The sequence below is a fragment of the Cryptomeria japonica genome, chromosome 4, assembly GCF_030272615.1.
Source record: "Cryptomeria japonica chromosome 4, Sugi_1.0, whole genome shotgun sequence".
Lineage (NCBI taxonomy): Eukaryota > Viridiplantae > Streptophyta > Pinopsida > Cupressales > Cupressaceae > Cryptomeria > Cryptomeria japonica.
The window spans coordinates 95,321,225-95,465,403 of NC_081408.1; the positions used below are offsets into that span (position 1 = coordinate 95,321,225).

Genomic DNA, 144,179 nt, shown 5'->3' on the forward strand with positions numbered 1-144,179 from the left:
AAAGAACAATATAACAACAATAAAAAACAGAGTGGTGGTATACAGAAAATTATTGAACTTTTCTTGCAGTAGCAATTATATAATACAAGAATCCTATTTTTGCTCTCAATTGCTTGTATGGTTGTAATTGATATATGTTATATGGTTGTCTCCAATTTGTTTTTTTTTTATTGTTTAAGTTAGTTTATCAAGGATAATTCTGATTTATCAAAGCAACTTTCTTTCTCTATGTGATTTAATTAATTGGCTTCTGCAAGATAGAATTAAACTCCATTTAATGAAGTTACAACAATAAGAAAAATCAGTTGGATTAAGAAGAAGAATCAGTTAACATTACATTAATGCACGTTTATGCAAGGCATAAACAATAAAGGTGCCAATTAATTTGAGTAATGATTAGAAAGTGGATGTGTATGTACTATGTTGCCCTACAAGAAAGGCACCAGTCTTAATTATTTTCAAAGAATCTTTCAGTAAAATCTAGTTTATTCTCTTTTCATTAGTAATAGAAGTAGAAGAAATAAATTTAATTTGCCTATTTCAAACATCCATGCCATTTTGAGATAAGTTTAAGAAGGGTTTCATTACAATTATATAAAAACTTGAAAGTCTACTTAAATTATCAAAAAGGTAAACCCACCTCGGTAGAGAAGAATCGAAAGTGCAAGAGAAATCAATCCTCTTCAAGGTTGATACTCATTCGTTGGCCAAATCAATTGTTGAACTTGATTATAAAACTTGGCATATTCTTAGAGTTTGACAATCTACAAATCTAGGAACCAACATTAGGCATATCCATTACATTTTGGATCAACGACATTCATGGCTAGCTTCACGTCTTTGATGTGAACTAAGATATAAAGGTCCATTTAAAATTAGTTTATTATAATTCTATGCATTTCTATTAGTTACTCACTAAATATTCTAGGATTGTTTATGTTTAGTTATCATCTAATTGTTAACATAGAATTGGTCTTCTCACCTTCTATATTTCTCTTCCCATGTGTTTTACCTTATTAATACAAAATAGAGGAAAAGGATAATGGTTATTTGTGTTTCAGTGTTGACTCAATATTAGATATCATATCACATATGTCAGAATTCATTATAGAGAAAAGATGGTTGAATGATTGAATGGAATGGAACCAATAATAATTCCCCTTGTTTATTGTCTAGGGTGTTATGTTTCTTATCTTCTACTTAAAGGGGCATAGAATGTTGTTGCACATTAATTTTCCTTCCTACCTTCGACTATTTACTTATTACTTTATATTTAACTTCGGAATGCAAGTTACAAAGGGCATACACAAATTGTTTTCCAACTTATTGCATCACAAGTAATTTGTCCAGAAACTAGTAAACTTGCCAATTTGAGTAAATTATATAATTACATATCTTAAAAGTAGACTACCTAGCTAACTGAGTTTTCTATAAGTAAGCCCCACTAGAGGGTAGAGAGAAACACCCTTAGGTGGGAGAGAGAAAGGGTTAAATAGGGAAGAAGAGGTGCAGCTATTACATGGATTAGTTCACCATAGGAGTTTTGAAATTTTATTTTTCATTAGCTATTAGAAGGAACCACAAAAGGGAAGGGAGTTGTATCATCAAAGATTCAAATGGAGCTTTAATGTATGCATCTACAAGACACCTTCCTAAGAAAACTAACAATGAGACGAAAGACCAAACCTTGGTAGATGGCTTCAAACTAGCCCTATTCTTCAATGCATCAAGCTTAAGGTGGAAAATAACCCCCAATTTATAATTAAAATTATGTTAAAAAAAAGCTTCCTAAAACTAGTTATTGAATCATATTTTTTAGGAGGTCCAATTAATTTTGACTAATTTCAATTCCATTTGTTCCCACCATTGCTTCAAAAAAAGCCAACAAATTGACATATAAGTTGTCTAATGCTAGTATCCACATAAAGGAATTTACATCTAATTCCAACTCAAAATAAAACTAAATAAGACAATACTTAGAGTGCACAATAAACGCAAGCTAATTTCACTACAAAAGAGGATTTTCATTTATGGATACAAAAACCCCTCTATATCCTTTAAAATCATTTTATTTAGCAATCATTCCATGTAAGAGCAGTTAGGTACAATCAAAGGTAGCGTGTGAAGTGCATTTTGATGTGCTACTTTTAACCAAAAAACTTGACTAACTTTTGTAGACAAGTAAAAGTATGACATGGGAAATTGGAGAAGGAAAAATAAATTTCAAGTTAGGGATGAGGAGAAAAATACTCAATTATAGTAAACAGTTTCCTCGAGATTTTGTACACCGAGATTATAAATTAGGAGCACATTGTTTGGACAATAATGTCATAGTGTAGATACCCTACATATCCAATCAAGAGGACTTAGTGACAATCAAGGAAGCATCCCAAAGTGCCCCTAGACAAATTAAACTAGCAAGCCTATAAATGCAACAAGGTGCAGTGCGACAATATTGGAGGACCCTTCTTCCAAGGCCTACAATGTAGAGTTTCAAACCTCAAAAGGAAATTTGATGCACCAAACACCATTATTTAGATTTCATATAATTTGACAAAGCCAATAAGGTGGGGATGGACAATCAAAGGGACCATGTCTTGCTTAATGACTACCCATAACATATTTTTTGTCAAATGCCTATGCAAAACTCAATGACAATCAAAGTGAGTATCACAAAATAAGGCCACTTTACTTGGCCTTACAAAGGGTAAGGTAAATGTTGAAGACTTATTAATAGGCCCTTCTCAAAACCCTAACAATACCGAGGCAATAAAACTTGGACAAGAATTATGTATGGAAGATGCATCAAATTCTTTCAATTCATGAACAAAAATTTTATGTGAAAGCTCAAAATTAGAGCAAAAATTTTCATGCAAATGTTTTGAGAGAATAACTCAATCAAATGGATGCTTGAAAAATTTTGTTACTATTGATGAGTGCATAGTAGTGTTGGTCCCACAATTATACTAAAAGGGGGTGGCGGGGGTGGTAGGGGCAGATGCATGGGGGTAAATCAATATAACGCACTTTTTCAGAATTCAACTTTATTAACAACACAAGTACTTAATGTAAATAAAAACTCTAAATATATTATTATGTAAAAGTATTAATTTTTACAATTGATAGAGGCACCGATCCCTCAGTCACTATGTGAGCACTTACTCACTAGAAGCACCAATTCCTCATTCAATTAGAGGCACCAACCCCTCATTCAATATTCCACCTTTTAAAAGATGATGGATGATCCCACTCTTCACACCTTATGCTATAATTTTTCTTCTCAAATTGATCTCAAGTCTACTATGAAGAACTTTCCACAAATTTGCCTTCAATTCTGCTACAGATCTACTCACTTATCTGCCTTCAACTCTTCTTCAAATCTGAACCACAATAATCATACTATTCTGCTCAAATAGCTTCTTCAGATGTCTCTCTAATCCTTCATAATATACTCCTCTCCATTCACTATATTGGAGTCCAATATCTCCTTCAGTCTGAAATAAATCAGATCGACTAAGTCTTTCCCTCAATAATTTGCACTTCACACAACCTTCTCTTCATTCATTTTCAATCTCTATTAATATCCTTCAAAACATCTCCTTCCATTGAATGGTCACAACCAATCACTTAATAGCTGTGTCTTATATCCTTTCACCATCGTCTCTCTTAGTAAAGACAACTTTTGAATAAAACACACCATTTTAAATATTAACCGTTGCACTATTATTTTTGAATCATTTCTTATGTAAATTTGTTCTTTTTATTAAAAACAATGCTCATCGATTAGTTTGTCACCATATTCTAATGAAACGATTTATGGAATCTTACGTATTTTGATTCCTTACTCAATTCATGACTTTTCAGAATAGAAAGTCATGCCTCTTAGTCACATGTGGTATTAACTTTTGTTTGGACTTTGTACCTCTTAAAAACGTAGTATTAACATGTTATTCAATTTGTTTCTTATCTGATTCATGCTTAACCTATGCACTTTTGATATATGATATTCTGATCTGATTATCAATCTTATTCCCTAATGGTATATCACTGTGTAATACAGGCAGAATTCTGAAGGTAATTCAAGACTCATCATGATTAACTAATGCATAAGTACAATCTTGGGCATGTAAGTGATATTCTCCCTTGCTTGACCATCAATGACAACATCTCAACAAGTAGCTGCCCTTGACATGGTCTCCGATGGGAAATCCAGGTGGTCATGGGTAGCAATCCATGCCTCTTAATCTTCCAACCAATGGTTTTCATTTTTGTAGCTCATGTTTTTACAGTCCACCACCATGTCTGGTTCTTAATATTTTGGTTCTGTTTTTTGTCATTTTCTTGTATAATAACCTCATTTATATGCCCACATTTTGTGCCTATCAGAATATTCTCATCCCCAATAAAAACCACTCACTACACAATTAAAAAATTTGTTATAAAGCTATGCACATAAATTTAGCATATAGTCTTTCAATACAAAAAACTGCAAAATGAAAATAGTCTTACCAAACAAAATTTGCAAAATGAATAGAAGGAATTAAAATTGCAACCAAGAAGGATGTTAAATGAGAGAATGGCTCTGCAATTTCTTGCAAACGACCGAGCCGTCGATGGTGGGAGAAGATGCGTTGGGGTTGTCTCAACATCCGGTAGGGTTCCCCCCTCTGCAGGAGCAATCTTGGGAGACTGTGAAGAGCAAGCACACCATTAGGGTAGAGAGGCGATGGGCTGCTAGGGTGGCCATAGACTTTGCATATCGCTATTCCAGTGAACATCGCCCATGCCAGGGCAGGAACTTGGAAACGGCTGGCAAACCTCCATATGGTAGGCACATAACCACCTGTGGCATGTGATAGTGGGAAAGAGAGCAGCTAGGGTAGAGAAGAGGGAAGCTAGGGCGGCGGAACAATAAAAAATGTGGGTGATTCCCATCACCTCTCAAATCCCCAACTGCGCCACCAAAGCAAATAAGATACCGCTGAGTTTTCGAGCAAATTATTCAGGCCCTAGACAGCCCCTCCGAAAGCCACAATAGAGAGGAGGGTTATGTTAGACCTGCTAAGGATGGAGGAAGGGCACTACCATTTAATGGCCCTAAATTCGCAAAACCATTTCTGGTCTCGAAGCTTGGAAACGTGCCACATAAGATCACAAGAAATGAGGATGCCCTAGCAGTGACAAAATCCGACCCAGAGCCCATCAAAATCACGAACCCTAGAGAAGCAAAGGAGTTAAGAAAGTATCACAGAGGGCACGAACTCTTTGCAAAATGGGGAGGGAACAACCAGCCACTCGACAAAATTGTGGAATGGTGGAAAACAAAATTTCACGGCCAGGTAAGTATAACAACCCTAGCAAATAACTTTCTATACATTGAATGCCATGATAATCTCTGAAGGCCAAACTTCTGCATGAAAATTATGTTTTTTACAAAGGCACAAATTTTAATTTCATTGATTGGCAACCGAAATTTGATGCTAATGAATTTGAATTTGAAATGGAATCAAAATGGATAGAAATCCACAATGTTCCTGTAGAATTAATGCATGCTAAAATCCTTATAGAAATTGGGGATAGTTTGGGCAAATTCATAGTTGTAGAAAAAAGTTGGTTGGATAACTCAGACGTAAAAATGCTAATAGAAATAAACAAAGGCAAGGGAGACCTAAAAAATATAATCTTAGAAACAATAGATGGCATATATACTCTAAAACCGGTATGGTATAATGGACCAGTAGCAGAAGATTTAGCTTTCTACAAGAGGTCAAATCCTAATTTATAGAAGTCGCAAGCGATAGTATTAGATAAAAATGAAGCTTCAAATGAGAAAATAAATATACAATTTAATGATGACAGGGGTGGCTTCATTATAAACACTGGTCAACAAGGGATTGATACTACCCCAACTCCGCCTCCTATCCCGGTCTTGGGTAACAATTCTGACAGTACCTTAGAAACTCGGACTTATAATAATGAGCAAATCCAAGCAGAACTGAACAATGTTATAGAAAACCTAATGGGGAAAATAGCTAAAGAATTTGTCGAAGAAATACTCATTGATACCCCAACAAATTGGGCAGAAAAAGCTAACATCCCCATTATAGAACAGGTTCAATCTCCCCCCCGCCCCCCCCAAACACCCCTACTAATCACCAACCCAACTGAGGTGGCCCAAGAAGATACAATCATAGCCTATACCAATCTGGAGGAATCCCTTGTTGTGGAAGGGTTGAATGCAAATGAGGAAAGAGATTTTATTATCAAGGAACTAATCAATATGCAGGTAACGGAAAATTACATAATAGTAGACAACAACTCTACCAATCCACAAAATAGAGGTATCATCCAAACGAGAGGAGAGAAACCAACTCCTGATTGTGGTAAATCTATGAGCAACAAAAGATGTAGGAAGTCTTTTTTAGACAAAAGGAAGATGGACGAGGATGCGGAGGGGCAGGCCAAAATAACAACACTATTGGGGCAAGGAAAATCTCTCCATCCCCTCGAATAGGTGTAAACATACTTACATGGAATGTTAGGGGTTTGGGAGCCCCTAATAAACAAAGACTGATCAAAAGAAGCATACTAAAATATTCTATGGATATAATTATGATACAAGAAACAAAACTAGGCAAGACTAATATAAATAATTTTAGTAGAAAATTCACCCAATGGCAAATGGAAGTTGTGGAGTCTACAGGGGTATTGGGGGGACTAGGTTTAATGTGGAGAAAAAGTGCAGTTGCATTCACATATCAAATCAAAATGCAAAATTGGATGGCAGTCAAAGTTAGAGCCCTTAGTCTAAATCTTGAGTTTATAATTATTAATGTTTATGGCCCAATTCCAACAAACAAAAAGAAATTAGTGTGGTAGGAAATAGAACACTACTTAAATATTCAGGATGAAAAACACATCATCATAGGTGGTGACTTCAACACTATCTTATACTCATTTGATAAAAGCAGTGGTTTAAAAACCATTAAACAATCACAAAGAGACTTCATAAACTGGATAAATAACAATAACTTACTCAAAATTAGAACAGAGGCAGGTTTCCACACGTGGAATAACAGAAGAAAATATTTTTCCAACATTGTAGAAACACTCGATAGATTCTTCTTTAAAGGAGATCCAACCGATCTCCATACAAAACTAAAAACTACAGTATTACCTTGGTCGGGCTTTGATCACTACCCAGTACACTTAGAACTTGTGGGGGAAACAAAGCAAACGGGGTATCCCTTCAAGTTCGAGAGAATGTGGTTTACACATGAAGACTTCCTCCCCAACATACAAAAATGGTGGAAGGATAGTATCTTTGTAGGATCAAAAATGTATTGTCTGGTCTCTAAGCTGAAAGAGATCAAGCACAAGCTATTAGATTGGAACAAAGAGAAATTTAAAAACCTCTTTGAGGAAAAGTCAAGAATTGAGAATGAGTTGGAGACAATAAACACTAATGTGATGCAAAACGGGATGACCTTTGAGACATATGAGAAAATGCTTTTATGTGAATATGAAGACATTCTGGCCAGAGACGAGATATACTGGAAACACAAATCTCAAGAGACATGGTTAGAAGATGGTGATCGAAACACCATTTTTTTCAAAATTAAAAGAGCGGCAAACAAAATTATCCAAATCACCAATGACAGTGATCAGATTATAATTGATCAAGATCTGATTGCAAAGGATGCAATTATGTATTCTGAAAATATCCTTAACAACTAGGAACACTCAGACTTCCCTAACAATAGAATCTTAACAAATAACATACCCAAACTGATAATAGAGGATGATAATAAAATGTTAAACTCTAAAATCACTCACGAAGAAGTTAAATCAGCTCTGACACAATTTCATGGAGACAAAGCCCCTAGACCAGATGGTTTCCCCACTAGTTTCTTTCAGAAATGATGGCACATCTTAGGGGGCGAGGTTACTGATGCCTTGGAATCCGCTTGCAATGCAGGGAAATTCCTAAAAGAAATTAATAACAACTTTTTGGCCTTAATTCCAAAGAAGGAGAACCCCTCAAAATGGGATGAGTCAGACCCATTTCTCTATGTAACATGATCTACAAGCTACTAGCTAAAGTCATGGCCAATAGATTAAAAAAATTATGCCTGTCATAATATCAAAAGAACAAACAAGCTTTGTACCCAATAGATCAATTTTAGATGGAATTATTATTGTCGAGGAAGCCATCCACTCCTGCCAAAACCAAGCACAGCCTAATATGCTGCTAAAATTAGACATCAAACAGGCTTATGACAAAGTGGATTGGTACTTCCTTTGCAGTTGCATGAAGGCCTTTGGCTTTAACAAACAATGGATAAATTGGGTTTACTTCTGCATATCAAACCCTAGGTTCTCTATCTTACTAAACGGGAAACCGAAAGGCTTCTCTGAAGTTTCTAGAGGACTCGGACAAGGGGATCCTTTATCCCCGTTCTTATTTATAATTATGCATGAAGCCTTAGGTAGAAACTTGGATGCATCACGGAGGTCCAGCAAACTGACAGGAATTTAGATCACAGGCGGAGTAGAACAATGCACCCATCAACAGTTTGTTGACGACACAATAATTTTGGGAAAAGGAAAGTTAAAGGAAGCTAAGGAAATTAAGAACATATTACAATCTTATGGGCTGGCCTCAGGAGAGATGGTAAACAAAGAGAAATCAGAAATATTCTTCTTTAAAACGGAAGCACGAGAGGAATACAGGATAGCTTCGTATCTAGGATACAAAATAGGGCATCTACCATTCACGTATTTAGGGATGCCTCTAGACAAAGGTATCAAAACGAATAAACTTTGGGATCCCCTAATTGAAAAAGTGAGGAAAAAGTTGTCATCCTAGAAAGTCTTATGGCTAACAAAGGCAAGAAAATTAACCCTCATAAAAACAGTATTAGCAGCAATGCCTATCTATCTTCTATCTTGTATACCACTTCCAAAAGGGACCTATAAAAAACTATCTCAAATAATGAGAGACTTCTATTGGAATGGTGCAAGAGATATAAACAAAATGAAACTGATATCATGGGAAAAGATATGTCGAGAAAAGAGTGATGGAGGCACGAGAATAAGAAAATTACTCTGGCAAAATATGGCTTTAGGGGCAAAATTGGCATGGAGAATATATACATCCTCATAATCAAATTGGTACCAGAATCTTTAGGAGCAAATATATGTCACAAAACCAGAGAGAGGCAGTATTTAGGGAAACAAACCCACCCAAGGGATCTAGAATCTGGAACTTTATAAGAGAAAGCTGATCACTCATAGTGAACCACCTATCCTGGGATATTCATGATGGCAGAACAGCCTTGTTCTGGGAGGACTCTTGGGGTGGTTACCCCTCAATAGACAGTCTAATGAACACAACCAACATTAAAAACCAAATGAAATCTTTATGGGGGAACCATATAAAGGATTATATGACATTGGTATCTGAATCAACAATGGGATGGACATGGAAAACATGACCCCATTCTTAGTGGACAATAAAGACCAAGAATAGACCTGGGTCAGATGAACTTATATGGTCAAAATCAAAGGATGGACAATACAACTACAAAGATGGCTTTAGAACCATATATGATGAGGCAAACAATATCAAAGACTACACCCCTAACACAATTTGTTGGGACAAATTCGGCCTCCCAAAAGCTGGCTTCTTTGCTTGGCCAACATTTTAGGGGAAGGTCCTAACTGCGAAGCAATTTAAACTTAGAGGTTTTGAAGGACCCTCAATTTGTGTCTTATGTAAGAAAGATGAGGAAACAAATGATCACATATTCACACCCTGTAGCTACACACAAAGATGTTGGTATTCACTGATGGCACAATTAGGCTAGTCAGGTGCCATCATCCCGTACCTAAAGGATTGGCTCAGAAATTGGCCAATCATCAAAAGGAATAGCATCTTCCACAATCTATGGATATGCAGTCCAGCAATAGTAATCTGGGAGGTTTGGAAGGAGAGGAATAGGAGAATCTTTCAGGAAATAGAAATGAAGGTAGAAAACTTGACAGCGAAAATAGAAGCCTCCATCACAAAAACCTCCAATAATAAGAATATGACCATTCCACAACATGATAAGACATTTACAGAATGGGATAACTATATTAGAAAACAATGGAAGGGGATCAAAATCCCTCCTTTCTTTGGGAAGGGGAACAAAGATAAGACCAAGGATAGAAAAGCATGTAAATGGGTGCCTCCGAAGATTGGATGGTGCAAACTCAATTTTGATGGAGCATCCAGAGGCAATCCAGGGGAGGCAGGGGCAAGATGTATAATTCACTCACATGAAAGGATATGTATTAGATCGAGCTCCCGATATCTAGGGCATTGCACTAACAATAAGGCAGAACTATTGAACCTAATAGAAGGTTTAAACCTATGCAAACAATTAAAAATATCCAAATTAGAAATAGAAGGGGACTCGGCCATTATTGTTAATGCAATAAGGACCGGGACAATGCCGAATTGGGAGCTCAAAAGCTTATTGGATAGAGCCCTCTAGCTAATGGGAAGCTTCTCAAACTACACGACCAATCACATTTATAGGGAAGCAAACACATTGGCAAATAAGCTAGCCAATTTAGGGGCAAATGGAACAAATAGAACTACATCATCAACACACAAGCATTCAGATCTAGATACTCATACACAGACAGAAATTGAGACATAAACCTAGAAACAGTATATTCACAACACATTCACATGTAGAATGAAGGTATATATATATAGGTACATGCGCAGATAGAGATATATATGTACGTATACAGTTGTATTTATATAATTATGTGTACACGTGCATATATATGAGCATAGACATATATAGATGCACATATGCATATATAACTATATATATAGGTATACGAACATATATATAGTTATAAGCACATGTAATCACATATATACCTATCAATAGTACCTTAGAGCAGAGACTACTCCCTTCTATAGATGCAAAAGAATATAAACAAGGTATGGTGGTAGGCATTTAGGGTTTAATACAGACAAAAAGATGTCATTATTGCATGCAATACATACTTAGACAGATACATATTCACACTCACATAGAGACATACATAAATATCTATATATATAAACATATTTATACTCAAAGGCGAAATATGCAAAACACGGCCTGAATCCTTAGCAAACTGGAGACACTAGGATATAAGACAAACAAAGAACAAATGACAGAGTGTTCAACAATCTCAAATTTGATACGACATGACAAAATTGGGATGGCACTTCCACAAATGTGACAGATACACACATATAGCAGGATTAAATATCCAAAAATATACTTACATGCATATATATGTACATATATATAGATATACAAGTATGGATATATATATATATATATATATATATATATATATATATATATATATATATATATATATATATATATATATATATATATATATATATATATGTAGATATATGCATATGAGTGCATATATGTATACATAACCACATATATACATATATACATGCAAATATATGTACATATATACAGATATACAAGTATGGATATATATATGTATATGCATATATATATTTGTAGATATATGCATATGAGTGCATATAAGTATACATAACCATATATATACATGCAAATACACAAAGATGTTTATAAATATAATGCATAAAGACATACATATATGCGTACACGTACATGGACAGAAACTGAATAGAGCAAATATATACCTACATAGAAACATAGATATATATGCCCACAAAAACTTATATATATATATATATATATATATATATATATATATAATGTATGTATGTATGTATGAAAATGATTAAACAGCATCAAGCAAAAAAAAAAAATTGCAAAATGAGAATATATTCTTATAAGCTATGCCTCTTGCAAAAGCTCCATATAGAACATTTATAATTGTTACCTTTATTTAAATAATAATACAAAAAGTGTGAAAGGATTGAGCTGAAGTGCTTAAATCGTTGGGTTCTTATTATAATATCTAACAACTGATACTCGTAAGGAACTCAAACATTAATTTCAGTTAATTCAAATATTTGTAAGCTATCTTCCAATATTAAAAAATTCATATTTTAAAACAAACTATAACCTAGATGACATTATACCCAACCAACAACATGTCTCCATTCTAACATCAAGATGGAATCTCGATGGTTCACTATAACATCATAATAGAGGAACATGGATAAATGGGTGGATTGGCAAATGATGCTGAAAGCTATTCAAGCTCACTCCCAATTGTCCTTACCAAATATTGACCACTAATTGCATTTGTAAAACAAGACTGATGAATCACACTTATTAAGCTCATAATTTGAAATTTTATAACTGTACTTTTATTGAATGAATAAAGGCTTTAACTAGAACAAACTTACTTTTGATTGTTTTAATTATTTAAGCGCAAATTCTATTGTACTTATTCATTCTAAATTAAAATCTAGCCATATCAATTAACAGTCATCAACTGCACATCTAAGCCATTAGATTTTACCTTTGAAACAATACAATACTCACCAAACCATTTAAAACTTTTTAATGAGTACACGCAAAGTTTGTAATGTGACATTTGTGTTCAACCATTTCATTTATCTTGTGTTATAATCTAGTTATGTTTTTCCATTCTACAAACGATTCTCTAAGATGATAGATAGAATAATGTCCATGTCTCTTCAGCAATTGATGACAACATTGCCAGCTAATTTTATCACAGATAAATGAAACTGCTTGGCCTTAGCTGCTGCTGTTTTTGGATAGAATTAAATTCCACTCATAATTTAGACTTTTGGTTGGCTTGAAATAAAGACCAGGTGCACAATGTAATGTAGTGTTCTCCCAAAAGGGAACATTACACACAACCATGCATACTGCATGGTTTGTAACTAGTCCAAATTAAACAAAAATTCAAATGAAAGGTTAAAACACTTGTCATCGCAGAAAAAGGGCTTAGAGATTAAAGATGATGAAGGCAGACAAATTAATCGGTTCAACACCAGAAATGTAAAAGGATGCATTCAACGTGCAAGGGGAATATGCCAAAAAAGTTTAAAATAGGTAATTGACATAAAACCCACTTCCTTGATCTTAGTACGCTGCTCCATTTAGAAAAAAATTGCCAGGCATAGTTTATTTCTTATAGTATCTCAGTGAGCAAGAAGAAGTTTCTATTTTAGGACCATTAAGATCAGTATATGACCTAATGTTAATATGAAGGCAACTATTTTTACAGTTTCTTCTAGCATATGAGAGCTACAGTTGAAGGATATGGACAATTGTGATTTTAAATAATCCAATATTAGATTTTGATGATGAGAATGATGATGACGACTTTTAATATCTTTTTGACTAAATTGGCATGTCAGAAATTTGAAATGCATTATTCAGTTTTAAAATATAGTAACCAGTCTTGGCTTCACTGATCAGAATATCATCAGAATTTTTCTTGTTATATTCATTCCTCAAATCACTTTCCCTAAGCATTGCCCTAGTAATTGGTATCAATATGAAACAAGCATTATATATGTAATGTTTTGTTTCAAAGAGAATTTTGTGCTGTCTTTAATTTCAATGTATAATAATATCTCATATAGAAGTATGTATTAAAGTTTGAGCAACACTAAAGAGAAAGTATTATGCTTGTAAAATTAAATTTTAACCTATAATCAATAAAGGCAGCAACGATAGCCTAGTGTTCACAATTTTTATAGTGTGTACAGAAGCTATGTAAACATTAGTACTATTTCATCTAGGTTCCTCATTTATGACATGAAACGCCACAGATATGAAATGATTAATAAATAAAATCTTTCAAGGCAATCATCAAGAACCAATGAAGGTCAAAAAAAAAATTAACTGTACTCTTGGAATACCAGCCTACCCTTGATTTCTCGATAACTTATCTCAAACCCTGCTGAGGAATTTCTGCTAGCATGGTGCAGTAGGCAGCTGATATGATGGTTAGCATAAACAAAACGAAAATCCAAAATTTGTAAGGCATTAGAAGGTACTATTACGAGTTAAATTGGTTGAAAATCTCAAAGTTGAGTCAATTACAGAAGGCTCTGCCATTGCACCATCTCCATAGTCGCCACATGCTAGCTTTTTAGTTAAACAAGGGATAATTGTTATCTTTAAATCCTTTAGTACACCCAAATGTATCTGGGTAAAAGCACTATTCCACATGAAGGTATTCATAGAAGGAGCAACAAAAAGGGGCTTGCTGAAGTCCCATGCTCGCACTATGCAAGTCAGAAGATTATCACACAGGCCACCTGCCATCTGAAAAATAAAGCATGTGAACTTTATAAATATAGCTAGTAAAGCCTTTGCTGCAGAAGCATGTAGCTAATTTCTAATTCGTGAAAATCAGCCAATTTGAAACATTGTACAAATAATTTCTATACACACGCAAAATGAAAAATTGCTGTCAAATAGATCCTCTCAAAGAGGGAAAAAATTACAGAAAACAGGGCAGTTGATATCAAGATCGAGTTTGCACTGGAAAGAAACACACATGATGCTTTCAGCTTAATATACGAGGTGGATTTTAAAACATCAAACATTCAAAGATTTGAGTGAACATGCAGCTAATTTATATGAATATATGCATAACATAGTGTCTGAAAAATAGTTAATTAGTGATGTGAAAAGTTCCTTCAGCTTGATGGAACTGTTTCTTTCTGTAAATGATATTCAAATTTATGTTCAAGTCTGAAGTTGTATAATATTGTTATTCTTTTACTGATTTTTTCTGTTGCTTCTTATGTCACAGGTTGCTGAAGATAACATTAATTATTTCTATGCACATACAGCATTTCATTGACATATATATTTATAGGCAATGCCCACCGATCAAGGCATGCCTTGACCGGACATGTCTTTTGACATGCCCGATCAAGACATTTCTTGATCGGTGCATAGGCACTGCTTCATTTGAGTGTTATACCGATAACTATCAGTTTACGTCATTTAACATGATAAACCGATTACCAATCGGGTCACGTCAAATAGTATAATCAACCGATTAACAATCAGGTCACGTCAAGTAATATAATCACCCGATAAACAATTGGGTTATGTCAAATAATATAATCATCAGATAACCAATCGATATAATGTGAGATTAAGATGATAACTATTATAGTTATCATATGATAGCTATGATAGTTATCATAAGTCTGGTCTGATTTTATTACAATCACAACATGAGTAATATGATTATAGTATGATCAATTATGCATATAAGATGATTATAACAAGTTCATTTATTTTAATCATGAGGTCTACATTTAGACTGTAGTTACATCGATAAGGTAGATGATTGAATGAGAGATAAATGAAGTCTCTCATTCAATCATTTATCTTACCGAAGCTACTAAGTTTCAACACTTTCTGCCACTCGATTCCCTTCTGCTTGATAGAAATGTTTCTTTCTCCCAGTTGATTCCCACCAGTATGTCGTGATTTGAAGAAAATTTGCCATCTTTAGCCATGAACAAGCTTCTACACTTATTTACATTTAATCTAAAGCAAAGACTACTATTAAAATTCAACAACAGAAACAAGAAACCTTAATTAGCCAATGATGTATCAATGAGACAATACACACATATAATCTGCATAGCATGTATAGGATGTCCTACTATGAACAATTATTTCATGGAAGTTGACAAATGACAGTCCAGAAGTAGGAGACCACCCACAGTATCAGTCCCTTTGATACACAGTTGAAAGATGCAAATCCACTTCCATTCTCCACAGGCACAAAGAAAGTTAACTAACTAAAGCATAAGAGCTCTCTTTCTATTACAAGAAATGCCAAAGGAAAGATAGCAGCCACTCAGGAGTTCCTAAAACCTTGCCTTTTCCATCACATGAGTGTAACAAATGGTAATAACTAATAAGAGCATTTTGATTGAGACCATAAAACATAATCACATAGGGCCAAACCATATAAGAATAATTAAAAGACGTCAAAACTAGCAAAAACTCACATAGTCAACATGACAATAGAATTTCCATAATAATCAACCCAAATTTTATTCGAAACAATTTCATCTTATTCCAAACATGTTTACCTTGAAATGGTTTGGAATACCAGTTTTTGGCAACATTTGCCTTCAATCTCATATTGGATTGATACTCCTAGATTAAATGTACATTCTTAAGATGAAGAGCATTTTCAAAGGATGCTTAGACAATTTTAACCAGAAAAATATTTCTTAGAAGCTGATTCTTGATTTTGCTCTTTGCAACCTTCTCAAGTACAAAAGAGACTAAAAAACGTATTTGAAGTTTTATAATAATAATATTTTGAAAGAAATCAACCATTGTTTTTATCGAAGGTCATTAAATCAAGAAAAACAGTTACGGAAAGAGGATTTTTTGTACACACAGCACAGACCGTATGAGTGAATTTCAAAGGTTGAATGTACTTTCATGCAATAAGCATATCTTTGGTAAAGTAAACTACTGAAAAGAAGAACTTAACCAAATCTCTAAAAAATATGTTTTACCATGCAAGAATGTATTGATGAATCTTAAAAACCAAAAGGCCACTTCACACTCCATCACAGCTGCAAAAAGCAAAACTGAATTGAAGAGTTCTTCACCTTCAATTGTTGAAATCTTGTGAATAGGCATACCCAATATTCATTCAGACAAGGCAACTCAGCGAAACTTGGCAAATTAAAAAAATACTTAAAATCCATCTTTTAAAAAAAAAAAAAAATTCTCAAGCAAAAAAAATCCAAAGCATCTAAGTATCAAACAAAACATTCCAATCCATGCATGGTGTGTTTCGTATGACATTAACTTAACCATTGCAGTATGTTAAGAAATATGAAGTTTTTAAAATATATATAACTATCAAAAAACTCTGATGGTATTTTAAGAAACAATATTTTTTGTAATGCAAATGAGCAATTCAAACTAACGAACATTCTAACAAATCCAAAGTAAAACAAAGACGTGCAATTAGATGTTCTCATGACAAATCTTGCAAATACATGAGTTGATGTAAGAGCATCCTGGCCTAAAAACAAAAACATTTGTTTTTATGTTTTGTGTTTTGCAGATACTTTCAAAGTGTTTCTGTCCTTTTGCATTACTGCACTTACAAATTTCTTGCAACAATTACAAAATAGTCATTTCAGGCCCAGTCTGCAGTCAGCAGTCAACAATCATCTAGCTGCACAATATTGCATTTGTAACCAATCAACATAGCAGTTTGAACATAGTCTCTATCAGGAATCCTGAACACGTCCACATGCCTTAATTTGCACATGATGCTTATTTGTAAGCCACAACATAATTTCATTGTAGAATGGTGCCTTAATTGGATTATAGGCCAAAGTATTTAACATTGCACCAAGGTTACCTATTTAATTATTAGTCCTAATAGAGTTCAGAAGAGGAATTGCATCAATTATTGAGACTTGCATCTTAATCTACATCCAAAAGGTGGTGAATCTACACATTTCAAGGTGATATGCCTAATCCATAGACAATTGATCATTATCACATTATAGAGTGATGTACTAGGTTTTTCATTGGCACCATCCTTCTACATCTTTCTTCCTCTAAGCTGGCTGAAATTCATTTTTGAGAATAGTAAGTGTAATTAGTTAGGTAGAAAACAAGTTTTTGTCAATAATTTTAAGATCCTAGCATATTTAAATTGTATTGATCGGCCAGAACTTGAATTGTGTTGAAGCAAATAAAGCCTATGATGTCATTCTGTTTTAAAACAAATAAACAAGTTCATGTTGTGACGTTTTTGTTAAATGCTATGCAAAGTTGTTTAGTGTCATCATTTGCAGTGTGGTTATAAAGTCTTTAATTAGACACTTTGAGTTAGATGGTATCTGAGTTTATAATAGAATCCTGAAAGGAGAAGAGTGAATAGGGTCTTCCAACACCAAGTTTTTCGGTATAAGATTCCTTGGGAGTTGTAATCAGGTTGTGAAAAGATCACCAATTGTGAATTTGCATCAAATCCAAATATAAAGATGCATCAAAAAGAGTGGGTGGACATCTAAGTGTTCTCCATATCACACAACGATTTGAGAAAATGTTAGATATAATGAAAATTCTCCAAATCCAATTGGATGTTGTGGAAGAAAATAGAAGAAATGGTCATAAACCTAGAGTATTAGAATGTAAACCTTACATTTTGTAATAAAGTCACTATTGTGACGTTTTCACACATCGCCCCATTGCAAATGGGGACCTCCACTTTTTTCTGCTTTCTAGGATAGTTGTAGAGTCTTTAGCTATTAGCTTTTCACTTCGAAAAGGTGTGGTATCTCAGGTGGCTAAGAAGTAATCAGGTCAAGTCTCTTTCTTTGAGTTTGAGTGAGATCAGTTAATTCTCAAGGCTTGCGAAATGGAGGTTTTATCGACAATCATTTCATTTGATCATCATCTTTTACTTGCAAAATCAGAGTTGAAGTGCAAATTTCGCTAAGGCAAGCTAGTTTTAGATGTCAACATTCTAAGGAAAAGGGAGCTGAAGTTCAAATTATCTTGAGAAGCTTAGAGCAAAAGGACTAGGACAGCAAAGTTGCCATTTTGAGAGGACTTCCTTTGACCCCTTAAATCCACAAACTGAGCCTTGAGCATCTCATTGCTTGAAATGAGGTCATGATCTTGCTAAGTACGATGTTGCAATCTTAATTGATAGCAAGTCAAGAAGAGGATTGATCACTTCCAATGAAGGTCCAAATCAGCGACCTAAGGATTGATCACTTCCTTTGATGCCTTAAATCAGCAACCTGTTGTAACGTATTCACACATTCCCCCATTGCAAATGGGGACCCCTACCTTTTGCTTTCTAGGGTTAGTTTTCTTGGTCTTCTAAGTTCTTGTCTATTGACCTTTTGCATTTGAAGGGTCGGCAAGGAGGTCACTAGGGTAGCAGGCTCGGCTTGAGTCAGGTGGATCTCCTTAAGAGGTCAAGTCAATTGAGTGATTAGGGGTTATTTAGATCATTCCTAGGGTGTTTTTTGTGTACTATCTGGTCGCACTTCAAGTTGCTAAATCAAACCTTGGTTGAATGCATAATGTCCTCCTAGGTCCCATCCCTTACATCAAGGGTCCAGAGCGAGTTCGCCTTGAGAAGTCTGGAATGTCATCCTGATCCTCAAATGTCCTGAAATTTGGCTAAGTCTGGAATGTCATCCTGATCCTGAAATTTGACTAAGTCTGGAAAATTGAAGAATCCTCCAAAAACTAGATTTTGCATTATAACTCCTGGAGGTCCGAAACCACTCTCAAACATCCTGACAATATATATGGAATATAACTTAAAGTATAACTTATACTTAAATGTTATATTCCATATATGAATCCTAACGGAGAGACTAAAATGTCAAATTTCACTCCTGACCCTTCCAAAGGGTCCAGAGCAAAATTCCATAAAGGACCTAAGATTTCACCTAAGTCAGTGAGTGGTTGAGCAAATTTGCAAAGTTATGAAAGGAAATCCATCAAAGGGTTGAGTCTAAGTCAAAGTCAAGTCGAATCCAAGGTGAATTGAATCTAGAATAGGAATTTCACTCCTGGCCCTTCCAAAGGGTCCAGAGCGAATTCCTTTATAGGACACTCTACATTGATCAAAGCCATGAGCTGATCCATGTCCCAGGTATTATTGAAGGCAATTCACTTGATTGAATGAAGAAATGTGGAAATGGAGTCAGAAATCAACCCAAAATGTAAATTTCGCACTTGACCCTTCCAAAGGGTCCAGAGCGAAATTCATATAAGACCCTATTTCTTCACAAAATCTTGAACTAGATGCCAACTTGAGGAGCAAATTCACTTGATCATGATGGAAGGAGGCCTAAGAAGTTATATTCAAGCCAAGGAAGGGAGGAAAAAACTGAGAAATGAGCCCAAGTAAGAATTTTGCTCCTGACCCTTCCAAAGGGTCCAAAGCGAAATTCACATAACCTTCATTTTCTTCCTTGTCATGGTTAAGTTTTGGACTTCTAAGGCATGGTTGGAGTGATCTTGAGGTGTTCTAGCCTTTGAAAGAAGGTTTGAGGTGATGAAATGGTGAAAATCAACCTAGAATGGAAATTTTGCTTCTGACCCTTCCAAAGGGTCCAGAGCGAAATTCTCCATAAACCTCATTTACTTTCTTGTTTAGACTAAAAGCCTTGTTCCTTGGACATAGTAGGGGTAAATGGACATGTTCTTGCCTTAGGAAGAGAATGAAAGCACTGAAAGTAAGGATTTTGTCCAAGATCTTGAATTTTGCTCCTGACCCTTCCAAAGGATCCAAAGTGAAATTCTCCACAAACCTCATTTTCTTCCTTGCCTCGACCAACATCTTAATTCCTTGGGCATATTTGGGAGTGGATTGACATGTTTTTGCCTTAGAAAGTGATTAGAAGTGAAGGAGTGAAGAATTTTGTCCTAAATCATGAATTTCGCTCCTGACCCTTCCAAAGGGTCCAGAGCAAAATTCTTGAAAACACCTATTTTCCCCTTGGAGAAGGTCAAATCCTTGGTTTTTATGGCATGGATGGGAGTGGAGTGATGTGTCCTTGCCTTTTGAGGTGGATTGGAGTTAAAAAAAAAATGAAGAAATGAGCTCAAAATGTGAATTTCGCTCCTGACCCTTCCAAAGGGTCCAGAGCGAAATTCTCATTCTCTCCTTTTCCTCTCAATTTTGTGTCAAGCCAAGTGTGGATCGGGGTGAATTAAGATTGAAGATGCCCCTAGACATGCCTTTGAATGACTTGTGGCCACCAATGATGAAGATTCCAAGCTAGAACTTGAATTTCGCTCCTGACCCTTCCAAAGGGTCCAAAGCGAAATCCTAAATAGGTCCTGTCCTTGGCCATGATTTTTAGCGAAATTCTCCTTTCAAGCCATTTTGAGGTCAAACAAGTGTTCTCTTCGTGAGAGGGGGATCCAAAGTTGAGAGTCAAAGGAAAGCAAGGTATGAAGAATGAATCTAGGTGAAGGAAAAAAAGCAAATCAAGAATTTCGCTCCTAACCCTTCCAAAGGGTCCAGAGCGAAATTCCCAAAATCACCTAATTTGCCCATGATTGAGATTACGAGATGGATTCCCAAGCCTTGGTGGAGAGAAGACTAGTGTATGCTTGCCTTGGAAGGCATTTTTGGAGTAGAGAAATGATAGAATTTGTCCTAGAATGTAAATTTCGGTCCTTACCCTTCGAAAGGGTCCAAAGCGAAATTCCTTATAGGTCCTGTCCTTGGCCAAGGTCCAAAGGAAATTCTCTTTTTTGGTCTTTTTGGAGGTCAAATCAATGATGTCTTCAAGAGAAAGCGATTCAAAGGTCAAGAGAAGTTCAAAGCAAGGAGATGATGAAATTTGAGCTAAAATGCAAATTTCGCTCCTAACCCTTCCAAAGGGTCCAGAGTGAAATTCTTATAGGGCCTGTCCCTAGGGAGGATCTTGAGCGAATTTCATTCTAATGCCTTTTTGTTGATGATATAAGGTAGAAAATGCTTATGTGAGATAAACATATCATGTGTAATTAATCATCTTTTGGTTTGTTTTGTAGGTGGCAGATAATCAGGCCAGGAAAAGGATGACCTATTCTAAGCCCATCACCATCAAGGACGTTCCAGATGCATAAAGGAGGACTCAAGGTGTTTTGAAGCGTTGGAAGACTTCAAGTGTTCGAGGAGTTGAAAGCTAGCCTCAAGACCTCATTCTACCACATGAAGAAACCACATGATGACAGAGAAGAATGACACTTCAAGGCGAGGTATGCTACCAAAGAAAGAACACTTGACAATGAGGAAGCCTCATCAAGCATATGGGAGTCAAGGAGGTACATCATTCATCGCGTCAAAAGACAGAAAAGAGATCAACCAAGACACAATCAGACAAGGTGGCATCCCAGTCATTTTTCCTCCAGTTGGATTGGTCCACCTCAGCATGTCCAGATTCAATGTCCCTGACTCATCGAGGACGGCACAAACTTCAGTGTACCTACCCCTACTTCCTATTGGTCCTCACTCCTGGAATGTAATTTTCTCATTGGCTAAGGAAGTTTGTTATAACAAACCCTAATTAGGGTTTCTATTCTTTAATCCTAGCCATTGATTCTAAGTCAATCAGAGCCGTCAATTTGTAAAGGGCCCTCTATATAAAGCCCTGGCTCTTCATTTGTAAAGGTTAATAGTCAGAGTAGAAAAAGAGAGATAGTCAATAATTAGTAGCTCAATAGTAGATAGCATTTTAGAGTAGAGTAGAAAGAGAAGGCAAAGATTGTTGTCAAGACATTGTTGTAAAAGACATGTAAACTTCATTGAAGAAATGGTGAATTCTATGTGTCGATTCTACAATTTGCATGGTCTCTATACTTCTCAAGTTTAATTTCATGTTATTAGATGAATGGAAGAAATTTGTATGATCAATGGTGAAATTTGTATATCCATACTACTAGCAATTTGTTTATTGCAAACTTGCCTTGCGTAGTCAACTGGAATCATTCAACTTAAGCTTAACTTCAATTATCGCTTCTTCATTGATATGCATCAACCTAACGGTGTCTATGCTTGTAGCGATGATCTAAACATCATAAAGCTATCTTTAGAAGATCGCACTAACCTTGTGGAGATGATCATAGCATGTCAAAGCAAGACTTAGTTAGAGTTTCATCAAAGGTCATCCATTGCTCCTACATTCTTAGCATTAGAATTAGATTCCTCTCCAACCCTTATCCTTTTTTCCCTTTTTAAAAAAATCAAGGATCAGTAAAGACCCACGTTCCAGTGATATCCAAAGTAAATTAGACGCTCAGGTCATCAAATGTAAGTCCCCTTGTGATTCCAGCAAAATCATATCATACCGCAAGAGCTTATCCACAAGTAGAGACCCTACATACAAGAACCTTGGAGTCTTCTCGAATAATCCTTAGGCGAAATCTTCAGCATTCGAGGAAACTTTGTTCAAGAGAGGATAAGATACCTTGGTATTTTATTCTGTGTTTGCATGTGCATGAAAAACACATCAACACAACCTAAGGATTGATCACTTCCTTTGATGCCTTAAATCAAGGAACTAAGGATTAATCACTTCCTTTGATGCCTTAAATCAGGAAACTAAGGACTGGGACTTCCTTTTATGCCTCAAATCCACTAAGATTTCCAATGAGGCTCTTAATCCACGAACTAAGCATTCCCACTTCCTTTAAGCTATCCAAAGCACGACCTTAAGGCATGGCAATTTCCTTTGAGGTTCCAAATCAGTGACTTAAGCATTTTGATCATTTCCAATGACCCCTCCAATCAGCAACTTTAGCCTTTCACTTCCAATGAAGCTCTCAATGTGTGACTTAAGGATTTCATTTCCTTTGACACCCCAAAAGCAAGAACTAAGGATTTCATTTTGTTGAAACTAAGTAGCTTCGGTAAGATAAATGATTGAATGAGAGACTTTATTTATCTCTCATTCAATCATCTACCTTATCAATGTCACTAAAAGCTAATGGTAGACTTCATGATTGAATGAATAAACTTGTTATAATCATCCTTATATGCATTTCACATCAGATTGCACAGTTCGATACTTGAACATCATTATCATATATACTCGATCGTGCTATGACCATATTTCATATGCTATGGTTGAAATAGAACAGATCGGATAACTATAGTTATCGTATTAATCTCATACCGATTTATTATCAACTGTTAATATTAAATGATATTTGACTTGACCCGATTTGTTATCGGTTGTCAATATTATATAGCATTTGTATTAACCCGATAGTTATCGGTAAAGCACTTTATTGAAACGATGCCTATGAAACCAATCAAGACCGGAGCGGTAGGTCTGGGCTCAGGAAACATGAGGGTTTCCTCTACAGAGGCGGTGCAGGATCCCGATGACCTCTAGGCAGGAACTTCAACAATGGTTGGAACAATGGTTTTCCGAAGCAAAACAGCCAAAATAGATGGACATGGAAGGCTCCGGTGATTTCTAAAGGATGGAATTGTTTTGGGGATCATGGTGTCAGCTCTTCAAGGGCTCATAAATCTGGTGGTTTTGGTGGTTATCGAGACCTCTTCTCTGGCCCGAGGGTGCAATTTCAAACGGTCCAAGAGAAGTTTTGGCGACCAAAACCCTCTTCTGATGCAGCAAAGGTGTTAGAGGTAAACCCTAATGCAAAATATAGTAGGGTCCTTTCTTTAGAAATTGCAAATGAAGAATGGAGTGAGTCGATTAGTTTTTTGTCTAATAAAGCTCTTGTTGTTAAATAGGGAGGAGCTTGGCCGGCTTTTTCTAAGTTTAGGTACTGGTGTAATAAAAGTTGGGGTGAGGGGATGGATCTGAAAACCCTAGGAAATGGATACTATCAAGTTGTATGCCCAACAGTTCAAGATAGAGACTGGATTATAGAGAATGGGCTGTTTTTTCTGGAAGGGAAAGAACTCACCATTTCAACCTGGAAACCCAACTTCAACCCCTATGAGGATTTGGTGGACATTGTCCTCATTTGGATAAAACTGCCTGGACTTCCTCGAAAATATAAGGATCTGGAAACCCTAAAACAAATAGGCAGCAAACTAGGTGAGTTTGTGATGACAGAAGAATATGTAGATTCCTCTGATTTTGGCATGGTCTCTAGGTTGTGTATTAACTGGCAACCGATTCACAATCTCCCAGACACCTTAGAGATCAAAACAAGGTCGGGGTTTTGGAAGCAAAAAATACTTCTGGAGGAAGAGATGGAATCTTGTTCCACAAGTAATACCAAAATTCATCCTCCGGGTTTCTATAAAAAAAGATGAAAAAGGCAAAATCGTGATGCAGAATCAGCTAGTGGAGGAAATCATTCAGCTATCAAAGGGTAACCATTGGGAACAACACTAGAATGAAAAGGACTTGGCGATTCAGTCTTCTTCCAAGTGTAGAAGACTCGGATTATGTTCTCGAAGAGACTAAGGCTTTTGAATCTCAGAAGGGTGCTATTGATGAGATTTTTGTTAACGAATCAAACTCCTCTTGTTTAACTAGAGGTGACTCTATGAGGCTGGATGAAGAAGTGGCCCTTTTTTTGAGTAGGAAATTTTCAAAGGGAGATCATTGTAGATCAGGAAGCAGTAAAAATCCCTACAATCCAAAAGTTTATGATTTCTGGACAGGGTGTCTCCCATGTGGAGGATAAGGATGAACCCTCGACAACATTGGTGAAACCTGTGGAGGACCTTACAGTCATGACTCAAAAGGAGACCACTATGCTCCTAGACCCGGCAAGCTTTCAGATCATTTCAGAAATGCAGATAGATAACCCTGATCCAAATTTGGAGGAAACTGTTTTTATGGACATTCAAATATCCCCGATAAGAAATCTGGAAAGTTCTTTTGAAGGAGTGAAGGATAGTGGAGGGGACTTCCTAGATTCAGACTATGAGGGCGAGTCTTCCTTCTCGCAGGATGGAGAAGATGAACTGAGATTAACAGTGCTTGCAAGAACGCAAGATAAGAGAACACTGGAGATGAGACTTTCCCTCCAAACAAAAGCTAAGGTGGGAGAAAAAAAGAAAAGGGGAGCCAAATCTAATAAGGCCAAATTGGAGATGGCAGGTAATGCAGCAGGCCAAAGCAAATTGAGATCGGGAAAGGGCTATGCCTTTTCCCGAGAGCAATGAGGACCCTATCGTAGAATGTCAGGGGCTGCAATGCCCTTGATAAGATCCGCTTGCTCAAAAGGTGTATTGATAAGTGAGACTGGATATTGTGTTTTTGCAAGAAACAAAAATTAAAGAGTAAGATTTTGGTGTTTTTTCTAGGAAGTTTCAATCTTGGAAATATAGTCTTGTGGGAGATCAAGGTGCTTCTGGAGGTCTTGCTGCTCTTTGGCGAGACTCGATTGTTGTGGTGGATGTCATTAGGACAAACAAATGGTCGCAGTGGCTGAAAATCAGATCGAAGCAGCCATAGTTGGACTACTCGCGACTCGGCTCGACTTGCCAAGCCCCTAAGAAAACAACTCGGCAATGTAAAAACACGCTTAATTTTAATAAAAAATGCATTTTTTTTGCAAAATTTAATGAGAAGATGCATCCAATGAGCCAATAAATGATAACACAAAAGAAACAAGCTGATTCTAGATATATTTAAATGCAAAGTGCCTACAAAATTGCATCCTCATGAGGAATACTGATGGTTGGAAGCAAAATAGTAAATAGTTTTTGTAAAACCAAAAAAAAATACATCATTACAAATTACAATTACAACTTCCAGTTCCCAGCTCTAGCTAAAACTAGGGGAGAGGTAAAACTAGAGGGTCTAGTCCTAGAAGTCTGTAGTGAACGTGACTGTGCCTCCTCGCTCGGTATGGCTGGCTCATCCTCCATCCTAGATGAGGCTATGTCTCCATCTGCTATGTGAAACCAAATCCACCCCCCTCCTCCTCCATAGCTTGCCTCTCCAAATCAGTGTTGTCATCCTCAGAAAACAGTGGAGGTTGCTCCTGTGATGTCCAATCACTGTAAGGATCTATATCATCCAAGTCAAGTGGAGCACCTGCTAATTCCTCTACCTTTCTTACGCGCAATCGAAGATTATATTGCACAAAGACAAGGTCATTGAGGTGTTTTTGAGCATGCTTTCTCCTCTTCTTCGTGTCGATGGCTTCAAACAAGCTCTAATTGTGCTCACAACTGGATGAACTACAAGGTTGACATAAGATTCTAAGGGCAAATTTTTTGAGATTAGAGGTATTTCCACCCCAACTTTGCCACCAAGCATCTGCAAATTAAAATTAGGTTGAAATTAGCACCACTCGTCGGGGTCTGAGGGTGAGAAAAAGAGGGGTAGAGAGATAGGTCTAGATCTTGGTGGAGATCTACAAACGCGCAATATTTGAAATTTCATCATTCATACTCATAGTTTCAAACTTTCAACTCTAAAATGTATAATACCAGGATTTCTTCAATGCTAATTATGTTGTTATATGGAGCCTAATCAGACTCGCAAATTTTCCCTACTTCCATCAGCATAGTTTCCCCCTATATTTTTCGACGGGGGTTTGGGGGCAACACCCCCAAGTTGGGGTCAAGGGGCATCGCCCCTTGCGCGCTCAAGTGTTATAAAGGTGTCAGGTGTTATAAAGTATAAAAAAGGAAAAAGATATATTGAAATGCCACTTATACTTAAATGTTATATTTCATGTGTATATTCTAATGAAGAGAATGAAACTGACCTAAAAAAACAAAAAATGATAATTTTTTCACATGTTTGGGCCTCTTTTTTTAGTCCAGTCAAGTTTTTAAAAGAAACTTGCAATTACTCGACGAGTTTTTGCTACGAGTTAAAGTCGTAAAAACTCGTAGAGTTTTTGAAACTCGCCAAGTACTCTGTGAGTGTTCCATCTTCAAGCAGCTACACACTAGCTCTTTCCTTATCAATATTTATGGGCCCAACAATTCAAATTTAAAAATGCAGCTATGGTTTGAGTTATCCGACATTCTGAGGCATGATAGGGAAAGTTTATTTATTCCTGGTGGAGATTTTAATGCTCTACTACGTCCTTCAGATAAGATGGGTGCTGTGGGTTGGAATAGACAGTCATAGAGACTTTACTGCATTTGTAATGGATTATGGGCTTTTTGAAATTCCCTTTAGGACAAGGGACTTTACCTAGACTAATAGGAGGTGTGGATTTCTAAATATCTCTGAGCGGTTAGATAGGTTTTTTATTGCGGGGGATTGGTCAGGAAGTCATTGGAACTATGTTGCTGAAATTCTACCTATAACAGGTTCAGATCACTATCCAATATGTCTCAGAATTCAAGATGACAGTGCTCCGGAGAGGTGCCCTTTTAAGTTTGAAGCTATGTGGTTAAGGGACAGTAACATCAGAAACTTAGTGGAGCGTTGGTGGCGTCATATCCTAGAAAGACCAGGTAATAAAGCCTTTATTTTTTCAAGAAGCTACAATTCTTAAAGGAGCAATTCAAGAAGTGGAATAGAGAATATTTTAGTAATATTTTCAATGAAAAGCTAGGGATTGAAGATGAGTTAAAAACACTCCATGAGCAGATCCTTAGTCAAGGAATGGATGAAGTTGTGTTTAATAAAGAAAAAAATTTAAATAAACACTACTCTGAGGTATTAGCTAGAGAGCAAATCTTTTGGAGACAGAAGTCAAGGGAAACATGGTTGAAGGATGGAAACAGAAACACAAAATTTTACCACATTTCAGTAAAGGTAAGGAGGACTTAGAACAAGATATTTTCAATTAAGAACAAAGATGGGGTGACTGTGTCAGATTTGAATCAGAATAACTTGGAGGCGGTTAAACATTTTTCTGATATTTTTAATGGTGAAGTGAACCCTAGTGGGGATATTCATCAGAATCTGGAGTTTATTCCTTCATGTGTCAAGGAAGAACAGAACAAAATGTTAATGGATCCGATGTCTTTGGAGGAGGTGAAAAGAGCAGTTTTTGGGCTAGGGTCAGAAAAATCCCCAGGGCCGGATGGCTTCCCTATCCTATTTTATCAGAAATTTTGGGACATTCTTGCAAATGATATCTTGGATGTGGTGGAGGAACCAAGGAAAAGGGGCTTTGTTTTAAAGGATTTCAATAACCCTTTCATTTCCTTGATTCCAAAGAAGGTGGACTACACATCCTTTGATGATTTTCGTCCGATCTCTTTATGTAACACCATATACAAGGTGATATCCAAAGTAATCACAAATAGATTAAAACTTGTTCTGGAATCAGTGATATCAAGTGAACAAAGTGGATTTGCCCCTGGTAGATCAATTTATGAAGGTATAATTCTTGCACATGAAGTTGTTCACTCTATTTGGATGGCAAGGACAGAAAAGATGATGGTTAAGGTGGATATAAGGAAAGCTTATGATGAGGTATACAGGAACTTTCTTGTGCAAGTCCTCTCGAAATTTGGTTTCAATAAGGAATGGATCGCTTGGGTGCATAGTTGCATCAGCTCTCCTCGTTTTTGTGTTATTGTAAATGGCAGCTCTCAGGGTTTTTTTGAGTCTAAGAAAGGTATTCGGCAAGGAGACCCTCTCTCCTCCTTTCTTTTCATAATAATGGCAGAGGTACTAGGGAGACAAATCTCTAAGAAGTGGAGTGAAGGGTTATGGAAAGGTGTTCAAATTGCAAAAGGTGTGAATCCCCTAACCCACCTGCAATTTGCAGATGACACGTTCTTGGCAGGTGATGTGTCAGCTAGGGAAGCTCATGTTATCAAGGGAACTTTGGATGTCTATGAAAATGCTTCAGGACAACAGGTTAATTGGTTCAAATCTGAAATTTTCTTTTTTAACACCAAACCATGTAAACAGAGGGAGATTTGTAGAATTTTGGGCATGAAGATGGGAATCCTTCCCAGTAAATATTTAGGCATCCCTTTCTTTGGTGGTGCGAACAAGTCTGATTTATGGAAAAATCTGATTGATTATTGTCTTAATAAAATGGATGGATGGAAAAGTAGATGACTTACTTCGGCTGGAAGGATACTAATGTTAAGATCAGTTGTATCTGCAATTCCAATCTTCTCAATGATGTGTCTAAAGATTCCCAAAAATGTGATCAGTGTGATTCAACAAAGAATGAAAAAATTCTTTTGGAATGGAGCAAATGATCAAGATAAAATCCCTTTATTGGCATGGGATAAAGTTTATCAAGCAAAGTTTAAGGGTGGTGCGGGTTTGAGAGATTGGCATAAGATAAAAATAGCTCTAGGGGCTAAGTTGGTTTGGAATATCTATACTAATCAAGACCAAATGTGGGTAAAAGTTTTGCGAGCTAAGTATTTGGAGTCCTTAGAAGATCATAGAATTTTCACAATTTGTAACCCTCCTAAAGGGTCGGCTATATAGAATTTCATAGTAGGCTGCAGAGGGGTGGTCACTGATCATCTATCTTGGCAGATTGGTAAAGGATCGAAAGCTAAGTTTTGGATGACTCTTGGGCAGGGTTTTCAGCCATCAAAGACATTGCAGATTTCTCTACAATTAAGGATCATCTGGTGTCCATTTGGGGTGATTGTGTAAAAGACTATATGGTAGTTGTTATCACAAAAGCTTGCACCCTTGCTAAGCTATCAACTCAGCAACCTTGTGAAACATGGAAACAACCCCGAAGTGTGGTACCTTGCACGAGGGGGTTGACTCCAGGTGCACATGTTGAACCAACTCAACACTTCAAAACTAACTCCTAAACCTATCCTAACAATTTGTAGAGGTAAAGGGAAGAGAGAATTGCTTGAAATAAAAGGAGGTGATACAACAAGAAGAGATTGTTCCTCTCCCCACCTGAAATGGCACAAGGAATCAACTGAAAAGCCCAAAAGATGCACAAACTTCAATTGCATGAGTGACCCAAATGCAAGTGTGGAGGTTAGAATTTTCTAAGTGTCAAGAGGGGAGAAGGATTCCCACAAAGTCACACTCAGAAAACAAGCTAACACAGCATACATGTGAAAAGAAACCACAAACATACACTTATAATGGAGGTAAGAACACATGCACATCATATATAAGTTGAAGGAAGGCAAGAATGGAGATTTTCAATTAATCATAAGGCCAAAAGCTAGTCTTACAGTTGCAGAAATGCAAAAATAATTACAAGTCTTTAAGAGAAGAGAAGAGCATAAGAAAGCTCAAGCTCGCAGAGAGAGAACCCTTTACAATGAGGCTTAACAGCCTTATATAGAAAAATGGTTACAAGGGTGATCGTGACCCCTGCATGTCAGTCTGGAAGTGCAGGGAAGTGCATGCACTTGACTTGTATATGCAAGCAACCTAGCCATACCCATAAAGAGAAATCCTGAGAAGGTGGACTGGCTAACCTTCCAAAGTCAGACATGACATAAGTCACCAAGCATGGCCCCGTACCTCCCTGATGGAAATCCTACCAAAAACACTTAATGCACCCTTGTGGCTCCACCAAAGAAAATGCACAAGCCACCAAAACTGTTGAAGCATTTGAGGCCTTGAGTGTCGATCACGCCATCAGGAAGTGTCGCTAGTCAGAAGGAAGTCCGAGAACTTCGGAAACTCAGACTTCCGAAGTGAGGAAGACACGAGAAGGAGCAAGGAACTTTGGAACCTCAGGGTTCCGGAGTTTCGAGATAGAGAGAGGAAGAGACGAAAGGAACTTCGGAACCTTGGGGTTCCAGAGTTCCGAAGGAACTAAGGAGAGAAGGCAAAAGGGGAAGGAAATTAGCAATCTTGGGATTCCGAAGTTCCGGGGAATTGCTCAAAGGAACTTCGAAACCTCGGGGTTCCAAAGTTTCGGGAGAGAGAAAGAAAGGGCTAAAGAGAGATGGGGAACTTCGAGGTTCCGGAGTTCCAAGGAAGAAGAAAAGCTATGGAGAGGAAGGGAACTTCGGAACCTCAGGGTTCCGGAGTTCCGAGCAAAGGAGAAGCTTAAGAGAAGAGGCAAAGGAAAGGAAGGCTAGGAACTTCAAAACCTCGGGGTTCCGGAGTTTCGAAGAGGGAAGGGGAAAAGGGACAAGGAAATTCGAAACCTCGAGGTTTCGGAGTTCCAGAAAAAAGAGAGAAAGCTAAGGGAAGGAAGGGAACTTCGGAACCTCGGGGTTCCAAAGTTCCAGAGAAGGAAGGAAAATGGCTAAGGCAAAGAACTTTGGAACCTCGGGGTTCTAGAGTTCCGGGGAAGAAGAAAAGGCCAAGGAAGGAACTTTCTCCGGACAAGGCAACACTTCACACTTCATGATTCTTCTCTCCTTGATCAATTGGGGCCGTGCTGGTCCATGGAACATATTTCTGGTCGGTTCTCACTGATGGACCAAGGGTGTCATAAAATGACAACAATTTTGGCGATTTCTACGAGATGCTTGCCTGCTAAGCATGAAGTCCAAAAGCCTTAAGCATCCATTGGGCACTGAGTCGTCAAAAGACCCAAACATGTGTGTGCCATCACTTGGAGGGAAACTAAAAACTAGAGCACACACCCTCTTAAGGAGAATGCGGTATGTGCATAAGCACTTTGTGAAAGCAAAACAACCTCTAGTCTGATATTTACATAGTCATCAACACCCTTTTTAGAAGCAAGGCTTGAGATGAATCCCATTCACTGGATTTGGAAGGACTTCGCCATCTAGCCTAGAGAGATGAAATGCATTGGCCTCCTTGCAACTAGTGATGACATATGTGCCACTCCAGATAGCATCAAACTTGGAGTGTCACCCAGCTTTGGCTTTGTCTGCATCCCACTTGAGAACTAGATCTCCCTCTTTGAAGACCCTATTAGTCACCTTTTTGTCAAAAACTTTCTTGACCTGCTCTTGATGAGTCTCAAGTGTATGCATAGCCTTACTTCTAACCTCCTCCAACTCCATTAACTCTGCTAGCCTTACTGTCATGCAATCATTTTCTATCAATTCCAGCTGATGTGCTAGTTCAAGAGAGGGTAACTCTAGGGAAGTTGGGAGTCTTGCTTCCTTCCCATATACTAGCATGAAAGGGGAGTTACCAATTGCCCTCTTGGGTGTGATTCTGTCAGCCCATAAGGTTGTCTTCAACTTAATATGCCATGACCTCTGATTGTCTTCAATTGTCCTTTTAGCTATCCTGATGAGGTTCTTGATGGAGGATTCAGCTAAGTCGTTACCCTAAGGGTAATAGTTGGATGATGTCTTCAAGTATACACCATGCTTAACTGCCCAAGAACTGATTTGGGTTCCAACAAATGCCCTAGCATTGTATGATATGATGGTGGAGGGGATACTGAATCTTGTCACAATTGCCTCAAGGAATTCCAACACTGAGGCCTCAAAGGCATCCCTCAATGCACCTGCCTCTGTCGACCTAGTGAAGTAATCTGTTGCCGCCAAGATCCACTTATGGCCAACACTGGAAGGTGGATTGATCACGCCTATGAAGTCCAAACCCCATTGGGTGAATGGTTGATCTGCTTGGATGGGGTGAAGAGGTAGTGCAGCTAATCTTTGCCTCCCAGAGAAGAGAGCACATTTATTGCAATTCTTCACCCATCTATGTGAGTCACTGAATAAGGATGGCTAGTAATAACCAGCCCTCATTATTTTGATAGTCGTAGCCCTTGCAGAGAAGTGGCCCCCTGAAGAGCCATCATGAAATTCCTCTAACAATCTACTGACTTGGTTTTGCTCAATGCATCTGAGTACGACTCCATTGGAGTCTTTTCAAAAAAGAGTGTCATTCACTAAGACATAGGGAATGGACTGCAACCTCAAATGCCTTCTTTTGGTCCTGTCCAAACCTTGGGGGTATCTACCTTCCATTAAGAAGGTGGTCATGTCACTTACCCAATTGAATTGAGTGGCGTTGCCAGTTGGTTGATCCTCTTGTAACACAAGGGCGACCTCTGAAGCAGTCTCAGAAGATGAGACAAGTTGTTCACATAGGCCCCTGCCTCTTACAAGCTTGGTAATCTTAATATTGATGTCATATTCCATGACCTTGGTTATCCACCCAGCCCTCTTCTCACTGATGTCCTTGTTTAGAAGAAAATCCTTTACACTTGCATGTGGAACTAAGAGCTGGATCATGTTGTTGGACAACATGTGTCTGAACTTTTTTAACGCCCTTACAACGGTGAGGACTTGCTTTTCTACATAGTTGTACATAAGCTTATAGTCCTTTAGCCCCTCACTAAAGAAAGCAATAGGTTGCTCCAAATTGTCATCGTTCAGCTGTGTTAGGACAGCTAAGATACTGGATTCTCCTCCGAAGGTATAGAGGATGAAATCACTTTCATAATTAGGATTGTCAAGGGTAGGGGCCTAAGCAATTGCTTGTTTGATCTCTTCGAAACCGGCCCTTCCCTCCTTGGTCCAACTGAAAGCCAAGCTTTTCTTCAGCATGGAAGTGAGGGGTTTTACCATAGTGGCAAGGTTGGGAATGAATCTCCTCACAAAGTTGATCCTACCAAGGAAACTTTGCAATCCTTTCTTGTGACGAGGGAGTGGAAGAGAAAGAATAACCTCCACTCGCTCTGGATCAATGGTCAAACCCTCCTTGGATACGATGTGTCCTAGCAATCTTCCTTGATCAGTAGCAAATACACACCATACTCCCTGCATTTCATGAACACCTGCTCAAGGTGACCAAGATGGTCAGCTCCATGCTTCGAATAAACAGTTATGTCATCAAGGTATACAAGCACAAACTTTGCTAATACACCCTTGAAAGCCATGTCCATTGCTCTTTGGAACGTGGCACCTACATTGGTTAGCCCAAAGGGCATTTTACAATAAGCATAGGTACCTGTTGACGTGTATTTTGTACACAATCATACACAGAATAAAATACCAATAGGCATCTTATCCTCTCTTGAGAAAATAGTCTCTAACTGCTGAAGATCTGCAAAAAGGATCAGTTAGATGGACTCCAAGGTTCTTTTAGTGGGGTCTCCACGTGTGGACAAGCTTTTTTAGTGGTATGATGTGATTTGCTGTTTCCTTCAAGGCGTCTTACGGATTCAAAAGCTCGAAGATTTTACTAAACTAAAAGGAACTTTCAAAAAATGGAAAAAGGACAGGGTTTAAGGAAGTCTAATCTAGCCTAACCCTATGAACGACTTAGCATGAATGAGATTTGGCAAGACTCAACCAACTTCAATTTTGCCATAAGATAACAACTCAATTGAAATTAGTGCGATCTTCTAAGGTAATAATGGTGTTCAATGCATCAAAGACCAAGGACACTACTACGAAGGTACATATCCTAGATGCGAAAATGCTTGAAGGTTAAGGACTCAAAATGTTTTCCAGTCGACCACGCAAGGCGTTCCTACAATCAGCAAGAAGCTAGTGGTTTGGATAGCGAATCCTACCAAATATCAAATCTCACACTTAGTCTTTCAAATTAACAACTACTTTGATTGAGCGTGATTCAAGTACATCCAACAACCATGAAGATAACTTAAGAAATTTGCAACAAAACACCATAACTTCAATATTTTATTGATTTCCAAGTCATCATATACAACAATTGCTTGAATTTCTCTCTTCAAGACTCAATCTTGCTACAAAATAAAAAGTGCTTCTAACTCTAATCTCTCTATTACATCAACTATTATCTCTCACACTTATTCACTATTTTTCTATTATCAAATGAAATGAAAAATGGGGGTATAAATAGCATCCCCAGTTACAATGAAAGGTCCAGATTGAAAATAAATCAATGGACAAGATCATGACACCTAAACCCTAATTAGGGTTTGTTACAAATGACCTCCTTTTACTGCACAATATTAAATACATAGCCAAATATTAAATTCGGCACAAAAATCTAGGAGGTATCAGCCAATGAGAAACAAGATGTCATGTCATCTGTAACAACCTTTCATCTAGAATCTTATTCCCTTTCCAATTCTCTTTTTTAGCATATGCAATGAATTTTGTCACGATTCCTTCGATTTCTGTGATTGGAATCTCGGGAAGATTCTTGATACTCTCTTCTAAGTGGATAACCTGATCAAATGCATCTAGAAGAGCTGTGTCCCAAGTAGGTTCAAGTTCCTTTGTTCTATCAATCAGGAGCATGGTGGCGTACATCTGATCATACTGCTCATCTGTAACATCTGCGTCCTTGCGAAAGATGATCTTGATTCTATCCTCAAATTCTTGTAAATCCACATCTGTCTCGACCTCGATCCTTCTGCCAAGAATGGTACGAAGTACCTCAAATACTCTGTCCTGGATCGGATTGATCACCTCCTCAACTTGACCACATCTAACACTGATGTCCTCAAAGAGAACACTCTTTATATGGAGTAAGGTTGACCACTGAAACAAACTGTGAGAATCACCTTCTAAGATCCTCTCTTGTGCTAAAATTCTTCTGGATGTGTGTCTTATAACTTTCAAGACAGGGATGACAACGTCCTTGGTATGGGCAAATGCAGCTACTGTTGCCATCAATCTGTGAATAATCTCAAGAACTTGGATATCCTGATGGGTGATCTTCGACATCGCTGTAACAAACTCAATGGCCACCGTGTGAGATCTATCCATCCAACTACATGTACGCTGGACCAGGTTCCTGAATCTTTCTGCTTCATTGATTGATTGAAGGGGCAATGCCTGCAATGGTGATCTAACTGGATCCTGACGTCCCAAAGGTTCATTGATGTGACTGAAATAGGTCCTCCATGCACCGACCTCTTTCTCAAGCTTTCTATTCTTTTCCACTTCTTCTCTAAGCTTGTCTTTCAATGCCTCAAATGTGTCGGTGGCATCATCTAAAGTCTGCTCTGCTGTAGATGGGCCTAACTCAATAGTCTGTATATGATAGTCTTCTGCTAGGATCTCACCCTCATACTTGTCTGCTGCCGGTGTAGCTATCTGCAGTTTTCTAGATCCAGTCTCATCTCGAATCATCTTGGACATCTTTGTAGCCTTCTTTTTCTCTGTTGTCATATGTGAACGTCCCACGAGGCTCTCTAAATCAATTGCACTGTCCTCGTCCTCTATTACGATCACCTTAGCCAATCTTTCCTTCAACCAATCTGGGATATTCGATCTTGTCTCTTGAACTTGAATCTCTTTATGTACTATTTCTTCTTGTCTGGGAGGAGATGCTACTTCATTATCATTATCTAAATCATAGTCTTGGAGAGATCCATCGGATGAAACATGCTGTGCCTGTTCTTCTTCCTGTCTGTCATTCTGTACCATCGATTCCATGGACTCTTCCACTCGAACTGTTCTATCTTTTGGTCTGGAAGAAGTACCTGGTGTTTGATCTTTGTTGGCACCTTGCTTTTTCTTGGAAGACTCTTTCTTTTCTGATCTTTCCTTTCTCTTCGAACCTCTCGAATGGAGATTGCCCTCACTGGCACATCGAAGGTTACCTTCACCTAAATTCCTAGGATTAGGATTGCCTTCACTAACACTGGCTCCACCTTCGGCTGGTTTCTCTTCCAAAGTAAAAGACATAGCTATGCCTTGTTCTCTCAACTTCTGATGCTGAACGTCTACCCATCTGCGAGTACAAGACAAGACTGGTGCCATCAAATCATCTAAATCCACGGCCTCGGGCTCATTCCAATTCAAACTTATTGTTTTGCTTTCTCTATCATATGAAGATTGGATGTGCCTGCCGTTGTCCTGAGCTTGGTCGGCTACTCTGTAAATCTTACATTTCCTGATGAAATCCAAAGGCAATCTAGAATGTATCTTACGTTTCACTTCAAGATCATCTAGGAGATTCATCATAAAATCTTCAATCTGGTATTCATGTCTAAATCTTCTACCGACCGTCTCCTCTAAGTGTCCATGTGGATCAAAACTATTCCTCCAAGCAAAAGATGAAAAAGGATACAAGGCTAACTCCTTCTCTGCGTCATCCATGGCTAAGACATTAGGACATACCTCAACTGAATTACCCAAAATAATAGGTACCTGAACTCCATTCTGATGTCTGTGTCTGAATGCCTTCACATATGCTGTCAACTGCCTTGTTACTTCAAGTAACACAATTCTATCTGTCGGGTACCTCGGCAACATGTATGGAGGTAAAGGACATCCATACACTCTAATGTAAGTGAACTTGGGAAACTGAATGAACCAAGCACCGTACCTCTTGATGAATTCCTGGGCATCCTGAGATAATCTGTTGTGAATCCCTCCTTGCAACGTCCTTGTAATGTTCATCGTGAAAGTATCATTGATTAACTTGTAGTTCTTCCCTGGTGGATGATGCAAGTAGGTATAGGATTCACAAACTCTGACCTCGCCGGGTCCTCTTCCAATCACTCCTCTGTGAGGTAGTCCTGCGTACTCAACGCTCCTGATTAAGGCATAGATGACGTATGAACTCATGTGGAAGGACTTAGTAGCCCTGAGTCTCCTCAACTGTACGTCCAAGAAATGGCTAATTATCCTAGCCCAATGTATTGTACCCTTTCCTTGAACAATCACCTGGATGAAATAAAACATCCATTTCTCAAAATAGAAGGCATGAGGTGCTCCTGTAACTCTGTTGAGCATGGTGATCAAATCTCTGTACTCCTCTTGGAAATCAATCCTGTGTGGTGTGTTCGGTACTTTGCTCAGACGGGGACGACTCTTAAGTAGCCAGTTCTTGTTGATTATGCTTAGGCAAGCATCTGGATCATCATCGTACACTGATCTGGCTCCTTCAACGCTCTTGTATATCATGTCCCTGTGCTCTGGAAGATGGAAGGCTTCACTTATGGCTTCCTCTGAAAGGTACGCCAAAGTGTTTCCTTCGTTGGACACAATTGTCATGGACTGTGGATTGTAGTGACGGGCACACTCGATCATCAACTCGTGGCACTGAATAGCTGGAGGAAAACCGGCCGCCTTGATGATGCCACTCTCTATAATTCTCCGGGCGACAGGTGATGGCTTGCCGATGTAAGGGACCTCTCGGAACTTCTTCGTGCTAAAGTTCCCCAAGTTGGTATCTCCAATGTTGCTCCACTTGGACACGATCTTGGTCTCCACTTCTTCGGTCTTCTGATCTTCTTTCATGAGAGCCGAGCGGCTGGTGGATGCTCCCGCCTTTGGGGTTGCCATACCTACACAACATTTCATTATAAGAAATAGATTTTGCAATAAATAACGTAAATAAGAGAGATAAATTTTAGGAAACCTCATGATAAGTCTCTAGAGTTATCATTTCCTAAAATACAACGATTGAGCTAAGAGATATTCAAGAATCAAAATTTCAAAATTTGAAATATGACGATGAATGAATAAAGCAATAATAATTAAATCGCCATACCTCGATAGAGAGCTAACTCTAGAATGCAAAAACAAAATTTGCCTAGGCAAAATTTGAGGTATAAAGTAATCTTCAATATGATCTCAAAATTGACTTCGCCACCTCTGGAGAGAATGTAATCTTCAATTATCGCCTTGGACGTGGTCTCAAATGGATCTTCAAATTCGCACTTTGGCGTGGTCTCCAAGTCCTTAGCAAATTCGCCTTAATGTATCCTCAAGCTCGCACCACCCTTGGTCTTCAACGTAATTCGCACTCTATATTAGCGCCACCTTTGGTTTGAAATCGCACCACCTTTAGATAACTTAGCGCACCACCCTTGGTTGAATGAAACTCGCACTATATTCGCCTCTTCTCAATTCGCATGAAGGAAGGTAAAATAATGATGTAGAAAATGAAATCTCTCACCCCTTATATATAGCGCGTTCATCCTTCACTCCTTAGGCCGACTTGATAAAATATAACAATTTCAAACGATTTTTAAATGATTTTTAAATTAAATAACAAGGCCGACCTCCATATATAAGCGCTCCAATTCGATTTTTTATTAATTAATTAACTATTAATGCCTTGCGTTTTTTAATTGAGAATTTCGATTTTAAATAAAGGCAAAAAATAATTAATAAGAGATAACGCCATATTAAATGCCAAATAAAAATGGATTTTTCAATTTTTAAATCGATTTAGCATTTAAGGAAATTTGAATTGTTTAATTTGGCGCCAAAAATATGAAAATAAAGGGACGTACCTCATCGCTCTGGTCCCTTGGAGAGGGACAGGAGCGATCCATGATCTTGGTCTTGATTCTTGCGTTTTCAACGTTCAACTCCTTCATTTCCACGTTCCAAATCGATCATCTGGTGGTCCTTCGAATTTGAATTTCTTTCTTGTGCGAGCAAATGCATCTTATGACCATCATCGCCCTGGTCCCTTGGAGAGGGACAGGAGCGATCCTAAGGTTTTTGCTCGAAATTCTCCATCTTGGTACGATCCTTTCCTTGTATCATCTTCCAAATGTCATTTAAAACCTTGTGCGTCCTTGTCTTAACGTGATTTTCAAAGAATATCGTGTGTTTTGCCTAACATCGCCCTTGTCCCTTGGAGAGGGACAGGAGCGATCTCCATGTCTTCACGTTCACCTATTCCTTTCGTGCTTATTCCATTTGTCTTCATTATGTGTTTGGACGTATTAAAGGGACCATCGCCCTTGTCCCTTGGAGAGGGACAGGAGCGATCCATTATTTCTCCTTGATCTTGGCGACTTTTAAACTTCGATCTCTTTCGCAATGTCCTTCAAACGATGTCCCTTACCTTGCTTATCCTCGCTTCGCCTTGATCTTTGAAGGAACGTGGGTGTTTTGATAGTATCGCCTTGGTCCTTGTCCAAAGGACAGGAGCGATATGGGGCCTTTACATTATTTGGCGATGTTTAGACGTTCAAAACACTTGCGAATTATCTTCAAACGATGCCTTGGACCATATGCAATCTTAGGACGCCTTGACTTAGCTTGAACTTGAAACAAACAAGGAATCCAAAGCAAATCGCCCTGGTCCCTTGGAGAGGGACAGGAGCGATATGGTTCCTAGATCCATTTTGGTGATTATTTAACGTTTGAAATCTTGTTGCATCATCTTGTTGTCATACCATGGACCCTCCAGAACATTACAACATATTGTCCTTACGTAAATTTTGCCTGAAATGGCCAATACATCTAACATCGCCCTGGTCCCTTACTGAGGGACAGGAGCGAAGTTCATCATTGCGAGCTTGTTCTTGTTTTTACCAACTTGCAATTATCTTCATTGCATGAAATGACGTCTTTTAAGTCCTCTTGGTAACTTAATATTTGCTTGTCCTTTGAAATCGATGCCTTAATGGAAATATCGCTCTGGTCCCTTGGAGAGGGACAGGAGCGATATGGGTCTTAGAGTGCACATTCCTTCCATGTGATGACCTTTACAACCTTGCGCTTGATGGAAATGCCCTAAAATGTCTTCGCCACCCTTCGTCTTGACTTGGATCGGTTTAAACATGAACAAGAAGCAATACAACCATTGTATCGCCCTGGTCCCTAGGAGAGGGACAGGAGCGATCCTTCCCTTGTGGCCACTATCTCACTTTGTCACCTCCCAAATTTATATTCAACAGACTCGTCCTTCTTCCCTCTATTCGTTCATGCCTTGACATCATTTGTAACTTTGCAAGAAAAGCAATTATATCAAAAATCGCTCTGGTCCCTTCCTGAGGGACAGGAGCGAACTAGGCATTTAACACTGGTATGGACGTCCCAAAAATCTTCAATTTATATTCAATGCGTTCGTCTCATGTTCTCCTTTGTTTTTGAACGTAAACTTGCCTTGACCCTTGTCTGGATTTTGCAAAATGAAAGAAATCGCTCTGGTCCCTGGGAGAGGGACGAGAGCTACAAGGTACTTCGCCCTAGTCCCTTGGAGAGGGACAGGAGCGATTTGGTCAATATAGGTCATTCTCCTTCGTTTTTGCATATCAAATTATATTCATTTGGCAAAGTATCTTCCCTTGGACGTCCTCAAATTGTTAAGTTTTCAAAATCTTGCAAGGACAAGACGAAATTTGAATTGTAGCTCCGGTCCTTCACTGAGGGACAGGAGCGATTTTCCTCCTGGAGGTATTTCTGTGCTCACGAAAATCTTCAATTTATATTCAATGGAAAGATCTTGTCGTTCTCCATCACTTCAAACGTAAAATTTGTCTGGACTCTGCAAGGATGATGAGATATTTGAAAATGAGCTCCCGTCCTTCACTGAGGGACAGGAGCGATTTTGCTCCTACAGGCCAAAATAACAAGATTTTTCACATTTTAACACTTCACGAGGCGAAAACAAATCGATTCCAATGCCCAGGGTCAAAATTCAAAAAAGTCAAAATTTGGTCAAAATATTCAATCGGACAAAAATTCACATTGACGGTCAACACTTAGACAAATTTAAGCTCTGCATGAACATTCCACTTGAAAATTAGACTATTTTGGCGAAATCATTGCATTCAAAATTTGCATTCTAGAAAAGAAGCTCAAAAGCTCTCAAAAACAACTGGATTTTGGCTTGAAAAGGCAAAATTTAAAACCCTAAGGCTTGGCCCTAAATCCAGACAACTAACTAACTAACAAAACCCTAAAAACGAAAGCGAAAACGAGCGAAAAACAAGCAAAAAGAGGGGGTCCCCATTTGCGATGGGGCGATGTGTGAAATGGTCACAACAGTACCCCACTTAATAGTAAATGCAGTCCTGTATTGGTCTGATTCTTGGACCAAGATCTGATTGTAGGCTAAATACCCATCCAAGAATGAAAATCTTTGTGAGCCACTGACCTTTTGGAGAATCTGCTCCATAGAGGGAAGGGGATAATGATCCTTGAGGGAGGCTCTATTGAGATCCCTAAAGTCTACACATAGTCTAATTTCCCCATTCTTCTTCCTTAGAGGGACAAGGTTGGCCACCCAGGAGGAGTACTTGATAGGGAAGATGATATTGGCCTCTATGAGCTTGCTCAACTCCTTCCTCATTAGTGGCTCAATTTTGGGGTTTATTGGCCTTTGATTTTGTCTAACTAGCTTTGCATCTGGGCCAGCTCTATGGTATGTTGGGCTAAGCTAGGGTCAAAACCCTTCAAGTCTTCATAAGTCCAAGCAACTATGTCATCATATTGTTGGCAAAGCTCAACAAAGGCCTCTTGCTCGGTTGAGGAGCACACCTTGCCCAAGTTCAAGGACCTACCCTCAGCAACAACAACTGGCTTGTAATCACCCCTCTTTGCAGCCAAGTTCATTTTCTTCTTCAACTGATCATCTGAGTTGAAAATGCCTTCCAAGGTAACTAGACCTTTAGCCAACTTGTTGGAGTTGAGCTGCATGATTTGATCTCCATACTGGTATTGCAGCTTAGACTGATTTTTAGCAAAAAATTCTACTTCATTTTGCAAAAAGTTAACGATCTGTTGATCGCTTTCAAACACTTGCCAATTCACCTGATTGTCTGGGACAACATGCCTCACAACAAGCCTGATGTGTTGCTCCTTCTCTCCTGCAACATGCGCTAGTATGTCGAACTGAGCACCAACCGCTGCAAGCCTATCAGCATGCTTGTCCTGACCCGTAGGAATGCTCTGGATATTGAAGGCCTGGAATCCTTCGATCAAGTCCCAAACACTATGTTTGTATGATTTGAGTAGGTTGTTTTTTGCTAAAATTTGGGCTCGGATGTGTTTAACAACCAACTCACTATCCCCAAATACTCTCAGAGATCTGATATTCCTTCTTTGCGCAAGTTGGAGACCTTGGATCAAGGCTTCATACTCAGCGACATTGTTAGTGCAACCAAATTGAAGCCTAAAAGAGAAGAAATATTTCTCTTGCTCGGGAGAAACAAGCATCACCCCAGCACCTACACCATTCTTGTTTCTTGAACCATCAAAAAACATGTTCCATAACCTTTCTGAGTCTCTTTGTGTCTTGATGAGGTTAGGAATAGGAGTATCCTCTTCATGGATACAATAAGAAGATCTCAGGTGTGTGCTGGAATCCTCCCGATAAGGGTTGGTTCAAGGCGAATTTTGATGGGGCTGCAAAAGCAAGTAGAAATGTAGCAAGGGTAGGGTTTGTTATTAGGGATGAATCTGGGGACCTTATCAAGTGTGGAGCAAAAAGATTAATGAGGTGCACAAATAATGAGGTAGAAGCTCATGCTGCTCTTTTAGCCGTTAAAATTGCCAAAAGTCAAGGTGTCTGAAATCTTCATTTGGAAGGGGACTCTCTGATCATAATTCAGGCCATCATGAATGGGGAAATTAGAGCCTGGCATTTACAAGGGTTTATTGCTTCGATCATTGAAGATATAAAAAAAATTGATAATTTTAAAACAAGTCACATTCGTAGAGATGGAAACCAGACTCCAGATAGACTTTCTAAATGGGCTTTATCCTTTGAGCAGGAAGGCGAATCAAGAATTGAAGATTTTCAAGGGTATTTTATATTGGATGATGTGATTGTGCAATGATTAAAATTTGGATGGTGGTTGTGTGATGATCAGCAGATGATGTCATCTTGTAGTGTTAAACGTGCAGCCCTTTTCTGGTTATGGGTAGGTCTTTTTTGCAAGATGATGCTTTTAATGGGTAGGTTTTATTGCTAGCGGATGGGTTTTGTGGCTTCCTTAGCTTTAAGGAGTTAATTAAGTTTTACTCAGTGTTATGGGTCTGGTTTTTAAGGATGTTCCTTAGTCTGTTCAAGTGTAGAGGGTCTTTCAGTGATGATGATTGTAAGGGTAATTTCCAAAGATGGGCTGTTTTGCAAACTGGAAAGCCTAGATATATACTTTATGTAATCCTTTTGCTTATTATGAAGCAATAAAATACAAACTATTACCAACCAAAAAAACAACTCTAATTAGGGTTTCTATCATTTGATCTTGGTCATTGATGAGGATTTGCTCTAAGCCATTTATTATAATATGAGCACTATATAAGGCTCCACTCTTTCATTTGTAGAAGGTTAATAGTTAGTAGTTGATCAATAGATAGCAAGCAAATAGTTAGAGTAGAGTAGGAAGAGAAGGCAAAAATTGTTGCCAAGACATTGTTGTAAGAAGCATGTAAACTTCATTGAAGATATGGTGAAAGTCATATGTCGATTCAGCAATTTGCATGGTCTCTACTTCTCGTTTGATTTTCATGTTGTTTAGATGAATGGAAGAACTTTGTGCATGATCAATGGTGCAATTTGTACATCCATACTACTAACACCTTGTTGATTGTAAAGTGTCTTGCGTAGTCAACTGGATTCATCTTAGCCAAGCTTAACTTCAATTATTGCTCCTTCAATGATGTGCTTCACCTTGAGGGTATCTATGCTTATAGTGGTGATTTGAAAATCATTAGCTATCCCTAGAAGATCAAACTAGCCTTGTGGAGATGTTTGCTACATGTCAAAGCAAAGCTTAATTGAGTTTCATCAAAAATTGTCCATTGCTCTTGCATTCCTAAGAGTAGATTAGTTTTCTCAAGCCTATCTCTTTTGCTCTCTTTTTCTAAGTTAATTTCCACATTCCAGCAACATCCAAGCATTCAAGATTCAACGTAAATCCACCTTGTGATTCTGACAATATCACATCGTATACAACTAAGTCTATCCAAGAGCATGTCAAGACCTAACATTCGCGAACCTTGGAGTCATCCCATTTGATCACGTGGTTTAGCGTTTGGGAGGATTTTGTTCAAGAGAGGATAGAATACTTAGTATTTTATTCTTTGTTGCATAGTGTGTAAAAACACCATCAACAGTCACCATGGTGACTTAGTGGTGAGTAGTATTGTTAGCTACTATTAATAATTAGATCTTGGAAAAGTGTTACATTTATTTATTGTCACATCACTCAAACTCTATTTAAGGAGATAAACCCCTTTGTGATAGACACTCCAATATTTAATATTATTATACTGTTATTTGTATACCTAAATATGCTCATTGTTCATTTTTCAATACAGTATCAAATACAACACAGATCATGAGGTCGCAATCATAATGTTTTACCAAAGACATGGGTAAAATAGTTTCAACATTCACATTTTTTGGCCACCATGTCAATGTTTTCAAGGGTATTTATAGCAGGTATGATTATATTTTGACTGTCGTGTGACTTGCAATTTTACTATGACCTATGAAATCTATGTTGTTTGTACTTGCATGAAAATATAAATTTTCTACATAATTTATTCATAGCCACCACTAACTGCCGGTGTGGCCTTTTGTTTGTAATTTCCTGCACATGACTTAAATCACATGGCTGCAAGATTTATTTACCAGCTGAAATATGTTGTAGGGTCTAAAAACATGAGGGTATTTATCAGTTGCAACCAATCAAGGGCCCTCTAAAGGCATGGCTAGGGCATGCAAGTAGTTCCCAAAATTATGAGTAAAAGTTTGGTTCCAATTTCTTTAAAGATCAAGAAAAATTAAAAAAGGTTATTTTCTACAGTATCTTTTCTAAGCATGGATACTCCACTAGAAAAATGTTTTGGCCTCAACTTCCACAGCTAAAAAATAAAAGTCTAGATGCTTCTGATGTGAAGAGCACTCAGCTGTACTGGGAGAGGGGGGTGAATCAGTATAACAACAAACTTTTACTTTTCAAAACTTAATTAACCACAATAGCAATACTTCAAAACTTAATCATCCACAGTAGTAACACATATGCAAGATCTAGCAATTAGAGACACAAAATGAACACATGATTTGCGTGGAAACCCTTCCAAGAAAAAACAACAGTAAAATATTGTTTTTTATTAGAAACTTCTTACAATCTTCGTAGGCACAAACAAACAGGAGACACCAATCCCCTTTAGATGATTCGTAGGCACCAACCCACTGGAGACACCAATCCCCACAATTAAGCACCAACACAAGAATACAAGGCACCAATCTCCTTGAATACAAGGCACCAATCTCCAAAAGAATAATGTGATGACTACTTGACTTTCTTCTTGAATCAGATCTGATTCTCCTTCACAAATCGACTCAGTAATTCTGCCTTAAAATCTGCCTTAAAATCTGCCTTTAAAACTGCTCACAAAACTGCACAAAAGGCTCCTTTAGATCTGCTCAAAACACCTTTAAAACTTACCTCCAAAACTGCCTTATACAACTGCTTCATATCTGAAATAAGGTCTTCTTCAAAGTGATCCAAAATCTGCTTTAAATCAGGCACAAAGTCTGGAATAATTGTTAATAAATTTTGCTCATAGGTCTGCAACAAGTCTTCTCTAGATAGGAAAGATCTTCATTAATTTCTTTCCATTTAATCCTCAAAAAACTTCTATTTATACTTGCTAAAGCACCTGTTCATCCAACAGTTACATCCCTCCATGCTAGGTTGGCCAAGGTAGCATGTAAATTACTTGTTCTTTTATTTTATTTGAATACTAACATAGGCTGAAACTCACAAGGGCGTCGGCCACATTTTGTTTTTAACTTCTTTTCCAAATTTAAATGTTGATTTTACTATCATCAGATTAAGAGCAATTTGAAACAACAACACAATGGACAATGAACGCACCAAGATACCCTGGGAAAACCTTCAATGTGGCACAATGATGAGGCCAATATCAACCTGTTCAATAATAATCAAGATCTCAATCTGCTGTATGATATCGATCTCCTCTTATGGTTCACGAACTGCTGTGGAGTATTTGGCCTGTCAAGGAATGTTCTATAATCTTCAACCTGATATGAATATAGTGCATGATCTGCAGATGAAGAAATACAGTCTGCTGAAAGATGATTGTTGATCTGCAGAAGGATACCGAACTGTTGTTGTATGTCTATCATCTCAAAGAGAGGAGATCCGATCTCCTATATATCTAGCCCGATGACATCACAAGAGGAGTCAGCTCCCTTCAATATGAGGCACCTTCTCATATGATGCAACGTGTACTTCCATTAAGCGGTGGCGAACTTTTGCCAAAAGCCGGCCCCTTTGAAGATCATACTTATTAACAAATCGATAAGACACATTTAAACATCAAACCCGATAATGCACATATGACCTAATAAAGATATTAATAGATTAGTATAAGTTTATTGGTTCATCAAATGTGTAAGGCCGATAGGCCATTCACACATTTGATCTTGTTGAGTCAGCCTATAGGAATCCGACCAAAGCTATATCATCAACATTAAAAACCTCAAAATAGAGTGCCACAATGAGGGGGGTGAGCCCTATGATATAGACATTTTTGCAATTTTTTAATTTACTTTAATGAGGGTGCCAAGAGTCTAAGTGTCGGCCCTTAGAAATAATATATTTTATTTTATTGCACCTCTAATATTGGTCTTCGAACACCTTTGACATCAATGACATCAATTTCCAACATGTTGAACATTTATGGGGCATAGTAAATGTGAATAAGAAACATCCTACAAATGCAAATGAGTTACTATATTGACAAAGTAGAGAAGATAAAGCAAATGCCATTAGAAGTCTTGTTTTTTTCCTGGTTTTGAGTTACATCATGTCGATCTGGAAAAATCATCAAGGAAATTTGATAGTTAAATTGTTTGCAGCAAAAGTGGTTTATGCAATTTTTTCTCTAGGACTTTAGAAATTCAAATTCAAATTCAAGATGGGCAACAGAATCACCATATCTGGTCATGTAAGCAATCTGAGATCTCTCATTAGACAACTAGCAAAAGTCAATATGAGATCTCTCATTAGACAACTAGCAAAAGTCAATACTACAATAGATGACAAGGATGCCAAAGTCATTTTGTTAAATAGTTTGTCTTCTAAATACAACAATGTCACTTTTACTCTATTAAATACCTTCTCGAACTCTAGAAGATATGATTTCAACTCTCTTAGCAAAAGAAAAGAGAACAAAAATAGAGGATATAGAAAGAGATCCTCAACATACGAGTGCATTATACTCGGAAACTGTCATAGAAGTTTAAAAAAAGACAAAGGGTAGATGGAATGTGTAATGTCCCCACTCTAGTGAGTATCAGTTGCTGATGGGTTAGCCTATTATTTGTACTCTCATAGGCTAACATGTTTGGATAGAGAGACTCAAAGGCAATTCCACTTCTTCAGTTCAGTCTTGGATTCAGTTCCAGACCTTTGCAGTCAGTGTGTGGGCTTAGTTGAGGGACTTACTATATACAGTGAGTCAATCTGGCAGTAGTGTTATTTGTAGTTAGGGCACCTGGATGCATGGGGGTTATATATTATTGACCCTAGCTTCAAACGGGACGTCAAAAGACTGAATATTGAGGGAGATATTAATATTTTAGTGGTTAAGTTATTTAATTAACTTATATGAATATTATAAAGTCATAAAGTGACTTTATAAAGATTAAAAGCCACTTAAAATATTATAAAGTGATTTTAAAATCAATTCAATCATAAAGTTTGCCCGGATTGATTTAAACTATGGAAACTAAGTTAAATACATTTAAATGTATTTAAAATTGCAATTGGGAGTACCTTTTTGGAATTCGTGCCATTTGGGGTTTATAAGAGGCAGAATCAAGTCAACCTCAATTCATTATTGATTATTTGACATTGCTTGGTTTTTTGCTCTGTGGATTTTACGAGACAAGGGTTTCAGAAAGTTTACTATTGAAGAACGATAATTCTTCATGGATCTGTGATTTTGAGGCTTTGAAAGATCAACTAAATTATTGCAACTGAGAGGGCTTCTTTCAGAAGTCTTACCGTGCTTCATCAGAGGTTTATCCATTCAATTATTTGCAGATTTTTTAACAAGGAAAGGGCTTTCTGGTTTAGACGCCCTTGTTAGCAGCAATCTTCATTCAATAAAGCAGCCGTACTATTTCTCCTTGCAAGTCGTACAACCTTTGCCTGGCACGTGTGGACCTGAAGAAGGGCGTTTGACCTGGAGGACTAAACGCCTTCCCATTTTGCATTCTGATTGCCCCATCCTCAACGCCTAGCATATTCAAACTATTTCATCTATTTTCTGGCTTGGAGAATTAGCATTCTGGGCTTGTACCCCTTGTTTGGCCAATTTCCCAGTTTTGGCTAGCAAACTCCAAAATTCTTTATTTAAAATAAGTTGAGTACCTCTGGGTATGTTATTTGTATTAGATTTATTTGCAGCAGTTACCAAACTCTTCATATAGTTTCAGTTAATCCATACTTCTTATCTATTCAGTTTAATGTGCATTTCTTGCCTGGCATACTTGTTATTTTTTATTTAAAATTATTTAAAAACCTTGAAAAACAAAAAAACAATTGAATAATAGCATCACAAGAGAGTTAGAACCAGCAGCATTCTTACATAATGTTATTGTTGCATGAAAAAAGGTCACACAATCTAGAATTGTAGAATCCAATACAACGCTGTTTTCAAAGCAAAACTCAAAGACAAACGAAATGTAACTATTACAACCATTGTTGAAGATCCATTGCATGCTAATAATAGTGAAGAACGCATAATTTATGAAGCCCACACTTTGAAAACAAGAAGGGATCTAGTACTTCAAGCTTAGCATGTATGGCTGCCTAATTAGTTCACAAATTTGCGGATCGTAGGAATTATACCCTCACAAGGATAAATTAGAAGTTTGAAGAGGTGGAAAACAGAAACTCGAATGCTAGACCTTTAAAGGGCTATGAGGTAGCTTGATGGAGTTCTACTTGATCCAAGAGCTGTTTTCAAAAAGACGCTTCAAAAAAATAGATGGGTTCTATTTAATTTTGATGATTTTAGTTTTCAGTCAATGAGTTAGTATGTTTTCTTTTTAGTACAAAAAGTCTTAAGAGGGGATGATTGTGTTGGCATAAGACACTATTCCGATGATGCTCCGGTGAAGATTGATGATGTCTGGTGCATGAAATTTCTTAGGAGTTGTCATTGATGGCAACTCGGCCTATTGATCTTATCCGGTATGGAGTTTAAGGATATCCGGATGTCTTGAGTAAGTTTTGTTATAAGTTTGTCGGTGATACTCAATGTACAGTCTTGATAAGCATTTCTCATTTCTAGTGATGTGTTTTTGGTTTCAGTGATCTAAGTTAAGTTGATTGAGTATGAGAAGCAGATTATCACGCAATCCTATCCTCTGGTGTTGATTCTTATGCTTATGAGAAGGTTCGGTATCCGGTTGACCAGTAAAACAGGGTTATCTTCATAATTGGTGGTGTAATGTGTGGACCGGATTCTTTGAGGTGATTCCAATGGTTTTTGGGAAGTTCGAGGTAATTAGATTGACTTATGGGAAGTGTGTGATCATATCTTTTGGATCCGGAATATGGTCATGTGGAGATTTGAGCCGACTTGAAGCTACACGTTTCATATTTTGATATTTTGAGAAGCCGACTTGTGGGAGATAAATTTTGTTAGTGCAGATATATAAGATCGACCTGGATAATGTTTTTGGAGGATGATATGTGATGGGAGATGATTTTGGGAGCGACTGAGTGCAGTTTCACATGCGCACCTCAAGTTTTATTGATCCGGTAATCAGTAGCAAAGCAAAACAAAGCAGTTTATCAGAACAACAACAATGGATCACTTTGTGCCTAACTAAAACTATTACTTGGCATAGTTAGATGCTTTTCTTCAGTTCATTGCTCATTGTAATCATTTTGTATTAGCCTGTAAGGCAGTGAGCCTTCCTCCGGGTTGCAGCCCTTTTGTAATTGAGCAGTGAGCTCTAGACAATGTGCCTAAATGCATGTGCATTCCCCTCATGTAATATTGTTTTACTACTGGCCATAGTATAATAATATTGTGGGTACTCAATCCCACCGTGGTTTTTCTCTTTCCGGGTTTCCACGTAGAAATATTGGTGTTATGGTTATGTGCTTCTTTGCTTTGTGTTTCTACATTATAGTTTATGTTATTAGCATCCAGTGGATAAAGAATCAGATTAATAAATTTGTAATTATCGGAACACTGATTCACCCCCCTCTCAATGTTCATTGATTCCAACAATTGGTATCAGAGCTTAGTTCCTCCAAGGAAGCCTAACAGCTTGAGGAAGATCTGGAAGATTGAATCAATAGACTCTGGTATGCGGAGACAGCTTAGTGTGGCACTTGAAGATCTTGATGCAGCAATGAAGGAAAAGAGCAGCTTGAAAAGAAATCTAAATGCAGCTAAAGACTTCATTAAAACCCTAAAAGATCGATTGAACACTTCTTGGGAAAAGAGAAAGGAGCTGATGGACAAGCTGAAGGAGAAAGAAGAGCAAAGCATTGAAAATCAAGACAAAAATGATGAATGTGAGAAGCTGGCCAAGGAGAATGCAGTTTGTAAGAATGAGATGCAATCTATTGTGATGAAGATGACTAAGGAGATTGAAGACCAGAACAAGAATGAAGAATGCTTGACTCAATCCTTGAAGGAAAGATCAGATGAATGTAGCATACTAACCTATGAGAATGACCAATTGAAGCTTGAGTTGATGCAAACAAAGAATGATGGGCAAGAACTTGAAAGACAGATCATAATCCTGAGAGATGAGTTGACTACTGCTAATGAGTTGGACAAAGCAATGCAAAATCTAATCATCAGCAGAACAAGAAACCTCAAATAATATAGCCTAATGCCTATAAATTCAATGGTAGATGTTTTATTTGCAATAGATTCGATCATATGGCAAATCAATGCAAAAGTAGGATGAATAATGGGATGATGAATAATATGAATAATGGTCCTACCTTTATTGATCAATGTTTCAAATGCAACAACTTTGGTCACAAGTCAAATATGTGCAAAATGATGAACAATTTATAGAATAAGAGATGTTTTGCATGTGGGATGTTTGGACATATCTCTAACCAATGCAGGATGAGACAAAACCAAATGAATTTCAGGCCAATGCAGAGAAATGTTGTTTGTCATGCATGCAGCAAACTAGGTCATATTGCAAAATATTGCAGAAGAAGGAACAATGGTCTGGTGAACAAGAACAAATCTGATGAGAAAGGCAAAGCAAAGATAGATGAAATCAGAGATCAGCATAAGAAGATGTGGCTAAAGAAAGAAGATCAAATTGTGCAAAATGGCTCCACACCTGAATCCGGTGATGGAACCTCATCCAATAACTAGGACTTTTTGGCCTTAGGGGGGGGTTTTCATGCAGATTAATAGAACCCCCTCTTTGGAGATCTGTAACCAGCTCCGGAAGGTTGCAGAAGATCTAGATCAAGCACGCAAATAGTATCCAGAAGATTCCATGGAGATTTGAGACTCCGGTAGGCGATTTCATGGAAAGTAAGATAACCGGAAGCTTTAAGGATGAGCATTTATTACAACTAAAAATTAGGTTTTCAAAGGTTAATAAGGCATTTCAAAAGTTTATTCTTCACAATGCGAACGAGAGAGAAGAGCACAGTAGTAAAGAGAAAGAGATTTGACAACAAAAACCGAGCTTGAATCGATCATTTTGCGATTCCTTACACCCGGTTGTGAATCAATAGGTATTTATCCGTTCACTAACTATAGTTTTAAAACCCTAAATTCATCATAGCATCTGCATCCGGTATTGCTACACCTCTCGTAGTTGAAATTTTTGATAGAGCAAGGCCTGTTTTCAAAAGGCATCCGTTCAAATTTGTTGAAGATGATCTAGAAGGAGCATTTTCTTCAGTCCCGTACGGCGTTCTTCATAATGAATATATCAGGGCATACATTCACGGAGATATTGAAGAACTTGGCAATGCGGATATGCTTACACTCTATATCGAGCATATGGCGGATAGTCTGGGCATCTAAAGTCGGAATATAAGATTCTTCACAACAAGGGTTTCGCACAGTTTATCCATTTCCCAGTATTTGATGAAGCGCAATGGGTCCGATACATTCTGAGAAGGGTTCATGATGAGTTCATATGGCTGGACAGACCTCATAAGATTACAAAGCAGGACATTCAAGCAGTCAAATGCTTAAGTTCATTCGGTGAGATTCCTAGTCTACGGAAAGTACAGAATACCACTGTGCAAGTTGTTATTGGTTCCCAACATGACAACCAATCGATGACAATCAGCGACATTGTCGAACATGATGTGAGATTTGCCTCAATGGTGGTGGGCTACAAGGTTTATCAATCCAACAGGCACAACTCAATCTGCGGTACTGCCATATTCACTGCATATCAGATGCTCAAGGAGGATAAAAGGTGTGATCTTTGTTCAGTAATCCTTAGTGAATTGTTGAGCAGCTTCAAGAAAATAAAGCACGATAAGAAACATACCATCAAGTTTGGGTCCTTAATTGTGTGCTTAGCTCTCTATTTCTTGAATGAGATCTCCTGAATTGGTAAAGTCCAATGGGCTTATGACAAATCGATGGCTATGCAAATTAAAGGACTTTTGGGTATAGGTGACAATGTGATGAGAATATCTGCCTTATGGGCTATTTCAAGAATTTCCAACCCACCATGAAAAACAAAGAGAGAATTCCCAAAGAGATAGTGGAAAAGTATGAGAAGACCATCTATTTCATGGTTGACAAGGATCAGTGTCACATGGAGGCAATTGAGCCGAGAACTGTGTCGATCATGCCCATGGGGTATGAGGTTGATGCTAACACGCTTGATGCATATGCTCAACACATGTTAAGCCAACCAGTGGACCCAAAAGAGCCAAAATTTGGCACATTTAAGAAAAAGGAGCTAGACTTGCACAAGATGTTCACTGGGCCCGCAAGGAAAAGAAAGGTGAGAAAGGAAGTTGAGGAACTTGCTGAGCAAATGGGCATTACCAAAGAAGCAATGCAGAGAGCAAGAGAAAAGCATTCTGAAGGAGGACGATGTGGTGAAGCCACAAGCTAAACCAACTCCTCTCAAGCAGCCCAAGGCCAAACCCAGCAAATTTGCACCTACCTCTACTGTGCAGAAGCCGATACCTCCACCCAAGCCTAAACCAACAACATCTACTGATGGAACTGAGAAGAGGAAGAAGGAAAAACCTACAAGGCAATATCTTGCAGCAGAAGAGAAAACAGAGTCGGATGAAGAGGTGAGGGAAGTAAAGAAGACTGCCACCTATGCAAGGGTAGTCTGAAAGCCTACATCCGGTGATGCTCCTCCTACCAATAAAGCTAAGTCACAAGGAGAGCCATCCGAAAGGACAAGGGCAAACAAGAAGAAATCTGAGATAGATCAAGCTCTTAAGTCTGGTAAGCTTGAAGGTCCATATGAAATTGTGCCTCCTATGACTTTGCAGCAATTAATCGATGAGATTTTGAAAGATGGAAATTTGTAAAATGTCTCTATATATTATAAGAATTTTGAGGAAAAAGATCAGCGGCTGTTGAAGAAGCAATTGTAGAATATATGGATAAATTTAGTAAGGTCTTGATAGAATTATCATCTATGATCCCCAAGAGCCTTTATGACATTTTGGATGCAAGGAGACATACAGCTTCAGTTGAGGATGGCAGAATAAAAGAATATGTGCTAGTAAATCTATCTTCTATTATTTCTAGAGATGAAGTCACTCGATTACTAAAACTTGCCAAGGATAGATTCTGAAGCAAGATAAGGGTAAATAAACTTATGATAGGGAAGAAAGATGAGGTGATAAAGGAAACTGAAACAATTTTGACACAGTTTTTGATTGATCACAAAGTTGATGTGAATCTGGAAGACTCTTCTCAAGAAAAACAAATTCCAGAAGAGCAAGCAGCAATCTCTGAGCCTAGTGATACTCCATCTATCCCAGATGTGCTTGCAGATGTTCCCGGTGGGCAGCGAGATCAGTCATCTATAGATCCGGTTGGACAGGAAGCTTCAGTTCATGCCTCTGATAATCAAGCAATCGATAACTCTGGTGATGGTACTGAGGATCCTCCAGAGATTGAGATCATTGCAGAGATGATAGCTGAAGAGTTAGGTGAAGCGGGAAAGACTAAAGATGGTGGCAAAGAGGGTGAAAAGGATACAAATGAAGTAGTTGGAAAGGAGAAGGGTGAAGAGCAAACAAATGAAGCTCTGACAACCATGACAAAAGCCATTGTTCCTGATAAAGGAAAGCAGATTGCAGTTGAGGATGATCTTTCGCATGGTCCGATAGACTTAAGTACCCTGTCCCCTCTTCAAGCACTAAAATTGGCCACCCTTGCGCAAATCAAGGCTAGTGAGGACTTACTCAAGTCCTCATCAAAAGAAAAAGAGGTGAAATATTTGGCAACTGCAGTTTTGGAGAAAGTTTTGCCTAACCTTAAGCACATTTCCCATGACTCACCCTCTGGTAAGCTTAAGGATATGTTAAATAAAGTAGAATTCGATTTTGTATCATTAGAGAAAGCTGTAGATATAAAGGTTTTGAATAAGTTCAATGAGATGAGGCTTCAAACCTATTTAAAAACAATTGAGGCTGAGAGGAAAGTTTTGAAGTCGGCGGTAAAAACTGTAGAAGATGCATTAGATGAAGGCGGCAAAATATTCAAGTCATGTCTCTTTTTGCCCAAGTTTGTTGTTGATATTGATAGGCAAATAAGAGTTCTTGAAGGGAAACTAGCTAGTACTGGTCATTCATTTGCCCCTCATTAAGTTTTTCCAAGTTCCCTTGAAGCTCAAATAATGGATCTCACTGACAAAATAAAGGGCTTGAATTAAGAAAAATAGCAAGTGTTAAGCAGAGTGGGAGAACTGAGATGTCTGATCACTCCTCGGATGGACACCTTACTTGGAGCTCAGCAGGATGCAGTCAATGCTTTAGGTAAACCAGTGCCATCAGATCTCAAAACCGTTGAAGTTCATGCATACATGTTTAGTGCTCGGATTAATGTTTTAGATTGTTTCCTGAGAGGATGGAATGAGTACTTGAAATCCTTGAAGGTCACTTATGCAGACATTTTTAAATTCATGTAAATTATTGCATTCATTTGTACATAAGTTTTGGCGGATTCCTACCCTTCATCATTGATGTCAAAGGGGGAGAGAGTTGAAAGCAATGAAAAATGATGCTCATTCTTAGGAGTCGGTTGAGTGTACAGATTTCAATTGCATAGATTGTTTACTGTTTTGCAGTTTTGGAACACCTATCATTTTTCATAGTGTCGCCATCAATGCCAAAGGGGGAGATTGTTGGCATAAGACACTATTTTGGTGATGCTCCGATGAAGATTGACGATGCTTGGTGCATGAGATTTCTTAGGAGTTGTCATTGATGGCAACTCAGCCTATTGATCTTATTGATCTTATCCGGTATGGAGTTTGGGATATCCGAATGTCTTGAGTAAGTTTTGGTATAAGTTTGTCAATGCTACTCAATGTACAGTCTCAGTAAGCATTTCTCCTTTCCGATGATATGTTTTTGGTTTGAGTGATCTGAGTTAAGTAAGCATTTCTCCTTTCCGATGAAGATTATCATGCAATCTTATCCTCTGGTGTTGATTCTTATGCTTATTAGAAGGTCCGGTATCTGGTTGAGCATTAAAACAAGGTTATCTTCATAATTGGTGGTGTAATGTGTGGACCGGATTCTTTGAGGTGATTCCAGTGGTTGTTGGGAAGTTCGAGGTAATTGGATCGACTTATGGGAAGTGTGTGATCATATCTTTTGGATCCGGAATATGGTCATGTGGAGATTTGAGCCAACTTGAAGCTACACGTTTCATATTTTGACATTTTGAGAACCCGACTTGTGGGAGATCAATTTTGTTAGTGCAGATATATAAGATAGACTTGGATAATGTTTTTGGAGGATGATATGTGATAGGAGATGATTTTAGGAGTGATTGAGCACAGTTTCACGTGCGCACCTTAAGTTTTGTTGATCCGGTAATCAATGGCAGAGCAGAGCAGAACAGAGCAGTTTATCATAACAGCAACAGTGGATCACTTTGTGCCTAATCGGAACTATTATTTGGCATAGTTAGATGCTTTTCTTCAGTTCATTACTCATTGTAATCATTTTGTATTAGCCTATAAGGCAGTGAGCCTTCCTCCGGATTGCAGCCCTTTTGTAACTGAGCAGTGAGCTCTAAGCAATGTGCCTAAATGCAAGTGCATTCCCTTCATGTAATATTGTTTTACTACTAGCCATAGTATAATAATATTGTGGGTACTCAATCCCACCGTGGTTTTTCCCTTTCCGGGTTTCCATGTACAAATATTGGTGTTATGGTTATGTGCTTGTTTGCTTTGTGTTTCTGCTTTATAGTTTTTGTTATTAGCATCCGGTGGATAAAGAATCAAATTAATAAATTTGTAATTACTTGAACATTGATTCACCCCGCCCCCCCCCCTCCCTCTCAGTGTTCATTGATTCCAATAGATTGAATATAAAGCTTACTATTTTTAATAAATTCACCACAATGACTTAGTGGTGAGCAATAATTGTTTCAATAAGTAATATTTAGAATCTAGGACAAGTGTCATATTTATTTATTTTATGAAGGAACCTTAGAGTTAGCCTTTTGAACTTTCCGCAATCTTAGCATACGGTTAAACTTTGATCAAGAGAGAGTGAAGTGACCATTGGTAACTTTATTTTGTGTTAGACGCTCTCATAAAAACAAGTCAACAGGTCGAATGATAGGCCAATCCCATGAAAATCTGAGCACTAATGAGACGGGGACATTGCGAGAACAGCCAAGATCTCCCACTGTCCAATTAGAGGTTAGTTTGGGCAACAACGTTTATGATTTGACCAAGGACAAGGAGGAAGATGATGATGTTATCTTGGCAATAAGGGGACTTAATCAGGAGATGTGTCTTGATAATGGAATGGCGATTTCTACCATTCCTGATTGGTTGCTGCGGAGCATGGAGAAAAGGAAGAAGATGATAGAGACGCAGCCCATTGATGACATTGATGATGCCTTGGCTAACACTAACAAAGAGAAAGAGCCAAAGAAGGCTAAGATATTTTCAAATATAGCTAGAGATGAAACGGGTATGTGAATTGCACAAGTGGCTATCCAGATAGGTAATGTGACTAAGGATGTGGCTACTCCCATGGACTATCAGATTACTTCAATCTCCCTTTAGACAGACTACAAAAGCGCACGAGTTCCAAGAACTCAATGATACAATCCAGGCGATCAATACAAGATTGGATAGTGAGATTGAGAAGAAAAATATGTATCGGGAAGAGAACATGAAGCTTAAGGAATATATTGCAAGGATGAGGCATGAAGATCCCACCTTTGTTTTGCCTATTGCAATTGATCATGGATTTCACTTTGACCATGAGGCAACGCAGAATACCCAGGTAGAGTTTTGTAAGTGGAATGAAGATGTGACAAAGCAAGCGGATGATTTCCTAACTCAATTTGTCCAAGCATTTGACAAGACGTCAATGCTCACATTCAAGATACAAGATTTGGAAGGAGTTTGGAACGACTTCCAACCGATATAGGAAAAGACTATTCCCTGCCTCAGAGCGTTGAAGAGAATTCCGATGCCCACGTTGATCCATGAGGGAGTTGTGCATGAAGGAGATATCTATGATTTCCAAGGTTGGTATTGTTCATTGGCCATGCGGAAATCTACTTATGCGCATACACGAAGGGATTGCGCAAAGATGGGAGAATCGATCCAGGAGATTCAATCCAAAATCCTTACATCTATTGAAGAGTTGTTAGGGGTAGATGTCAGTGCTTCCAATGGTCTACACTTAGAAGAATTGAGAGAAACGATGAAGTTCATGTACTTCGGCCAACCGGATTCTTTGAAGAAGAATCAAATTGATGATTTGGTTTCCCTGTTGATTCATGTCCATAGTCCGCAGAAGCTTATGCCAGATTGGGAGAATGTTCAAAATGCTTGTTCCGATGCGTTGGATGTGATTGATGCTCAACAAGAGGCTTTGCCCAGCATTACCGTGGAGGAGCTAGATTCAGTTTTGGCCAAATTCTTGGAATATGCTGCTAGAGACAGGGATGCAGGCCAAAATCTTCTAGAAGATTCCCTATTTGATGATTAGGCGTCATTCCATTGGATCACATGTTGGTGATTCCCTTTTGGATGAAAACCCTAATTAGGGCAACTTTAGGGTTGTGTTGGCATGATCTTGGCCCTCGATTCTAAATGAATCTTGGCAATTCATTTCTTTGAGACCCTATATATACCCCATTGCCTCTCATTTGTAATGGAGAAATTTTTGAGAATTGTCATCTACATGTTGCAGATTTTAATACAATCATTGAAGCTTGGTGGTTTTGTTTAAGTGTTGTATGCATTTGTGGTTCTCATTGCCCCTAAATTAGATTAGAATTTGTTTTCAAGTATTTTAGATTGAATGAAAGAGCTGTTGAATGCATTTGTGTGGAATCCATCTAATCCATGCCACTAGCTTCTTGTTGATTGTAAGTTAGCCTTGCATGGTAAACTGGAATTTTATATGAACTTAACTTCAATTGTTGCACGTCCATTGTTATCCATTGCCTTGACAGTATCAATGTTTGATGGTGATAATTTGAACATCTATGAATTTTACCTTAGATGATTGCACTAAGCTCGTTTCAAATTGTTCTTTAATGGTGAGACCTTGCCTAGTACGACTCCATTGGATCATTCATTGTCTCTTGCATTCTAGGTTTCAGATTAGAATTCCTAAAGCCTATTCCTTTTGTCCTTTTTTAAAGAAATCTTTGTTAGAATAGATCAAGCTCAAAGTGCAGAAATCTTAAGTCATCGGCATAACCTATTCCAAATCCATGATAAGTTTGATTTGAACAATTGTGCAAGTCCCCAAGTGAAAACAGCATATCGCATCAAGCCATTGAGTTACCCACATGTCAAAAATTGACCATAGAAACCTTGGAATCGTCTTAGTTGATCAGATATTTAGCATCTGAGGTGATTTTATTCAAGAGAGTAAAATACTTTGGTATTTTATTTTGTGTTTGTATGTGCCTAAAACACACATCAACAGGTGCCTATCCAATTCTACTTTCCCAAGGGAGATGCCACCAAGCGAAAGGAGAAAATTGGCTCTCAAAAGAAAAACCTTCCAACTAATCAATGGGTTGTTATACAAAATGGGTTCTAACCAAGTGCTACGGAGATGTGTCATGCAAAAGGAGATACCTAGAGTGTTGAAAAAAGCACATGAAGTTCTGGCGAGCTGTCATACAAGATGAGATGCCAGAACATGAAAAGTCTTATTGGCATGACTATGGTGGCCAACACTGCATACAAATGCTCGTGAATGGGTAGTCAAATGCGATACCTACCAAAGAGTCGACAAACCCCTAAAGAGAGACTTTATGTCATTCCCCTCACAACCCCAGGAACTCTTTGAGAGGTGAGGCCTAGATTTCTTTGGGCCACTAAAGGTCATCTAGATACATAGATGTCCATACATTGTGGTAGCCATTGAATACCTCACAAAGTGGGTGAAGGCCAAGCATTACCAGACAACACTACCATCACTACAGCAATCATCTGACTAATGACGATAGAGTTCAAGATTTTCCATAATCTGTCCAATGCATACTACTTGAAAGCCAACGGCTAGGCAGAATCAACAAACAAAATGTTGGTCTCGATCATCTATAAATCATGTGATGTTGAGGACAAAGATTGGGAAGAAAAATTGTCGACGATACTATGGGTGTACCGTACAACATACAAGGTGACAATAGGACATACATTGTTCCAATTCATGTATGGACAAGAAGCAGTAGTCCTTGTTGAGTACATGGTTACGAGACTAGGCACTATCGTCAAGAACCGCCTTGGCAACACGAAAAGATTGAAGGAACACCTCTTCACCCTCAACAAGTCTAATGAGCAGAGAGTGACAACACATTGAACCACTAAGGTTATGCAACGTCGATGGAAGTTTTGGCATGATAAACACCTCCCTAAAATGAACTTTTGACCAGTACAGTTTGCTCTCAAATATAACAATCATAATGAAATCAAGCCCGGGAAGTTTAAAGTTCATCATCTGGGACCATATAAAATAAGGGAGGTTGGTGAGAACGGAGCAATAAAAATGGCAACCTTGGATGACAAACCCATTCGAGGCCTATAAATGTGTCCAAACTTGAGGTGTATCAAGAGAGAAAAGGACCCACTTTGGCAATCAATATGTTGGTATATGTAACCAGGGAGGTTAGACAGTAGGAAGCGTTGAAGCATTGGAGGAGGATCCTATCATAATAGAACACAACCATTTGCACCAGAGGAAGACTAGGCCAAGGCAAGAGATAACGAACTAGTAGATGAGAGATTGGTAAGAAAGCATGTGGAAGGCACTGTTGTGTCGCATATTGACAAACATCTCAACAACGCTTTCTTCGACACACCTCCACTGTGGAGACGTATGGTTATCTACAAGAAATAGATAGCACCCTACAAAGGAGTGTGTTAGGAATACTTGGCCTATGACATTGACAAGGAAGCTAAGAGAAAGCGGAAGGAAGAGCAAGCCACAAAAGAGGTGAAACTAGATGATGACATTGAAGAAGAAATTGGCTTGGAGGAATATGGGGAAAAGCTTGGCCCATGCCTAACAGTAATTGTGAAGGCGGATGACTAGTTTGTGGCCGAGCAAGATGCATATACTAAGGATATCATCAAATCTTGCATTAAGAATGGCAAAGAACTCCTCTCACTACCGACATCGAACTCACTCTAGTGAGTTATTCCAAATCCAATAGGGCCACTGGAGACAATGGCAAGGAAGCAACATGGTACCAACAATACAATGGCCGATATGTTGACGAACGTTATAAAGGTATTCGACTTGCCCCCTTGCTTGACAAAAGTTTGATCTAGTATATATTAGCACTTGTGAAAATGAATGCTTTAGCGATCGTCGAATACTTGGTGGCAATACACCTCCAAGATAAAAATGAGATCATCAGGAAGAGATAGAGGAGAAAAAAGAAAGAGTGACTATGAAGTGCCTAGAAGAAATAAGAAGCAAAAAATAAATGAGCAAAGAAAAAGAGGAATTTTTAAAAAATTAAAAAAGGATGGGAAAATCTAAAATGGAGGAAAAACCAAAAATAATTAGAAGGGGAAATATTAGTACAGTGTAATAAGGGTGAAAAAATTAAATTTAAAAAAGACAACAATAGGCAAAATATGAAGAATGTTAAAGTGGCGAAAAATACCTTGAAGACAAAGGCAGAAAATATTATTGAAGTGTCAGTGAGAAATAACAACAGTGGAGAAAAATTATATAATATTATAAAATATGATGGTGGAATAAAAAGGATTGTTATCAATGAAGCCTGCACCCTTGCTAAAGTTGTGAACTTCAGCTGCCTATTGAAACATGAGAACACTTTGAGGTTGTGGGTAACCTAAAACTCAAGTGAACCTCCAGAGCAAGCTAGTTGTTTTCGAAATCTTCACCTAAACTAACAAATTCTTCAAAGAAAAGAGTGAAGAGGAAGACATATAAAACTAAAATCTAACTATAAGGCGATACACCAACATGAATACCAGAAAACCTGGACAAACCGATTAACACACGAAATAACCAGTAATAAAAGGAAACCTTGCACAACTCAGAAAATTCATAACCACTGCATCAACACTTCATAAGAAGGCTGTAAAAATAATAATCTCAGCAGGAGAAAAGATGTTTTCTCACAACCTGAGGTTACTCTTTCAACTGGCACAACCTATGACCTGCAAATAATTAGAAAAACTCCTGCATAAAGGTGCTAACAGCAACACAATCACAAAGATAAAAGACATCACTTGAAACTACATTAACACTAAGCACACAAAACCAAGAAAATCTGAGGAGGCAAAATATTGTATTACTGTCAAAAAGGTGTTACAATGTTGTCAAGCTCTCTGAAAATGAGTTACAAACTCCTTCCTTTCTGCAAAGAGAACTCAGAAAATTACAGTCTGCCAGAATCAAAAGGTAAGAACCCTTGAAAAAGTGAAGTCCTGCAGTATATATGTTTTCCAAAAAGCAGATAATGAATAAAATATTCCACCTCCTCTTGGGCGAGCAGAAACATAAAACCCACTTTTGAAGACCTAAAACAGGTCTGAAAGGGAACACACTTGAGCAAAAGTCAAGCCAGCCCATGCCTTGCCATAAAAGCTCCTAAATGCATCATAAAAGATCCTAAAATATCTCTTGATAGGCCTGCATAGGCCTGCAAGCCTTCATCAATGCCAAAAATATCTCCTTTTTGACCTTATCAAATGAAAATAAGGTATACATTGTAAAGTATATTCAATTTCTATTGAAGAACAAGTTAAATACTAGCAATGCTATGTGATTGCAATTTATAATTTTGTGTCTAACAATTCTGATTTATTTATGTGCAGACTGTGGGAGAGAGATCATTTTAATATTTTTCTATGTCTTCTCCAAATGAATTCAATTGGTATATATATCATTTAGGCAACTGGTCAATAGGTGTATTGACCGGTCATGCCTTTTAGGCATGACCGATCAATGCACCCATTGATCGGTGCCTTTTCAATATACTTTTGTTTTATCTCTTAACACAATGCTATTTACATAATGGATCGGTTCACATATAACCCTATAAACATATTGCATATCATAATTTGGATCGGTGCCTTGATGCACCCGATAACCAAAGTGCACATTGTATATTTGAATCGGTGCATATTTCATTAATTAACTTAAGTGTTTTACCAAGCAATGAAGCGGTGCTTGTTTACACCTGATAGCAAATACTAAATCGGTGCTTTATTAACAACAGCATTTAGTTGAGGTTCGATGCACATAATATGTTATAACATATCAATATATATTATAGCAATCGAATGAATACCATTATTTTATAGCAATTTATCATGTTTCAAATCAGTAAGCAAAATATAAATGATAACAGACATATACGAGTATGGTTTACTTATCTTGCAGGAGCTACAATGCATTAGCATACATGTCATAAAGTGACACTTGAAATTTATTATTTAATTAAAAATTTTGCTTTATTTCATGCTTATGTTTTAAAGGCAAAATGCTAATAAATGAAATAATGATAAAATGATTTAATAAAGTGACCAATTTCACTTTAACATTTTATTATTTCATCTATTATTATTTCGATTTTAATTATAAACATGAAATAAAAATAAATTATTTAATTAATATAATAAAATTTTAAAAAGAATCACTTTAATTAAAATGTATTAAATTTTATTTAATTGACTTATGCCTAAAAAACTTCATAAAATACCTATTTATTAAGTGATTTGTTAATATCACTTAATAAATATTAGTCATTACAAAATACTTATTAAGTGATATTAGCAAATCACTTAATAAAGATGAACAAGGGGAAAGCAAAGAGAAACTTGACCCCTTAGGCATTTTTGCGGGGCAATAAGCATGAAGGGAAAAGAAAAAAATTAATTAAGACAAAAATGTCTTAACCTATCGATACATATTTTAGGAAAGATGAAACCCTCTTCCACCTCATTCTTCATCATTCGATATTTTTTCTCTTCCTGCTACCGCCATGCTAGGGTTTGGACGAATTTGAGCCATTTCTGGAAGAAAACGCAAAAAATGCAAGGCAAATTTTGATTGTAGAGGCTGCACAGGTGCCGCCATGAGAGCATTCTTCGGTTTGAGCACCTTGTTTTTGGGAAAAATGCAGACATTGACATCTTTGAAGAGCAGATTTGCTGATATTTTCCTATGCGTGTTGGACGTGATTTCTTCCTTCAACTTTCTCTACTGGGCACCGCCATGTCTGATTTGTTGTAGGGTTTCTTGGACGATTTGCACTGTTGAAACCACCACGGGTATGCTCTATTGTGCGAAAAATTAACATTGTTAAAATTTAGCAATATTATCCCTTTATGCATTACACGACTACCTTTTACACGAGAAATCTGCTGCACAATATAGAATATAATAACTCTCAAACCCATATGTTTTGAGTCATTCTTTGTGGCTGGGCGCGATTGTCTACGAGCTGGGTGCCGCCATGAGAAATAGACTGTTTGATGAATAAAATCTCTGCCCTTTTGTCTTTCGTTGCTCCATTGTGCACGAAATGCTCTTGTTGATGAACTTGTGCTTGAGTTTGTGTAACTACGTTTACATGGATGCATACTGCTGTTGTATACCTCCTACAGGTTGTGGGCTTTTTCTCTTTTAAAATTTGCATATTGATGTGTATCATTGGATGCGTTTTCGTTGCGATTGTAGCTGCTTAATGAATCTGGACTTGTAACTGAAAATTGGTTGATTTTCTGAAGACTTTAATCACCATACTTTGATTCTGATAGTGATTTGTAAACTAAAGTCTTTCCCTTTTTTAATACTACTTTGCACTTTAGATTTGCCTTGTCTTATGCTCTGATTGGGCAACCATAGCTCACATCATACCTGCTTTCTTCCGTTTTTCATGTCGTGACTGCACTCATGAGTTTGAGAAAACCATAAAAGTCTCTCTAATGGCATAAACGAATGTATGAGACCTTAGCTATTATGACTCATGTCTGCTTATGACTGATTTTAACTTCTCTATCCTCATTAAAGCTGCTCATACTATCTTTGAAGCTGCTGTAACTGTATTGGAAGCTTAAAATCATTCATATAACTGCATGTCTGATACAAAGATTGCTCTGTAATTTGGAGTTGTGATGAAAGCATTTGACTATGCACCTTTCTTCCACAAAGAACTGACTCTTATCATTGTCACCTGCTGTAATCATCTTTAATGCTATTAAAAAAAACTTATGTGGCTATATTAAACAGTCTTCATGTCGCTGTAGCTGCATATGACTGCTACAAATCTGCAAATTTTCTTTTGTATGCTTCCTAATACTTCAGATTTGCCCATAATATATATAAGTTTGGTGAATACTCTTTGCTCTTCTCATATATGGAATTATGATTTCATGTTGCAACAAAGGTATTAATGTCATCATTATTTTGGAGCTGCATATGACCGCTTGCTGTCTCAAGGGTTGCTTAACCGCTATTAGTCTTTTGAAACTGCAATATTGAATGCTCTCTTAGGCCTTTTATGAACAGCCCCAAAGCACTGTATATCTCATTATCATGCATAAATACCTTGTCCACATACTTTAGAAAGGGCAGCCATTCATTCATGCTTATTGGCTGATCATGCGATCGCATACTTGCGTTTTGTTGCTCTTTCTCTGTCATCAGCTCTGATATAACTTGATTGTATGAGACATTGCTATTGTTTTTCATATGAGCTGGGCTCAACCCTTATGGGAGCCTCATTTACCCCCACTCATTTGTGAAGTTTACAACCAGCAAGCTATCTTTTCCTGTTCCTACACATGAAGCAAACAAGTGAGAAATAAGATGCATTTCATTTCCTCTGATCTGATATTTGCTTTTTCTGAGATCTTCCGTGATGCTGACTATATGCACTTGATGCATGTAGGGACTATATATACATGCATGCGTTAGCATACATGTTAGGAATGTAATCAGCCATTGCTTAGAACAAAATGTTCTAACTCATTGTATATTTAACTCTTTTGCAGATACCAGAAGGAAGGCAGATGCTGACAAAGACGAAGCAGCAAGACAAAGGCAACATCAAGGCTACTCCAACTATACCAGTCATTCAGGCAAAGATTGGTTCCACTCTCAACATGCTCTCTTTTATTTTGTACTCATGCATACATGCCTATGTATTTCCTTCTTGCACCTGATGCATGTAGCTAGTCTCACGGCTCTTTGTGTGGGACACGTGCTTGAATATCAATAAAAATACTTCCTTTTTTAGATGAGATGTCTCTCTCTTTTTGCTGTTACAAACTAGAAGTATTGAAATGTAATCTTTAGTTCATTCTTCCTTAGTGTAGTTGGAATGCAATATAGCAGAAGTAATATGTACTTCGTTTCCATTTTGTAAAAACAAGCGCAGCTTAACTTATTTTTCAGCCAGAAGCGAAAAATAGGTAACAAGGACAAAGGGGGTTGTTGTGATGTATTCACACATCGCCCCATTGCAAATGGGGACCCCACTTTTTTTTTGCTTTCTAGGATAGTGTTAGAGTTCTTTGCTATTAGCCTTTGCATTGAAGGGGTATAGTTTCTTAAGTAGCCTAAGGGTTCATCAAGTCAAGTTTGTCTCCTAAGGTTTTAATGAAAACAGTCAGTTATCAAGGCTTTTGGAATGGATGACTCGTCTTCTACTTATAGGGCTATGATTGGAATGAATAACAAAGATAGGTCAAGTTGAACATGGAAGTTTGATGGAAGAGCCCTTTATATCAAGCCTAGTCAACATTGCAGTGTTTCCTTCATCAACCAGATGATTTGAGCCTACTTCAATGAGAGGTGAGATCCAGGAGTAAAATTTCTCTAAGTATGCTAAATTTCCATTGCTCCTTCATAGAAGCGAATTTTACTTCCATCCTCCACTTTAGGAGCGAAATCACTCTCTAGCCCTTCAAATCACCTAAAATTGCCCCTAGCTATCATGAGATGTCTTGGCTTGAGTAAAGGATTCGATCTTTGATCAAAGGCCTTGAATTAGGTGAAGTATGGGGGTAACTTCATGTGCTCCCTAGTTGGAGCAAAATGGGCTTCCTTTGCTCCTTCTCAGGAGCGAAATACTCTTCCATTGCCTCTATTTTGGAGTGATTTGAACCTCTTAGGCATATTTGAGGATATTAAGCTAGTCTAGTGCCTTCACAATCACTTTGACCATGCAAATTCATCAAATGCATCAAGATTTTGACTCAGTAATGAGGGAAGAAAGCAGATTTGAATCACTTCCATTGCTCCTTCACGGGAGCGAAATCACTTCCATTGCTCTCCTTTCAGAGCGAAATTTGCTTCCTCTGCTCTTGGTTGAGAGCGAATTTGCCTCTAGACCTTACTTTGAGCGTAATTTGACACACTTGAGTTGATAGAACAAAGGAAAGTCAATGAGAAACTGTTAAGCATCAAATTTGAGTCATTTCCCTTGCTCCTCAATGAGAGTGAAAAACACTTCCATTGCCCAAGTCCATGAGCAAAATTCCTCCTCGAGCTTTCCTTAAGGTTAATTTGACAAATCTACACACTAGGAACGCACAATCACAAGATCTAAGTTGATGCAAAAGCAAGGAATTGATAAAACCTTGCTAGAAAGTTAGTTTGAGGCCTACTTCCTTTGCTCTCTGACAGGAGCGAAAAAACTTCCATTGCTCCTTGTTGCCCTCCTCTAAGTTGATTTGATGCCTCCACTTGCATAGATGACAAATTACTCAAACTCGAGTTGATGAAAGGGCAAAATTTGATCAAGTGTGAGAGAACTTCCATTGTTCCTCTCTAGGAGCAAAATTTTGTTCCATTGTCATTAGGAGCGAATTTCATTTCTATTACCTCTATCTTGGAGCGAAATTATCCTCAAAGCATTCAATGAAGGAGATTTGATAGATTTTGCACATGAGGACTAAGATTCAAGAGATGAATTGATGAGTGAAGAACAAGTATTGGCTAAGTATCAAAAAATTTCCTTTGCTCCTTTCTAGGAGTGAAAAACACTTCTATTGCCCTTCTTTGAGATCGAAAATCTTCCTGAGGCAATATGATGACAATTGCAAGTATTTCACATGGAAGGAATGGTGATCTTGAGGCATGAAAGGTGAAAATCTAACTTAATGATTGAAACTGATGAACTTCCATTCCCTAGATATTGAAGCGAAACCTACTTCCATTGCTGGTGTTTGAGAGTGAAAAATACTTCCATTGCCACTAGCTAGGAGTGAATTCTCTCTTTTGGCCTTTGCAAGCACAATCCAAACACATTTGGTGCTAAAAACAATATTTTTAATAAGTAGTGAGTTGGCCTTCTTTAGGGAGAAAATTCAATTTTATTTGCTCTAGGTCAAGTTGGCCTCACCCTAAAAGAACACATCTCCTCATTAAGACACCTATATAAGGAGACTTCAAGCAATCATTTAGTCACCAATTCTAAGCAATCCTTTCTCCTAGAGCGAACTTGATCAGCAGATCAGCAGTCTGTAATGTCCCCTTCTCATTGATGCTCTTTCAGTGGTCCATTAGCCTATTCCTAAGACCCGTAGGCTAGGTGGAATGAGGAATGAGGGTCTAGCATTGATGAAACAAGGACTTACTATTTTTAGTAAGTCAGGGAATGACCATTTTGGTGTTACTATACTACTGAGCTCTCCATGTTTTGCCTCTGGACGCGATGATCATGCTTTTCTGAGCATTAGTTCTTGACTTACTATTTTTAATAAGTGGCAGTGTGGCACAATTCTATTATTGGCAGTAGACAAGGTTCTGATTCTGCAGCAGTTTTGGTGGTCGTCCTAACTCAGTTTCATCCTAGCAGTGTTAATAATCAGTACCAGAGCCATATGCGAAATAATTGAATATTAATTCCTTATCCTAAGGTTTAATATTTAATTAATCTGATTATTGACGACTGATTTATTAAAATGGGGATTAATGCCTATTTTTCCTAAGTTCTTGGCGAATTCATGTTTTTTAAAGAGATATTGAAATTTTGAGAAAGATATTGTATTTTTTATAACTTATCTCTAATATTTACCAAAGTATGTGGGTCCTTGCTTTAACGTGGGAGTTGACTTGTGGGGAATGGCGCCACTCTTGGGGTCCACATCTAGTGGAGCGAAATGCAAAGGAAAAACGTTGAAATTCAAGGAAATGGCATTTGGGTTTGAGGTGTGTGGAGTTATAAGTATGAGACTTGGGCTCCCATTTTGTTATCTTTGAAAATTGCATCGTTATGCTGCCAGTTTGGCTACTGAAAATCTGAGCTTCAAAGTTGGCTTCCTCGCTGAGTCTCAGTTTCGTACTTGCAATATAGTACCTAGTTGTGCCCTTGTGTTCCCATTGCAGATTGGTCAATGAGTTGCAGATTATGGAGTGATTGATGTTGGATTTGATTGTTTCTGGTTGCTGGTCACGGGACTGCTGAAAGTGAAATTTGCTCATATCTCTTAACCAAGCGACTCCATCCATCTGGGTACCGGCTCATCCTTCCTTCCATGCCATGGCGATACAATGTGTGAGTTTTTAGCATTTAAAACTAAGCAATGAATTTAATAGATAAAATCGAAATTCCTAGGCTAGGCGTGGGTTTTCTGTTTTGCATTGGGATGCATGCAAAATAAAAATGGGTTTGTTTGGGATGTGGCTTTGATTGGTTGTCATTGCATTTGATGTACAATGGGATTGGGATTGATTTGAATCAATTCGGGTAAAAATTGAGTGAGTTATGAGTGTTTTGATGTTTCCATGGGCTGCTGAAACTGTACTTTCAGCCTACAGATCAGTGTAACAGAAAATTACAGTCTTGTTGTAGAAATCTGCAATTATTCTCCTCATCTCATCTCAATATTGTAAGGTTGTTTCAGTAGTACTGATCATCCCTTCTTTCTGTTTTCATTTGTAATTCCCACTGCATAAGTGGAAGAGGCTGGCTTGCCGCCTTCTAAGTTTTGTAATTCAGTTTTTGTATCCTGTCCTCCCGCTGAATAAGTGGTCTAGTGATAAGTTCAATACAATGGTCCTCCCGCTAAAATATGCGGTAGAGTGATAGTTTAATGTAATGTCCTCCCGCTGAAATACGTGGTTGAGTGATTGAACTTCAGTTTATTGTAATTTTCCCTTGGTCGGTTTACCGCCAAGAGCTTTGGTTTCTATCCTGCTGGATAAGCAGAAGGGGCTGGCTTGCTGCCCATGCATTGTAATTTTCAGTTTGATTATTATTGCTAACGATCCCCGGAACACCGTATGCTCTCACCCTCCCAGTCTGGGCTCTCGGTGAACGAAAGGTGGAAGGGTTCCAATTTCAGTTGTTTGGTTTATTCCTCTAACCTTAACGGGTTATTTGTTGTGGATGAATTGTTATTGGTCTAAAAATCAAAAAAAAATTAGTGGGATATTACACAGTCCCCATCAAATTCACTAGGGAATTTGATCAGCAAGACAAGGAATCCATCCAATCAATATCAACAACAAATCTGATTCAGGAAGCATATCATCAGCGAATTCAGTCAGCATCAACATCAAATCTGATCCACAAGCAACGACTCCAATCAATAGAGACAGCAAAATTCACAAAGGAAGAAACGAATTCATCAAGGAAACAACAAATTGCTCAAACCAAGGAGCAACCTCCCCTATAGAAACACATATCAAACCTGCAAATCACATAAAATCAGAGATTATATCAAATTAAGAGATTGTATAAGTTATATATCAGGTGTGCTTAATACCATCTTTTGTTTATTTTGCAGGAATAACTAATGAAAAGGATGGAAAAGTGGACTGGAAGCAGCATCAAGAACACTTCAAAGACACGGAAGAAGACTCAAAATGCTATTAGGATGAAGGACTTCAAACATTTCAACAGCTGCAACATGAAACAAGCGTAACAACAAATGGAGTAGGATGCCTTCTAAGTTCTCATTCTATCATGGAGATATGAAGAGATCAAAGGAGTACAAAGGAGAACTCATACAATCACCCCAAGACAAGATAGGCAAGCAAGGGTAGAAGGTCAAATTTGATCATCATCATCATTGCTGAAGCTGGATAATGTTGAGTATCAAGAAATGTTATTCAATACTCATTCATGATCCTAGTCACTACTCCACCAATCAAAGAAGTCCTACATCAGTATGTCTTGATTCAATGAACCTGACTCACCCATGGGGGCACAAACTCCAATATACCTACCCCCACTATATATTGGTCGAATATCCTCCAGATGACATGTGTCAAAGCATTGTAATTATTTCGTTGGCCAGAATAAAGTTTGTTGTACCAAACCCTAATTAGGGTTTTCATTGTAAAATCTCAACCATTGATCTCAAATCAATCCAGGCCATTCATTGTAATGAGCTCTCTATATAAACCTCAAGCTCTTCCTTTGTAAAAATTAATAGTTAAGAGTAAGAAGAATAGAGAATAGTTAGTAGTTCGATAGCAAATAGCAACTAGAGTAGAGTAGGAGGAGAAGGCAGGTATTGTTGCTAAAGTTGTACCTAAACTTCCTTTCATTGAAGTTATGGTGGAATGTGTTGTTTCTTTTACACTTGCATGGTTTCTTGTTGGATCTTCACGTTAGTTAATGATAATTAGGTGGATGAAAGAACGTTGTGTATGATTTATGGTGAAACTCCTAATCCATACCACTAGCCTCTTGCTGATTCTAAGTGCGCCTTGCATAGTCAACTAGAGTACTTGAATGAGCTTAAGTTCAATTGTTATTCGACCATTGATATGCATTCAATTGATGGTGTCTATGCTTGAAAATGATTTTAAAATCATCTAATTTCCTTAGAAGATCGCACTAAGCTTTGTGGAGTTGTTGCTTTGCATGTCAAAGCAAGGCTTAGTCGAGTTTCACCAAAAATTATTCATCGTTCCTACATTCTTAGACTTCTCAAACCTTATGCCTTTTGCCCTTTTTTCTATTCTCCACACAAGTAATTAGAATAAGTTCCAGCAATTCAAGTATTCAATGTAAGTCCCCTTGTGATACCAGCAATCACAATGACCAACTGTGCTTATCCACATGTCGTGACAGGACATATTAGGAACCTTGGAGTTGTCTCAAATGATCCTTATGCAAATCTTCAGCATTTGAGAGACTTTGATCAAGAGAGGATAAGATACTTTGAGGTATTTTATTTTGTGTTTGTATGTGCATAAAAAACACATCGATAGGGGCCAATATTATAAGGTGCAAAATTAAAAACTTTTGTAAAGGGAAGGATCAGCCAAACCATCGGCACTTTAAAAATTGTGGTGGGTGGACTTTATTCTCACTCAAAGCAAAACTATCTGCATCATACGAACTCTACGAAACTCTCATTAGGTACAAACTAGTTTGCTATGATAACCTGACCTTAGCTTGACACAAATTCCCTTGCACAACATACAAATTTACTTAGAGGTGCAACCCCATCCTTGCAAAGTGCAGGAAAGGGTCTCTAAATTCCTGGTACGTTTTTGTTCTGGCATAGTACTATTGTGACATTTCACAGATCGCCCCATTGCAAATGGGGACCCCCACTTTTTCGCTTTAGGCTTAGGGTTTTAGTGTTGTTGTCTTGGCTTCATGTCAGTCTCTTAGTAGTTTGGCTTTGCTTGTGAGGAGAAGGTTGGTTCTATCAAATTAAGGCTTTCATGATTAAGTTGTTTTAGGTGATCAGGTGATCAAGATCTCATTTGCAAGCAAGAAAGGTCTTAGGGTTTTGAGATAGTAAAATTAGGGTTTTAGAATGGCATAGATCAAATTGAAGGATTGGTCACCAAAGTTGCTTTGAATGGTGAACAAATATCCTAGGATGATGAAATATGTAAGCATTAGGCTCATTAAGATCTTGAAGAAAAAAATGACAAAGGCATAAACTTTGCTTAGCTGATCTTGATGTTGGCCTCCTTACCAAGGTGTTTTGTTCACATTAAGCCCCACCACACTTGTGCATATCAAGATCAAAATGCTGACTTACCTTAGGCACCCTATGCATACTTGTGCATACGTCACCAAGAATGCCAACTTGATTTGTGCATGGGAAGCTAAAATTTCGATCTACTAAGTGCATGGAGAGATCAAAATGTCACCAACTAGATCATTGAGTGTACATACAAGATCAAAAGCCCCAACCTGATTTGTGCATACAAGCTTCAAAATAACAATCATCTTAAGAAAATAATATCAAAAAAAGGTCACCTTGCTTGTACATACGAGCACCTAAATGTCGCCAAGTTAGTGCAAATGAACACCTAAAAGCTGCCACACCAAGCTTGATCTAAGAAAGATAAAGTTATGCAAATGAAAGGGCAAAAGCCGCCCAACTTGTGCAAATGGAAGCATAAATGCCACCCTAGCAAGGAGAAGAAAATGATTCAAACAAGGGTAGAAAATGCACCCCCACTAGGCAAACTTGTGTGAATGGAGGCCTAAATCCTGCCAAGGTTGTGCAAACCAAACATAAAACACCGATCTTCTTGTGCAAATGAGACCACAAAAGCCGAATTCATTGTGCAAAGGCAAGGTCAAAAGCCAATCAAGTGCAAATGAAGCACAAAATACCGACCAAGACAAAGTTATCATTGTGCAAATGAAGGGTTTAATGTTGCCTTCATTGTGCAAATGAAGGGTTTAATGTCATCTTCATTGTGCAAATGAAGGGTTTAATACCGAAATCAGTGTGCAAATGGGGGTTAAAATACCAAATTCACTGTGCAAACAAAGAGATAAAAGCCACCCAAAGCATGATAGTGCAAATGAAGGGATCAATGCTGCCTTAATTGTGCAAACGGAGCACTAAATGCCGCTAGCTTTGTGCAAATCAACCATAAATTGCCGACCTCTCCAAGACACTTTCAAGCATCAATGTTAAGTCGGCCATCTTGAATGAGAATAAGGCGCTCAGCAAAAAGAGAAATAAAACGTTTTATATGTTAAAGCAAGTCGGCCTAAGATGAAGGTGAAGAGACACAACCCTCACATCAACGCCTATATAGAAGGGTGTTTCATCACATTTCAAAGCATCACTCAAGCAATCTGCATTCTGATTTAGACATCAGGGTGCGAAATACAACAAAAGGCAGCGATTTTTGTAGCAAAGTTTGATCATTCCATTGATCAAAATTTACCCCAAGGTACTGCGATTTTTCTTAAAAGGCTTAGGCTTGACTTGGAAGCATTTCCAGCCCTCCTTTTGAAGACAACCTGGACAGAGCTGAGTGAATTTCCAGGCATGATCAGACCTGTAGCAAACATTAAATCAGACTCAGAGAGTGAGCAATCAGACCTTAAAACATCATTTGATCGGACAAAATCAGAGCATATAGAAATGAAAGCTAGGTGAAATCAGTATGCATTTTATGTATTTGACACCCTTTTATTTGCTTTGCAGGTGACTAAGGAAGAAATCAGGAGTAGGAGGATCAGAACAGCATTCCAAAGGGGTTACTTCAACATCAAGGTTGAGTTCGAGTCATACAAAGTGAAGATCGAGGTCAAGGTCCAAGATCCAAGAAAGATAAGAATCCTACACCATACAGCATATCGACATCATTGAAAATTCAAAAGAGAAAAACTTTATCAGCTAGTGACAAAGCACATCCAAGGCTAGTATTACAACTTGAGAGGATCTATACAAGGCTCTTATTGCATCATTGCGACATGAAGAGGTGAAGACCCCAAAGTGTAAAGGAGAGATCACACAATCATATCAAGGCAAGATAAGCAAGCAAGGATAAAGATTCGACTTGACCAAGATGATGCCTTCATCACCATCACACCAAGCTTAGGGATGTTGCTCAACATCCGACCTGCCTGTGATGAGGTATCATGTCTATAATGCAAGCTAAGGTGGCATCCTTGTCATCACTCAACCAACTAGAGGATTCCAAGTCAGCATGTCCAACACATAGTAAAACAAAACATGAATAATCAAGCTCTTGCAGGAAAATTAGTTGAGTAGGCTATTAACCATAAAGGATTGATCATATTTACCTCTCAATGCCATGTGTATTGGCAACAATAATCTGCTGGAAGTTCCAAGGAATTTACATAAAACAAAGTGTACTATTGACTAGGAATATTTCAGAGTAATTTAACAGTTATAACAAATAGTTTTTCAAACAAGTAGCTGACAGTGCAACTACAAAGTCAGCAAATAATATCGGAATAGCCATGCACCCTAAAAAACAAAAAACAAGGGAAGGAATGATAGAGCCCCAACACAAGCAATATAAAACAATAAAAATTAAAATTTCTAATTTGTCAAATAAGGTCGAAGGTAGTAGTCTTAACAAGATGGGAGTAAGAATTGTTTCTTTGAAGTTTAAACCTTTCACATGTCATACCAAGACAAAGAATTAGAGGGTGGTCCAAATTATTTTGAGGACCTAATCTGTAAAAAATAGAACAGAGTCCAGCAATATGAATTGCTTTGCAACTGCAGATGTCTCATGAGAGGTCCAAGACCAAATCAAGGGACACTCCCATCACTTATTCTTACAGGAAACTTGAGCTAAATACTGCTCCTCTGAACTTCATCCTCTATACTGGCACAAGTAGCTACAAAGTGTCTAATATCATTTGCCATTTTTTCATATCATTTCTCAAATAGTTGATCTTTTATTATCAATTGCTTGCAAATTTATAGGAATGTCCCATTGGCCAAGCAGGTGTTGTGTGCTAAGATCCTACACATATATAGTGCTTTAATGGCATTTTTATGGACAAAAGGTGTCATGAATATGGGCTGCAAAAGAAGCAAAGGACCAGCAAGTTATTTTAAAGTTGGATGAGAGTATACCTATGCTTCCCGTCATTCTCACTGACCATCATGTGATTAGACTCTTTCTGTGGATTATGGAATGAAGACATCATCTTTGGGGTTTTTAATAAGGCACAGACAGCCTAGTATATTTTTTATGGCTTGGTTAGGAAAGTGAATTATAACAACAGAATAGAATGACGAAATAAGAAATATAAAGCAATAAACAATCTGCTAAGTATGACAATAGCAGCAATGAATAGCAAAGGGAATGATCTTTCTCCATTATCAATAGAGAACATAAATATGAGTTTATTAACTTTATGTTCATATTAATTCTTTTTTTACTCTTATACATCATTTAATTTCATAGAAAAATATAGGAAGAACAAATATATGAGGTGCCAAAAATAATTCTAGGTTGGGGTTAGACATAAATGAGGAAAAAATACCTGTGTAGGGGAAAAAGCGAGACTAGGTTAACATGCCTTAATCCTACCTTTTGACACACATTACGGAATACGAAAGAGCCTAGAGGTATCACACAATTGGCTACTTCTTTTTGTGAAAGAGAGAGCCACGGGCTACCTACTAGGATTTCTATTGCTTTGTTGAAATTGAAAGATAAAATGATGCAAGTTCAAATCCTAATCCCAAAATGCATGTATGAACTAATAACAAGATTGCAGAATTGAGATTAAACAATGAACAGCTGTAAACATAAGGGCAAAACAAGAATGCAGATACGTACCCGGAGTCAAAATCTGATTGAAAATGTTCGGGATGGGGGCGCGGGCGCCACTATCCTGATACTGTGCCGGAAACTGCACCTGAAACTGCTGTCTTGAACTCTAGAAAACTGTCGGAAATGTTGTCTGTCAGGAGGACCAGGGCGCCCAACGCCTCTGTCCAAGGGACCAGGGCGCCCAGCGCCCCTGTCCTGGCAGGACCAGGGCGCCCCACGCCCCTGTCCTGGTCTTTTTCTCTGCAATTTGGTATGGAGTGCTGTCTCGACCTGCTTTTCCCGGATCTGTAACCTACGGCGTCGTCCGAGTCCCGAAACCTGCACTTATATCTGAAAAAGGTATGGTGGGCGGCTATATAGGGTTTTGCCTTAGTCAAACCCCCGCTTCGGTGATTTCCACCTCCACGAATAGCCAAATTGTAAAATGTATTGTGTGTGTAGACCTTGTGTGTGTGCAAGATCCTAAAATGCAAGTAAGCAAACTAGAGCAACCTAGAAAATAAACCCTAATTGCTTGTAAATGACAATGTAAATGTTCAAAATCAAGATGCAAAGTGATCTAAAGCATGAATAAGTGATGTATTGAAGCTTATGCAAAGACATGAAAACAACATGAAATCATACCCAACCCCAAGGGAGGGGTACAAGCCAATCTTCAGTCAGTAATCTCCTATTGTTCTTCAATGCCTTCCAAGCCCTAAATAGATGAATGAAATTGATAAATGCTTGATAGAGGGATGTTGAATGTTGTTGAAGTCTTCAAAGATCTGCTCTTTCGCTGCATATGAGGTTCCTGAAAACAAAAAATCAGATCCTTTCAAATGAAGAAAGAGAGCTCTTATGTATGATACCCTAGGTCGTAATTTCGTCTTTTGGCCGACCTAGAGATTGAATCTCCCACCAATTTCTTGGGGTTAAGCTTTATTTTATGATTGGATTGCGCTCCTAAAATTTCAGGAAAAATGTCCGGGACCATGTGCACTCCGGGCGCCACGGTCCCGACAACTTTTCATCAAATTTTCAGGGCCGTCGGATATGATGATTTTAGAGAGAATCCCAAAGTTACAGGTGATTTCGAAATGTTTTGACCCCCGAAACCAAGCCCCCAAGTTCAAAATAGGACTTAATTAGGGTTTTTGATTGAATGATGTATTGGAGGAATAAAATGAAAAGGGCACACTTTAACGAAAGGGCCCAACTTTATGGTGTGGAGAATGGTGAAATAGGACCTTAGACCTAATTAATTTGATTAATTAAGTGCTAAAGGACAAATGCAATGCAAAATGTAGAATGCACCAAGGCGGGTGCTAAACTAGGTGTGAAATTGTACCACCCTAGCAAGTGCGTACAATTTACGACGCTACAATACCATCGTTTGATTTGTAATCCATATGATATGCATTTCAAACTTCAATATTAAGCACTTTCTATTTGTATTATAGAAGAATATGCAAGAAACATTTTCACTCGAGTTCAAGAGCCTAAGCTAATCAAGCTCAAGCTTGTCACATTCATATTCCCAGTTTCCTGTGTAATTTTATGGTATAATTTACCATTGGCATGTGCGTCTTTTGTCTGGATGTTTGTATTCTTTAAGTTGCAATCATCTTTTTCTCATCTTAGTTTTTTCAATTTCACTTATATCTCTCATTCACAGTTTTGGTTTCACAATAAGCTAACTTATAGGAAAATCCATTGTTTTAGTGTAATTTATCGTATAATTCAAAGTTTATTGTTTAAGCATTTACTCTCCAAAAGTAGGGTTGAATTAAAAGTTGACATTTCAATAAATTACACAAGTTATTCCCGTGCACATTAACAGTGTCTACAAGCAGGTTTTGACATTAATTCAACTAAGCTTCTGGTTACCCAAAATGCATTATTAGACGAAAGTTTGTGACTCTTATACAATTTTAAATACATTTAGGAAAATATTAAAGTTCAAGCAAACTCAAATTATGATTACTACCGGCTACTTGGTCCTCGTGGATAGGTATTATAAAACAAACAAAAGACTGAGGGCATGTGTCAATGACTACAATTTTTCCTAACATTCCATTTAACACAATAAATTCAGATCAGTTGGCAAATATATATCCTACACTAAGACAAAAATACACAACTGAAAACATCTTAAGAACTGTTGTTACCTTGGCAAGTGTATTTGCTGACAGAGGAGCAACTACCATGGCATCTGCCCATTGTCGTAGCTCTATATGCAGCACATTGTCTCCTATTTTTTTCCAGCTAGACCATTCCTCATCATCTGTGTATAGTTTAACCTCCGCTGGGAGTGACAGCCTGTCGATGAAATACAAGGCAGATTTTGTTGCCACCGCTTTAACTTCTGCCCACTCACAAAGACAATGTGCGAGAATTCCGAACTTTATTGCTGCCACACTTCCACTTGCAGCAAGAATGATTCGAGGTTTGCGGGACTGTCTGTTATTATTTGAAGGTCCTCTCATTTGTGATTGCACGTCAGTCATATTTTGAACCAGTGAGTTCATATTTAAAAGAGTCATGCTAAAGCCTTAACTGCATTATAGAAAGAAAAAATGTTTTAGATGCAGCGCAATTGACCAGAGTATTGAGGAAGTAACTCAATGTTGCTTCCCTACCTTTATTGTTATGAAGTTCAAAAAGACAATGTACAGTATTGATAAAAAAGACATGGAATAGAATACACTCAAAACATACAGTTAAAGAGCGGGCCCATTGTTCTAATGACAGATTAGCAGAGTTATTTAATTGAGTGACCTAATGAGCACAGCAGACTTACATTTGATGGTTCACCAGAGAACAATTCACAAGCAACACGTAAAGGAGAGATAATATGCAATGAGAAAGAAAGAGAGCAACAATATTGAAGTGCAGAAATGACAAAATTAGGTCAATGGCTGAAAAATCCCTCAGTAACAGGAAAAGAACAAGAAAAAACTTAAATATGATTAACAAGCTGCATACACCCAAATAAAATTAAAACTCAAGGTTATGTTAATAAGTATATAAGAGGTACGCAATCAGGGATGGTCTGTGTTTGAAAAACAAGTGAACCATTGTTTATAATAGAGAATTAGGAAGGCCTTGAAGAACAAAGAAGAGATTCAAGCTCCAACAGATTTTAAAACTTATTTATAAGGGACCTAGATGTTGATTTTATTGTAGCTGTGGTCAGAATCAACAGGCCTGCATAAATAACACAAAGCTTGTGATTATATTGATAATAATTATATTGATAATATAATTATTATATTATTAGTTGTGAGATAATATAATTATATTATGTTATAATATAATTATATAATAATTAATATATTATTAATTGTGATAATATAATTATAGTTATAATTATTAATAATATAATAAAATATTAATATTATATTAATATATATAATCATTAATATTTAATTATTTAACATTATAATAAAGTATGGTATCCCTTGGTGAAAGGGTGCCTCTTGCATATATATTATGAGATGTGTGATCTCATTGAGTGAAGAAGATGAATAATAATAATAATAATAATAATAAAAAAAAAATACAGGCAATACCTGGGACTTCAACATGGTATCAGAGCCAGGTTCCTTCAATATAGCTGGGTTGAAAACCATTAAGGAATCGAATTATGGTAATTAAGTTCCAGAAGTAATGATTTGTTTGAAGATAGAAATTACATTAAGAATACTTTGAAGCAGAGATCCCAAACTCGTCGCAAGTCAAGCAAGTTCGCCGAGTTGGCAAGTCGAGCCAAGCTCAGTGAGTTTTGTTGACTCTTGGCTCGGACTCGGCGGGTTTTGGGCAAAACTCACCTAAGTCAAAACTTGTCGAGTCCGAGCTCGAGGACTCGGCCGGCGGCATGTTAAAATTTTGATTTTAAAAAACAAAAAAAATGAAAGCCTTTTGACATGTTTTTTTTTAAATCTCTCTTTCATATAACCCTAAAAGGTCTTCTAATTGTTAGTTGTGAGAAGAAGAGAGGAAAAGTGAGAGAGAGGAAGGAAAACAAGAGGCCATAGGTTTGCAACCAGCAGGGAAGAAGAGCATCAAGGAGACCACAAATCACATTGGAGAGGCCATAGGCTTGCATTGAGAGCATCAAGGAGTCCAAAGCAAGACTTCTCAACTCATTTGAAAGAGGTTAAGTGTTAAACTTTGTAGATTTTGCTGGTTTTTTTAGGTATGTTAATACATTTTTTTCATTTTTTTGTTAATTTTTTTTTAGTTTAAGAGTTAACTTTCCAAATCTTGAATGTTTTTATTTTTTTAGCTTAATTTCAATGAGAGAAGTAGAATAATAGCAAAGTGCAAACCCTATATTTTTTAAGAAAAAAATTGTAAACATGTATTTACAATTTTTTTTTTTTTAAAAGTAGGGTTTGCTGATTTTTTCTATTTAAATTTTCTTATGGCAGCACCCTTCACTTTTAAAAAACATTCATTTTTCACAATGCCTAAAAAGGATGAGGCTTGGAAATATATTGAAGACTTTATTGGCAGACAAAAAAATCAAACAAAATGTTTTTTTTGTAAAGAAATTAATTTTGGTGGCATCAATAGATTTAAATACCATATTGCCGGCATACCTGGCCATGATATTGAGGTATGCAAATTACAAACTCCTGAGGCAAAACGTTTCTGTTATGTCCAATTAGAAACACATGAACAAGAAAAGTTAACTAAGAAGAGGCAATTGGAAGAATTAAGTGCTATTGGCTCCCATGCATCCACATCTGCATCCGCATCCGCATCCGTAGGCTGTGTTGGAGAGGGTTCTTCCATGCCTCCCTTTCACCCTAGTGCTTCTGCTAGTGCTAGTGCTTCTACTTCTACTCCTCCTAGTGGCACTATTACCTTTGGCCCTAGAGTTCGGAAATCCAAGTTGGATAGTTATTTTGTGACGCGTAGTACTCCTGGGGCACAACCCTCGCTTGAGAGCATGGGTTGGAACAAGGAGGTTCATGATGCTGCAAGAAAACAAATTTGCAAGTGTTGGTACTTTTGTAACATTCCATTTATTGCAGCCAGGTAATTCTTTTTTATTTGATTGCTTTAAGTTTAAAAGTAAATTTATAGTTTGAAGTTGAACTCTACTTTGTCTAGTCATAAACTATTTGTGACAGGTCTCCTTATTGGCAAGGCATGGTAGATTCCATAACCATTTGTAGTGCGGAGTTTAAAGCCCCTACTGATGCTGAGTTAAGTGGCCCCCTCTTGTTACAAATGGTTGAGGATATGAAAGTTGAGCTAGAGGACCACCGACAGTCTTGGAGCCAAAAGGGTTGCACCATCATGACAAATGATTGGACGGATAGGAGGAATAGAACACTCCTAAATTTTCTTGTTTCCTGCGGAGGTGATTGATCATGATTCATTCTAATTTGTACTTCCCTAAATGCATTGAATAAATTAAATTTTGATTTGTTGAAAGTTTTAAACTCTATTTTCAGGATCCACCATGTTCTTGAAGTCTATTGATGCTTCCTCACATGTGAAAAATGCCACATACTTATGCGAGGCTACTGAGGAAGTCATACAAGAGGTGGGGGAAGAAAATGTGGTGCAGGTGGTGATAGACAATGCAACAAGTTATGCTGCTGCAAGTAAATTTTGAACTTTTCAAGTCTTGATGGAGGGGCATCTATGATTATTTAAAATTTTCTTTAACACATCAAAATTTCTAATTAACTTAAAATTGCTGCAGGTAAACTTTTGATGGAGAAGCACCCAAAAATTTTTTGGTCTCCTTGTGCGGCCCATTGCCTTGACCTCATGTTGGAGGATATTGGTAAGCTTGAATGGGTGAAATCAATAGTTGAAAGGGCCAAAAATATCAGCAAGTTTATCTACAATCATGCATTGGTCCTTAGCATTATGAGGCAATACACGGGGCAAATGGAGTTGGCTCGTCCCGGTATCACGAGGTTTGCCTCAAACTTCCTCACACTAAAATCCTTGATAAAATCAAAGGCAGCTTTGAGGCGTATGTTTGTTGGTGAGAAGTGGACTTCCTCATCCTATGGTACGACCACTACAGGGATAGATGTGGTAAATTGCATTTTTGATGAGTCAGGTTTTTGGACCCCCTATGGAGAAACCATGCAGGTAAATTTATTACAATTTAACATTTAGTATCTACTATCTAGTATCTACTATTTAGTAATTTAATTTTAATTTATTAACAATTTCACTTTGCAATTTTTCTTTTTTTTATAATTAATTTGTGACTTAATTGTTTTTGTTTAACATTATGTGTAGGTCACTAAGCCCCTCCTAGTTCTCCTACGAGTTGTTGATGGGGAGAAGCCCTCTATGGGCTATATATATGAAGGTATGGATAGGGCCAAGGAGGCCATTAGGTCCATATATGCAGGAGATGAGGATAAGTATGGCCCCATTTGGGAGATTATTGATAGGAGATGGCAGAACCAGCTTCACAGGCCCATCCATGTAGCAGCCTATTACCTCAATCCGGCATTTCGATTCCGTGATGACTTCAAGGAGGATGAAGAGGTTCTTAGTGGCCTGTATACAGTGGTTCAGAAGTTGTGTACTGATGGCACAGCCTCAAGTACAACGCTCGAGCTGGATAAATATAATAATCGAGAAGGGGCAATCTTCGCAAGCAGCATGTGCATAGAGGCTCGAACACAATTGCAGCCAGGTAGAAATATATGTAAACTTAAGATTCTTAAGTTTATGGCTTATGCATTTTAATTTTTGATTTTATAATCTAGCCTTAAAGTTGGAAATGAGTTTGATTTTTTTTTCTTTTTCGTTATTTCAGATAGATGGTTGCAAATGTTTGGGCCCTCAACCCCAAACCTTCAAAAAATTGTCATCTGTATTTTGAGTCAACCATGTAGTGCTTCTGGATGTGAGCGCAATTGGTCCATGTTCGAGCACATCCACTCGAAGAGGCGTAATAGATTGTCTGTGCAGAGGTTGAATGATCTTGTTTTTGATCATTACAACCTCTGTCTTAGGACCAGACAAATTTTGGACACTGACTCCTCTCCGATCACTTTAGCGGAGATCGATCCAGAGTTTGAGTGGATCACTGAGTCTACCGATCCCGTCTTCACTGAGGAGGACCGTGAGTGGGTTGACCAGGCAGACAGAGAGGCTGAGGTTGTGGCTATGGCAGAGGAGAAGGATAGAGCACGATCCAGCACAGGCACCTCATAGACAGAGACTATGGCTTCTCAGTCATCCAGGACCTACCTTAGACGCATTTGTAGGAAGTAGTCAGACTACTCTAAGGCTGAGGATGAGCGAGAGCCTGAGCCATAGACTTGTTTTTGTTTACAGTTATATATATGTTTGGGAACATTTGATGTCATGGATTTTATATACATTTGACAACATTTATAACTCTATATATCTATGTTTTCTATTTCCTTCAGCTACAAATTACAATTTACATTTCTACGCATGTGATGGATGTATGTTTATGTATGTGATCAAGTTAGCTTCTATTTGATGATGTTATAGTGTCTTTAAGCTTTATTCAATAATGGGTGCATGAAACAAGTTTTAAATCATTAAAAATCTCTAAATTTCAAGGGTTTTTTATTTTGCCAAGTCATTGTCGAGTCATAGCCGAGTCACAAGTCGAGTCGGCCTTGCCGAGTCCGAGCCGAGTCCGAGTCTGGGAACTTTGCTTTGAAGATTGATCATGTTGATGCAGCGGTAATTATTAATATATGAAATAAAGCCAAGGCATACTGCATCGCGATTTGAGATACAGATGGAGATGGTGATCATACTTACAGTCTGATCATACAGTGATTATAATTTCAGGCAGATTATACAATGGCAATAGACCTTCACAATGCAACGATCATACACATGAAGATCGTGCTGGGTGTGTTTTCATCAATATTATCAACTTCATAAAACATTGACAGCGAATATAATTATAGACACGGATATGTTAATCATGAACAGCAATTTAATTCTTATGATTATATGATCAGCAATGAAGTCTAAATTAATGAAAAATGTGAATAGCAGCATGAAGTGTGACTTGACCAAGAATAATTTGTGATTGAAGATACTTAAAATACGGGAGCAAGCTTATGAATGGGTCGACTCTACATTGAAAAAAAAAGTACAATAGCCGACTCAATTGATTGGATAGGCGACTTCATTGGTCGACTTATTAAAGGAAAGCAATTTAATTAAGAGTGGAAGAAGAAATTAATATGCCAGCCGACTTTATACAATTAAGGAGCGACTGAAATCATCATTCCGACAATAATGAAGAAAAAGAATGACAAGTCGTATTTATATGGAAGATCGTATTTCAAAGTTACCAAATGGCACGATTGGGGTCTAAACGCCGTCTAAGCTTCTGGAGATTGTTTTTGTTGAAAACATATTCTGCCTGTGCAGAGTGAGAAATGGTGTCCTCTTTCGTTGCTGGAAAAGTCACAAGAAAAGTAGAGCTGGAGTATCTCAGACAATGCTAATGTTAAAGCAGTGTTAAAAAAAAGACAGTAACATGGTGGCAGCCAACTTCCTCACAGGTCCACTTAATTTGAAGTAGAACATATGCTAGTGTAAATGCAGATTGTACTCCTCTCAGATTTGATAGTTGATAGATTGTAATTAATATTTCTGAATATATGTGATTTATGATTCTAATGAAGACTATGTTTTGCAGGTCCAAACAAGGCTGAGAATGTTCGATTTTAATTGCTCAATATTGCCTTCTCGGGTCTGCATATATACTTGTATCAGGGGGGCATGTCTTGAGTGGACATGTCTCCACAAAGTGGAGGCATGTCCGCTCAAGACGTGCCTCCTCATCGATGGCACTTAAACAATATTATGAATACTGTTTTATGAACAGTCACTTACTATTAGTTAAGTAGTCACTAACATATGTTTAATATGCCGATAAGAAAGGTATTCAACGTATATAAAATGTAAGCAATGTTGATCGATCATTACTCAATCGATAATGAAATCAATATGATATTAATTCATGCAGATCGAAAGCATTCTTTATTCGATCATGATAATTAGTAGTGAGGTGGTAAACTGATATATTTCATTGTTGATTCTTTATCTGTCGATGCTATAATTTTAACAGTGAAAATCAAGAAGATGAAGATTATTTTGATGAAGGAGAAGGAGAAGGAGAAGTGGATCTTGAACAAAAGCTAATAAGTGCTCTTAGTGAACTCAAGAGGATTAAAAGAAAAAGAACTTGAAGTTGCTGCTACAAGAAGGAAATGAAGAAAAGAACAATACATTTCAGGCCTTAGAGGATGCTAAAAAATTGATAGTTGATTTGAAGATTCAGATTGATGAAGGAAAGAAAATAGAAGAAGAAATTAGAAGTTAGCTCAAGCTTAAGGTAAAAAAACTGTGAAAGACTTGAAGCTGAAGTTGTTTCACTTAGGAAGTTGGATAAATCCTTGACACAATTGAATCATGAGAAGATTGTTTCACTTAGGAAGTTGGCTAAATCCTTGACACAATTGAATCATGAGAAGATTGATCAGAAAAGTTACATGCCCTTGGACAAGATCTTAAGCTCACAAAAACAATCTACTAATAAAGGTGGAGTTGGCCTTGAAGAGGGTCAAGGTTCTAAATCTACAAATGAAGAACAAGAGAAGATCAATGGTGACAGCACAAAGGACTCGTCAAAAATCAGAAATAATGCATTCAAAAGGCCCCCTATCTCTAGACAAGCACACATAACAAGGTTTAATAATTAATTCTATTATGGTTATTGTTATATTTGCAATGGGGCAATCAATTGTAGAGTGTTTGCAAGAAATGATTTCACACTTATGAATAGGAACTCCTTTGCTCCTTTAAGGAATTACAATGTTATTTGTTATAAATGTAATAACTTTGGTCACACTACAAAGGCTTGCAAAAGTGGTAAGGCAGATTTTTCTAGTCAAAACTAGAAGGTTGAGAAAAAGGACAAAGCAAAGGACGCTGTTAAAGTTTGGAGGAAGAAGGAGAAAGAAGTTTTAGAAAAATTCTTGATTGTGCAAACAGCCCTTCTTGCACAGAATGAAAAGGGCATGGTATGTTGACAATGGCTGCTCTAGGCATATCAGTGGAGACAAAAGTAAGTTTTTGACTCTCAAGAAGACAAATGGAGGCAAGGTGAGATTTAGTGGTAACTCATCCGCCAAAGTGGCAAGTAAAGGCACACTTGTTTTGAATGATGGTGAGACAAAAGTTGAAAATGTTTTATATGTAGAAGATCTGAAACACAAATTGTTAAATGTAAATCAGTTATGTGATCAAGGACATAGCTTGGTTTTTACTTCAGATTGTTGTGAAACTAATAAAGATGGTAAACATATTGCTGATGCAAGTAGGGCAGCTAACAATTTGTACATTCTTGATGATATCAAAAGTGAAAAATGTTTTTTGAGTCAATTGGATGAAACATGGCTATGGCACAAGAGAGTGGGACACATGAATTTTGATAGTCTTATTCAAATCAGCAGAAAAGAAGTTGTCAGAGATATGCCACAGCTTACTAAACCTTCAAACACAGTGTGTAAAGAGTGTCAACTTGGCAAACAAACAAGGAAGAGCTTCAAGTCAAAGGAGTATTCAAGCAAAAAACCTCTTGAGCTGATAGACACTGATTTATGTGGACCTACAAGAACCGCAAGCTTGCAAGGTGAGAAGTATTTTATGCTCTTAATTGATGATTATTCACATATGACTTGAGTTACATTTTTTAAGGATAAATCAGAGGCACTTGACAAGTTGAAGGCTTTTAAAGCCTTAGTTGAAAATGAGAAAGGTCTAAAAATCAAATGTTTACGTTTAGATAATGGAGGAGAATTCACATCGAATGAGTTCATAAGTTTTTGTCAAAAAACATATGGTATAAAGAGACAGTACTCAGCTCCTAAGACACCTCAACAAAATGGTGTTGTTGAGACAAAGAATAGATCAGTTCAAGAAATGGCTTGTAGTATAATGAATGAGTCTAAGGTGAATGATTCCTTTTGGAGAGAGGCAGTCCATATTGTTGTTTATATTCAAAATAGAGGGTTGATTAGAGCAAAGCATAACAAGACACCATACGAACTGTGGAAAGGTAAGGCAGCTTCAGTTAAGTATTTTTGAATTTTTGGTAGTCCTTGTTACATTAAGAGGGATGAAGCCAATCTTGGCAAATTTGATCCCAAGGTTGATGAAGGTATCTTCTTAGGATATTCTTCCAAAAGTAAAGCCCATAGATGTTTTAACAAAAGATTACATGAGATTATTGAAAGTGCTAATGTGAAAGTTCACGAGAATACTAACACTTATGATAAGTTACAAAATGGTGATGATAGCCCTCAAAGAGATGAAGTAGAAAGTGTTGTTCAACAATCTTCCTCAAATATACAAGTTCGGACAGCAAGTGGAAATTCTGGAAATATAGCTGAAAGTGTTCAACATGAGGCAGCAGATGCACTTCCTGATAATACTCCTTCAAATTTCCAGTTTGGGACAGCAAGTGTATCAACTGAAAATACACCTACAGCTGATCAAAACAAGACCACATTTAGAACATCCTTGAAGACTTCATCCAAATTTCTTCAAAAGAATCATCCTATCAATCAGATTTTGCAAGAGGACAAACACCAAAGAATCTTGAGTCAAATGACCCAATGCAAATTAACAACCTAGCTCAACAAAACCTCTAAGCTAAAGCACGAAAAGAAACCTACACTAAGCTAAACTAAATCATATACAAGACTCCTAGAACGAGCATGACTTAAAGAAGTGGCATATGTACATGACTTTAGATGACTTCTCAAATTATTCAACATGAGCATCGCAACAGTGATGGTTCAAAGTTGAGCAAACTCATCCTTGAATTTCGGGAAGCAAGCTCTCACAAGGCAACTCTCATATTCAATCAACACCTCACGCAAGATAATCAATTGAGGCAACTCATTGGGACCGTAATATATCCAAATGCAAGCTGTTCTTGCAAAACCCCCATAATCCAATTCATAGCAACTTTCAAAACTACGATTAAGGAAAGAGACAACTTGATGCTATTCATGCTCGAATAGAAACTCTTGGTTGCTATCCACCAGAGCATCGTCAGATGGTAGAGCATCGACTACTTTGGAAGGTCGTCAATGGTGATGGATCAATCCATTCGCATCTTTGATATGCAAATTCTCACTTCTTGGTCTTCTATGAATCCTTAGGAATGGACTTAGCGCAACCTCGAACTACTTTTTACTCTTCACTTCCGCAGTGACAACAAATTCAATATCTTGCATAAACCATGCATCCTTGTAACACTCCATAAGCATATCTTGGAAAATGAGTCTCCTTGATAAATTGATCTTCAAAAATTTCCTTTAGTGGTTGTTCAAATGTTGACATTGATGGTAGCACCACCTCAAAGCACCCTTCGTCCTCTAGCTTCATTTGTTCATCTTCAAGGACGCTTGAAAGTTATTCCTTTAGGACAGCTTGAAATTCCTCATTTGATTCTTCTTCTTGTAGCAAGGATGAATGTTCACCAAGGAAGTCATATTCTTGAATAGTATAAAACTCAATTTCTTGTTCTTGGAATGGTGAAGCATCAAGAGATAGTGGACCATGATGATCCTCCAAGTCACTTATGCTTTCCACTACGCTCTTGTTTTCAATCTCTTGATGATCTTCACAAGTATCCATGTTTAGTAGAACTTTATGCCTTAGTGTCTCCAAGCATTGATCTTCACTTGCTAGCATTTTGCTAACTTGGATGTCTTTCACTACTTTCTCCACTTCCTTGGATGCGAGGTATGCAAAACTATCACTCATTGTAACACATTGATCAACTTGAATCATGCTATCGGCTGGCCACTCTTCCAATAATGCTTTGGGAGGTTGAAGTTGATGATGAATCATTCGGATGTCTTTCACTACTTTCTCCACTTCCTTGGATGCGAGGTATGCAAAACTATCACTCATTGTAACACATTGATCAACTTGAATCATGCTATCGGCTGGCCACTCTTCCAATAATGCTTTGGGAGGTCGAAGTTGATGATGAATCATTCCTCTTGCAGCAATTTGTTTGTCTTGGAACAATGTCGACAGTGACTCCTCTTGTACTTCCTCCATGAGATCTTTCAGCGCCCCTTCGAATATCATTGTAGTGAAGATGTCTTTCAATGCTCCCTTGAATTGTTCTTCATACTCGGGCTCACTTGTGATAACTTGTAGTTCTTCATTCAACATGTCCATATGATTGTTCGTCTCTCGAAGGCTGCTACTTGAAACTTCTTGCAAATCATTCTCAAAAATCTTATTTTGTAGCATGAGCGAGGATTCCTCAAGGAACTCTTCTTGCTTGACTGTTAAATCACCTTCTTCCTTGACTGTTAAACTAACACCTTGATCATCACTTATCACTATCACACCAGCTTGAACATTCTAAATTGTTTCTTCAACCTGAATTCCAATGTACTCTTCTTTAGGTGCAAGTCATGGGAAGCTATCCACTGCAATACATTGATCATCCGGTGGACTTGTGCCATAGACTTGCAACTAGCTTCCTTTACTGTCGGATGATGTAGCAATGCCTTGTTCTTGCGTTCTTCTATACTCGTTAGCTGCAAGGTATGCACTCCAAGCCCTATTCCTAATACACTCGTCCCAGGATAGAATTGGCAATCTAAATTGGCATCTGACTTGATTGATAATTTTTTTGCACCATGAGCAAGTGAATTCGAAGTGGGGTGCATTGTGAATCCTACACCATGATGGTAGCAATATGTGTTCCATGCGCAGTTCACCTTTCAAAACAAGCTAATTTTTTACCATCCCTAAGAATCTAGAAAGAGGATCATTGCTCATAGGGACACTAAAATTGCCTGATTCCGCTTCTAACTTGGGGACGTCCCAAAAGATCTTTCCTTGTACTATCGATTCCATTCTTAACAAGCATGTCAAGCAATGCATTTCATCATGTTCATTCGTTTCATGGATTTTGCATTGCCCAAATGATGCAAACTCGAACAAACAGCGTGGATGAAGTTGCGGATTCAATCTCCACCAAAGTTGAAGAATATCAACCTACTTATCATCTTGGTGATGGTACTTCACTTTTTGGGGATTTTTTGACTTAAGAGAGATCCAACATATCTCAAATTTAGCTTGAAATCTCAACTAGTTCCAGCTACTTGAAATCTCAACTAGTTCCAGCTACATGAAATGCTTCGTTTCTTCTGCAAGTCCAACTGACGACCCAGCATTCTTCATTCCTCTTGTGATAACTCAATGCTAACTCTATCGAGCGTTGAGGATTACTCTCCACTGATCTCCCACTAGATTTACCTGTTCAAGAGTTCACATTCATGTATTCACTATCATACCCTCCATCTAGCGCCAATTTTGTTGATGTGTGTTTTATGCACTATTGAACACAAAATAAAGTATTGAATACTCTATCCTCTCTTGAACAAAGACTTCTCAAATGTTGAACACGAGGATTACTTGAGATGACTCCAATGTTTACAAATGTCAAGTCTTGACATGCTCTTGGATAGACTCAGTGTTATGATGTGATATTGTTGGAATCATAAGGTGGACTCACGTTGAATCTTGAATGCTTGAATGTCACTGGGATGTGGAAATTAACTTGATTTGAAGAAATGGCAAAAGGATAAAGGCTTGAGAGAGCTAATCTAATCCTAGGAAGGTAAGAAATCATGAATGACTTAGTGAAATTCAACTCGACTTTGCTTCACCGTGCAAAGCAACAACTCCACAAAGCTTAGTGCGACCTCCTAAGGTAAGCGTTTGATGTTCAAATCGCTACCAAGGACATAGACACCATCAAGATGATGCATGTTGATGGTCAAGTAGAAATTGAAGTTAAGCTTATAAAAAGTTCAGTCGACCACGCAAGATATTCCACAATCAATGAAATATTAGTAGTATGAACATAAGAATTCCACCATCAATCATTCACAAAGTTCTTCCATCCATCTAATCAACATAAAAATAAATGAGAAGTACAAACCATGAAAATTGTTGAATCAACATATGAAGTTCACCATATCTTCAATGAAATTAACATGCTTCTTACAACAATGCCTTGATGACAATCTCCTTTTCTCCTACTCTACTCTAGTTGTTGTCTAACTATTGACTATTCGCTATTAACTTTTACAAATGAAGTGGAGCCTTATATAGTGCTCTCATTACAATGAGTGGCCAAGATCGACTCCACATCAATAGCCAAGATTGAAAGATGAAAACCCTAATTAGGGTTTGTTACACCCATTACAAAGCATTTAATACTTGACCAATGATAAAATTGCATTGAGTAGGACACATGTCCTTCATTGAATTATTCACCAATAGATGATGACGGTAGGTGCATCGAAGTTTGTGCCCACATGTAGTAGTTATCTACCTCGTTGGATGAGTCAAGTGCATTGAACTTGGACACCTCAACTTGGAGTGATGTGTAAAGATGAGTTGGTAATGACTAGGCACCACCTCAGCTAATTGATCCTTGTAACTCACCACAAAGGTAGGTGATTGAGGCATATCTTTTGATACTCAACATTTCCAAGCTTCTGCAGTGATGGAGGAAATGAGATGAAAGTAAGAGATATTCCCAAATTGCATCATCCTTGGGGATCAGTCTTTCTAACTTTGATTAACTCTTTACTCACAATGATTCTTGGATTTCCAAAGGAAATTCAAGATTGTGAAAATTTTATTCTTTTAGCATGTGCACTCTCATGCTGAATCTTGTGCTTCCTTGACCTTGGAACACCTCCTTTCATTCGACGGTACTCTTGAGGGTGTTAAACATTTCATATGCATAGGATGAGTTTACGATGCCTCCCTCTAGCAAGGTTACAATGTTCCTTGTCTTTGCTTTGAGCATGCTAATGTTGATGTGTGAGTCCCCCACACCCTGGCAAATTTGATGTCGTGAAGCAACTTATCTTGGATACTTAATCCTTCTGTCTTCTCATGTCCTTAGGTTTGAACACCATGAGTTGATCCCTTGCACGTCCCCATCTCTTGATGAAGTTCCTTCTTTGTTTCCAAAACCTGAAAAGAAAACACACCTTGATCAAGACATAGAAGAGAACAACTTCGATCTTTAAATTAGAAACGAATTCCCTTTGTTTAATCTTTGATTTTCACATTTCAAGGTCTGATTCGCCAATGTTCTAAAATCTGATTTGTCATATTTTTAGTCTAAGACTCCACTTTTATGTCTTATTTTTATGAACTTTAGGTCTAATACATGTCTCAATTTTCATTGGTTTCAGGTCTAGGACTTGCTACTACTCACTACATTCCCAAGGCGTGGATTGGAAGTGAATCCTTAAGGAGTTCAAGCTTTCAAGGGGACACTGACAATCATCAGTGATCGGAGATTTATTTGTGCATTGACAGTGGCAGGTCAAGGTTTTCATAGGGCATTGACAATAAGTGCATGTTTATCAGGGATTTGTTTGGTCATTGACAATAAATGCAAGATGATCGGGGATTTGCTAGGTCATTGACAATAAATGCAAACTGATCGAGGATTTGCTAGGTCATTAACAATGCTTGAAGCATGAATATAACCTGTTCATTTAGCACTACAAGACTTTCCACTCATTTTCAACAACTTCACCAACCATAAGACAACAATAACTTTTAGAACCTTAAGCACTTTCTTCAACCAGCATTCAACTCACCAAAATAAGAACATATCCTGCCTGATCGGACTTTAAAGGGGGCATTGACAATGCCTTCAAACTTCTTGATGATCTACCTTAATCCTTCCTTCATCATACTTGATACGTTGAATTGATCTTTCCTTCACCACTAATATAATCATTGACTCAAATATCTTCTTCTATCCTTGGGAGGAGATTTCACCAAGCACTGACAATCATTCTAGGAGATCATGGTTTTGAGAGGGCACTGATTGTGAGAGGTCGGGCTTTTGATAGGGCACTTGACTGAGAGAGGTCGGGCTTTTAGGGGGTCACTAACTATGACCAAAAGATGTTAGCCTTGCTTACTCAATCACCTTAATCTCATCAAACATCAAGCATTTACCCTTAGAAATGTCTCTCTCACTAAGCAAAAGGGGTTCCTCATCTAGATCAAACTTTCGGGGGGTTCACTGACTATGCAAGAAGGAGATCGGACTTTTCATACCCTATTGACTAAATGAGGTCGGACTATTGAGGGGGCAATGATTGTGAGTTAAGGCAAGGCGGGGTTTTGGGGGGTCACTGACAGTGATTCAACTTTGCTCAAATTTATGAGTAGTAGCACTCACCTCACCAACTCAAAGGGTCCCTTATCATCATCAAAGCTTTTCATGTGGTTTAAGCATTCATTTTGCATATATCATCTCAATTCTCATGATTGATCTACACACTTGCACTCATTGTTTCCATTTCTAATGACGATGATCAAATGAAATGATCATCATATCGTTCATTGCCAAGCCCTGAGAGCTAACTAACTCAGCTACACTACAAAGAGAGAGAGTGAACCTTATCACTTCCTAGGCACCTAAGACACTACACACCCTCAACTGAAAAAGTTAATAGCTAACGACACTACAACTAACCTAGAAAGCAGAAAAAAGTGAGGGGTCCTGTTGTGACCATTTCACACATCGCCCCATTAAAATGGGGACCCCCTCTTTTGCTCGGTTTTGCTTGTTCTTCTCTCTCCTTTTAGGGTTTTGAGTAAGTGAGTGAGTCGTCTGGACTAGGGTTAAGCCTTAGGGTTTCCTTTTTGATGTTTTCAAACCGGAGTCCAGTCAAATTTTGAAGGATTATTAAGCCTCCTCCCGAAGGTTGCAATTTTGAAATAGGATGAGTCTGTCAAGATGTCAGATGAGTCTATCTAGGTCCAGTCGGAATTTTGAAAGCAAGTCCAAATTTTACCTAAGTGCTAATGATGGAATTATGAAATTTTGTCCGATTGAATTTTTGACCAAATTTTGGATGTTTTGATAATTGACCCCTGGCCTTGGAGATAACCTAATTATGCCTTGTGAAGTGACTGAAAGCCTAAATTCTTGATATTTTGGCCTATAGGGGCAAAATCGCTCCTGTCCCTCTCTCAGGGACCAGGGCGAAATTGGTATTTTATGCATCTTGGTTATTGACTCGTTTCATTTGTCTTGTGCAGGGTCGCCAGGAGATGCAATCGAACATGAATTGAAGATTTTGAAGATTTTTTGAGACTCAAAGTGACAGTTTTTTTAGATTTTAAGGCCAAATCGCTCCTGTCCCTCTCCCAGGGACCAGGGCGAAATGGCTTACTTTGACCATTTTCGGCCTCATTTTGATCGAACTGAAGCATCAGGGACGAAATAAGAGATGAAATCAACAAGATGAAGCACCCAGACTTAGTCGTTTGCAATGAAAAGTTGAACTTTTGACCTTAAGGACAAAAATCGCTCCTGTCCCTCACTGAAGGACCGGAGCTTGTTTCTCAAAGTTGCACTGTCCTTGCAGAACCAAGACAATTTTTGGATTGGAAGAGATCAAGGAGGGCATGTTTTGTCCATTGAATATAATTTGAAGTAATTCGCAAACAAGGAAATATGCTAAGATGACAAAATCGCTCTTGTCCCTCACTGAAGGACCGGAGCTTGAACTCCAAGTTTGCCTTATCCTTGCAAGATTTTAAATGATTTCGCGATTTGAGGAGATCGAGGAAGGTACGTTTTACTCGTTGAATATAATTTGAATGGACCACGAAGGAGAAAATCTACCCAAGAAGTCAAGTTCGCTCCTGTCCCTTTGTCAGGGACCAAGGCGATTTTCAAAGATAGCTCCTGTCCCTCTCCCAGGGACCAGAGCGATTTTCTCAAAGGACAAGTTTTGGACCAAGGAAAAGCGAATTTCAAGCTTGAGATGAAGGAAAGGCGACCCAACCAATCCGTCAAAGATGATTTTGAAAGTTGGCGAAACACAAGTGAGCTTATAAATGCAAAATCGCTCCTGTCCCTCTCCCAGGGACCAGGGCGAAATATGCATTATCTAGCATTCCCTTCCGAATTTGGTTGAGTCCAGGCCAAGGCACATGATGGTAAAGATGTTTGGAATGCCTCAAAGAAGAACGAAGTTGTAAATAACCCGAGAACTTGATGGAATTGCCCAAGGCGCTCCTGTCCCTCTCCCAGGGACCAGAGCGAAATCCTCAAATTTGCCTTATTGCCTAGTATTTTGGAGTACTACTATCGTTTGCAAGACTCAAGAAGGAATAAGAAACAACGTTTTTCGCTTTGAAGGCAATTGGAAGTTGATATGATCAAGGGTTCGCACAAAGAACAAAATGGCGCTCTTGTCCTTCAGTCAAGGACCAAAGCGATTTGAATAGAGTCAACTGTTCCCTTCAAAAACTACGTCAAGGCAAGGTCATGCAAGATCCCAAATATCTTTAGGAAGATGATGAACAAGGAGTTAACATCAAAAGTCGACAATTTTGAGCTCAAATGCAAAATTCGCTCCTGTCCTTCAGTCAAGGACCAGGGAGAATATCCTTAGAAGGGCTCATTTGGTGTTGGGGAGACAAGTTTGGCATGCGTAGAGCAAACAAGGGTCATCAATTTCCCTCACAACTCGATTTGGCAATTTGGAAAGTGAAGACCAAAGGCAAGAAGTAAAGTTCGCTCCTGTCCCTCTCCCAGGGACCAGGGCGAAAATCTCCAGAATATCAAGTTTACTTTACAAAGGACGAGTTTAGCATGCGTAAAACAAACAAAGATGATCATTGCCTACCTCGCAAGTTGATTTGACGATTTAAAAAACAAGGATCAAGGATAAAAGACAAGTTCGCTCCTGTCCCTCTCCCAGGGACCAGGGCGAAAATGGTTCTAAGAGGCATTCATTCCAAAAATTGAATAGATCAAACTCCAAGTTACGAATGAAGATCCCAGTTTGGACGTAAAGGAAGTAACTTTGAACGTGAAAATCGATCCAAAATGCATGGGCGCTCCTGTCCCTCTCCCAGGGACCAGAGCGATATTGATGGATGTCCCTTATTCCTCCCATGCTCAGGCGCCAATATTTTCGAATCGCATTACAATGCCAAATTCGCTAAAGACTCGAAATATTTAATTAAATTAGCATTTAAAAATAACGCATAAGGCATTTAATAATTGATTTAGCCTTTTAAAAAATCAAAATTATTAATTACAAAGGCATTTAAATTAATTAATTATTAAATTAAATAAAAAGGGAGAGAGCTTGGGTTCTATTTTAAGGTTTTTTACAAAGGTCGGCCTCCTTTTTATTTAAATTTTGTTTATTATTTGTCTTATTTCCAAAAGTCGGCCTATGGGGATTCCAATGCATGAGCGCCTATATAAGAGGGGTATTTTGAAGTATTTTAAATCATCGTTTAATCATTTTGGAGAAGAACAAGGAGAAGTGCGAAATCTCATCAAGAAGAGTGCGAATTTTGTTGGAAGTGGAGCGAATTCTCCCTCAAAGCGTTGAGGACCCCAAGGGTGGTGAAGTTAATAAAGAAGACGCATTTTGCTAGAGGAAGCTCACGTTGAAGACTTCGATCCACATTTTGGCCTAGCGAACTTCCTTAATTTTGCATCTTCTTTTTTTTAGAGCTAGTCCTCAAGGAAAGGTATGGCAAGATCTCCCTTGTCCAAATTTTGAATTTTAAATCGTCCTAGTCTCAATCTTGAATTTTGAATTTTGAAATTTTGAATTTCCAGTAGCTCAATCGTATTTAGGAAATGATAACTCAAAGACTTATCATGAAGTTTCCTAAATTTAAACTTTAATCTAATCTATACTTCTACATTGCAAAATCTATTACTCATTATGAAATGTTGTGTAGGTGTCACGATGGCGACCCCGAAGGCAGGAGCATCCACCAATCGTCCAGCCCTCATGAAGGAAGATCAAAAGAATGAAGAATTGGAGACCAAGATCGTGTCGAAGTGGAGCAACATTGGAGATACCAACTTGGGAAACTTCAGTACAAAGAAGTTTCGAGAGGTCCCTTACATTGGCAAGCCATCACCTGTCGCAAGAAGAATAATTGAAAGTGGCATTATTAAGGCGGCCGGCTTCCCTCCAGCAATCCAGTGCCATGAGTTGATGATCGAGTGTGCCCGCCATTACGACCCACAGTCAAGATCGATCGTGTCCAAGGAGGGAAACACTTTGGCTTACCTTTCAGAGGAGGCTATAAGTGAGGCTTTCCATCTTCTGGAGCACAGAGATATGATCTACAAAAGCCTAGAAGAAGCCAAGTCCATGTACGAAGATGATCCAGACACTTGCCTAAGCATCATCAATAAGAACTGGTTACTCAAGAGTCGTCCTCGCCTGAGCAAGATTCCAAACACACCACATAGGATCGACTTCCAGGAGGAGTACAGAGATTTGATAACACTACTCAACCGAGTCACAGGGGCTCCTCAAGCCTTCTATTTTGAGAAGTGGATGTTCTACTTCATCCAAGTGATAGTTCAGGGAAAAGGAACAATTCATTGGGCTAGAATGATTAGCCATTGCTTGGATGTACAGTTAAGGAGACTGAAGGCTACCAAGTCCTTCCACATGAGTTCATACATCATATATGCCTTGATCAGGAGCTTTGAATATGCAGGACTACCTCACAGAGGAGTGATTGGAAGAGGGCCCGGGGAGGTCAGAGTTTGTGATTCCTATGTTCACTTGCATCATCCACCAGGAAGTGACTACAAGTTAGTCAATGATACCTTCACAATGAACATCACTAGGACATTGCAAGGTGGGATTCACAATCGGCTATCTCAAGATGCGCAAGAGCTTGTAAAGAGGTACGGTGCTTGGTTCATCCAATTTCAGAAATTTACATATATTAGAGTTCATGGTTGTCCTTCACCTCCATACATGTTGCCGAGATATCCGACAGACAGAATAGTGTTACTTGAGGTAACTAGGCAATTGGCAGCTTATGCGAAGGCATTCAGACACAGGCATGGAAATGGAGTTCCTGTGCCTATCATATTAGGGAATTCAGTTGAGGTATGTCCTAATGCTCTAGCCATGGATGATGCAGAAAAGGAGTTAGCTTTATATTCATTTTCATTCTTTGCCTTGAGAGAGAGTTTTGATCCTTATGGGTATATAGAGGAGACAGTCGGAAGAAAATACAAGCATGAGTTTCAGATAGAGGACTTTGTGATCAATCTCTCAGATGATCTTGAAGTAAAAAGAAAGATGCATTCCAAATTGCCTTTAGACTTCATCAGAAAATGCAAAATTTACAGAGTGGCCGACCAAGCTCAAGACAGTGGCAGACATCTCCAATCATCTTATGACCGAGAAAGCAAAGCAGTGAGGCTAGATTGGAACGAACCCGAGATTTTGGATCTAGATGCTTTGATGGCTCCAGTTTTGTCTTGTACTCGCAGATGGGTTGATGTGCAACATCAAAAGTTGAGAGAGTAGGGCATATCTATGACTTTTACTTTGGAGGAAAGACCAGCAGAAGGAGGAGCAAGTGTAAGTGAAGGTAATCCAAATTTCAGAAGCACGAGCGAAGGCAACCTTCGAAGCGCAAGTGAAGGCAATCCTCATCCTAGAGGCTCGAAGAGGAAAGAGAGACCTAAGAAAAGAGAATCCTCCAAGAAGAAGCAAGAGGCCAATCGAGACCGTTCATCCGGCACATCTTCTCGACAAGAGAAGAGGACACTTGAAATGGAGGAGTCTATGGAATCAATGGTACAGAACGATAAACAGGAAGAAGGACAGGCACCTCAACGTTCATCAAGTCGATCTCTCCAAGTTAATGAGTTACATGAAGACAAGGATGGTGACGAAGTGACATCCCCTCTCCGAGTAGAAGAAACATTGCCTAACGAGATACAAGTTAGAGAAACAAGATCTGCCATTCCAGATTGGTTAAAGGAGAGACTAACAAGGGTGATTGTGATTGAGGACGAGGATAATGTGATTGATTTAGAAAGCCTTGTTGGAAATTCTCAGGAAGTGACAGAAAAGAGGAAGGCTACTAAGATGTCCAAGATGATCAGAGATGAGACAGGATCCAGGAAATTGCAAATAGCTACACCAGCAGTGGACAAGTATGAAGGTGAGATCCTCGCAGAGGAATATGATGTAGAGACATTTGAGCTTGGTCCACTCACAGCCGAACAAACACTGGATGAGGCAACCGATTCGTTTGAAGCGCTAAAAGACAAGCTTAGGGAAGAAATGGAGAAAAATAGAAAGCTTGAGAGAGAGAGAGGTGCATGGAGAGGCTACTTTAGCCATCTCAATCAGCCTTTGGGACGTCAGGATCCAGCAGTATCTCCTATGCAGGCGCTTCCCATTGAATCAGTTGGTGAGGCAGAGAGAGTTAGGAGTTTGGTCCAGCTTATGAGTTCTTGGATTGACAAATCCCATACAGTTGCTATTGAATTTGCAACAAGGATGATGCAGACCATTCACCGAGCTATCCAGGTTCTTGAGATCATCCACAACTTAATGATAACAGTGGCCGCTTTTGCTCATACTAAGGATGTTATCATTCCTGTCCTGCAAGTAATCAGACAAACATCAAGGAAGGTCCTAGCACAAGAAAAGATAATGGATGGAGGACCTCATAGTTTACTTCAGTGGTCAACTTTACTCCAGATTAAGGAAGTTCTCTTCGAGGACATCAGTACCAAATGCAATCATGTTGAGGAGGTCATCCACCCGATCCAGGACAGAGTGTTTGAGGTATTATGTACTATTCTTGGCAGGAGGATCAAAGTTGAGACAGATGTGGATTTACAAGAATTAGAAGAAAGAGTCAAGGTCATCTTTTGCAAAGATAAGAATGTTATTACAGATGAGCAACGGGATCAGATGTTTGCTACCATGCTCCTGATTGAGAAGATCAAAGAACTTGAACCTGAATGGGACACTGCTCTTCTCAAGGCTTTCGATCAGGTCATCCACTTAGAGGAGCGAATGAGGAATCTTCCCGAGATTCCAATTGCTGAGATTGAAGGAATCGTGTCCAGATTCATTGCATATGCTAAAAAGGAGCATTGGAAAGGGAATAAGATTCTAGAAGAAAGGTTGTTATAGATGACGTGGCACCTTAATTGTCATTGGTCTATGTCTCCTAGATTTTTGTGCCAAATTTAATATTTGGCTATGCATTTAATATTGTTCAATAAAAAGGGGACTATTTGTAATAAACCCTAATTAGGGTTTAGGTGTCATAATCTTGGCCATTGATCTTCTTTTGATCTGGACCATTCATTGTAATTGAGGATGCTATATATACCCTCACTCCTTTTCATTTTGTCATTAGATATTAGAAATTAAAAAAAGAGAGAGCAAGTTACTTTGTAGCAAGATTGAGCTTTGAAGAAGGGATTTCAAACAATTGTTGTTTATGATGGCTTTGAGATCAATAAAATATTGAAGTTATGGTGTTTTATTGCAATTCTTGTGGTTATCTTCATGGTTGTTTACTTTCTTGAATCATTCTCAGTCAAAGTAGTATTTAAGTTTGAAGGACTAAGTGTTGGGCTTGATCTTTGGTGAGATTCACTTTCCAAACCACTAGCTTCTTGCTGATTGTAGGAACGCCTTGCGTGGTCAACTGGAGAAACTTGAATCACCTAAACCTTCAATCGTCATTGAACTTTGGATATGTGCCTTTGTGGTAGTGTCTATGATCCTTGATGAATTGAAAGATCATTTGTTACCTTAGAAGATCGCATCAATTTCAGTTTAGTTGTTATTTTATGGCAATATTGAAGTTGGTAGAATCTTACCAAGTCCTGTCCACATTGAGTCATTCTTAGGATTAGATTAGAATTTATCTCTTGCAAACCTTACCCTTTTGATCTTTTTTGGAGTTCATTAGTACTAAGAAATCTTGTTCCTGCAATTCGGTTACGTATGGCCCCTTGATGAAACAACAATCACAACGACCACTGGTGCTTATCCACACGTAGAGACCCTACATAAAAGAACATTGGAGTCACCCTGATTGATCCTTTTTTGCGACATCTTCAGCAATCAGAAACTTTATTCAAGAGAGGATAAGGTACCCTTGGGTATTTTATTCTGTGTATGATTGTGTACAAAATACGCGTCAACAGGTCCCCATTTGCAAAGGGGCGATGTGTGAAAACGTCACAACAATACCTAGTACAATGTGTACACAATATAAACATAACAAGTATCTATTATAGTGGATACATGTTACATTTAAATACAAAAAGACTCCCCCACACACATTTGCTTGGGTTATAGGCTTACAAATCCAACCCTAAGCCTTGAATCTACAAGTACAATGTTATGGTAGCATCTACTAGTAAAAGTAATTGCAACAATGTGGTAACAATCTTATATGTTATTCTGACAAAATTAAAACTATAAATGAAAATGTCTAGTTTTCAACTATATTAATTTTTTTCTACAATACAAAAATATAATAATATATATAAGTTTAATATCAAATGCATTTTTCTATATATCTCTTAATGTTTAACTACAATGTCTCATAAACTTAAAAGGACATATGCTAATATTTTTTAATAATTTTTAACTTTTTTATTTTTTTTTAAATCATATGATATGTGATCGATCTAAATAAAAAAAATGTTACGATTATTTTAAGTCATTATGTGGGTTGCAAATGAGGACTTTTAAATTTGCACCTTAATCCTAATAAAAAATTAATTAAAAAACATATTTCTTTAAAAATTACCAAATAAATACAAACCAAACATCAACATCATGTGCACCTATCCACAAAAGGATTTTGAATAAATATATTCATTTACTACTTTTTTTTGGGTCATAAATGTGCATGTTTTGTCTTCGAAGATGCTTTTTTGAAAAGATCCCTTAATCTGAGTTCTTCACTTAGCCAACTTTTATCATTTGGGTATTAGAAAAAGTTACAAATTTGAAAACTAGAAACAAAATTCTGCATTTCATATTTTTACACTATGTTGATATTTTATCTAGAAGTGCTTCAAATATTTACCCCGATTTTAATAAAATTTAATTTTAAAGAAAAAAAGTGGTCCAAGCTTGTTTTATCTACCAAAAATGCTAGTCCACAATTTTTTCATTAAACGCCTTAGAGAAAAAATTTCAAAAACTCGTGTGTTTCATGGCACCAATATCTAGAACCCAAGCATCATACCATATTTGCTACATTGAGGCACTATTAGCATCAATTGATATGGAAAAAGCACAATTAGATTTCAAGGTATCATAACGGTAATAGCTAGCAAATTGAGTTGAATTTGAATCATGAGCTTTCCTTTTTCTTGTATCCACCTCCTTTTGTTTTTGATATGCCTCCATATTTTTCCATGTCGTTTTACATTCATGACCCTCATGACTCCCTTTTCTACCACATCTTTTGTAAAACACATTTTTTCTCACACTTTTGCCTTGTCCTCTATTGCACCCTCAATCTCTACCTTTTTGTGATTCTCCTCCAAAAAAGTATCACCCAAGCGATAAGTTATCTTCCTTTTCAGTTGACATAGCAAATGTTTTCTCCCTGATTCTCAATTTCACTTTCAAAAGCTTTTTCTCTTTCAGCCAACTTATCAACAAACTGATCAAAAGTGAGTGACTTCAATTGATTGATTGCTTGCAATGACTCCAAATAGATTGAAAATGTAGAAAGAAGAGCTTTATTGGAGTTATTGCAAGCAATCAATCAATTGAAGTCACTTACTTTTGATCAGTTTGTTGATAAATTCGCTGAAAGAGAAAAAGCTTTTGGAAGAGAAATTGAGAATCGGGGAGAAAACATTTGCTATGTCAACCAAAAAGCAAGACAACTTATTCCTTGGGTGATACTTTTTTGAAGAAGAAGAATCACAAAAAGGTTTGTGTGTGTATATATGATTACCCAAATTTCAAAAGCCAGACTCATTACATCACCATTTTTCAATTCAAGACTAGACAATTTCAACTACAATTGTATGAATTCTGGTTCTCGATGGGAAACATACAAATCCTTCAATATTTTAATTGCCTCTACCATTAATCATTGAAAATAAGTGTATTTCAACTTGTCTGGACCATTCTAACCAAGTATTTTTCCAATTAAAATTGCACCATGGATGCTATCAAATGCATTATTACTATTCTTTGATACAACCTTTACAAATGAAATAGTGCAAATTTATCAGAGATGACTATTCAACTTCCATCTCTTTCAAAAGTTCGATTCAACTTTTTCTATTTTTGGAATTGGTGGGAGGAAAACTGAAATTTGAAACACGAAGGAAAAATTCCAAGAAAATGAAGAAAATGCACCTTCAAGGATTCAATTACTTGGCTGGACTAAAATTTCTTCAAACACTGCAACTTTTCTGATTACCATTTCCACAGCTAGGTACAGACTTATTTGCACATTCCAAGCATCTCTTCTATGCTTCTATGATTTTTAGTTAAGGCATATTGTTGACGTGGTTGCTGGTGACCTACTCAAAAATAGGCCGAATCATCACCCTTTACTTCTCCTCCAATCAGCAACAGAAATTATTGTTTGCAGTTAGCCCTCTTCTTCCCCCTTTGACGTTTCTGTTCACACAAAAGAAACGAGCATACACACGGCAATCACAAAATTCAATTTAATGAATATGGGGATAAGGGTTTGTTGACGTGTATTTTGTACACAATCATACACAGAATAAAATACCTAAAGGCATCTTATCCTCTCTTGAGAAAATAGTCTCTAACTGCTGAAGATTCGCGTAAAGGATCAGTTAGGTAGACTCCAAGGTTCTTTGATGTAGGGTCTCTACGTGTGGACAAGCTCCAGTGGTATGATGTGATTTGCTGGAATCACAAGGGGACTTACATTGAACTTCCGATCTGCTTTGCTGGACACAGGCTCTTACTAACTTAGATTAAAAAAATGGAAAAAGGATAAGGGCGAAGAGAGGATCTAATCCTAATACTAAGAATGTAGGAGCAATGATTGATTTTTGATGAAACTCTAACTAGGTCTTGTTTTGACATCAATGGAACATCTACACAAGGCTAGTGCGATCTTCTAGGGAAGCTTTATGATATTCAAATCATCACCGCAGGCATAGATACCATCCAAGTTGATGCATATCAATGAAGAGGCGACAAATTGAAATTGAGCTTAAGCTGAACGATTCCAGTCGACTACACAAGGCAAGTTTGCAATCAACAAACTGCTAGTAGTATGGATGTACGAATTCCACCATCAATCAATCACATTTCCTCCATTCATCTAATCATCTACCATCTAAGATTGAAGACTCAACAAGAAACCATGCAAATTGCAAGAAAAACGACATATTTCACCATTACTTCAATGAAAATGGAGTTTGTTTACAATCAATGGCAACAATTTCTTGCCTTGTCCTCCTATTCTACTCTAATTGCTATTCTATCAATTTCTAAATACTCTCTACCTACTAAATGCCTTCAACTATTTACAACTCTGTCTAATCATCCTTTACAAATGAAATGTTTGGGCTTATATAGTGCCCACAATACAATTTGATGGCTTAGATCAATTCAAGATCAATGGCCAAGATTTTACAATGAAAACCCTAATTAGGGTTTGTTACAACCATTACATAACATTTAATGTTTGACCAATGATAAAATTGTATTGCTTGGACACATGTCCCTTTTAGAAAAATCGACCAATGGATAGTCGGGGTAGGTACATCGGAGTTTGTGCCACCTTCCATGAGTTAAGTACATTGAATCTGGACATGCTGAGATGGACTTCACTGATTGGAGAAATGATGACTAGGACGCCACCTCATTTGACACTTGGAACTTGGTAGATATTCAACTTGATGTTGTTGAGAAGCTTGCTTTAATTAATTCATCTGGAACTATTTTGCTTCTTCAACGAGCCCTTGTTCTAACTCCTTGCGTCCTTGATGTGCAGGAAGATGATGTACCTCGCCTTGGAACGCTGGATTGAAAGAGGTCGCCCATGTCCTGGCTAAGACCGTCCCGGCGAAGACCGTCCTGGCGAAGACCGTCCTGGATCCGGCTTGATTTTCCTTGAAGAGACCTCCATTTGATGCCTACACAACATTTCAAAATTAGTACCATGATTTTGCAATACATAACATAAATTAGAGAGCAATTTTTTAGGAAACTTAATGATAAGTCCTTTATTAATCATTTCCTAAAAAATGATTGAGCTAAGGCAAAACAAAATTCCAAAATTCAAAATTAAGGCAATGACAATCAAAATTCGAAATTAAAACAAGAGATCTTGCCATACCTTACTTGAGAGCTTAACTCTAAAATGCAAAATGAATAAAATCGCCTAGGCAAAATTTGAAATAAGATGGTTTTGATGTGATCTTCAAAAGAACGTTCTTCTTATCAACTTCGCCACCCTTCAAGTCTTGGACGTGATCTCCTCTTCAAGTTAGCAATTTCGCCATCTTTGATATGTCTTTGACGTCCTAGGCAACTTCGCTCAAATGGAAACTTCAAGTTCGCACCACCTTGCTTTGAAATAAAATTCGCCTCTTTGAATACAACTTCGCACTTCTCCCTTTGATCGCATTTGAATGATAAAAAGGTGATGTAAAAATGAAATCTTTCACCCTCCCTTTATAGCGCTCACACCTTAATTACTACTAGGCCGACTTTGTAATTAAAAGCGAATTTAAAATAAAGTAAAAGGCCGACTTTTGGTAAAATAAACAAATAAATATCAAGCGCTCCACTCAATTTTTATTAAAAAACTTAATTAATTATTTGCCAACGTTTTTTAATTTGTAAAATTTCGATTTTTAATAAAGGCAAAATAATTAATAAATGATCAATGCTATATTAAATGCTAATTTAATAGGATTTTCAAAATTTATCGATTTTGGCATTTAAGGAAAATTTGAAATGTTTATTTGGCGCCAAAAATATGAAAATGAAGTGGACGTACCTCATCACTTTGGTCCCTTGGAGAGGGACAGGAGCGATTTTGCTCTTATGGGCCTCATTTCACTTCATCACCTTCGAAAATTATATTCAACGGATTCGCAATGCCTCCTTTCATTCAATCATGCCTTGAGATCGGTTGAAATTTGGTGAGAAAATCATCTACAACAAAAATCGCTCTGGTCCCTTCTTGAGGGACAGGAGCGAACTTAAGCATTTTGGTCCTTTGTTGACGTTTGATAATCTTCAATTTGTCTTCAACGGGTTCGATTGACCTCCTTTCTTGCCTTCGAACATAAAATTTGCTTGGTCTTTGTTCAGGACGTACCTTATGAAGAACTTCGCTCTGGTCCTTCAGTGAGGGACAGGAGCGAATTTGACCCTCTAGGCAAAACTTCATCATTTCATTGTTTTTGATCAAGTCTGGATGTTCTATCATGCTCATTTCGTCCTTCACCATGCCTTTGATGTCTCGATTCATCCAAACAAGGTCAGGAATGGCTCAAGTAAGCATTTTCGCTCTGGACCCTTGGTGAGGGACACGAGCGATTCGCCTTGGTCCCTTGGAGAGGGACAGGAGCGCATTTCGCTCTGGACCCTTGGAGAAGGACACGAGCGGAATTTGAATTTTCACACTCTCGATCAGGACAATTTTAATGGAATATAACATTTAAGTATAAGTATAGAAGGAAATGTCACTTATACTTTAAGTTATATTCCATATATACTTTCAGGATGTTTGAGAGTGGTTTCAGACCTCCAGGAGTTATATTGCAAAATCTAGTTTTTGGAGGTTTTTTCAGTTTCCAGACTTAGTCAAATTTCAGGGTCAGGACATTCCAGACTTAGCCAAATTTCAGGATCAGGACCTCACTCAAGCCGGACTTGCTTATCCATGTGATCTCCCCGACAGCACTTCAAGTTATATTCATTTGATAAAATGTACCTCTTTGGACCTTTTCACATCGTCAAGACGTTAAAATCCTGCAAGGACAAAGCAATATTTGATTTTAAGCTCCGGTCCTTCACTGAGGGACAGGAGCGATTTTGCTCCTGGAGGCATTTCTGTGCTCATGAAAATCTTCAATTTATATTCAATGGAAAGATCTCGCCTTTCTCCATCACTTCCAATTCGTAATTCATCTTGACCCTGCAGGAATAGTAAGATATTTGAAAACGAGCTCCCGTCCTTCACTGAGGGACAGGAGCGATTTTGCTCCTACAGGCCAAAATAACATGATTTTACACATTTAATCACTTCACAAGGCAAAAACAAATCATTTCCAATGCCCAGGATCAAATATCAAAAAAGTCAAAATTTGGTCAAAAATATTCAATTGGACAAAAATTCACATTTCATCTTCAACACTTAGACAAATTTAAGCTCTGCATCAACATTCCAATTGAAAATTAGACCATTCTGGCAAATTCATTGCATTCAAAATTTGCATTCTAGAAAAGGAAATTCAAAAAGCTCCCAAAACTGACTGGATTTTGGTCCGAAAAGACGGTAATTAGAACCCTAAGGCTTGACCCTAAATCCAGACAACTAACAAACTAACAAAACCCTAGAAAAAGCAAAGCGAAAACGAGCAAAACGAGCAAAAAACATGGGTCCCCATTTGCAATGGGGCGATGTGTGAAAACGTCACAACAGGGTTTCAAATAATAAAATTTGAAGGGTGAAAAAAATAAAAGTTTGCCATATCTCTAATACCAACCTTAGGCTAGGAAATGGACTACGAATGACATTGAAAATACAAAGTGAAACCCAAATCTCATTAGCTTCAAATAATGTTACATAGTACATATTTATCAACATGAAATGACTGTTCAGCTCATCTTCAAGATGACTGTTCAACCTCTACTATATTTAAGTTAATAAGAATATAATATATTATTACTGCATTCATTACCTACACTTAAGATTATTTACAAAATATTAACAATGAGAACCTATGGAAATAATATCAAATATCTAATTAGCACAAGTAGAATATAAGACTGCATCTGGCATATTGCTTTTGTGCAAAATCCATCTTGTGATTGCCTCTCTTGTGCAGCAAAAAGATTGAGCTCTCTCTATCACCCTAAGTTGCCAAACTGGCACATATACAGGCCGATTCCAGGTACGAAACATCGTGGAATCAGATACTAGTTCAAAGCTCCTACGGATTTGACCAGGGTTCGAATTTTCACCATTTGAAACGTTCCCAACTTTCCTGTGGTGAATCCGGTTGACTCTGGCAACGACATGGCGATTTATGAATGAATCCTAGGCGTTTTGAATTCTACTTGTGCAAGATTCATCTAGCATATTGCTTTTGTGCAAGATTCATCTTGTGATTGCCTATTTTCTGCAGCAAAAGGATTGGACTCTCTCTATCACCTATTACTTCAGCTTCATTTCCCTATGTTATGCATTATGTAAACAACCCTGTAAGTTTACCACAAATCGCACAAAACTATCCTGTGCTGAAGCAATTCAGACGGATTGAGATTTTTGAAAATGGGGAAAAACAACCTTATAGACCAGCTAAAAGGGAAAAAAAGAGAGAGAAAATAGCCATTATGTGAAAATTCAGTTTGCCTGCAAACAAAGCTAAACTAGGTAAATAGTGAGTGGAATGTCTAGTTATGGTGCCATTCATAAGGAATTGGGGCCGAAGTAATTGCTGGAACCCAGAGATCAGGTTAATTAGGGAGTCTGATTCACCAAGATTGAGTACTCTTATGTCTACATATTGTGCAACAGAAAATCCATAAAGGGCCACGGCCAACCTCCATTGGAACTCAAGTGATGTTTGTTAGGGAGTGTGATTCCACTATAATTGAGTGCAATCTCCGCATAACCAAGATTGCTTGGCCAATGGTAAACCGGAGGGTATATATTACTGCCAATCTTTGAGCTTGGTTGTCTTAAACAAGATCACGGCAATCACCAAGTCACCAAGATCGCTGCCCCCAAGTCCCCAAGTTCATTGAAAAATGGTAACCAGTGTTTAAACACCATTGCTTGCCAAATGTTACCAGTGTAACAAACTTGGGTGTAGTAAACGAAATGTTAGCATTTCAACCATGCACCTTGAACAGCTGAAAATTGTCATATAAGAAACCTAAACATTTCAAGACCAGTACAAAAAACTTATGCATGCTAGGATTCCCAAACAAAAAGGGGCCTCATTTCTTTTTTGCTAATGATTCTATTCAAAACTGTAAGATGGCGCTTTCTTAATGACTTGTATTATATCAGGATGAAAGAAGAAACAAAGAAGACTAGGATTTCTGGTATTCCAGAATCCAAAGCCTCAAACAGCACTATCATACACTCCCGGGAATGTTTATGAATTGAAGGCACACACAATTATTCTCAGTTCCCAGGTTGACCAAAATAAGTCAGATGGAAACCATAGAGATCGGTAGTTTATTAGAGATGTAGAACTAAACTGCATTTCTGTAAGAAAGAACCAAAAAAGCAGTGGAGGTTTGTACCCACATAAAGCATTAAACCCCTATTACTCTTAGCTGTACAATTGTGACTTGACTAATTAGCAAATTTAGTTAATACAAATAGTGTACTGCAAACCCATTAGGTGATTAGGATCATATATTCTTCCATTTGGCACTTAAGCATAAGCACACTAGCCTCGAGCAAACATTTTTTGTTTGATTGATAAACACAAGGATAAACGAAATAATATATCAACATATTCCCATCATGAGAAGAAGTAGCAAAAACCCCGGCCACTAAACATTCAAAGCCACGTACCTACAGTATCATAACCAAAGCCCACAAAAAAAAGGCCAACATGGGCACCCCAGCTTTAGTGTTTACTAGAAACCCAAGTAGTTATTCCATCGATTTGGCTGTACACAGATATAGTTCTTGGGTAAATACCTAATCTTCTAAACTGAGTGCAAGGCATGAATCCATGGGACTGGAATCCATAACCAGACAGTTATCAAAACTAACATTACACGCAACAAGAACAAATAAAACATGCATTTGCACAAGTTCTTAGCGTATACACTGAAATGGTAAGAAAGAAAAAATGCTACCTGCTTGAATGTTGATAGTTGTTTTTTTAAGGTTAACCACGGTCTCCTGGAAGTTCTTGAATTCACTTCAGAGTTCTGTAAAATATCATTTGAATGGCAAAACTGAATGGCCTTTAAATAAGGCAAAAGCATATTCGAAATTTTGAAAATGAGGAGAAATTTGCCTAACTATAAGTGCTTTGTGTTGTCAAATAGAAGGTTTTAAAAATTCATCAGGTTATAGTTTTTTAGGCTCTCTCATTTATTTAGTTAATGTAGGTAATAGGGCAGAAGGTATACTCTTGTAATTTGAAAATGATAGAGGAATGATTAGTTTTGTTCAATAGAAAGTTTCTAATATTCATTAGGTCAATATTTGTCTTGTAATAGAATTAATGAATGTATTTATTATTATTAAATAAATAAAATATGATATTTTGAATTAGTCATTATTAGTCTATTGGTAAATGGTAAGTGTAGATATATGATTTAGAAATAGAAATAGTCAAATATGATTTGAATTATAATTGTAACTTCAATTTTTATACATTGTAGATTAAAATTAAATGTATTGTAATTTGATTTTTAAAAATGAGATTGTATTACAAATAGTACGATATATTGTAATAGTATCTAATTATATTTTACTTATAAGTGATTATAAGTAATAGAATATTGAGATACATGAAAATAACCATAACAAAACTAAAATAAATAATTTTAATATTATAATAACTAAAATATTGTTATTTTGAATATGATATTTTTTAAGTTGATGTTAAGTTAGGCTTAAGTTAAATCTTTAGTTTATGGTTATGTTAAGATTCATTAAAGATATGGATGGATTTAAGATTAGATTAAAAGTAGTGTCATATAGATAAACATTAAGATTTTTTATATTATTGTATTTTAATTATTATATTATTTTTTAATTAAAATATGAATTAAATCTATTTTAAAAGATAACCCTTACCTAACTAAAATAAATAATTTTAATATTATCACGCCGAGAGGTGTATTACACTCTCATAATGGGTGCACAAATATGTGATAATAAAAACTAAAACCATTTGATTTGAAGTGCATATAAATGTTGTGTACTTAAATTAAATAACTTAAACTTAATTCGGTCAATTAAATTAATAAATTAAATTAAATTAAACAGCTAAAAATTAAAATGAAAACTATAACATAATAAAATTTAAGAATTGTGTAGGAATTAAAAAATTAAATACAATAACTTAAATTTAATTAAGTAACTTAAATTAAATTTAAAAATTTAAATGTAAATTTTAAGCTGATTAATTTTATTTTATTTTTCTATTGATATTTCTGATATGGCTCGCAATATGTGAAAAAAAGAAGCCAAGAGCTTGAGGGTATTTCATGTGTTTCAATCGTGTGATCATGCTCAAGAAGGAATATCGCTTAATGCAAACCGATTTGCAATCCTAGGTCGTCATCCTCCCTTAGTCGTTAAGGCTTCCTCTCAAAAGCAAACCAATGGATGCTCTTCTACAAAAAAACCTTGGAGGGAACAACGACCCCAGGACTTGCTTCCCGATTCTAGATTGAAAGGGCAAATTGCTAATGGATGGCAGGGGGTTAGGGGCAAGAGATCTCGATGGGCCTTTAATATGCAATCCAGGGTCAAGCAAGTTGGCAGAATGGGAAACAATATCAGTCAAAACCTTGGAGCCAGGATATGGATTAATCCAATTACCTCCAAAAACCCTTGGTTTTGCCTCAGGAGCCAACTGGATCCCTCTAGGTATGAAGAGAAACCCTGGGAGGGCCTCTGACCTCCCACCCCCGAGGGCCCATCCAAGGCAGGAATCAACTCTAGGGTTTGGTCCTAAACCCTCCACGGCTCACAAATCTATGACCTACCATCATCGAGGTGATCCTCTTAGGGGTAGGGAAAATCTTGAACTCTTGGGGAAACAAAAGGATCTAGAGCCCAAATATATCTAGTACAATTAGGTGAACCAACTTAATAGGGAATCTAGTTCTTAAGCACGTATTTGGCAGAAAATCCCTCAAAGTTGAAGGCAAATGAGCAGTGATAACCCTAATTTGGAGGTTAGAGAATATTTTTTTGCCAAGCGATTAAGGGTTCATTGTAGAAAATTGGGTGGTTTTGTCAAGTGGTGCGGGGATGGGCAACCTATTGAGAAAATCGCTAGCTAGTGGGAGGGAATAAGCAAGGTAGGTAAGTTTTATCTCTCTCAATAATAATTTTTTGTTCATTGACTGCAAATAGGAAGCATTAAAACATGAATTATTATGTGGGGATCTTGTGTTTTATAAAGGCTTCAATTTCATTTTCATTGATTGGCATCCAAATTTTAATCCCAGCTCATATAAATTTAATAAGATGTTGAAGTGGATTATCTTTAGAAATCTTCTTGTTGAACTAATGCACTTTCAGGTCCTTTTCAAACTTGGAGACAAATTAGGAGGTTTTGTAGGTTTGGAAGAGACTTGATCTCGCTCCATTGATCTGAAAATGTTAGTGAACTTGGATATCAAACTAACTAAACTCGGGAACATAGATTTCATTACAGCTAATGTAAAGTACTCCATTAAACCCGAATTTTATATAGGACCAATATCGGATAACATTGCCTTCAGGCTCAGGAATCCCCCTATTAAAAAGAACCCCCCACAGGCTCCTACAGTCATTAGGAGTAAAGATATTGATATACGCTTCAATAGAGATAGAAGTGGCTTCATTGTTAGTGTTGTCCATTATGGGCATGTAGATGGTGATAAACAATCTAATTCTTCTACTCATATTGAAGAAGGGGAGATTGTAGAGAATAAAATGGATGGTAACCCTTCTCAGTTGATGACCCCTATGGTAGGCAACAATCCAAGGGAGAATGTGGTGGTGGAACCTACCAGAGTAATTATGAACTCCCCTTGTGTTTCTTAGGATAATGGTGCCCCTAACAACCTCTGTCAAAACCAATTCCCTAAGTTGACTCCCCCTTGCTCTTGAACACCCAAGAGGAAAGGTCTTGAAGCCATTCTTGGGGTTTTGATCTAAATCACAATGTTCTTAAGCCTATCCAAGCAAGTATTAAATGATGAGATCCAAAGAGAAGGTGGGAGTGGTGAATACAATCGGCATGTTTTTGCTAATGGGATTGAAAGCAAAATGGAGGATGAGGTAATTTGTGAAGGAATAACTCCAAGGTCTCTTCCCTTAAAAGCATTAGAGGAAGTTAGGCCAGATAATTTAGTAAGTATGGATCCAACTAAAAAAACATTTGGCAGAGGATTGCCCTAGGTCTCAGGATGACAAAACTAAAGTGCCTTCACCTGAAAAGGTCAAGGCATTGGAGAATGAGACTAGGGAATCTATCACCCGAGTTTGCAATGAGGTCATTGGCAATCTCATGGATAGGTTTGTAGAAGAGATTGTTGATGAGGATGAGTTAGCCTTGCATAAACAAGTTCTAATTGCAAAAGTTTTGGATTTTGGGAAAGAGGAAGTGGATATGATGGAGGATGTTGAGTTGATGGTAGAACTGAACTGCAAAGATAATGAGGGCGGGGAGGATGCCCTTGGAATTGTTGAAAACCAACCTAGAAAGGAAACCCCGGACTGTGCTAAGTTGAGCAAAAGAAGGGGTAGAAAATATTTTGAGTTCAAAAATTTTGATGGGTCGGTTGAAGGCTAGGTCAAATTGACTTCTATGTTTGGTGCAGGGAAGGGGAAGTACCTTCCCAAGGAGCCATGAAACTCCTTTCATGGAATGTTAGGGGCATGAATGCCCCTAACAAGCATCGGGTCATAAGATGTTGCATTTTAACATCTAACCTTGAAATAATAATGATTCAAGAAACTAAACTAAATGTAGAGGAATTGAAGATCTTCAGGAGAAAACTTGGCATTAGAGAAGTGAATAGTTATCCGGCTAATGGAGCCTCTGGTGGCATAGCAGTAATTTGAGATCCAAGAATGGTAGCCTTTGAAATAGATATGAGTCAGGCAAACTGGATGAGCAGATGGGTAAAAGGCATTTAGAATAATTTGTGTTTCCTTCTAATAAATGTTTATGGTCCAATACAAAATAGGGAAAAAAGAAGGATTTAGAATGAGATAGAATTATAACTAAGGGCAATCCTTAATCAGATTTGCATCATAGGAGGCGACTTTAATATCATTTTGGATCAGAATGAGAAAAGAGGAGGGAGGAGAATAATCTCACGATCTGAAAGGGATTTTTGCGATTGGGTCCACAAGATCAACCTCATGGAGATCAAAACGGTTGAGGATACTTATACAAGGAACAATAGAAGGAGAGGTTTTAGCCACATTGCTAAAAAACTAGATAGGTTTTTCCTTAGAGGCGATTTGATTAACTTCCCTAATTCCTTATCAGTGGATATCCTTCCTATCTCAAGGTCGGATCATTACCCAGTTCAACTATCCATTAGTGAAGAAGTTAAACACAAGAGGCGTCCTTTTAAGTTCAAACAAATATGGCTAAAAGATGATAAAGTACCAGGGCTAATTGAGCAATGGTGGAAAGGAAAAGAAGTCTCAAGATCCAAGCTATATAGAGTCATCTATAAATTAAAAGTGATAAAGAACAATCTGGTGAGGTGGAATAAAACTCATTTTGGCAACTTTTTTTAGGCAAAGGTTAAAATAGAAGAAGAAATGAGTAAGGTTAATGAGATGGTAATTGAAAAGGGAATGGATGAGGCTCTTTACCTGGAAGAAAAGAAGTTATTGGCATATTATGAGGACATTCTAGCTAAGGAAGACGTTTTATGGTGCCAAAAATCCAGAGAAATGTGGCTGAGTGATGGCAACAAGAATACAAAATTCTTCCACAACAATACTAGACAGAGGAGATTAGTAAATATAATTACCAGAATTAGAACTAGTGAGGGTTCGATTACTGAGGATTGTAACGGTATTACATCAAAGGCAGTAAAGTATTATGAGGGAATCTTTAACAATTGGGTGGGATCCAACTTGGGCTCTAGGAATGAAATCCTTGAGAACATCCCTAAAATCATCACAGATGAGAAAAATAAGTGTCTGGGGGCTAGATTGTCAAAAGCAGAGGTAGAAATAGCGTTATTGCAGATGAATCCGGACAAGGCACAGGGGCCTAATGGGTTCCCGACAACTTTATTTCAAAAGTGTTGGCATTTTATTGGGGATGAAGTTACAGAGGCATTGGAAGGAGTAAGAAACTCAAGCAACATGCTTAAAGAAATCAACAATACATTCATCACCCTTGTACCCAAGAAAGACAAAGTGGACAACTTTAGTGACTTTAGGCCAATAGCACTGTGTAATACTATTTACAAACTATTCACCAAAACTATTGCAAACTGACTGCAAAAACTTCTCCCCATCTTAATTAATGAAGATCAAACTAGTTTTGTCCTTGGCAGGTCCATATATGATGGGGTCATCATTGCCCAAGAAGCTATTCATTCTATCCAGAAGAATAGGGAACCTAACATGCTCATCAAGTCAGACATTAAAAATGCTTATGATAAGGTGGAGTAGCACTTCTTGTGTAAATGCTTGGAAGCCTTTGGCTTTGTCAAACTGTGGATCAACCTTATCTATGCATGCATCTCTTCCCCCAGAATCTTCATCCTTGTAAATGGAACCCCAAAGGGTTTTTTTAGCATCTCTAGAGGGTTGAGGTAGGGGGGGGCCATATCCCCCTTCCTTTTTATTATCATAGTAGAATCTTTGGGTAGATCCATCACCAAGGCCAAAGAAAGGGGTATCCTTAATGGTATTCAAATAGCTAGTAGTTTGGACCCTATCACACATAATCAATTTGTAGATGATACCATGTTGTATGGCCAAGATAATAGGCATGAAACTAGATCCATTAAAGAGTTACTTAACTCCTATTTTGAAGCCTCTGGATAGGAAATTAGCAAGGAGAAGTTGTAAATCTTCTTCTTTAATACCAAAAAAGATATGGAAAAGGCAATATGTAATATTCTGAAATTCAAAGTGGGGGAGCTTCCATTCGAATACCTTGGATTACCCTTAGACAAAGGCCTTAGATCTTCGAAACTTTGGGATCACATGTTGGCCAAAATAAAGAACAAAACAAAAACTTGGAAGGGTGAATGGCTCTCTTCTATAGGAAGAGCAACCATGATTAAATCAGTTCTTTCGGCTATGCCCATATACCAAATTTCATGTATTGATCTCTCGACTGCTAAAAAAGAAGAGGTTAACAAACACCTCAGAAACTTCTTTTGGCAAGGAACGGGAGAAAAAAAGAAGTTAGCTCTATTGGCTTGGGATAAAGTTTGTAGGCCTAAGGTGGAGGGGGGTGGGGTTGGAATTAAAAACATTAGGGAATAGAGCAAGGCCTTAGGATAAAAGCTAATCTAGAGGACGTTCAAATCCCCCCATCTAAAATGGGCCAAAATCCTTTACCATAAATATTTAAATAGCAATGACCCCATTAGTATTTTTAGGACTATCAATCCTCCTAGAGGATCACGAATCTGGAACTTCGTGATAGATTGCAGAAGTATTATTACAGAGAAGCTATCATGGAATCTTAGGAGGGGGGATAAGGCCCTATTTTGGTCAGATTCTTGGGGGGGATACCCTGTGATTAACAAGGTTGCCGACCTTACAAATGCTAAGACCCTCTTGGAAGAAAGATGGAGAAAATTTGTTTATAACTACATTGAAGTTGAAAGGGGTGACTATGTTAATGGGTGGAAGTGGAAGTCCTTAGACAACATCAATATCCCAGCCAGAGAAAGGGAGGAGTTGATTAGAATCCTAGGTTCTAGAAATATTACTTTTCAACCCGGCTAGGATAGGCTAGTTTGGGATGACTCGAAAATAGGGACCTATAGCTCTAAGGAAGGTTATAATCTCCTAATGGGAAAAAAAGCTAAGACCAAAAAGCAATATCCCTTTGAGGTTGTGCTAGGATAAGAACTACTTACCTAAGGTCGGGTTGTTTTCATGGTTGGCACTACAGAATAAGATCCTCATTGCCGATAGATTTAGAAAAATGGGGTATGCTAATCCAAGTAGGTGTCCTCTTTATGAAAAGGATGAAGAAAGTGTGGATCACATACTATTATCCTATAATTATTCTCACAAGTGCTGGAATTGGCTCCATAGTAAACTTGGGTGGATCTCAGCGATTCAGAGTTCTATCTTGAGTATGTTCCAAGCTTGGCCTATCTGAAACATGATTTTCTTGTATGGAGGTCTTTGGATTGTTGCTCCATCCATTGTCATATGGGAATTGTGGAAAGAAAGAAATAGATGAATCTTTAAGGAGTAGAGGTTGGGTTGGGAACAACTTACCAATAAGATGGATTGGGCTGAAGATCCCTCCTTTTATTGGACCAGGAGTTGAGGAGGGAAAGTGCAAATGAGAAGAATGTGTGTGGCAGCCTCCCAATAGAGGGTGGTTCAAGCTCAACTTTGACGGGGCCTCCAGAGGCAACCCTGGTGTGTGTGTATGTGTGTATATATATATATATACATACATACATATTTATATATACATATGTATATACACATATATACATACACACACATGCATGCACGCACACACACACAGACACACATTTTGAGATTCTTTTCTGTTTTGATCTTTGCCTTCCTTTTATTCCATTTTTTTCTTATAAACACTTATTTATATAGCTGAATGCAGCTATTCTTACATTACATATGGGTAATAATGTTTCATTGGTAGATTTGTATATTGTTTCATTGGTAGATTTATTTGCACATACATAGATTACATATTACATACAAGTAATAATGTTTCATTGGTAGATTTATATATTGTTTCATTGGTAGATTTATTCGCACATCTATACACAAATTTATGGTTAATTATATATAAATATATATATATATATATATATATATATATATATATATAGAGAGAGAGAGAGAGAGAGAGAGATTGCCATTACTCTTATATTTTAGACGTTATTTTCAAACTTTATCGTATCTTGGTTAAGAAGGCAACTAACCAAGGCTACCAACACCAATTTTCGGGGACATGCATTTTCTATCTCTCTGAGTTTGGGCATTTATTCCTCTGGTGAGATCTTATCGACAATCATTTGATGTTTTGGTTTCATACCTATCGTCACGGCAGTTACAATTATCTGTACTTATCTCTGTCGGGACTTAGTCATATGGTTTTGTGGTATGTATGATGGCTCCTATGGTGGTGAACTCTTTATCCAGTAGATTATTTTTTGTTAATTTAATCATGAAATATCTATATGCTTATGGGGTTTTGATGATGGTTCCTCTTGTATGTGTCTTCTGGTTATGTTTTGTCTTTTCCTATTTCGCATGTTGGTTTGAAGAGTTTGAGCTCCTTCTTTTTTGTTTTTACTTTTCTTTCTCTCTTTTGGATTTTCAGAGGGTATTCTCCCCTTTACATGGATATGATGACAGACTGCAACATCTATTTGATTTTTAAGCAATGGTAAAGTATGATTTGTTTGGTAGATTTTCTTTGGTTTGAGATGGCTCCTTTCAGACACTTCTATTACTTTGTTCATTACAATCCTATGTGTTGTTTATGGATGGTTGTTAACAATGATGGGAATTTCATGAGGCTTCTAGTTCTTCCATCAATATGTGCTAATAAAGGAAGACTCCTTCTCAATTTGTATTCTTGTCTCTTGGGCATGTTGGATATGTATGAGACAATTTTCTATGATCTTAGAATGATATAACTTATCTCTAATAAGATTTCAGTTATTGAATATATCCTGATCCTTTTATGATGGCTAAAATTTATTTTGGTTGATTGAAAAATTTCAGCTGAAGTAAGGTCAGCGGAGAACATGGATATGATGTACAATGATATCTAATCAGCCTAACCTCTTATGTTGAGTGAAGTTTCTGCATTATAGGATCTTATAAGGCTACACGGGACATGATTGTTTCAGGCTGGTGGTCAGGGAACCATTCAGAGTTTTGATTATTTTGAAGACTATTTGCTGATAGTTCATATGCTCATTGAAGCTTATTTGAAACTTACTAGCCAATTTGGCTTGGCATGAGGATTGTATATTCCTCGAAATTGTAACAAATATGACTGTATTTTCTTTTAAGGGGCAAGACTGGACATTTTATCCACCCAGCTCTTTACTATCGGTATCCTTAGTGGGTTGGGTTGCATTAGGTTTTAAAAATTAATTAAATTATGGCTTCGGCCTTTTACCAACCAAAAAAATAAATTTAAGCTTATTAATTAATTTATTTTAAATAAAATAAAATAGGTCACTTAAACTAAACAAATTAAATTAAATTAAATTACTTAAATTAAATTAAATAAATTCCCTTGAGGGTTGCTGCTTGGGAGATTTCATTTGAGGATCATATCACAGATGAACATTTGGGAATTGTCTTCATCATCACCTGCCAACATTGCAAACGTAGCATTCAGAGGATAATTGGTGAGGAAATCCTTTACCCATAGGAAAAGAGGTTTATTTTTGCCTCCCAACTGGTTTCAATTTTCCTATCCAACATAGTTGATGTGTTGCAATCATGGGTTCCTTTAAAATATAATCCACAAAACCGTTAGGGCAGACATTTTGGATGATAATCAACTTCTAGAGGCTATTCGTCATTATGATCTCTGGAATGGTCAAGCTAAAGTAGGAGGCCTACTTACTAGGCATTTATTGATGAATCATGAGGAATTTCCCCTAATCTTTGACAGTATCAAGCGGTCTCTGTCTCTTCAAGATGTGAGACCCTTTCAATTAGTTGTCCACAATGTGGGTAGAGTGTTGAGTTCAAATTTGAAGAGCATAATCTTTTTGAAGCTACATGCTAACTTAGCTATATTAGGCCATGAGCATGGGCAATCAGGTTCCTCTTCTCTTCACCCACCATTGCAAGTGGGTAATAAGGTTGCAATGCAGGTTTACCGGGATTCTCCACATGATAGGCTTGCTCTCAACCATGTCAATGAGCTTCACCAATCAACTATCGAAGGACTGGTAAATTCTTTTGTTGCTTTAAGTGTTGGAGAATGTTCCTACTCGGGCTCACAACCAATGGAGGAGTGAATTTTGGTTTCATTTCACACAGAATTTTGTGATAATATACTATATGTCCCCTTTCTTTGTTCCTGACTTTGTCCAGTAGCCTCATTTTTGTTAACTACGAAGGAGGTAATTTGGTTGACAACATAAAAGGTAACTGTTTTAATCGTTGATGTTCTATTTTTGATAAAGGGGAGTTTTTACTGACAAAGAAGTTTTATCTGATAAAGGGGAGTTGATACTTGTATATGCACATCGTGCAAGAAACACTGATTGTTTGGTGGTGTTTTATTATGGTCTTTGAATAGCTTACTCGGTTTGGTTATCTCATGACAATTTTTGAAGTGTCATGTTTGGACTGTGTTAGTCCTTGGATATACTGATTTTTTGGTTTTTTTTTGGATAATTTTTTAACACCATTTAGGTTTTTTGGGATGTATTATATTTCTATATAGCTAGGTATGTAGGTTTCATCCTCAGAGGTGGACTCCTCTTATACATTGTAATCTTGAGTGAGGAATGAAAGTTTTCTTAACTGCTTCTTTCCTCCAGGAACTCTTGAACCAGTTTACTATTATAATAAATATATTCGTGGTTCGTCCACTTTTGCCAAAAAATAAATAGATTAAATAAATTAAATTTTAAATGTAAAACAAAATTAAATTAAATGGTTCTTTTTTAAGAAAAAGAAGAAACTAAACTTAAGTTTCTTTACACAGATCACTTAAATTAAATAATTGAAATTAAGTAACTTAAGTTAAATTAAGTTATTTAAACAGTAAAATTTAAGTTGATTAAAATTTAAGAATTGTTTAAGAGCTAAATCAAATAAAACAACTTAATTTAAATAAATTAAATTACATTAAACAACTTAAATTAATTTAAATAATTTAAATAAATTAAATTAAATAACTGAAATTCAATTAAATGATTTTCTTTCTTAAGAAAAAAAAAAGAAACTAATGTTAAGTTTCTTTACATGCATCATTTAAATTAATAAATCAAATTAACTAATTTAAATTAATTGAAACTAAGTAGCTTAAATTAAATTAAATAATTTAAGATAGTAAAATTTAAGAATTGCATAAGAAATAAAAAAATCATATAGAACAACTCAACTTAAATTAAATAATTAAATTAAATTAAATAGTTTTCCTTATTTTTCTTTAGCCTGAGTAAAAAATGAGTTATGATGGTTTGTAGGTAACTATCTAGTTAGTAAAAAAAAATTAACATATTTAAATATATAAAAATTATGCCAATTAATGAAATATACGAGTTCATGTTTATTGTAGGTATAAAGTCACTTGGTCGTTGAATCTAGAAGGATCCAAATTATATGAAGGCATAGAGATAGGAGACAAAAAAATTGAACCGTTAAAAAATGACGAGAGAGTGAATTCACATAACCGACATGTATTGCAATTATGGAAATAAAATATGGATTGGCAACTTATTCTTTCCAAGCATGTTGTAATCAAATATATTTCAAAGTATGCCACAAAAGCATAAAAAAGCTCAGAAACATATAGCCAAGTGTTTATGTGTCTTTCAAACATGGAAAACCCTGATGACTTAGCTGCACAAGCATATAGAAGGCTTATAACCAAGATAGTCATAGAAAGAGACATTGGAGCTCAAGAAACATGTCACATGTTGTTAGAACTTTCACTAGTAGAAAGCGGTAGAAGATTTGTTAATCTAAATGTTTCATGTGAGGTGTTTAAATCTATAGTTGTACATATTGAAGAGAGAGATGAAGAACAAGCAATATCTCTCATTGATGGATATAAAACAAGGCTTCCTTCTATGGAACATGTCTCATTGATTGATACAGCTAGATCATGGATTTATAATGCTAAACAAGAAAAGAGAAAACAAATGGGAACCAAGGCAAAGTGCATCTATTGTCAAAATTATCCCTAGGGTTGTATCCTTTCCTCCACGCAACTCAGATAAATAAATTGAATTCCATTTTTCAGATTTATTATTGTACAAACCAATTTGTGACATAGAAAGAGATTTTGGTCATGATCATGACTCCACAGTAGAAAATTGAGAGTCATTCAACTATAATGCTTGGCATGTGGAATGAACAATGGTTGAAGAAAATGTTGAAGATACCAATGATTCTGAAATTGAAGACAATGAACCTATTCAAATAAATACCATAGAGCATGAATGGGAAAACTTATCTATATTGCATCAAGGTCAAAATATACAAGTTTTTGAAATAGATATGTTTGAAAGAAGAGACATTGATAAACATACAGATTGATCTCATGAATATCTATGTGAAGAGTATGTTGGAACCCTATTTTTTTGCAAAAATTAGAGTTCCATATACTAAGAAAATTAGTATTAACCCTGAAAAATACCTCTTTAAATCTAATGACTAGCAAGCAAATTCACTCTTCCATCATGCTCACCTCTCATAAATATGTATGTGTCAATTCTCAACCCCTCATAGTCAATTTTGTCATTTTTTTTAAATTTTAGGATCTCCAATTAGGTGTGCAGTTTGAATATCATAATTCTCTCAGGAAACCAACTTTGGAGGTCAATATCTATGTACCTGATGTGTTTTCTCCCGAACCAACTATTCCTTGCAAATTTTTGGATATAATAATAATCCACCATGTCCATTTGCAAATTCCCAGAACCTCGTTTGGTTATTTTTCCAAACCTAATCCATTTGCAACTTATTCAGTTTGTTACCTACACATTGAAAAGCTTATTAAAGTGGCCTTATGCACAAATCAATATTTCACATCCATTTGACTACCATACCAAACCAATGAGTCCTCACAACTCTCCATGCTACAACAAACTCCTGTGCAAGTTTTTTTTTTTTTTTTTGAAAAAGGGTAAAGATTTATTCAAAAATCATAGAATTACAAAGAACATGCCTTAGGCCCACCAAGACAGCAACAAAAACTAAAAGGATCCTAAAAGAACCACCAACACCACCACTACAAAGTCCAGTGACCATAGAAATAGATCCGACCATTGGATTTCCAATGATAATACCTTTTCGAAAAGCCCTCAGAAAGATGATGTTGCTCAAAGTAGGGCCAAAGGCCAGTGAAGGCTAGCTACTTTGGAATAACACCAAAAACCAGGCTCATCCAGAGCCTCAAAGGGCCTCAAAAATGACAATGAAAATGAAACAAACATAAAAGGGAAATTGTTCCTACACCACTGGATGCTCTTGCATTATCCTGTCTTCCAGCATTAACCTGTCTAAAGTTTCAAGATAATCAGGAGTTAGACCATCCCTTCCACTAAAATCTCAACCATTAACATGCTCTGAGCCCACTTGGCCAAACAATCAGCCACTCCATTCCATTCCCTGGGAATATGACAAAAGGAGACAAATTCCAATGTATTACACAGTTGTAAAATTTGTTTGACCACAGAAGATAATTGCCAACTCACACTATTCAAATTTTATTTGTTCAACATGTCCACAACAATCTGAGAATCCAACACAAATAATCTTCCTCCATCCTAAAGAACAACCTCACTCAACAACAATCTTAATAGCTAGGGCCTCCATAAGATTGTTAGAGTGCTTCCCAATATAAATAGAGAAGAAAAAAATTGCACAACCATCATCACCTCTACCCATACCTCCAATACTTGCATGTCCGGGATTCCCATGGGAAGAGCCATCTATATTAATTTTTAAGATTCCCACAAGAGAGGGAATCCACCTTCCATCTCTACTTATCCATTGCTTTGCATGTCGAGATCTATTTCCAGCAGCACAATCCATTTTAATGTTTTCCAATTGCATATTCCTTACAATAGCATAATCACCCAAATCAATATTTTCAGACAAATTGCACTCAGTCGAGATTGTCTCCTGAAGCCTATTAACTATCTTCTGCCACAACTAAGGACTCCCTATATGTGAATCATAAAAGACCCTCTGATTCCTTTCTAGCCACAAATTCCAGATAATAAGGGCTGACCTAATAGCCCAGGCCACTTGAAGAAAATAAGTCTTTGTTGGGGGTCTACCCAAGCTATCCCAAAATTCAATTAAGGAGGTAGCATGAAAACAAGCATGTTGCCAAGCCTCCCACAACTTGTGCCAAATCTCCCTAGAGAAAGGGCATAGAAAAAACAAGTGGGAGCAATCTTCCTCATTATGCATACAAAGATAATAGATAGATGGTTCCTGGAAGCCTCTCTTATGAAGATTCTCCCATGTGAGGCATTTCCTCTGAGCAACCAGCCATAAGAAGAAATTACATTTCAGCCAAGAGAAGTTATTCCAAACCTTCTTCCACTAGGGAACATCCGTCAGGCCATGCAACTGACTAGCAAGCTGAGCATAACCTTCAACAATAGAAAACTTGCCTTTTGGATTAGGACCCCAAGCCAAAATATATCTCTCCTTGAGGGAACTACATAACCTACCCAACAAGATATTAACCAACACCACACGATCTTCATCCAAACCACCCAAGGGCCATTCAAGAGGATCCTTCCAACAAGTCACCTCAACCTGTCCAATGCGCCTAACAATTTTAAAATTCTCCACCTTAACCCATCCAATATCAGTGAAAATGTTGCAAAGAGGCTGAAGTTGTGGATAACTAGAGAGAATAGGAGGGTGGCCATCCCAAGAGTCTTGCCAAAAAAGAGCTTCACAACCTCTATAAAAAATCCAGAAAAGGCCATCTTTAATAAGTTGGGCACCTTTTTTAAGAGTATCCTAGATACAAGAGCCCCTGCCTACCAAACTAAGATGAGGTACCTCATGATCATTAGCACCAGGGAGATACTTGTGGGTTAAAATATTAGCCCAGTCCTAATCCTGACTGTTACTCCACCTCCAATATAGCTTGATGTAGAGCATCATGAAAATCCAACCAAGAACCTCAAATCATTCGTGTTATCAACATAAATCTTCCAACATGTTAGAGGCATTGTCATATATTTCCCAACAAAATCATCAATCAAATAACCATTATCAAATCTTCTCCATAGATATCAATCCATAATGATTGTAGATCCATATATTATGCATTAAATATGAATCATTTAAACCCTTCATCTATTCATTTCTTGCAAATGAAAACCAAGAATTTTCCCAAACTATGAAATTTACTCTATTATGGTCATGAAATTACAGTCATGAACATTCATTAATAACTCTTAAAATATTAATTACCCGGACAATCTCTCTGTTAAGATTCTATAAATTCTAGTTGTAGAATGTTTCTCCAAGTTATAAAAAGATCCAATGGTTAAATCCAAAGTTATGATGATTTTTCCAAAACTGGTCGTTGTGAATCAGGGTTTTGGGTAGTTCCAAACAGTTTTCACCAAAACTCTCATAACTTCCTCATAAATGAATGAAATCAACTCAAACCAAAAGCAATGGAAATATTGTTCAATATAGTAAATTATAATTATAGAAATACACTTGTTTCTAGGCTACACATGGTCATACAAGGCCTGGAAACAAGAGGAAAAATTTTCAAGACCACAAAACAAGAGATTGAAAACACCAAAATGTTTCCATTGCTTTTCAATTCCTTCTCGAATTTTTACATTCTCTTATGGACGACCATTATAGAGGTTTTATAACCTTTTCATCTTCACATGGAAGTTACAACTACCCAACTTCCTCTTATGACCATACAACTTCCCATTTTGGTCTTTTTACAACTTTTGAAAAGTTGCATTTTACAACTTTTGACTCAAATGACTTTAAACCTTCAAAAGAACCTTCAAAACATATTAGGATGAAATAATAATGTATTTTTGTCACCATTTTACCCCTCAAAGGTTATTTTATACAAATTTTACCAAATGACTAATTCAATACCTTATTAGGACAACTTGGACAACTCATTACAATTGGCTCTTTTAGCCTTACATATGACCTCATAATGACTCACAATACATCAAAATGACCATACAAACTCAAATATGAGTGAAATTATTCATGGCATGATCTTTAACCTCCTGGTGTACATTTGGGTTAGGTGCTCCTGCACCATACTACTGACCTTGAAAGCTTTTCAAGTCCCTTGGATACAGCCTACAAGAAAATTTTGTATCTTGGACTGGAACTTTGTCTTCATCTTCATCTTTATCTCTTCCTCTTCCTTTCATCATTCTCTCATTATCCTCATGCTTCTGCTACCAACTTCAAAAAGGTAATCATCCTCTCAACTACTCACATCCATGGAGTATCCAATGACTACAACTCAAGGTGTTTCTCAAGCATCCACCTCTCCTACTGCACACACACAAACTCATACTTCCTTTACCTCACCTAGGAGTGTCTTTTTCCTCTCTCCCTAGTCTTTTGGCAACCACAACCAGGTTCTCTCCTCAACTTGTTCCTCTGTAGTTAGGTGGATCCAACACTTGCAACCAAACACAACATAAACAACTTTCCTAGCCCAGATCTTTTTTTGGGCTCTGATACCAATTTGATGTAGAACATCATGAAAATCCAACCAAGAACCTCAAATCATTCATGAAGCTCAATTATCAACACAAATCTTCCAACATGTTAGAGGCATTGTCATATATTTCCCAACAAAATCATCAAACAAATAACCATTATCAAATATTCTCCATAGATATCAATCCATCATGATTGTATATACATATATTATGCATTAAATATGAATCATTTAAACCCTTCATCTCTTCATTTCTTGAAAATGAAAACCAAGAATTTTCCCAAACTATGAAATTTACTCTATTCTGGTCATGAAATTACAGTCACGAACAATCATTAACAACTCTTAAAATATTAATCACCGAGACAATCTCTCTAGTAAGATTCTATAAATGCTAGTTATAGAACGTTTCTCCAAGTTATCGAAAGATCCAACGGTTAAATACAAAGTTATGATGATTTTTCTAAAACTGGTCGCCGTGAATCAGGGTTTTGGGTAGTTCCAAGCAATTTTCACCAAAACTCTCATAACTTTCTCAGAAATGCATGAAATCAACTCAAACCAAAATCAATAGAAATATTATTAAATATAATACACTATCATTATAGAAATACACTTGTTTCCAGGCTGTACATGGCCATACAAGGCCTGGAAACAAGAGGAAAAACTTTCAAGACCACAAAACAAGAGATTGAAACAATGAAAATATGATACCAAAATGTTTCCAATGCTTTTCAATTCCTTCTCCAATTTTTACACTCTTATGGATGACCATTACAGAGGTTTTATAGCCTTTTCATCTTCACATGGAATTTACAACTACCCAACTTCCTCTTATGACCATACAACTTCCCATTTTGGTTTTTTTACAACTTTTGAAAAGTTGCATTTTACAACTTTTACAACTTTTGACTCAAATGACTTTAAACCTTCAAAAGAACCTTCAAAACATATTAGGATGGAATAATAATGTATTTTTGTCACCATTTTACCCCTCAAAGGTTATTTTATACAAATTTTACCAAATGACTAATTCAAGACCTTATTAGGACAACTTGGACAACTCATTACAATTGGCTCTTTTAACCTTACATATGACCTCATAATGACTCAAAATACATCAAAATGACCATATAAACTCAAATATGAGTGAAATTATTCATGGCATGATCTTTAACCTCCTGGTGTATGTTTGGGTTAGGTGCTCCTACACCATAGCTTAGTCACCAAGGCCTTGCTAACCAAAGCAATAGATATGAGGCCAAGACCCCCAACATGTCTCGGTCTACAAACAGAGTCCCATTTAACTAAACTCCACTTAGAAGAAAGAAAACTACCAGACCAAAGAAATTGATGGGAAAGAGCATCAAACTCTTGTTAGAGTAAAGTAATTAATTAACTTTACTCTCCTCTTAAGATTTCTCTTTATGCACATATTAGTCATTTAATAATTAATATTTAATTATTAAATGCACACACCTTAGGCTTAGGTTTTCCTTTCGGTGTTGATCTCCTTTATAAGGATTGATCTCTTGTATTATTCATTCTTCTTGTTTCATTTTTCTCTGATAATAAATCTTTCACTTTGTCAGAGCTAAAACCCTGGTATTCGTTCTCTCTCTTTCTCTGTGACAAGTTTCTTGCATGCAGTTTTCTTTGGGTTCTATGGATTTGTATTTCTGAAATCCTACATGGTATCAGAGCCAAATCTGCTGCAGCTTGTTCATACTTTTGAAAGATTTTGAGATCTAGGTTTTGGTTGCATCAGATTTGTGTTTGTCTTCTGTTTTTAATTTTGAAATAGGGGGATATTTTTTTTGGAGCACTTTGAGCCCAAACGGACCTCATCGTTGAGCTCGTAGCACCCAAAAACCCCTATTTTCATATAAAATTCATCTGATTTGGACATAGTTGCTCCAGAAGGCAAAATTTTTTGCCCCAAGGCCATACGACCCTAGGGCACGCAGCACAAGGCGCACAAATCAAAAAATCAACAAATTTTTTTTAAAAAGCATCATTTTTTTAAAAATGCGGGCGCAGCCGTTTAACACGCAGCGCCGTTGGTGAGCAGCCTGGCGGCCACTGCCCGGCCACCACCGCCGGCGATAACCACCGGCCGCGGCCAGGCAGCCACCGCAGCGCCGCCGGCGACGCCCGCGCTCCTCCCGCAGTCCACCCGAACTAGCGGCACTGCCCCCGCACCGCCATCGTGCAACCACCATGCCGCCACCGCATCACCAACCCTGCACAAGTTCCTGGTCACCCAGCAGACTAGGGGCCCATTTTTTTTAAGCCCCTGAGGGCTAGCAGGGCCCATCTGGGTCTTTTTGGAGCTCTTTTACAAAATCGGGCATAAATCGGGCGTCCGATCTTTGTTTTTCAAAAACAAATAGGCGTTGGAAAGCTGATTCCGAGCCCGTTCTCATGGTATAAGAATTTTTTTATATTTTTCTAGTTTGATTTCTTTTTTTCGCAGTCAACGTCTGATGAGCTTTTTTGCACTCCGAGGGGCATAACTTGCTCATTTTTGCTCCGTTTTTTGAAAGCGAATAGGCGTCGGAAAGGTGGTTCTGTGCTCTTTCCAGATATGTAGTCTATTTCATTAGTAAATTATTTAGATGCTCATAATTTTGTCTCAACCAGTTACTACTTTTTATCATTTTTAGGCTTTCAGTTTGTACTGGGGATTAGTTTTTTGCATTGTGGGGGGGTGTTTTTTCTTGCTTTTTGTTATTTACATAAAAAAAATAGAATATACAAACACCAAAACACCAAAACCCCTTCTGCATCTTCTGTCTAGTTCTGAAAGACCACTTAATAATAATTAAAAAAAATACAAAGCAGTTGAGGCACAGTTCATAGGATGGCCGACAGACCTATTGACTCTCTCACACCGCATAATTACCACACTTGGAAGGGTCGCATGATGACTCTTCTCTAGTCTCGAGGGTTATGGTCCTGTTTGGATGAGGTTCAACCTCAGTTGACACGTCCCTTTGAGGTTATGCAGCACAGGAACAATATGGATCAGGCTATGGGATTGATGGCTTTACACATTTCTGACAGTCTCCAGTTTCATCTTGAGGGTTGTCTCACTCCTCGAGCCATTTGGACCAAGTTTGAGGGCCTTTTTGGTACTGTCAACGAGTTTAGAGCTTTGCAGCTTGAAGTAGAGTTAACTTCCTTGGTACCTGATTTATTTCCTTCTATTGAGGACTTTCTGATGAAGTTCAAACAAAAACGATCTATCTTGCAGGGTTGTGGTAAGACTAAGACTGATACAGAGTGCATTTTCCTGATTCTCTCCAAGCTTCGGGGTCCATTTCAGATCTTCTCTTCGACCTTCTATTCCACCATGGATGCCTTGGGAGCTTGCCACGTCATGCCTTCTTTTGAGGTCTTTTGTGATCATCTGACTCGTGAGCAAGCTAAGCTTAAGCAGTTGGATTCACTTTCAGGTTCACAGAACCAAACATTGGTAGCCCAGTCCTCCAAAGGAAAACAAAAGCAGAAACCGAAGCCTAAGAAAGATTCAGAGGCTAGTGAGAATCCCTCCAAGCCACCACCTAAGCCTAATTCAAAACCACAGTTCAATTCTAAAAAGGGCAAATCTTCAAAGTCTGATGAGTCTTCCTCCAAGACTAAGAAGAACTCTGGTGATCCTTGCATTTTTTGTGGCAAGGAAGGACATCCCGTTTCAAGGTGTTGGAAACGTTTAGAGGCTTTGGAGGAAGCCATGCAACAACATAATATTAGTGCACCTCAGCCTCCTTCACAGCCCACTGGGAAAGGTCATGCTCTTTCTACATGAGCATTGCCCTCAGCACCCACTTGGATTCTAGATTCTGGTGCCTCTCACCATATGACACACACAACCGATTTGGTCACCACTCTTGCCCCTACAGGTATTAGACATATTGCAGTTGGTGACTCAACACAACTTTCCGTTCAGGGTTCTGGTACTGTTTCATTGGATGGTGGTTGTCTTCAGGATGTGCTTTTGGTTCCTGACATTTCGACAAACCTTCTATCTGTTTATCAGATTTTCCACTCTGGCTCTGGTAAGACAGTTGAGTTCTCACCTCATGATGTGGTTATTCGAGATCTTCATGATCCTGACTTGGTTGTGGCTACTGGGAGTGTGGATTCTACATCTCACTTATATAGCTTTGATGGCTTTGAGAGTTCAGACACTGTTGGTTCCTCTCTTATAGCACATGCAGATTCAATGAGCAGGCTTTGGCATGAGCGTTTTGGCCATGTCAATTACAGATATCTACAACAGATGAGTACATAGGCACTTGTGATTGGGCTTCCATAGATTTCTTGTACTGATGGTGTATGTCGTGGTTGTGTCCTTGGCAAACATCATCGAGATCCTTTTCCTAAGGGTTGAGCCTCATGTGCTAGGGCAGCCCTAGAGTTGGTACATAGTGATCTTATGTCCTTTCCGACTCCTTCCTTTTCAGGGGCCCGTTATGTACTCACTTTTATTGATGACTTCTCCAGACGTACATGGGTGTACTTTCTTAAGTACAAGTCTGATGTCTTTGACTCATTCAGGATTTTTAAGACATTTGTGGAGAAGCAATCTGGACTTTCTATCAGGAGGATACACACAGATAATGGGGGGGAGTATGTAAATCAGGCTTTCAGAGATTTTTGCACTGAGCATGGTTTACAACATTAGTTTACAGTTCCTTACACCCCTCAACAGAATGGTGTTGCTGAGAGAAAGAATAGAACCTTACGGGAGATGGCAAATTGTATGATACAGTCTCGAGCTATGAGTTCTTCATTTTGGGCTAAGGCAGTCAATTGTGCCAATTATATTTAGAATCAGATGCCACATAAGGCATTGCAACATATGACTCCTGAGGAGGCTTGGACCCATGTCAAGCCTGATGTTTCTTCATTCTGAGTTTTTGGTAGTGAGGCTTGGGCATTTATTCCTAATGCTCAACGGAAAGCCATGGAGAGGAAGAGCCGACCACTCATATTTGTTGGCTACTGTGAGGATGTTAAGGCATACAGGTTGTTTGACCCTGATTCTAGAGAGGTCTTGTTTCGGTGGGATGTCCAGTTTGATGAGTGCTATCCTCAGATGGATTCTCCATCACTAGCTTCTCCCTAATTGCCTACTCCTTCCTCTTCATCTCTTGAGGATTACTTATCTCTTGAGGATGATGTAGATGATGATCCACCATCTCCACCACCACCAGTTGCTCCATCTTTGTTGAGGTGGGCCCGTGACACTGTTGATGCAACTGGTTCTTTGGCAGGTGATCCTTCAGATACTCGTCGCACTTGTACTCAGACATCTGGTTCTAGTCTTTTGAGTCATGCCCTTTCAGATGATCCTCACAAGTTTTCAGAGGTGACAGGACACCTTGAGTGGGATAGGGCCATGGATGAGGAGTATTCTTCTTTGATGAAGAATCATACTTGGGATCTTTGTCCTCTTCCTAAGGGAAGAAAGTTGGTTCAGTGCAAGTGGGTGTATCATACCAAGTATGTTGCAGATGGTTCTATTGACAAGTATAAGGAACGTCTTGTTGCGAAGGGGTTTTCTCAGGTAGAGGGTATTGACTACTCTGAGACCTTTGCTCCTGTTGCCAAGATGAATTCTATACACCTGGTACTTTCACTTGCAACTTCACAGGGATGGACAGTGTTTTAGATGGATGTGAAGAGTGCCTTCTTGCATGGAGACCTACATGAGGAGATCTATATGGAGCAGCCTTAGGGTTTTGTGCAGGACACTTCTTTGGTTTGTAGAGTTCGACGTTCATTGTATGGTCTCAAACAAGCCCCCAAGGCTTGGTATGAGAAGATGGACTCCTTCTTGCTTTCCTCTCACTTCACACACTATCATTCCGATCACACAGTCTATATTCAGTGTCAAGAGGGCGATCTTTTGATTCTAGTGCTATATGTAGATGATCTCATCATTATAGGTAGCTCATCCTCCATGATTCAGAGTGTTCAGAGAGCTTTGATGGAGCAGTTTGAGATGATAGATCTTGGTCTCTTGCACTTCTTTCTGGGTCTATAGGTTATTCAGTCTTCGGATGGGATTTCCATTTTTTAGGAGAAGTATGCTCTTGATATGCTTCAGCGATTTGGCATGCTTGATTGCAAGTCTACCCCCACTCCATTTCAGTTAGGTGTTGTTTTGTCTTCCACTTGCTCTACTCCTTTAGTAGACCCCACTTTATATAGGCAGTTGGTTGGCAGTTTGTTGTACCTGACACATTCTCGTCCTGATCTTTCCTTTGCGGTTGGCCTTGTCTCTCGGTTCTCCCATGATCCTCATGAGAGCCATTGGCAAGCAGCCAAACATATTTTGAGATAGATTCGGGGCACCACTCATTATGGCATTCACTACACTTCAGGATCCCCTCACATCATTGGCTTCACTGACTCCGATTGCGCTGGTGATGTCAATGATCGGAAGTCTACTTCTGGCTTCATTTTTTGCCTTGGTTCTAGTCTTATCACATGGTCTTGCAAGAAGCAATCTGCTATTGCATTATCATCTACAGAGGCTAAGTACCATGCAACAGTGTTAGCTAGTCAGGAGGTTTTATGGCTTCCGTTTCCTCCAGATTGTTCCACTATTCTTTGGTGTGACAATCAGAGTGCCATTCACATTTCTCGCAACCCAGTGGAGCATCAGCGGACAAAGCACATTGAAATCCACATGCACTTCATTAGACAGTTGATTCAGGATGGTTCTCTCATCTTGGAGTACATTCCTATAGAGGAGCAGGTTGTAGACATCTTCACTAAACCTTTGGCATCTCTACGCTATCTTCAGTTGCGCTCCATGCTTGGGGTGAAGGAAGTTGTCCTTGGGGGGTCTCAGTGAGGCCTTCCTTCCTTCATGTTTTCTTTTCAGCATGATTCTTTATCTCTTTTTGGAGAGGATTTTTTTTCCCACTGGGTTTTCTCCTTTACTCCGCTTTATAGAGATTTTCTTGTATTCAGGTACCTGATCAAGCCTTGTTGTCGGGACCCTCTTTTGCATTGTAGTTCCTTTGCTTTCTTTTGCATTGTTTGTAGCTGCATTGTAGCTCATCTTAAGGAGGGGTGTTAGAGTAAAGTAATTAATTAACTTTACTCTCCTCTTAAGATTTCTCTTTATGCACATATTAGTCATTTAATAATTAATATTTAATTATTAAATGCACACACCTTAGGGTTAGGTTTTCCTTTTGGTGTTGATCTCCTTTTTAAAGATTGATCTCTTGTATTATTCATTCTTCTTGATTCATTTTTCTCTGATAATAAATCTTTCACTTTGTCAAAGCCAAAACCCTTGTATTCGTTCTCTCTCTTTCTCTGTGACAGGTTTCTTGCATGCAGGTTTCTTTGGGTTCTGTGGATTTGTATTTCTCAAATCCTACAACTCTCTCACAAAGATGGAGGGGGGAGCTTGCACAAAATACCTATAAATGGGAAGCTCTTGCACCACAGTCTTCAAAAGAATAACTCTTCCAATAGAGGATAACCACCTGTAAGTCCAATGATTAACCTTACAATGAAATTTATCCAAATTTCCTTGCCAAAAAACTCTGCGCTAAACCCCCAAATCTAAAGGAATCCCGGGGTACAATAAATGAAGGGACCTCGTTTGAAATCTGAGGATCTTGGCAATCCTATTCTGAATAAGCCGAGGGGTGTTAAAGAAATATATGGATGATTTATCTTCATTAATTTTATGAACTGAGGCTTGGCAATAGATATCCAAAGCTCTCCTAAAATTCACTGCCTCATTGATTCTAGCCCTGCCCATCAAACCTGTGTCATCCACAAACTGAAGATGAGAGTAGGGAGGTAGAGCATCACTCCAACTCCATCCTTGAATAAGACCATGTCTCACCATGAGAATAAATATACCAAGACCTTCAACCATGAGAATAAATAAATAGGGAGATAAAGGGTCCCCTTGTTGAAGCCCCCGTGAAGCACTAAACAATTCCGAGGGTTCCCCATTAATAAGAACTGAGAAAGAGGTAGAAGTCACTCAACTAAGATCCCAATTCACCCACTTTTCTCCAAAACCAAAAGCCAAAAGGATCAACTATAAGAAATCCCAACTCACCCTATCATAAGTGTTGGCCATGTCAAGTTTAATAAACATAGCCTTCTCCTTGGAGGAAGCCATCGAATGAGTAGCCTCCATTGCTATCACAACTCCATCAAGGATCTATCTTCCATCAATGAAACCACATTTCTCCTTAGAAACCAAAGTGCAGAGGAGAGGTTTGAGTCATTCAATAATCAATTTAGTGATTATCTTGTAGACAACATTACATAAAGCAATAGGTTTGTACTGATCCAAGCTATTAGCCCCCTCCTTCTTAGGAATGAGAGCCAAGAAGGTAGAATTCATATATTTGAGCATTTTTTTATTCCTATGAGATTCTTGAACCACATCTAGAAGATCATACTTTATAATCTCCCAAAATTCTTTAAAAAACTTAATAGGAAACCCATCAGGGCTAGGAGCCTTGCCTTTTTTCATTTGAAACACAACCCCCTCAAGTTCAGACAACAAAATGGGGTGCAAGAGAGCATCATTCATTTCAATAGAGACAAGAGGGGGAATACAGTTTAAAATGGCCCTCTCTTCCACCATAGCTTCAAGATCCTCATTGGTAAACAAATTAGAAAAAAAACTGATAGCTTCCATAGCAATTTCTTCTTTAGATGAAAGATGAACCCCTTCTGAAGAAATGAGAGAGGTAATAGAGTTACCATACCTCCGAGCCTTAACAAAGTTATGAAAAAAAGAAGTGTTTCTATCACCTTCTTGGAGCCAAGCCACATGAGACTTTTGTTTCCAGAAAATATCCTAACGCAACTCCCACTCTTCTAAGTCCTTTAGAGCAAGGGACTCAGCCATACTGAGCTCCACAATCATCCCTTCATCCCTAATTTGACACGTAACCTCATCCAGCTTGGATTGATCTGCCATCTTGTGTCTATGTAGGTTTCCAAAACATTGTTTATTCCACCTCTTCAGCCTATATTTTACATGTTGTAATCTCTTCCCGAAGGAGTACATAGCCCGCCCATGGGTAGGCACCCCTTCATACCACCAATCAACCATAAGATCCCTTAATGACTGATCACGAAGCCACATCAATTGAAATTTGAAAGAGGGATTTTTGGAGGTTCTAAAAGATGTAATAGAAAACTTAATAGGCCAATGATCAGAACCCCTCCAATCAATAATTTATGAACTGGTGGACCACCTATCATGCACCCAATAGCAGGAAACCAAAACTCTATCAAGCTTTTCAGAGATAGCCTCAACACCACTCCTCCTATTATTCCATGTAAAGACACCATTAATTGGCTTCACATCAATGAGATTCAAGAGACCAATATTATCTTTGAGTAAATTTGAGGAAGGATCAAACTTGAATAACCATCTCGCTTTTCCTCCAAAATAGCAACGACATTAAAATCACCACCCAAAATCCAGGGGAGAAAAGGATCCTAAGCCTGAACAAGATTGATGTGAGCCCAAAGATGAGAATTCCCCACAAGATCAGTAGGAGCATAAATATTAGAGAAGAGGCATCTTTCTCTAGTCTCAAAGCTAGAAGCGACCATATAAATGGAAGACCTGCTAGAAAACCACCACAAAGGGGATACTTTCCTTGGGTTCCAAAAGCAAGCAACCCCTCTTGAACTACCATTAGAGCTCACTCCTTGCCAAAGGCCCTGGGGCTAGACACGCAAAGCACAACTAGCCAAACCATCCACTGAAAGCTTGGTTTCTTGAAGAAAAACAACATCAAGAAACTCAGAGTTAATTAATCCGTGAACAAACTTTTGTCTAGGGATGTTGTTCAACACCCTTACCTTCCATGAGAGCACGATCATTTATGTGGTTGAGAGAAGTGGGAATCAATGGGCTTCACAGACCCCGACTCAACCAAAGTATCACCAATAAGCTTAACCTTTTCCTGATCCATTTTTCATCCACTCCTTAAAGGTTTGTCTAAAGAACCCTTTTTGAGGGCCTTCTGCTACAAGCCTAAAATAGGTGGGGACTTGTTACTCTTCACTGAACCTGAGGCCACTGCAGTGGAAGGAAGAGTAGACGCCATGACCACTGCACCTTTAGGGACCTGCGACTCACTAAGATCTTTGTTGTATTGAATATGGGAAGGCAAATCCATAACCATTTGAACATCCTGTTGATTCTCCAAAGATAGAGCCTAACCCTCTTTCTTGGAATTCCCATCCAGCACATCATGTTGAAAATGGGTACCCAAGGACATTTCAACTAGAACTCATTCCTCTTGGACCAAATCCTTTAGAACCTCAAACCTATTTAGGGTGACATCATTTTGCCTATCCAACCAGGGTCTCTTCTTCCCCTTGTCTTTATTTCGAGGTTTGACAGGAATGAAGCCATCTTTATCCACAGGACCATTAGGCATAGGGGATTTCCCCTTATCTTCCCCAATAATAGATTGAGGAGGATCAAAAACAACCTATTTAGAAGATTTATTTTTGGGACATCTCCGCTGTAAATGACCATATTCATGATAAATTATGCATCTAAATGACATGGTCTCATAGTCCAACTGTTGGATCAAGAATATGTCCCCAAACAGATTTCCATAGAGTCTGGCAAAGGATTATTTAAATCAACTTCTACACATATACGAGCATAGAAAATTACCTTTCGATCATGAGTTTGTGAAGTCGAACCCATAGGTTTACCAAGAAGTAGTGAGATTGAGTGAAGAATATCTTCTCTCCAGAATTCCAATGGAAGCCTTGGTAATTGGATCCACATGGGCACATGAGAGGGAAGCTCCTTAGCAGAATTAAAGCCAATATGCCAAGGTTTGATAAAGAGTCCCACTTGGTTGAAAAAATAAGGGCCACCCTCAAAAGCCTTGTTCCTGTCTGCCAGGTTGGAAAAAATAACTAGAAAATAGTTATGGCTGCCATAAGTAGCTCCATGTCTCCTTCAAGATTCTAGACACGATGTGCCCAAGACTCTAAAACAAGTATAGAGAGGCGAAGACTGATAAATTTGCATATGAGAGTATGGTTGCACCAATATTCAACATCCTCTGAAATTTGCTCAGGTTGAATAACCAGAATTGGACGATCTTGGGATCTCTCCAAACAACTATTCACTTTTTTCATGCGAAAAGGCTCTTTCAAAGAAGAGACGCTTTCCCCTTATTAGGAATGACTAATGTGTTCCTTTCGACATGCATGCATCAAATGAGATGGATCTGCCATATCCAGATCTCCAGAGACCATCTGAGAAGAGGATAATCCTCTATTCTCCATGGTTCAAGAGAAAATACCAAAAGAATAAAAAGAAGAGGGGCAGAAAACCCAACCCCCAAATCCCACACACCCCAAATGCAACCTAGAGTAGAAGAAATAGAAAAGGGTTGCAAAAAGAACCCTGCGGCAGCCCAAAAAACTCGACCACGGGAAAGCAAAAATCGACTTCCAGCAAGCAAGAAACCCCCCTTGGAACGAAGCAAGCAGAGCGCAGGACACAGGCTAGGGCACATCGGCCCTAGCACGACACCCACACACACACACATAGAGCCATCAACCATGGATCAAATTCAACTCCTGTGCAAGTTTTTAAGGTCTCATCACTTCATATGATATTTTTCCCAAGTCAATTCCATTTGAAAATTGTTTAGATCTACATAATGCAATGTGCATAAATTTTTTGAGAGGCCCACTTTGGAAATTTATATTTCTCAATTGGATGAATATTCCATCAAATGAATTGGTCCCCATGATTCTCTATATGAGAATGTACTCCTGTGCGGATTGCAGAACTTCATCAATGAATTTGACATGTTTTCAAGACCAAAAGCAAAAGCAATTTATAGAGTATTATCAGTTAATTTTCAGAAATAGTTGGAGGTCATATTTGACACCAAATCTTGTTTGCAAATCCAATATGCATTCAATTGAAGTCTTAGAACATTACAGGATGAAAATGGTTTCAGAGCAAAAAAAATTTAGCCAGGCCCACAAAAAGGCTCGACATTTATCCGGATATCTGAGGTAGATTTTTATTATAGAGTTGTATTATTTAAATTAGTTTGATTCAAATAATAATGATTAAAGATGAGTGAAGCTGCAAAAATGAATGCAAAATATGAAGATAGTGGGCCCATGCCATGAAGGGGATCCGACATGTGTTAAAAAAAGAAATATACTTCTTTGGAGATGAAATATAAGAATTACAAAGAGATTCAAATCATTTATTTGAATGCTTTAAAACAATATTTAAATTACTTTTATAAAATGATTTTATGATCACGAGAAGCATTTTAAATGGTGGACCCAACCCCTTTTTTCTATTGGTATACATCGAATACATCATCAAGGAGACTTTAAAATTGCTTGAATGATGGACATTGTCCTATAAATAAGAGAAAGGGCTAATGGTAATGTTAATATTCATTTTCTAGAAATAGTTTACATTAATGATTTGTGAAGCAAGGACCATATTAATTTTTACATGAAGAATGGAGTTTTCCAGCCAAACAGATAATAAAAATATCACAAGACACTGATATTTTCTTGCATTAGAAAAATCAAAATCAAAATGGTGGGGCCCGCGCTATATATTTTTCAAGAATGTATTGCCAATTCGCAAGAGGCCGTAGATTTCGTCTGATTTTTAAATTTTAGCTTTTTGAAATTAATTGATTGTAGTATATAGTAAATCTATCATCATTCTTATTTTGAGTTATTTATTATGAACATTTCAAATGGTTCATTTGATATTTACTATAATTGGTGATGTTCAAGCATGTGATACTTATAAATGATCTTCAACCTATAGAGATAACAACAATAATCAAATAAATAAATAAATTGAACAAGTGATTACTTACATGTAAAGACTTTGCACTTTAACCTTAGTAAACCAATTAAGGAAAAGTGTAAAAACAAAGGATTTGAGAATGAGGGTACTTATAGATAAAGATTGAACTCAAACCCCCAAAAAGTAAGCATATAAATCATCATTTGTGTATGTTGATATTTACAATTGCATCAGTCTCACCATTGATGTGTCATTTATTTACAAGCTAAAGACAAACATTTATTCACAGAATTATTAACTATTTTATGCATTTTAGTTAGGGTACAAATTTGAATAAATTTATAATTTTTAAGGGTTGTAATGGTTTGAAGTGCTCCCATAATAATTTAAAAGGGAAATCAGGACCAAAATAAAAAAGGAGACATTAGAACACAATTTTTTTAAAATATTGTATTATACATTCGTAGGACTGTCCACTGAGAATGTGCAAAAAATGGCTTAGTTGTTTGTTGGTATAATCCAGGATATCATCATTGGATTGTCTCTAGGTTGTAATTTTCATATTCATATGAATCATATTATTAAGGATACCTCTGATTTGTCATGGCATCTTTGCTTATGTGTAATCTTTTGTGTGGGTTTCCTCTAGGAGGAATCAAATTTTTTTCAATCTATTACAGTGAACTTGAAGAATAAATCAGGATCAGTAAGGAGAATTCTATGGTAAATATTTTATGCACGTTTAGGCAAGGCATAGACACTTTAAAGTGTTGAATAACTTGAATTCAAACAACTGGAAAAACATAAATAGTTTCAAAATTGACTATGTTGCCCAGGATAAAACACTGATTGATATTTTATTTAAAAATAAACAAAATTAATTCACACATTTTATTTTTAGTTGTAAATATAGGAGGAGTTAGTTTGTATATTATTATCTATTTCAGATATTCATGCCAATCTAAAGTAGAGACTTATTCAAAGTTTTAAAGAAAGTTATAATTTGTTGAAATCAAGAGGTACACCCACCTTGGTCTAGCAGAGCTAGAAGTGCGAGGGAATTTGATCATTTTGATCAATCTCATTCATTGGCCAAAGTCAGTTATTGATCCTAATTATAGAACCTGGCATATTCTTAGGGTTTGGAAAAACTATGATTTTGGGAACCAATAGAGTACAAGGAACAATAGTAACAAGAAAGTTGTTTTTGATCGGTGCCATTAGTCAAGCCCTCGAAAATGAGGCAATGTCAAGTCGTTTGCCCCTTCTATTACTTGCCCCAACAAGAGTTGCAACATTTAATATAGGAGCCTCTATAGTTCATTCAAAATTGAGAATCCCAATACAAGACTTCTCTCATCTAGAAGGAACTTAACTTACAAGCTTTCAAGAAGATATAACACATACCAAATATATTTTGATTGATGAAATGAGTTTCATTGGTCGGAACATGTTGGAAAATATAGATTCTCGACTTTGACAAGCATTCCCACAAAATGCACATATAAGCTTTGCAGATTGATCTTTCATTATGACTAATCAAGAAAACTATTTTATATTATATTTATTATAATTCATATCTATGAAATTTTGATAATTTTATTACATAATTTTAAAATAATTTTTGTCAGTCTTCTTTTAGGTATATCTATGATTTTGGTTGGAGATTTGGGCTAATTGCCTCTAATCAATGATAGACCGGCATATGACAACAACAGATAGGCAAAGTTATTGTGGGAAGAATTCAAAACTATGGTTACATTAGATAAAATATTCAGAAAATATGGACAAAACAATCAACAACAAAGGTTTCATCAATTTTTGACAAATCTAAGAGATGCAAACCCATAAATTGATGACTGAAGATTACCTATGAAAAGAACCCATATTAACATAGATGCTACAACTAATGTTGAGTTTGATAATATTGTCCATTTGTTCTCCACAAATGAAAATGCCATAATCATAACAAAAAATTGCTATATACATTAAAACATCATGTTGCATGTAGTCTCGCAAGAAAAGTAGGAAGTATACATCAAGCAGAAGATTTTTTAAATGATGAACTTGATCTAGAGATGTTGATCATCAAGAATTCAAGGGTGATGTTGACTTCAAATCTTTGGATACAAGAAGGACTTGTAAATGGAACTTTGGGATATGTTCAAAATATTATCAATAAACTAGGAATTTCTCCACCTAAACCACGATCATATGTCATGGTTGGATTTGACAATTATATAGAAATGCCACTTGAAGATCGTCATCCAAATATAATTCTAATAACACCTATACAAAGGGGCAAGACATTTCAATTACCATTAAGATTGACATGGACATTGACTATACGTAAATCTCAGGGGTTGACTCTATCAAAAGACACAATTGATATATGACCAATTGAAAGAACAAGATTGACATTTGTGGCAGTGTCTCAAGTAAAATATCTAGAAGGCCTCAGAATAATGTCAGCATTCACATATGAGCATTATGAAAAAATGAAAATTAGTAGACAACTTGCAAAGCGAAAGGCCAAAGAAAACAAATAAAGTTTTTAGAAGATAATTGATATAATATATATTCTTGCTACTACTGCTTATGTTATTAACTTTACATCCTTTGGGTTGTTGTTTATACTAACAACAACTTTGTTTTGCTGCTTATTAATATAAAAAACATTTGAAATTTTGTTCCAATATCTTCTATTTCCCTAATTTTTACTTTTATTAATGACTTATATTGTGACAAATAATTTGATCAAAGTCATTCTATTTATTTATTTATTTATTCAAAATTATCCAAACAAAATGCAATTAAATACTATTTATAGTTTTATGTATCTATTTATTAATACATAATTCAAATTTTGTTTGAAAATCTTCTATTTTTTGTAATTTCTAAATGATCTATTCAACCATTTCACTTCAAACTTACTACTAATAAAAAAATTATCATTATTTAAAGATATTTATTATTATGTATGAATATTAAATATTTTCATAATTTGATATCTCTCGGCGTATCTTACTTAGATTTTTTTTAAATATAGGTACGATAGTTATACTAACATATCCATATTTTAACATGTATTTTTACAAACATATATAAGATACTAAAAGAAATATATTGAAACAAAATTTAATCATATTAAAAAAATTATCATATAAAACAATTAAAGTTCTCACATATTGAGCAACATAACCTAATTCATAAAATATAATTGTTATTTAAGATACATTAGTTAAAGTTGCCACAAATTTAATAGCATAACCTAAATCTTATAAAAATATAAGATTAGTGTATATATATAAAAAATTAAGATTAAATATTGTAGATCAAATGTTACAAATAATGTATATATAAAATATTAATTATTTAAAATTCATAATAATTACACATTTTAAAAAGTTTAAATTTATGAGAAAATGGAGTAATAGTAAATTTAGGAGTTGAGATAAAAGTATTAAGAGTGGATAAAAACAAGCTTATAGTCAACAAAACAAGAAACTAAAATCAAATTGTCACATTTAATATGCATAAACTAATAAATAGTTTGTACAGATTTTATGTCTAGTTCACCACAAAATTTAAATTGACATAACATTTAATAGACATCATTAAGAGTTATTTGAATTTAAAATTGGTGTTAGGTTAAACTTAAGTTAAA

At 37.4% G+C, this 144,179-nt stretch overlaps 1 protein-coding gene across 2 annotated transcripts; it reads right to left on the reverse strand.

Annotated features, from left to right (window-relative positions):
* Positions 1 to 13,818: 13,818 nt before the first annotated feature.
* LOC131032956 (probable phosphopantothenoylcysteine decarboxylase) lies at positions 13,819 to 111,429 on the reverse strand. Of its 2 annotated transcripts, XM_057964059.2 has the most exons (4): positions 111,191 to 111,429; positions 104,501 to 104,767; positions 79,364 to 79,751; positions 13,819 to 14,318 (listed from the first exon to the last, which is right to left on the reverse strand). In XM_057964059.2, exons 3-4 carry the CDS (start codon positions 79,736 to 79,738, stop codon positions 14,037 to 14,039), a joined length of 657 nt encoding a protein of 218 aa, XP_057820042.2. In that variant the 5' UTR covers positions 79,739 to 79,751; positions 104,501 to 104,767; positions 111,191 to 111,429; the 3' UTR covers positions 13,819 to 14,036. The 2 variants fall into 2 exon arrangements, with proteins under 2 accessions (XP_057820042.2, XP_057820043.2); XM_057964060.2 differs by lacking the exon at positions 104,501 to 104,767 and having other exon boundaries at positions 111,191 to 111,428.
* Positions 111,430 to 144,179: the final 32,750 nt, after the last annotated feature.

Excerpts from the sequence above, each read along its gene's own strand:
- LOC131032956 (XM_057964059.2), bottom strand. The coding sequence starts at position 79,738 with ATGACTCTTTTAAATATGAACTCACTGGTTCAAAATATGACTGACGTG. Across the intron at positions 14,319-79,363 it reads CAGCAAATACACTTGCCAAG|ATGGCAGGTGGCCTGTGTGA; the intron begins GTAACAACAGTT and ends TTTATTTTTCAG.